The following is a 142,070-nucleotide window of genomic DNA, read 5'->3' as shown; positions in this document are numbered from 1 at the left end:
TCAGTAACTCTGGCTACTGAAATAAAAATCATCTTTTCTAGAATCATAGAATTGTCTAGGTTGAAAGGGACCTTTAAGATCATCAAGTCCAACCATCAGCCTAACACTGCCAAAACCACCACTAAACCATGTCCCTCAGCACCATGTCTACATGTCTTAAATACCTCCATGGATGGCAACTCCACCACTTCAGTGGGCAGCCTGTTCCAATGCTTGACAACCCTTTCAGTGAAGAAATTTTTCCTAATAACCAATCTAAACCTCCCCTGGCATAACTTGAGGCCATTTTCTCTTGTCCTATCGCTTGTTACTTGGGAGAAGAGACCGACTCTCACCTCACTACAACCTCCTTTTAGGTAGTTGTAGAGAATTATAAGATCTCCCCTGAGCCTACTTTTCCTCAGACTGAACAACCCCAATTCCCTCAACCGCTCCTGAAAGGACTTGTTCTCTAGACCCTTCACCAGCTTCCTCGCTCTTATTTGGACACAAAGTGCTGTTTACTCTTTACACCCACTCTAGTTTATACCCCCACAGCTATAAATGCCTTTTTTCTGTTTTATTATGTTTAATACTTCACCATACAATCTGTTTCTGTAGCTTAGCAACAGTATTTATTTATGTCCAGAACTATGGTTATCACCGACTTTTTAGTGGCAGTGCTGCGCTTTGAGGCAAGATCCTTTTCTGCAATGGTTCCACATTCTCATCAAATCTGCACAAATATCTGTGACATGACTGCAATAGCACCTTCTAGGATGAAACCCATGGCCCCCTAAGCCTCTCGTGCATAGTCCCAATGCTTATGAGACGCTCTCCCAAGCTGTTTCAGTCTGCTAGCCTGGAAGAAAGCTACCCACTCGTTTTTCTTCACCTAGCTCATTAGCATTGAAACAACTCAGCACAGCACAGACCAGCACTGGAGCTGGAAGAAGGTAGGGAACAAAAAGGCATGGAAACACCAGAGAATGGTGGAGCCCCAGACCATGACTGCCAACAGAACACAGCTTGAGTCATGCACACAGGTCTTCAAATTAATCAGTACTGTACCTTTTGACCATCTACTGCGTAATCATGTCATAAAAATCTTTTACATGGATTTTTCAGGTTGAGTCATGCTAGGCCTTCCCTATGATCGGTCTCTCATGCCTACTGGGTCGCTATTCACATTACAAAAGCACATACCTGATTGCCAAGCTTACAAAACACAAATGAACAGTGAAAGGGATAAACCCATACAACTTCTGTGAAACAAACTGGAAAAATAAAGAAACCACATCTTTCTCATCAAGCAGCTACAATTCTTTTGTCATTTCAAAACAGTGATTAAAGGACCCTGGTTCATGTCTCAGAATCACAGAATGGTTGAGGTTGGCAGGCACCTCGTGTAGTCATCTGGTCCAACCCCTCTCTGCTCAAGAAGGGCCACATACAGCCAGTTTCCCAGGACGGCTGTCCAGATGGCTTTTGAATATCTCCAAGATGGGAGAATCCACAACCTCTCTGGGCAACCTCTGCTAGTGCTCCATCATCTGCACAGGAAAAAAGTGTTTCCTGATGTTAAGAGGGAACCTCCTATGCTTCAATTTATGCCCACTTCCTCTTGTCCTGCCACAGGGCACCACTGAAAACAGCCTGGCTCCATCTTCTTTACAGTCTCCTTGCAGATATTTATAAATGTTGATAAGATCTCCCAGTATCAGCCACTCCTCCCAGTTTCCTATCATCAGCAAACTTGTTGAGGGTACACTCTTCCCCGTCATTCAGATCATTAGTGAAGACATTGAACAGGACTGGATCCTGTACTGACCCCACTAGTTACTGGCCTTCAACGAGACTTCATTCCACTGACCACCATCAACTGGCCTTCAGCCAGTTTTCCATCCACCTCACTGTCTACTCATCCAGCCCATAATTCACCAGCTTCTCTATACAGCAACCTTTATTATTTTCACTTCAAGATGCCTTTTGATTTTTTTCTAAATAGCAAAATAAGATACAAAAATACCTAGGTATATTTCCATATTCTTACCTGAGAGGATAGTAACAAAATAACAAATCTAACAGAGTGCTCATAAATAACCTTATTTTTCAGGGCCAGGTTCATAAGCAAATTCAAAGCCACAAAAGAGCATACCTTTTTACAAGACCCAGATGTCAATCTATTCATTCAAATTGCTACTAATATATCCCAAATTGCTACTAATATATCTAGGCAGACAAGCATGGAAAAAGTAGCCCAGTCTCCTCCCTTTCTGCTCTGGCAGTGGTGTCTGGACAGAATACAAATACGCCACCAATATTTTGACAGTGGGATGGAGGGGCAGAGTGTCCGTGGACTGAAAGTTTTGAGTTGGCTTTTGTATTTTGCTATGCAATCCGTATGAAAGCTGTACTTTAAAGGGAACTCAAGAATGACAGGTGTAGTCTGGTCTGTAAACTGATAGCTTGGCACTGCACTAAACCACGAAATGTTAACTATGGAATTATTGTACCCTTGGTGTAGCTCCAAGACCTCCTGACTGGAATCCCAACGAGTCCTGACTCTATATGGGACTAAGGACTTTTTTTAGAGCACCATATTTTGCATGCTGATTTGCCCACAAGAATTCTTCAAGACCGTATAGCAGAATGCAGTAAGGTGTGAAGATCGAGCACAAGGACAGTCAATAACTTCTGTAAAAGGAATACTAAAGTGACTATCACCCCTCAGCCTGGAAGAGAAGCTCCTTGAACAGGGAAATCACAACTGGCCTGGAGAGAGCAACTGCAAAAACATTCATGACTGCTCAAAACAGGAAAATTGGGAGAATTCAATGAAATATTCACTCACAACAAAACCTTTTTGTACACTGCATCATAAAAATGTGAAACTCTACCTCAAAATGCTGTGGCAGCAAGAGTTTACAAGAGTTCAACAAATGACTACATCATTTGAAAGGAATTAATAGAAGAGGACCCTCGCAAGGACGGTTAAATGCAGAGATGAGACTATAGATGGTGACTTAGCAATTCCCTAGACTGTACATGGCCTGAGGCATCTGCCTGCATCTGGGAGGTATACTAGGAGAAATCACATTTCCTGTATTGTTTAACTTTTTCCCTAGCAATCCCCTACTTGCTACTGTCAGGCACAAGAGCAGATAGGTAAACCTTTGGTTTAATTCAGCATGGCCATTCTTATAGATAAAATTTGCCTCATTCAAATACTGAATTTTTGCATATTACGTCACCAGAAGCATCTATGAGTTTCTCTTTGCTGTGAGGATTATCAGCAATCCAGCAGCCTGCACTGACACTTCGCCAGAGGTGATGAAAGAATCTAAGCAAAAGTGGAAGAGCAGTTACATTTGCTAGTTCAAGGAGTTTTCCCGAAAAAGATTCCATGCCTGAAAGCCAGCCAGCCATAACTACCTCAAATCTTTTTGTCTGCAAAACATTAGCCATTTTTTGCACTACAAGTGCATTCTGCACCTCCTCACAGTCTAACCCACTTCATAGCTTTTAGAGACCCAATGGTGCTTTTTATAGAACATGTTTCTACTCTAGCTACACAGAACTGCTGCTCCACTGTAATCAAGATCACTCTGCAGAAATGCAAACGCTAACTGTTCTTTACATCTTATTGGCCAGGGGTGGGGGAGTGAGAAACAAAAACATGTAGATTTCAAAACAAAAGCCAGTTTTTTAAATTCACATCTGCCTTTACTGCCTCTTGGACCTCTCCTCGCTCTGATTCCCACCCAAGTACTGTTGCAGACAATACTGTGCCAACAAAAACATGACTATTAGTCCACAGTTTGTTTCTGAACTACTCTGCCCACCATAAGCACCATGAATAATATGTAAAATGACTGTAGCTTAGTCTTTCTCTACTCTTCAGTATGACATAAACTGCAAGAACAAGTATAATATCAAAGTAAAGCACTAAGTAAATACTGAAAATGGGTACCTAAGATTCATCTTCTACCTTTTTGGGAAAGTTGGGATGTTTCTAAGGAATATGCACACACACAGACACCACAAAGAAATTAACAATTACACAACAAAACGCAGCATCTGTAACAGTATTCTCTCGCACAGTTTCCAGTGCATTAGGCCAAATACACATCCAGTTCACTGGATTTTCTCTGTGAACAGTGCCTTTTATTTCTGCATTTCTCACACTGGGCACATGTAACTCTATTTGTATGTAAATACACTTTTACCATTTGCAGTTGCATTCTGCAGCTAAGGTGCTTTCAGCCCAGGTTAAACTTCCACACCTTTAATGTGCAACTTTATAAGCTACCAAGCCCTTTCATGATTTTTGACAAATGTTAGCCAAGTCAGAAAGCAGCTCTTGAATACACTGAGGAATCACCTTCTCATAAAGTTGCTGAATATATATATACAGAGATATACATATTTATAAATCTACTGAATAGACTACATGGTATCATTGCCTTAATTGTGAGGGACAGGACCTTGCAATACAGGCTGCTGCTTCTGATCCTCCATATTCCATTGCAGGACTCACCAGAGGGAGCTGTTAGGCAAGCTCACTCTTTCAGCACAGAAAGGCAATATGCCAAAACTTCATGAACTGCTAGGTGAAACATTAGTCTGTGACTTAACGTTGCATTGCCTCACCTCTCTTTTGGCCAGTGCCCTCCTCCTCTGCCTACAGCTCAGCAAGCTCCCCTCAGGAGAGATAAAAAGGGACTTGTTTCCACCTCCTTTCTTCCTCTTTTGCTTCACCACAGTGCTTCCTTCTGGTTGCACCTGCCTGACTACCACAGGCCTGCTGACTAAAAACATGGGGGGGGGGGGGGGGGGGAAGGTGAAGCACCAGAGGGGCCAGATGTCCCAGCATTACCGCCACTTCAGCTGCCATCTCAGTGACAAAACTCTCTAGCAAGCACCTCATCATCAACTCGTGAAATTAGACTGACCAGAAGTGGCAAGGGAGCTACAAGAGGCAGAAAAACAGACTGAGGGACATCACATTGCAGCACAGAGCACTCCAACACCTTTCACATCTCTCAGCTGAGACTTTTGAAGTATCACAATACTTAGTGGTATCACAATACATGCTTTTGTACATAATGAATACTGCTAAGCATAAATTATTTTTATAACAGTTACAATATTATTCCTTTCCTGTGACAGCAGTATTACTTCTTTTGTGATACCGTTTCTTCAGGGAGAGCTCTGGCAAACAGCACAATATTCAAAAGTCTAATTCTAACAAATTCTTGAGGCAGAATCATCTTCTCACAAGCCAATGCAAATGTTCAAATTGTGATCTGCACATATGGTTCAGGTAACAGTCCTGAGTCAAGCGCTGTCACTGGGCTTGTTTGCTAATGGCTACCAGTAGAAACAAGATCCTGGACTAGATGAACCCTGGGTCTGCCCCAGAATAATTAGTCTTACATATTGTGGAGATGAAATTAATAATACAAACTGGCCTATCAGAGCAATGATTTTCTTCATCACTTAAACTGGCTCTGATAGAATGCTGAGCTGCAGGGCCACTAGCATCTGCCCCTGCTTGCCAAGAGACTAGATACATTACAGAAAGCTATCCAGTTTTACCAGGCAGGGTAAAAATACAGTGAGTGGTAGTATTGATCCCTGAAAACTTGCTTTCTAAACAAAGCACTTTTCAGACCCAGAATGGTAGAAAAGAACAGACGAGGAATGAAATACATTTTGCAGTGGATGATCATTTAGCTCTTGCTTTCAGGGACTTTTATTTGTTTGTCATATAAGACAAATAATGTTGGAATCGAGTAATCAGATCTTTGCAGGTCAGCACTGAAAGAAGCATAGTTCCGCAGTGAACTTCCCTTCAGTACAGAATTCAACCTAAAGAGATCTAGTAAATTAACAAAAATTAATTTTAGCTTAAAAAAAAAAACAAAAACAAACTATTACGCTGCTTATTTGGGGGGGGGGGGGGAATACTAAAAAGACAGCAAGAATGCTTCACATTAGAGCTGTAAAGAAACATGGGCTCTCTCTGAGCTTGGGACAAAAGGCTGGGATGAAAGACTCCCTCAGAACAAACAGGTCTGGGTCTGTTGCAGGAAGACTGAAAAATCTGGCTGGAATAAAGCAAAAAAAAAACAAGAGAAGAATTACAAGTACCCGCTCCCCTAAAACAACTTCTAAGCAACTGAATCTTAGCTGTCTTTGTCAAAGTCTTCCCCGGCCATTTTGTGTCTGAGAAAATTTCCAGCACACTCATTTAAAACAGTTTATGGAGCACTTTTAAATCCAAAGTCTTTATAGGTTACACAGAAATTACTTCAACTACCAAAAAATGCAAAAATACACATTCAATTAATTTCCCAGATTGATCTCTTCCACTGAAAAATGAATACCTATGCTATACCATGTGCTCAACCTTTTGCTAGCTAAAAATTACTTTGTCCTGTATGCTTGTCATACAGTAAATGCTGACTTTCAGAACAATCATATGGGCTGAATGTAAGTATCACTTATGTACTTACAATTCACCCCAAACACCTCAGTACTGACTGTGAAAACAATGATAACAGTAAATACCATGCATTTTATAGAATTAATAGGAAAGTGTTTGTGCAAGGTGAGATAAACAGAATAAAGTTCACCTGAAGGTCTACTATACCCTATGGAGAAGTTGACTCACTACATACTTCACCTATAAAACATCACACCAGCACAACCACCACCGGAACGCCTTCTATAAACTAACATTCAAAAGAGTTTGCTGCTCAAAATAAAGAAACACAAGAACATGACGAAGCTGGTCCAAGAAAAATGCACAATATTACTAGTAATTCTTGCTTTAAATCACCCAGCTGACAAAACGTCACTTTCCAGTGTTCTTCCATAGCTAGGAACAACACATCTTCACAAAGCAAAAGCTTACCGTATCGTCAACAATATGCAGATTGGTCTTTGAACTAGGAAAGGAAAAGTTAGTTTGGATGGTGCCTTCTATAATGACTAGTACTTCAAAAAGAGTTCAAAATCTTTCCAATAGCTGATTGTTGCTAAACAGTTGAAAGAATTAATAAGCCTGCTTATTTTTTTTAATACAACAGTAAAACTGCAACAGAAATAATAAAAGTACAGTAAGTGTACTGTAATCAGACATTTTGAATTCTGACATTATATTAGGATTTCAGCTGATAGTGTTAATTTAGCTTTTAAAAATGTACTTCCTTTTACAGTCTACTGGAAAATGAGATTGGAAGAGTTGCTTACAGGTCATCATCAGCCTTAAATACCTTTTAATACAATGAAATACACCATAGATTTCATTATATGACCATAAAAAAATTTTTTTTTTTTTAAAAGTAAGGTAATAGGCTTTTTTTTTTTCATTGTTTGGAGTCAGCTAAAGTTGTCCGGCCTGAACAAATGGCAGTGTCGACAGCCCTACAACACCTCTTTCCCTGAGCAGCACAGCCAGAGATCACAAAGTGTTTTCAGCTACTACAATCACCAGTGTTCACAAAATAAGGTCTGCTCGGACACAGTTTCTGTTGGGAATTTTGACTATTTTTAAGGGTGGCAAAGGTACGCTCGCAATGACTGGCTGCCATTCGCTTCTTTGGGACTTCACCCACCCAGGTCCAACGCTGTCCCCCAACTCGGGCCCAGGGGGACAGGGTGCCAGCGCTCCGGGAGCCCCACCGGGGCGACCGCTGCCCATAAGAAATAAGGACAGATTCTCGGGTCCAGTATGTCACTTTCACCTGGAAACAAAGGCTGGACACAGGAGAAAAACGGGAAGGATTCCCCGGGATGACATGTTTTTCCACAGCACCCGATTTCACCATCTAAAAACCAAAACCACCTTAACCCGTTTAACCCGCATCAGCCATGTTCTCTAGCGGAGAGGGGGTGCGGGAGGGATGGAAAAAAAAATGCCGTTTTTTAACAGTTTTACCTCAGTCAACAACTCGGTCACCTCAAGCACCGCCCGGCGCGGGGCCGCGTCTCCCGCCTCAGCGTGTTCCCGCTACTCCACCGGCACCGGCGCGTGCGAACGCCTCAAAACATCCCGAGGCGCGCGGCGAGCGATAACGGACACCGTTCTTACATACCGCAAAAAGGGTCTGTCACCGCCCGCATCGGGGACACCCACCCCACCCCCCCCGCCCCCCATACACACACACGGGCCTGCCCGTACCTTCCCGTCGCCTCCCGTCGCCGCCGCCGCCGATCCGAGCTGCCCGCAGCGACAATGAGCCGCTTTCAGACGTGGCCGAGGCGCCGGGGCAGCGGGAGGAGCCCGGGAAGGAGCCGATCCGCCCCGCACCGGAGCATCCCCCGGGCAAAGGCGCAGCCGCCACCTCCCCCTGTCGGCCCCCCCTCCCCGGGCCGGCCCCAGGGCCCGCCCCCGGCCCCGCCGCAGCCCCGCGGGGCCCAGCCCCATCCTGCCGGCCCGGTGCGAGCAGAAGGGGAAGGGCCGACCCCCCCCGGACAGGCCGCCGGAGGAACAAGCACAGCGGTGGTTCCTTTCGTCCTAGCATCACCCCATAAAAACCTCCTGAAGCGCGGCTCTCGGACATCCGCATTCCCGCTTTTATTTATGCACAGCTACTTTTTCCTCTTACAGAAATCTGGTTTATCCTACCACACCTCTGCGTCCTTCCTCAACGAACAGCACTGGATTGCTCTCTGGCGTATGTGTACACAGATCAGTGTAGTGGCACTGTGGCAGATTGCAGTAGTATTTCTGTTTGTCTTTTTCTAACAAGCTAAAGGAAGAGTCCTCACAGAGAGCCTTCAGAGAAAGACAACTCCTTCCTAAATCCTTTAATGCTAGTGCGGTGGATTCTTAGGCATGTTTTTTCTGTGTACTTCAATTTATTGCTACAGCCAGAAAATACTACTTACCTTTTTTCTATTGCTTGGTTACTCGCAGAAGTAGAACGCCTCTCCAAGCTTGAAAAAGGAGTCAGAACTACGAACCAAGAACTATGGGCAGTATAAAAGTGATCCGGGGAGTTACCACAGCAGAGGTATCACAGGCAGGTTTTTTTCCCTTCTGTAGTCACATCTGCATTCACTGCTCCTTTTACGCTGCATTCACTTCCGTAGTCCCAGTCATGAAACACACCTCTTTCAGAAGCAATGGAGGGACTGCTTCAGGTCATACTGAACAGTTACATGCCACCTGCAAGCAACTAACTCTTATTTCCTCCTTTTAACTGAAATAGTTCTCCCCTTAAATTACTGTAGAGGATTTTTTCCAGCTTTCTCATTCTAAATGAAAATAAAACATAACATAATAACATGGCAACTTATGAGGGCTATCAAGATATAACAAAGCTATGTAGGGGGAAAATGAGAAGGGCCAAAGCTCAATTAGAACTCAGCGTGGCCACTGAAGTTAAAGACAATAAGAAGAGATTCTTTGAGTATATCAATAGAAAAAGGAAGACTAGGGAAAATGTAGGCCCACTGGTGAATGAGACAGGTGCCCTAGTGGTGGAAGACACAGAGAAGGCAGAGTTACTGAATGCCTTCTTTTCTTCGGTCTTCACTGCTAAAGCTGTCCCTCATGAATCCCATACTCTGAAGGCAAAGGGGAAGGTCTGGAGAGAGGAAGATTTTCCCTCAGTTGAGGAGGACCGTGTCAGAGACCACTTGGCCAAGCTGGACATTCACAAGTCCATGGGCCCTGATGGCATGCATCCACAAGTGCTGAGAGAGCTGGCGGATGTTATTGCTAGACCACTCTCCATCGTCTTTGAACGGTCATGGAAAACAGGAGAGGTGCCTGAGGACTGGAGGAAGGCTGACATCACTCCGATCTTCAAAAAAGGCAAGAAGGAGGACCCAGGGAACTACAGACCAGTTAGTCTCAACTCTGTCCCTGGGAAGGTAATGGAGCGACTCATTCTGGATGTCATCTCCAAACACGTTGAGGAACAGGAAGTTATTGGAAGTGGTCAACATGGATTTACCAAGGGTAAATCATGCTTGACCAATATGATAGCTTTCTATGATGTTATAACTGGTTGGCTGGATGAGGGGAGAGTCACGGATGTCATCTACCTTGACTTTAGCAAGGCTTTTGGCACTGTCTCCCATGACATCCTCATTAGGAAGCTGAGGAAGTATGGGCTAGATGAGGTGGCAGTGAGGTGGATTGAGAGTTGGCTGCGGGACAGAACTCAGAGGGTTGTGATCAGTGGCACAGAGTCTAGTTGGAGGCCTGTAACCAGTGGTGTCCCCCAGGGGTCAATACTTGGTCCAATTTTGTTTAATATATTCATTAATGACCTAGATGAGGGGACAGAGTGTATCCTCAGCAAGTTTGCTGATGATACCAAACTGGGTGGGGTGGCTGACACCCCAGAGGGCCATGCTGCCATCCAGCGTGACCTGGACAGGCTGGAGCTGGGCAGAGAAGAACCTAATGAGGTTCAACAAAAGCAAGTGCAAGGTCCTGCACCTGGGGAGGAAGAATGCTAGGCACCAGTATAGGTTAGGGGCGGACCTGCTGGGAAGTAGCTCGGAGGAGAAGGATCTGGGGGTCATGGTAGACAGTAAATTATCCATGGCCCAGCAATGTGCCCTTGTTGCCAAAAAGGCCAATGGAATCCTGGGCTGCATAGGGAAGAGTGTGGCCAGTAGGTCGAGGGAGCTCATTCTCCCCCTCTACTCTGCACTGGTGAGGCCACAACTGGAATACTGTGTCCAGTTTTGGGCTCCCCAGTTCAAGAGGGACAGGGAACTGCTGGAGCGAGTCCAGCGAAGGGCAACTAAGATGATTAAGGGCTTGGAGCATCTCCCTTATGAGGAAAGGCTGAGAGAGCTGGGACTCTCTAGCCTGGAGAAGAGAAGGCTGAGGGGAGACCTTATTATGGCGTACAAGTATCTAAAGGGTGGGTTGAAGGAGGATGGAGCCAGGCTCTTTTCGATGGTTCCAAGTGACAGGACGAGGGGCAATGGGCACAAGTTAGAACACAGCAAGTTCCGTTCAAATACACAGAAAAACTTCTTTACGGTGAGGGTGACAGAGCACTGGCACAGGCTGCCCAGGGAGGTTGTGGAGTCCCCTTCTCTGGAGATATTCAAGACCCGCCTGGATGCAGTCCTGAGTAATGTGCTCTAGGCAATCCTGCTTTAGCAGGGGAGTTGGACTAGATGATCTCTAGAGGTCCCTTCCAACTCTGAAAATACTGTGATTCTGTGAAAATTAACTTAGTTGGCTAACTGGATTAAAGGAGCCTGCAGGCAGCTCCCACTTGGCACTGGTGATTGTAGCATCTGAACATCTTTATCATAGAGAAGCAGCAGGTTCCCATGTGAACATCCTTTTGTTTGGCAAAAGACATGATGACTAGAATTATTTTCTTCTAAGGAAATTCTGCAAGAGCTCTAAAGACCAAGACATTGGTAGAACCTCCTTACAGAAGGGATCTGCACAATACGCTGTGCCTTGATTGAAGGTGACTCTGGTTCTGCACAAATTCCCAGCATCTGAAGGACACAGAACTATCCATACTAACCTCTTTTTCCTTCTGGCATTAAGTTCAATAAATGGAATTTTAATCAATTCCTTGTGGAGTGTGAGTGCCCACGGTTTATCATCTCAGGCTTTAGACCTGTCTATTTAATAATAAGCTGTAAACCCTGAACTCCAGCTGAAAAACTGCAAATCTAAGAACCCAGACAGTTGCTGGGGCTTTCTAACTTCCGGCTGAGGTTAGCTTTTAAAACCTATGCCCTGAGTAGTAAATGTGTAAACTGTAAATCCTGACTGATAAATACCGGGCCCCACAAAATTCTGTGATAAGGATAATTTTCTCTATTCACCATTTCTTATCTCATGTGCATTCACTGAACTGTTGCTCTGAGCAGTGCCACTTGTCATAATGAGGAAGGATACAATAAAAGAGAAAAGTGAAATAGGGACAATGGAGTCTCCCAGTATTATTGTTGTTTTCTGGCATTATCCTCTTTCCTGTTCCAGCTGCTACCTTAAACAGGCTTCTGTTCGGCTTGAAGGACTGTTATGCATTCCATTTTTGTGGGAGTACAACAGCTCAAACCTTTAAAATGGGGGTTCTATGGTCTCTCCAGATATTTCTGTCCCTTGCTTATGCCTACCCTAATGCTCATGCATACACATACCAAGTTCATTCAGGGAACTTACTTGTCTGAAAAAGTGACTATATTTCATAAACATAATCTTCACCATAATGAACTCCCTGAATTAACTCATGCAGTCATACAAGCACCATCACCATTGCCAGGGAGAAGAGCTGGGACTACAGCAGACCGGGTGTACATCAGCTTGAGATATTGGGGAAACAACCTCATAGGCCCCTTCGTTCATCCTGTGTAGTGCCTAGAAACACTAAAAAGCAGTAGACAGTTGCTTTGAATCTGTGCACTCTGATAAAAAGTCAGTACAAACTTCAAAGATCAAAAAGCAAAATGGAGATTTCAAACCAATAAATATATATGTGTATATACAGCAAATGCTCCTTGCAATAATTTACAATTCACAAGTAATTTCACAAGCACAAAAGTATGTTGAATAACCAAGACATGGCTCCCCATGTTAATGTTTCACTTCCATTGAAGAATACGCTGGAGTCCGTCCAGCATGTAAAAGCTGTGAGAAATGCAGGCTGAAAAAGCTTAAACAGAAGTTAAAAAGAAGCTGGCTGTTTTGAGAAGGAGAAAAGAAAAAGGAATAGGCAGGTCTTCAAACAGCCAGGATGTTGAATTTTAGAAGACAATGACCAAAGGATGGGGTACTGCTGTCCAAGTGGCTCTTTCACGTTTCATAGCTGCACCATGTGCTAAGAGTTCAAAGGAACCAAAGACACTCAGAATTTTCTCAACTAGCATCTAAAATTGTTTTAGACTCTCTCCTGCCATAACACTGCTTTGCTAGAATTAAATCTTAACTACAAAACTGAAAACATAATGGAAATCTGGTTGTTTTCCCTTTTAAGCTTGTCTGGCATAAAAAAATAAACTCAGGAAGAAAATAAAATTAAATAATCTTCCCTACCACCCCCCCTCCATCAAGAATGAGGGACACAGTCTTTCAGTGCTCATCGTGTGGTTATAATTGATTTGATTTTTATCTGTTCTAAGTTATCATGTAAGTTCTGAAAGTAATTATTCAATTGCTTTGGAACTCTGAAACTTCTCTGGTAGGTTTTTTGTTAATTTTCTATAAATAAATACCAGGCTTCTCTGTTTCACTATTCCAAATTCACAGTTAATGGTCTAGTGCTACAAGAATAATGCCAATAGTAAATGATTGTTCAAACCTTGCACACACTATCACCCACAACCCAGTTTCTCACATCAACCTTGAATTTATCCATCATCCAATTAAATAACTAAATCAGTGAGCACATATAGCCGCAGTTACAGAAGCATGGCTCTGACACTAACTCATCCATACATTTTTTCATATTCCTTATATTTTTTGCTTTCATAGTGCACATAAATTCACATACAGATAGCTCAACAGAACTCTAACTCAGCAGCGAATTTACAAGACAGTAAAAATGGCTTATGTTACTGTTAGCATATCATTTTCAGTATTCAAGGTTTAGCAAAATTAAGATCACACAAAAGTAGTCTCATTGCTTTCTACTGGTTTTTGAAGAGTGTTCTGATCGCAAAAAATAACTAGGTTCTTCTTTAACAGTCAAAAATATTAAAATTTTCAGTCCCAAAGCAGTGTTCCCAGAGAAATCGATAAATTAACATGTATTTTAAAAAGGAAGCACGAACAGAATATACTTGGAACATACTTACAAAGTTCTGATCTTCCGAAGTAAAAAAAGTGTATAGAGAATAAAAACAGGTCTATTTTTGAACTGCATGTCTTTAAAGTGTTCTCAGGCATCTCCTCAGGACTGGTGCTGTTTGTAGGACAATACTGGAGACACTGGCAGAACTGGTGATATTGGAGTTGTAGTCAACACCTGATTCTGGAACACAAACATTTTAATCCTACCAAACACCCAAAGAAAGATAAGTAGAATGCTGACATACTGGATCCAGGCAAATTTAATCATTTCCCAAAATCCTGGCTGATATTTAAAGAAAGTCAAGGAATGTTAACGAAGAAGCTTCTGATACTACCACTGCAATAACTAAACAAAGGAACTCAGAGGTGGAAAGGCACAAAACTTATTGGACATTAGTTTGTGCGGCAAATGCAAAGCCTTTGAACCATGGAAGCCCCTAAAAGCCTTTTACCATAGTATGTAATAAAAGCTGCAAAAATGTCTGTCCTAGAAGACATTTAAACCAATTCCATGGAAAGTGCCTATTTAGTCCCTGACTCATGGGAAGTAGTTATGAGTACTACTCAGGTAGGTAAACAAACCTCTTAAGAAATGTGCTCCACACAGATCCTTTTAAACGTAGGCTTGTTTTTGTCTGAGAAAATGAGTGAAGAATGTAATGAATGAAGAATTATTTTTTAGAAGAAAAATTTCAGGGCTGTCTGCGCATGTAACAGATTTGCCACATCCACTGAGGAGTTATTATTTGGTGAGCTTACCATGCATACAGATTTCTCATGATTTGCTTTAGGCCACAGAATACACTATCATGTTTTGCTAGCAGCATCCCTGACAGACTGGGACAGAAGGTACTGCAGGAGCAAAGCAAGACACTTACTAAGGATATTCACTGTGAATGGCTAAGAAGCTGCCTTAAAGGCCAGTTAAGTAAGGCTGAAAAGCAACAGAGGTTCCCAGTAGAAAACGGCAAAAAGTGGTTATGCAAGCAGAAGCATCTGGAGGAACAGGCAAACAGAACTACAGCATTTGCTTAGCTAACAAAGGAAAAGTTTAGCAGCAAGTCTACAAGAAAACAGTTTTCATTTGGCCTATATGTGAAGGCCCAAATAACACAACCCCAGTTATGTCACAGTTTATGCAGTCTTCAAAGGATATAAGATAACTTCCACTGGGTAACGAATAGTGGCATTAATGATAAATGGTGTATCTGTTGCTCTTCCAGTCATCCAAACAGGGTTGGGATCTGAAAAGACTGTTGTCACTAAAATGGGGAAAAGAAACATCCAGGTTAAGGGGCTTTTCAGTCTTAACACAGAACTCAAATCCTCACAGAACAGCTGCCATTACGCTAACTACTGCTGTCCTGTAATTCACAGCTACACATTCAGGCTTACCGTTTCTTTCCCAATATGCTGCAATGATATTTGTTAGATCATAGTCACTCGCAAAAGGACTTGTGCCATTGACCACAGATACCTATTACAACAAGGAGATACTTGCATTATTTGTCTGCTCTTCAAGAAAGTAATTCTACCAGGTTTCTTATGCAAAGTAACCATGCCTTTGAAGGAATGCACATAAACATCAGACGGAACATCTTGGCAGAATAACCTCTTCCACCGTTCAGTCTAACAAGAAAACACCAGTTTCAAAGTTCTAGGGTCTACTCTGTGCAGGAGTACAAATAGTCAGGGTGTCACCTACGGTACTACGAGGACAAGGTGGTGGGGAAGGAACGGATGAGGAAGGAAAAAAAGTTTCCTCACATTGTATCTGGTATCCAGTCCACAATAGTTAAGTAATTGCCTCTGGTTCAATTTTAGGTCTCCATTTGTGTAGAGCTGAGACCCTGGCACAGGAGAGAAAAACTGAAGAAAAGCCATGCTCTGCATCACAAGTGTTGACATTCTCTGAAATGGTGAACAGGAGAAAAGAGAATTTAGGGAAAGGGGGGAAAACACAATGCACTTTTCTACCTCTTTGCATCTACAGATTTTCTGCATGGATTTGATTTTTTTCTGACTCACAAGTTTCAGATCATAATATTAGTCTAAACAAGGGAACACCAAATAAGAAACATGAATTGCTTTTTTTTTTTTTTCGGTGAACTACCTTAGTCGTCAGTTAGCTAACTTTATAAACCAAAGTTCCACAAGAGATTCAGTGAAGTCCAACAGTCTGTGGCTAACGACAGAAAGATTTGACTTGCTGTAATGTGTGAAAAGCGGCAAGATGGCTAAACATATTCATTGGAGACACACTTTAAAATACTCAGCAGTCAAAGCTAGCTAAGGACTCCTGCCCTGCAATAAGGACTAAACAAGGAAGTTCCTTAGCCCTTATCAACCACTCAATCTAAAGGAAAATTTTCACATTTACTGTAAAACAAAGGTGGTGCGAATATCCGAACTTTCTGTGATACTAATCACTGACCTAATACTTCAGCACAACTTTAGGACTGGTGGGCTTTACTTTGGGCCTCATAGGTTTAAGAATGTTTTTTACACCACACAGCTATGCTTGCTAAGCTTGTCCATCAGCAATCAGCAAGAGTCTCTCGGATAAACTAAGCCTAATCTCCCGAGTAAAACAAGTTCTTGTCTGCGTGGCTGCATCCAACACAGGTCTATATTATTGCACCTTTCAGATGCATCCATGGGTTCTCTGTGCACTAGTGCTTTACTCACTGCTTTAGGTATTAATTGCACTGTCACTGCAGATACAATGGCAGCAGAATTTTTTCCCGTCTCCCCTTCTTCCCCCTCCCAGTTACAAAATACAGAAGAACCTGGAAGAAGACTACCATTGCTTCAAGAGCTGTTAAGTAAGCAAAATGTATAGAGTTTTAGGCTGCTGCAACAGCCTGCCCCTCCACCTCAGAAAACTAACTGGTTATGTCAAGACACAGCAGGATGTAAGAATGCACATCCTTCTGCCTACTGCAAGACTCAGTTATGCCACCGATACCCACTGTTGCACATCTCTGTCCTCTATGCTACACTACAACCCAAGAGAATACACAACTTCAAAAAAATCCCCCAAAAACCTAACAAAACATATCAAAATACACAACAGAGCTAGATGAGGAATGACCCAGCAGAGGAGGAGAAAATTAAATATTTGTTAGTAAAATAAATCTTTTAGCTAGGAATTTCAAATGTGGAAAGGTTCTTTCATCCTTTGCATAACCACTACTGGAATATTACACCTGGTCTATATATCACAACAAATAAACCTAAAAATGCTCACATAAAGCTGGTAGGAAAAGAGTAGAATCAGCTGAACACCAACTACATGCTCTGTAGGTTGTAGTGGAAGTTCCAATTTAAAATGCAACTGATCCATTTTGCCATCTTGATTTTTGTCCTCTTCTCTAGCCTAAAAGAATCAATGAGAATTTTTTTTTAAAGATGGGAACTTCTGTTAAAAACAAAAAAGGTAAAACCCCAGTGGATCTCCACAACTGCAGCATGCACATACTAAGGAAGCAAATAAACTGCCTAGTTAGGAAAGCAATAAAAAGCTGCTTGACTTTATATATAGACACAGGACTAGAGACAAGCAAGAAGCCTGCCATTTTGTCTGTTATACAATGTGTCATACGCCCCCCAGGGAGCGAAAGCTCATCAGACTCTTCAAGGTCTCTTCTGCCCTATGCCGCTCCAACCATCTCCCCTGCATGCTGCAAATCGTGCTTTAGTGCTGGATCTTCTGTCACATCCTGTGTGAACGTGTGACTGACAGTCAGGCTTTTGCCTTTTGCCATTGCAGGCTGCCTCTTAATGGCCTCTGCATGCCAATTCCTGGTTGTGAGCCAAGGCTTGCGACATGTCTGTGCCACGAACGCCCAGCACTTCAGCTATTTGCAAGCATAACAGGACTCGTAAAAAAGGTAACACAGGAAAATAACTGCCACTGTTGAATCCCAGAAGGAACAAAGGCTGCAGGGCAGAGGCTATGTGCTTTAGAAAGCACACACCTGTTTTGAAAGCAGGGCTGCCTACCAATGCCTGCAAACTTCAGATCGTGATAAGGGACATGGTTTAATGGTAGACTTGGCAGCGTTAACAGTGGGACTCGATGATCTTAAGGGTCTTTTCCAACCTAAACGATTCTATGATTCTGTAACACTGAGAAGGATTAAAACCGGACCGGTTAAAAACCATTTGTCCCAAGCAAATTTTGCTGTGAGGTGCGAGGTTAGGCGGGAAGCTGCTGCTACCTGAAGGCAGCGGCGCACGACAGGCCGCTTGCTTGCAGGCACCGCCAACCCCCGTCCCTGCTCCCTCTCTCCAGCCCTTCTTCCCACCACCGCCGCTGCGCCCGCCGCGGGCAGGCCTACCCACAGCAGCGGGACTCGCAGCCGGTCCTCCTGCAGCCTGTTGAACGCTGGAAACGTGCTCCACGCCAAGAAGCTGCCCGGGCCGGGCCCGATGGTGGCCACGAAGAGCACCTCGTACTGGAACCGCACACTGGGCTGCTCCAGGTACGAGCTCTGCTTCAGCCAGAAACCTGCAGGCAGAGACAGCACCAAGCCTCAGGACCGCACCGCGCCGGGCCGGGCCGGGCAGGACCGGGTGGGGTCGGGTGGAGCGGCGCTCACCGTGGCTCCGGTAGGCCACCAGCAGCGGCGGCACGTAGGTGAGCACCGTGATGAGCAACAGGGCCAACGCGGCGGCAGAGCAGAGCCCGGCCCGGTAGCGGGTGTGCAGCGCGGGATGGGAGAACAGCTCCACGGCGGCCATCGCCCGCCTCAGCCCGCGCCCTCACGCCGGCAACGGCGGGGCGCCGGACTGACGGGACGCCGAGCCTATCAGCGCGCCGGGGCACCGAGGGGGGAACGGGCGCGCCAGCCAATCAGCGCGCGCCGCTACACGCCAGGACGGAGGGCTGCGGTCAGGCGGGAGAGCGCCCGGTAAGGGCAGCGGTACGGAGCCGGAGGCAGCCGTCGCGGTAGCGGCGGAGCCCGCGGTGCGGCTTCGAGCACCCCGGAAAGGCCTCGTGCTCGTGCCAGGTGACTGCGCGCCCGGATACGCCAGCCCCGCCCCTCGCTGCCCCGGCCGGAAGCGCTTCTTTTCGGGCGGTTGCTAGGGAACGGGTGAGCCGGAAGTCCCGCCTGCCTAGCCCTGGCTGTTGTTGTTGTGACAGGGACCGTGACAGCGACAGGCCCGGCCGTCCGGCACGAGCCCCCGCCCGCCCGCACACGGGCCTCCCGCCGCTGGCTCCGCTTCCCGCCGGCCCGCACCATGAAGTGGATGTTCAAGGAGGACCACGCGCTGGGTAAGGGTGGGCCCGGGCCAGGCGCTGCCCGCCGGCGGCCCCGCCGCCCTCCGCCTCCTGTGCCGCCATCTGCCCCGCGGCCTCCCGGCTCTGCGCGCCCGGGTCGGCTCCCCGCGCCGTCCGTCTCGTCTCTGGGCGGACAGCCGCCTGCGGCCCTCGGCCAAGGGTGGCGCGATGCCCGGGGACGGCCTCCCTGGACAGCTGGAGACCCACCTTGGGGCGGGGGCAAGACAGTCGCGATCCCCGCAGGCTCCCGTCTCTGCGGGCGCTGCCCTCTCCCTCGAGGACACTGGCGGTACTATTACTATGCAGTGACTAATTACGAGTTTTGTTCGCAGAGCACAGATGTGTCGAGTCGGCAAAAATCCGAGCCAAATACCCTGACCGTGTCCCGGTGAGTAACCACACCAGCTTCCTCTGAGTGCTTAGAGGCAAAGGTGGATAAGCGGTTTCCATCCTGCTCTCTCTTCTTTGATCAGATCCTACTAAGTAAAGTCACCTTCCTTTTTGTGCCCTTAGATGTTCTAAAGAGGTCCCAAACACGTCTAACTAATGCAATATTCCTTCCTCTGCCCCTGTGCATATTGACAAGTAAGCAAGAGGGCCTGACTTTCTAAACACTTTCCAGGCATGTTTATGGTTTCTCAGTGTCCTGGTTTCTTCTAATGGCAATTATATCCCAGCAAATACTTTCAGTGTCTTGAGGATTCATTCTATGCCTGATCCCAAGAAAGATCATAAATTCTTTAAACCTTGCCAGTCTCCTATCCTGGTATATGAGGAAGGCAATTTTCCATCATGTATTCCATGCCTGTAACCAGTCTTACCATGGTGAATCTCCCCGTGCAAACCCTATTGCTTGAAGAGCCAGTGCAAGTGGTGACCCCTCCTTTCTGCATTAATACCTACCTGTCTGCTAAATAGTGAATGACCTCTCTTCTTCACTCCGCAATCCCTTTTATCATGTTTCAGTCAGTGGAATGACCACACTTCACATCCTTATGTAACAGTTAGCAACACGTCCACATTCTCAACTTACCTGCTTGTGAGTAAAATTTCCCACGTCCCATCTGACCACACGCCAGTTAGTGCCACTCCTATCTGACCTCTTGGTAAATGACTTATCCATTAGACAGCATAGCCCAGAGAAGAACCTCTAATCCCACTGATTTTCTCTGCTGCTGAGTTGCACCTAGTCACAGCATCCTCTCCAGCTGCAGTCTGGCAAGCAGATCTGATCTTTGCCATTCTCTGCTTGGCTAACTACCCCCTCCTATATAGACTGTAACATGCCAGTGACTGTACACCTCCAGAGATATCCATTTGTCCATTCCAAAAATATCTCTCATAACCCTAGGGGAAAAAGAGAGTGAAACTCACAGTGTGAATCCGAATTACACGATGCTGTATCGGGAGTGGACAGCAAGGGGTGGATGGATACAGAAATTAAATCTCAAATCGCAGTGCGATGCTTTGTCTGGGCTGATACATGTTTTCTGCTTGATGATTCAGATTGAGCCACGTACCTTTCACAAAATAGTTGGCATCAAATATATTTTTGACATGTAATACTCAAAAGTGTTTTTCAGACTCAATGTATGTTTCCTGCTTTCCAGGTTATAGCCTGCATCCAGCGACATAGGTCAAAGTGACTTCAATTCTTAGCTGCTGTTATCTGTCAACCTGGATTTAGAGACGTTTCAGTGGTTCAAACCTATTAAGACAATATATGGACAGCCTGCCTCTGTCCTAGGCTAGACCTTTTAGGAATAAAATGGGAGGTGAAAGAAATTCATGCTTGCTAAGCTCTGCAATTTTAAATTTGCCCAGGGAATCAAGTGGTCTAAGGGTTAAAGCTATCTATAAGTTTTACTAGAAGCAGTTCATGAACAGCCTTGACTTCCAGTTATGACAGTTTCTGCATTATGAAGCTAAAATGCCTAGTGTGTTATTGTAATCTTAAAAAAAAAAAAAAAAAAAAAAAGTATCAGTTGTTAAGGCTTCAATATTCCCTTCAGGCTGTTCTTGGTCCTCTTTACAGTTCCCGCCTACTAAATTGCAGCTACTATGCCCTCCTTCTGTTGCTGTAGGCAGAGCTGAAGAAACTATAAGGAAAACCCTCTCCAGATCATAAGATAGCATATTTTATAAATTTACTTGAGCATTACCTGTATGCTGTAGCAATGGAGAACACACAGCTAAGGAATGGAGACACCGGAACTTCTTGTAAGCCTTATTTCCTCATGTGCTGCATTTTTCCTTCAAGAAATAGCCTGTGAGGAGCAATACGTGTCAGGTCCTTTCCACAAGTAATACTTAATTCTCCTTCCTCATGTACCTGTTGCTTTTTGTTTGGTTTTGTTTGTGGCCATCTTCCTGTAGTCAATTTCTAATTTCCTAATGTACAAAGAAAGATACTCTAATGCCAGTTCAGCATAACACAGAGCAGAGAATAGCATCAGTGAGTTGTACCTTGACAACAATAATGCCATGGGAAGAAACAATATACCTTAGAGGGAAGAAACAATATACCTTAGAGTGCAGTTATATTCAGAATAACATGTTAAAAAAAAAATCTGTTTTCCAGTGCAAAAATCAGTATGTTATTGCAGACTTGAGTCTACAGACATCCTAAAATAGTGATTGACATAGGCAGTCTTTTTTTCAAAGTTGCAAACAAAAGCCTGTTGATGCTGCAAACATCATCTTACCTTGGCATCTCTGCTTGGGTTCCTACCTGCTTTCAGGTACCCAACGCTCCCAGTATAGGCAGAGAATAGCCAAGTTTCTATGGTGGCCTAGCAGCATAAGCATGGGTTGTGATTTTTTAATCATTATTAGTATTAGTTATTTTATTTTTTTCCTTATGGCCTACATATCCCATCTGGTTATCATTCATATATAGCTAAAACCTACACTTTATTAGTATGGCTTCACTGTCATCCTGTAACTTCATCCAGTCAACTGAAGCTGTAATCATATAGTTTTCAACATCAGATGCATACACTGCTGGATTATCTGGCGGTATAAGTCTGGTACAGCAGAGGCACACAGACAAGATCACATCGCAGCGCCTTTCTGGTGATTTGGTGGAGTGCTTAACTGGCATCCTTGACAGGCCAGCTGGTATTCCAGCGCATACTGCAGCCACGCTTCGTTTCTCTTTCTTGAGGCATTGTTGAGCCTGGCTGAAATGCTTGGTAGCTGGCTGTGGGAAGTCAGTAACATTGCCAGATTAATTATAGAAATTCAGAGAGAATGGATGTCAAATCAAAAGCAGTAAAGTACTGTAAAAAAAAAATGAACATGTGGTCTATGGCTGACTAGAACCTTGCATTGTACCACAGTTGGCACTGCAACTCTGGCAGAGTTTTGATGGTATTCCGATGTAACGTGGCTTCTTCAGCTCTGCACTGAGCTACCTGAGGTATGCATGTGCCTCTCTCTGCTTAGCATAACAGCTTCTGATTTACTGGTACATGTTGTGTAACGGTACAGGATGCTGCACGGATGAATACATAAAACTTCAGGGAGACAAAAAAAAATCAATGAATACTCTGCTGCTCTAGATAGAAGCCTGAGAGCCATTTTGGCATCTCTGGCTTGTGCACAACAGATGAAATGGCAGATTAGATATTAGACTAGGTTGGTGGTTCTCCCTCCCAGTTACCTAAATACTGGGGTTTTTTAGCTTCAGTGTTACTGAAATCTATTTCTAATATTTCTTCCTGTTCTTTTCTTTTGCTATACACCGTATCAAGGCAGCTGGTTCTGCCATCTGTTAGGAGCAACTTGGGACATTGTTTAAAGAAGACGGTTTAAGTTGGGAGGGTGGAGGTGGTGTATGTATTAAACCAGTATTTCTTCATATTGTGTGATTTTATTTAGTCATACAACAATTCAAAAGAGGATAAGGCATGCATGTTGCAAACTATAATTCTGTGTAACACAAGATTTCAAGCAATGATGGTCACATTTGCATGTCCTGTGAGGAGCAGCTAAGGACTCTGGGTTTGTCTAGTTTGGAGAAAAGGATGCTGATGGGTGACCTCATTGCCCACTGCAGCTTCCTGAGGAGAAGACACAGACAGGGAGGTCCTGAGCTCTTCTCCCTGGTACCCAGTGACAGGACGTGTGGGAATGATGCAAAGCTGCATCAGGGGATGGTCAGACTTGACATGAGGAGGCATTTCTTTACCACGAGGGTGTTCAGGCACTGGAACAGGCTGCCTGGAGAGGTGGTCGATGCCCCAAGCCTGTCAGTGTTTAGGAGGCATTTGGACAATGCCCTTAATAACATACTTTAATTTTTGGCCAGCCCTGAAGTGGTCAGGCAGCTGGACTAGATGGTCGTTGTAGGTCCCTTGCAACTGAAATATTCTGTTCTACTCTTTTTTTACATTGTGATAGTGACAAAACCAAAATAAGCAGTATTTGTACAAAGGGAATGCATTTCCTCAGATCACCTGCCATTGCTCAGGTACCAGCACTGCGGTCTAGTTGAATTTTTCATTACTCCAGTACCGATGAATGGGGCAAGGAAGGAATATGGTTAAATGGATTCCTCCATTTGTTACTGTCAACTGGGGCAAGTGAGAAGACAGAAGTTCTGGACTCCTTCCTTCAATCACCAGTTACTTTAAGGGCAGTAGCGCAGACAAGCCACTCCTAAACCTTAACTTTACAAGCTGCCTGTGCTTTGAATGTCTCAGCAGATGCCAGTTCCTCTCTTGGCCCTGCTCCCCAAGCTTTTGTTGCAGAATGCACCATTTTTGGAGAGCACACATGGGGAACTTCAGAACATTTTGAAAATTAGCCATATTTAAGCACAACGAGACATTATTGTCCTAGTATGAATAACACTGTCCACAGTGCAGTAATTTCATATTATCGGTGTACAAAGAGTTAAAATATGCATATACTTTCCCGTCACAGGTTTCTTTTAGGCATGTTGCATCTTTTTACCCCATGACTGTCAACCTTGGGCAAAGGAATTTTTGAGCCATTGTGTATATAAATGTAGGTTTTGGTGCAGTTGTAAAATCAGGTTTTTCAGTGCTGAGGCAGTCCTACCTCTCATTTGGGTGCAGTCAAGAAAGCACTTTGTTCCTCCCCTCTACTCACTGTTGTAAGCCTGTACCAGCAAGCGATTTACCGAGCTGTCTGTTCATACCAATCCTGAAAAGCCTGACCTTCACCCCTGCGCTTTACAGGTCATAGTGGAGAAAGTCTCAGGATCTCAGATTGTCGATATTGACAAGAGGAAGTACTTAGTTCCATCTGACATCACCGTGGCCCAGTTCATGTGGATCATCAGGAAGAGGATTCAACTGCCATCTGAGAAAGCAATATTCCTCTTTGTAGACAAGACTGTCCCACAATCCAGGTAAGAGGTTATTCACTTGGTATTCAGAACCATTTCAGCAAACCTGTGTGTATCAGGGACAGTAACTCCCCTCTTTGAAGCTTATTTGGTGATTTTTAGGTGTTTGTTTACGTCTTAATCGTGAGTTTGATAAACATCTTATTTCTTGAGCTAGGCTGAAAGGAAAGCTGACTGAAAAATATATGATGATTTACTTCCATGGCAAGAGGGGTGGGCTCTGGAGTTATTATGATATCTTTGGTTGACTGCAAGAACATTTACATCATCAATGCCAAAAAAATAATCATTCTCAATGTAACAAAAAAGTTGCATGTTAAATACTCAAAAGCAAATGCCATAAATTATTCTGAAAAACCATTAACCTGTCAGCTCACAAAGAAATTACATACTAGTTGCTGTTACTTGTTTTAAAAATTACTTATTTTTTTTTTTTTATAAACATGAAATGCAAAATGACTATAGAAAGGTTTCATTGTTGTCTGCTACATACAGAATAATGTATAGTAGAAGCAGCAACTACAACTGCTTCCTATATGAGATACTTCAATAGTATTTGAGGAAGTAGTACATCATGATGTAATATTATTCTAATCCTTACCTGTGTAACAGTAACAGTCCCTCCAGGCAACCTGTCTAGACTCAGGAATATTTTTATTTACTTTGTGATACAAATAGGGACCTGCGAGAACCATCTTTTTCTGTTTGCTTTCTTCTAAGAGTATTAGGAGTGCCTATATGTCATCTTCTTAACAGTGCTGTAGAACTGCCGGGAACAGGAAAGAAAAAGAAAGGGCACATTGCCTCATCTCACGTTTACGATGAGATGTCATTTCTGCTGGAAAAATAGGGCCTTGAACTTTCAATATTGATGCAAAAATGGTAACTTGTTAACAGATAACCAAAAAACTAATCTGTTAATGGCTCTGCTCCTCTCGTAGGCTGACTTTATTACATAGACTGCTAACTCTTGACATCCTTCCCTCCTCATTCAGAAGTTTATCTACTACTCAGCAGTTCCTTTCTATTTCAAGTACTGCCTGCAACTCTTCCCAGCTCCTTTGTTGGGTAAAAAGCCACTGTTGTTTTCCCTGTCACTCACGTTCAGTCTGCACCTTTCAGTTAACTAGCCCTTTCTCAGTCCTGGGAAGTCAGAGGAAGGTGAGCTGAGGCAGCGTCATTTGTGCAGCTGTCTGATGTCAGCTGCCTGTTTCATCTGTAGATGATCAGAGCAGTTGTACCGGCCAAGTAATCGTTTGTGTTTCTTCTTGTTTTCAAAATACAGACATTGCCCTAAAGACTACAATTGGTTAGACTGTGAAGGGCCACATACCTATTGCATTTAAGAAAATTTTCATTAGATCAAATATTCAAAACCTTATCCACTAAAAAAGCACTAGTTTCTGGCTAACTTATAATTTATTGCCCACGCATTTTGGTACTAGCATTACTTAAGTCATCACTTTTTAACAATATAGAAAACAAAGCTTTTACTCCCCAAAGCAACCTGGACCTCAAAGAAACGGTCCAAAAAGCACAAGTTTGATAGACTGGAGACGAGCTGAACATTCACAACTACACTGGGTGGAGGGAGAAAGGAGGTTGCTCACACAACATGTTAATGCAGCTGCGTTCAAGGAAGGTGCCATCAGGCATCAATAATGGATGATTCAGAACCTGAAATACATCCAGTGACTAATTTCCAATAAAATAAGGAAGCATTCTGATAAACGCATTTGTGAAGAAGTAACAAAAACCTAGACACAGCAAAATGCTCCTGGGCTCTCTGCAAACTCAGGAGTCAACTGCTTTTCATAGATCCTCATGTTTGTATTTTAATTTCCACAGAGACTTAGAAGTGTTGGCTTTTATTAATCCTTGTTTATGTGAGGTTCTAACTGTTACAATTTGCAACTGTCACGATCCAAGCAAACCGTTTCTCTTTTCTCCCTTTCAAGCTTAACTATGGGACAACTTTATGAGAAGGAAAAGGATGAGGATGGATTCTTGTATGTTGCCTACAGTGGAGAGAACACATTTGGTTTCTGAATGGTGGGTCTTGGCTACTATACCATCCTGCTGTGTATCTTGTAAATAGCTGATCATTTTCTGTTCTGACATCCACAGAATTTCCTTCTATATACATGCATTTGTAACTGGATTTATTTCTTAATATATTGCTAGGTCTTGTTTTATTAGACTGTTAAATTATATAAAAAAAGTTTTGTTGGTTTTGTGCATTTTTTTTTTCTCATGGCTATGAATTCCCAGAGCCTCGCTCCTTTGGGGGATACATTTGATGACATTGATAAATAACAAAAAGTAGTTGGGCTATTAAAACATGAAAAGAAGAATATGCATTTATTCTGTTTTGAGGTGTTAGTTTAAGAAAAATAAAACCATTACATTAGTATTGGGAACACTGAATTTGCTAGCTTATCCTAAGCAGAAGCAAGATGCTGATCATGTTGAAATGAGCTAATATGTTCCTCTTTCTCAATTAACAAACACGTACAATAAAAATTCCTGTCACAAACAGGCAGTGCTGTCATTTCTTTACGTTAATTTTGGCCAGAAAGTTATATATCACATTTACTAGACACTATACAGCTGCTTATATTATTTACTAGACATTGTACAGCTTCTGAACCTTCAGCATGTGGATGACAATAGAAGGAAGAAACAAGGAAGTATCTGTAGGTTCCAGACCCAATAGCTTCAGAGCTACTCAGTCTCATCAGGAGAAGAGCTACACCTGCCCACAGGTTATCAATGGAGGGGTAAATACTGTGGGCTTTGGAAAGCAGGACCTAGGTGACAAAAGCATAGCATGTAAGGGAATGGCACCTAGGAGAAGGAATGATACAAATAGGAGATCAGAAAGCTGGAGAACTGGAAGGTATAATTCGTACATGAGTTATTGCAGAGAGAGAAATAATTGGTAAGGAGTTCAGATTAAAAAAAACAGTAGTTGTGTTACAGGTAATTACATAAATATACATGTTCTTTCCAAGTAAAAATTCTGTAGCTATTGAGATACTGTAAGGACATTACAGAACCAAGTATGTGAAAAAACAGCTTTACTATACAGCTGAGTGGTGTGGTTTACATGCCCAAGGAATGGGATGCCATGCAGAGGGACCTGGACAAGCTTGAGAAGCGGGCACATGTGAACCTCATGAGGTTCAACAAGGCCAAGTGCAAGGTCCTGCACCTGGGTCGGGGCAACCCCTGGTATCAATCCAGGCTGGGGGATGAAGGGATAGAGAGCAGCCCAGCCAAGAAGGACTTGGGGGTACTGGTGGATGAAAAGCTGGACATGAGCCAGCAGTGTGTGCTCACAGCCCAGGCGGCCAACCTTATCCTGGGTTGCATCAGAAGAAGCGTGACCAGCAGGTCAAGGGAGGCAATTCTCCCCCTCTACTCTGCTCTGGTGAGACCCCACCTCGAGTACTGCATCCAGCTCTGGAGCCCTCAGCACAGGAGAGACATGGACCTGTTGGACTGAGTCCAGAGGATGGCCACAAAAATGATCAGAGGGCTGGAACACCTCTCCTATGAGGATAGGCTGAGAGAGTTGGGGTTGTTCAGCCTGGAGAAGAAAAGGCTCTAGGGAGACCTTACTGTGGCCTTTCAGTACTTGAAGGGGGCTTAAAAGAAAGATGGGGACAGACTTTTTAATGGTTTTAAACTAAAAGAGGGTAGATTCAGACTAGATATAAGGAAGAACTTTTTTTCCTTGAGGGTGGTGAAATACTGGCACAGGTTGCCCAGAGAGATGGTAGATGCACTGTCTCTGGAAACATTCAAGGTCAGGTTGGACAGGGCTCTGAGCAACCTGACCTATTTGAAGATGTCCCTGCTCACTTCAAGGGGTTGGACTAGATGGCTTTTAAAGGTCCCTTCCAACCCCAACTGTTCTATGTATCTACTTAGTTGAGGCAAACACACAGAATTAGAAATGTTGCATGCAAGGTAAAGAATTCAACATCAGTTCCTCCAGTTTTTGAGCACTATTGCCAAAGCATGTATATACCACAGCAAAAGTAGGGACTCTGCCACAAAACCAAAAAAAGTTGTTATTCACGAGGCTGTCAACTTCTCTCCAAATGGGCTTAAAAACCTACTTGTACTTACAGGCAAAGAGGCAAACTTGTGGCTCTGAATGAGGTGGGGATGTACAGAAAGAACACTTAATTGACCTAATTGCACAGTACTGGAGTTCACGCTTTGATATTAAAGGGTAACACTGGGTTGGAAAAGTAGCACCACTTTGAACTTCATAAGGCAACAAGGAAACGCTAATTACCGTTTAGATTCCTAATAAAAGTTTGACTTCATTTTCTTGCTACATGCTACAAAAGAGTTTAATTCTTAAAATGTTTCCAGTCACAGTGGAAAGTTATCACTTTCCAAGCTTAAATCAAATTCATACTAATTCAAACTCCAATGCAGTCATCTTATGCCTGGAATTATGTTTGGCTCTACAGTTATTCACAGGTACTAGCAGAAGAACTCCAAAATGAGAAGGTAAAGAGATGTTGAAATGCCTCTGACATGTTGACACTACCTATTATGGAGGCCTGCCCCAGTAACAGCGCTGGATGTGCTTACTCCTGAAAATGTGCTGTTGATTTCAATAAGCCTTTCATTATTCAGAATAGCACTGCAATGTATAGCACTGCTTTAGTAAACATTCTGTCACTGCTTCCATCATTAATTCCTTTGACTACCCCCCTTTCCACACATTTAGTATTAATGTTTACTCTTAATTTTTGATTCAGAATGAAGATAAGTGGTTTCATCTGGTTTTTTTATTACCCTGTAATATTGGAACATGTTCTGTTGGTTATGTCTATGGTTATCAAGTAATATTTTTTGCTAGCTGTTAACAAGAGTAAGAAATGTAACACAACTGCTAGATAAAGCTAATTACATGCTAGCACATAGATACATCTAAACAAAACAAGGGAAGATTAATTCTTATTTCCAATGTTATGATCTAGTTGACACTTGGAATACCCTTCACAAGCCTCTAAAAAAAAAAAAAAAAATATGTAACTACTCTCTTTAACATGTCTGTAATTATTAGTTTAGATTTAGGAGCCCAGGTACACAAGTAATTCCAGAGAATGAAAGGATAAACATTCTACAGCAGTACCTTTACTTTTCATCTGCAGATGCACTTAAAATGGCAATAAAACATCAAGATATTTCCTTTTGAAAAGCATAGATGAAATGCATCCCTTTACATAGTAGGGTCACTCTTGTAAAATTATTAAAAGCATTTGGATCCCATATGATCTTCACTTTCTGTTAACCCTTCAGGACTGGGAAGGCTTTTCAACTTAAACTCTGAACAGACAATGAAGAAATACCTCACTATTCCTACAGCAACACTTCTACATCACCTATCTTTAAGCTTACTTGAAGTGTCATCTGATGTAATGAAACCAGTACTAGATGAATTTAGATGGTCTTTCCTCAAAAATTATCTTGCTTCCACATGTAAACCACTGCTGCAACATTCTTATTTTATAATGACATTACCAGATTCTCAGGATGGTTATGCTTTGAGAGGAAGAACTGCTGGCCCCCTCAACTACATTTGGCTACAATTTTACTCCAACACCGTTCTTTCCTCCTTACCAAGAGTAGCTTCCCAGAAGTAACTCACACTTCATTTCCATACTCACGCCTCAAGCATTTTCTCCAGGTGTGGTTTCATAACCAGCTAATAGCTTGTAACAAGTCAAAGGACACCTGGCTCTACCTCTTTCTGCCCTGCACTGTGCAGCCCTCTCTCTTCCTTTCCTCTAGTGCTTACTGGGCTTATTGCAAAGATGAATTAACTCCTGGTGAAAAGCTACACCTTGTTTTGGGCTCATGGTTTGTTTTTCTACAAAGACAGTAATTTGAATAGTCTTCAGTTTACTCTGAACATACTGAGATCAGTAAGCACTTCAGCCTCTGTAAGGTGAGCAGTGGAAGCATACTGCAAAGATGAAAACCTTGCTTTTTCAAAGGTAGCGGGATGCTAGCATGTTGTCTCATGGAACTGCAGCCTCCAGCTCAGATTGTTTACTTCTACACTTGAACAAAACCACTTGTTTCTATGCTCTGGTTTTGACTTCCTTGAAGATAAGGAGGCAGTCTGCCCTGCCTTCTTACTGTGATTGAAAACAGAATGATTTCTCCAATAGTGAAGCTGTTAAAGACATCCCACTCAAAATACAGATTACAGTTTCTTTGTTCTGACAAATGGGGCCCTTTGGTCCTCACACTAGTTTGGGAAAGTCAGGGACCTATCTGGGTAATACAAATATGCTCTGTAGAGCATTTTATACATGCCTTGGGAATCTTGGTGCCCTCATACGCTCTGCTGCTCCCATTGCCAATTGTTTTGTTGTCCTCATTAAAAGAACTGTGGGCAATTCATTCTCCCGATTTCACGCCCCCTCCCCAAACTCTGCTCCCCAGTAGCAGTATCTCTGCATTCTACTGTCCTCCCAACACCTTGCCTATCTCTGTTTTTCAGTTCATCAGCTATTCCAGTGCAAAGGAGTGACACAAGCTTGGAACACGTCAACTACTACCTTCCAGGAGCAATTCTTCCAAAGATCTGCTGCCAGTGATGAGAGTTTAGTTTGCTACCTCTTCCAAAAGCAGAGATTGTGATAACTCCTCTCTGCATTTTTCCCTTCTGATTTTTAGAGCAATTTCTCGGTACTGCCTACAGCATTTCCTGACAGCATGGTACAGCCTACAGCATTTAAATACTTATTTTCAATCTCAGAAATGCCATCCAGTTGAGTATGAGATCCCACAGGCTTAGCCCCTCAGCCTTTTAAATGCTGCTTTGGTTTTAGCTCCTTCCCTCTCTTCATGTATTCATTGACTCACTCTAGGCTTAAGTATGTCCTCAACTCCATCCAAAAAGTGAGGTTAGTATCAGTGTTCAGCACTTCTGCTGCTTGTCAGGTTTAAAAGTAGTTTTAGAAACCAGCAGTCTGCAGTTCACAAGTATTTTACAAATGCACAGGAAAATCTTAGGAACAATCTCTCCTAATAGCCAGGCTCAAATTTTAGGAAAGAGTTAAAAGAATTTACATCATATAACTGCTGATCTGAAAACTAGTCTGATGCCAAGACTACGGAACAACCAGCCTTATGTAACCCATTTTAATATTGCAGCTGGATAGGAAATGGGAACATTCCAGTCTAGTCTGGAGGTTCACTACAGATCTTGTTGATTAACAAAGGAAAACTAGCTATGTTAAGGTACAGTTTCTGCAAGATTTCAAGGAAGGACAACGGTAATTTTCAGGAGCCTGGAAATTTACTGGTTCTCTTTAGGTACACTACAGGAGTCTGCCCTTGGAATGCTATTTGCTCTATTACAATAACTGCTATCATTTCCTCTTCAGCAGTTCACACTATAGCCCATCTACAATGGCATCTGGCCATTTTTCACCCTCTGATGACTCATGCAAGTCACCATTCTCCATAATCCCCTGCCCTCTACAAACACATACAATGACTCCCCCCTCACCAACACAACTGGTCTTTCTGCATGCTAGTGCTGGATTTGAGAGGACAGGCTTATCCACACAGAATTTGTGTTCTTCAACAAGTAAGACAGAACTATTCTTGTTTGACAAGTCAATCCAAGTGTGAAGTAAAAGGATTTGGTGTAATCAATTCTCACAATGTAACGTGATATGTACTGCTCAGTCCCATATGTAGCTCAGCCTTTACAGTCAACCTGCTGTTTGGAGAACTGCTGTGCCCATTTTTCAAATCCAAAACTATAGTAAGGTACCAAAGAACAGAAAACTAAAATTGCTAAAGAATTCTTAAGTTCTAAATTATCCACTTCTTTCATCCTTCCATCGCCTCGTCCAAATACTTTATGAGTTGTCATTTACAGTAGAAAAAGTACAAAAGCGGAGTGTGCTCAGCAGCAGTTACATAGTCCTGAACTTGCTCAGAGAAAGCAATAATTGGGACAGAAAGTTTAAGGAGGATTACCTGCTGCTTCCCTCCAGCTTGCAATATCGACTGTTTTGCCATGCAGATGTTATTTGGTAACAAAGCATAAAGACAAAGACTGCCAGAGACTACTTCCAGCCTCCCCCAAAGCATCTCCACCTTTGCCAGGCTATTAATGAACACTTGCCAGGAAACAGTGACATAAATGGCTAAGGCATCCCTGCTTTTAATTAGCTATGTATCACGGGGGACAGGGGGATAGACAGTGCTTGAAACACTGAAAAGTAGGTAAGTGTTTGCCTGGAATTACACAGGATTGACAGGTTTGAATCAGGTAAGCAGGAGGTTTCCTTCCTGCCCACATAAGCAAAGCAGTTGAAGGGGTATCTGGCAAAGTCCTGAAATTAAGAGAGATGCACGGGGTATTGTAAGTGGTATCATTTGACACAGCCTTCTCCCCAGCACTCTTCTGCTTTGGCTATATTTATTAAATGGAAACTTATATGAAGGACTCCCAGAAAAAGACCCTTTAACAGAACTAGTATTTCCAGTCAGAAGCAATGGGGCTGGAGGACATGGAAAATTCTTCCAGGCACCAGACAAGGAGAGCCAAGAGTTATAAAAATATTACTTACTATACATTAGGGTTGTCCCAGCAACACAAAAACAACCGCAACATTGTGAAGAGTGGAAGAAAAAAAAGCAGCACTAAAATTTTACAATGACAGCCTTTCTTCCATAGCACTGCTTCAATTTCAGTTGACATTACTCCCATTGCAATGGACTATGGCTGATAGATCATATCCTCAGATAACAGAGGACAGCACATCACTGCTTCTTTCTTTTGGAGGCATATTTGTATTACACAGCTCAGAACTTTAAGTCTGCAATGATCCTTTTCCTATATTTCCATAAAAAGGGGGCTTCAATTCAACCAAAACAAAGACTTCTCTAAATTGCTTTCCTTTTCACTCCTGTCTCCTTACAGCACATGAACTAGAGGATATCTTTTCCTGGCCCTTGAACTGCAGAGGTATCTGCTGTGCACCAGAGCTTATTGCTGAATTTAAATAGCTGCATGTATTCTCATGTGAAGTGCAGGTATTCCTTGGCATTCTTGACCCAACCCGCAAGGGCTTGGCTGCGCAGCACTTTCCAGGCTTCTTGATAATTTAATGCCGCTTCCTTGTAGTCCCAGTAGGTTTCTAGAGTCTTCATCCTGACAGAAAACGCACAATGAAAACATTTCTATTATCCTATTGGATGTAATGTCACAAAATGAAAAAAAAGCAATCAAACATCTAAGAACACGATGATGCCCTAATAAACTCTTTCATGCTATTAAGTGAAATTCTCTTGTCCTTCTAGGGGTACTTGGAGAGGCCCATGCCCTGAAACTAGTATATCTAGACATTGTCAGCAGTCTTACAAAAGGAAGGAAAACAACTCCTCTACCACGCTTCATGCACACTCTCCTCCAGCAATAGAGGTGTCAGTGTTTGACTGTGTGACAACAGGTTACAGAAAACTCCATGATAGCAAAAAATGTTGAAGCAAAGCAGAAAAGATGGCTAGAGACAGATGCTTTGAATTCAGTGGAAGTAGCCTCATTTTGCTAGAGGAATAGTTACGATTGCTGGCTGGAAGGGAAGGGGACAAGGACGAACAGGACAGGTTTTCTTTTCCAACACAAAATAATTGGGAAAAGTAAGACAAAAGTAAGACAAAGGAGAAATTATTTTTTTATCTTCTCCCTAATGCAAAGAAAGAGACTCAGCAGTTTTGGTGCTCTGTTCCCCTTCCTCACGTAGCACCTGCTCCTCACAATCTCATCAGGACCATTGGTCACTCCGCTGAGTGCATTATATCATTAATTTTCAAAATAGGGAAATTCAGGTCTAGAGTATCTGAACACAAGTGCCTCTAAGACAATTTCATCAAGACTTTTTTTCCTTTCCTTGCATTCCTTTCCCAGCCTCTTTCATCTCCCTTTGCCAAACAGTCTGTCAGCCACATGTGGCACGTAATGTTTATACATTCAACCCAATATGAAGGGAAGATCATAGGCAACATGACCTTCGTCAAGAAAGAAGAAGAGCCTAACTACTACAGAAACCCTAATCTAAAAAGTCTGAGAACCACTGCACTAACTTCCAGAACGGGCTTTCATGATCAAAGGCAATATTGATCGTCACTATCATCACCCTCTAAAAAAAAAACCCCTAACAAACCCCAAAAAAAACTGTAACAGCAGACCATCAGAAGCTATATTTCAGGCATTCAGCATTCTGCTATAAATGCATTTCTAGAACACTGCAACACACATAGCAAGCCATGAGATATTACCTATCCTGCAGACCTTAGGTTCAGAAAGTGCAAGACTGGAGAACCTGTCTATGCAATTGCTAAACATGAGAAATGGATACAGGTTTACAAACCTGCCTGCACCCTTGTCACAGCTCATCCATTCTGCTTCCTTTACCTCTTTCACCTTAATCAAACTTTATGATTAACTGTGATTAAACCCCGTGACTAACCTCTAAGCTGCTCTGGAAAATACCACAGGAGGGCTCACTGCAACTCTCCTCCACCTGGCCAGTGGAACAGTCACAGAACCTCATTAATGGTGGATCATGGTTTAGGAGCATCACTGAACAGGCAAAAGACCAGCAACTATCTGCATAAACAGCATTCAGGAAACACCATGGGTCCAAGAAGGGCCAAGGACAACCCATCACAACCAACTCGATATCCCTACCATAAGCAAGCTGTTCCTCTCCCAGGTACTCCAACATGAACCCCAGACAGGGTACAAACCACCTGCACCTTCTCCTCCACATCAGAACCATTCTCTGGGGAGCAATATGTATGCTTACACTCAAGGTTAACGACCAAATCATTCTTTGGGAAGAAATTCTCTTATGCTAGCTTGCTTCTTGCACTTCAAGTACATCTGACATACTTGTTTAAGACTTTGACCCTGCCCTTTTTCACTATAAAATGCGCGTCATCACTTGTATTTGTCCTTTATCATAGAATAGCTAATATCAGGTGCTGTTTATATCTTCAAAACACAGCTACTTGTACTTATGAGGTCACATTTAGGATGGTCAAAGATCAAAAAAGAATTCTACAACACAGATTTTTGGACTGGCTCAATCTTGTTAAAGGTGAAACAGCTGTTTTCCTTGCATTTACTATGGATGCACATATATAGATAGATAGACAGACAGATAGATAGATAGATTCCACCTGCCACTAAGCCAAGAGACAGACTCCAATGCCTAACTGTTTTTCATTTCTTCCTTGCTAAATGTTGCTCTTTTTCCTGAACCTGCTGGCAAATCAACAGCTCTTCAACTCATATCCGGCAGTCTGATTCACTTTAAAACACATATGGGAGTTTTCTAACCTCAATTTATTCCAACAGACCTTTGTTCGAAAACTGTTACAGCAGAAAGTAAGGGAAAACATAGCTACCACAAAAGCAGATAGACAGTAAGGAGCAGCTCAGTATTTTTCCCCCCACTGTAGCAGATACACAGATAGCACATGTGACTGCAGCCTATTGGAGTGTCATTCTCCAAGCAGACGTCACTACAGGATTTAACAGTGGATGCAACAGAAACCTGCATTTTAATCAGTTTCCTCAAAGAGCTGCCAAAATCAAACATTTATTTAATTCATGATCAACTTCTGCATTAAGCTTCTAAGAAATTTTCAACATATACACAGGAAAAATACTTTCAAAGCACATCTCCTGAAAAACCTCATATGATTTGACTGTACCTCAGTTTTGGTTAGGCCATTAAGGCTCTGAGCATTAGTAATGAAGAACCTGTGACATTTTTTTGGCAGAAGTGAACACTACCTTGCTGCCCCAGGCAAAGTCCAGTACAATCATGCGATCTCCAGCCTATCCAGGTCTGCTTGACTACATTCCTTTTATGTTTCCCTTTACTATTTCAATCTTGCCCCTACACTACTATGTAAGAGAGAGACAGAGCGGTTCTGATGGCTGTGTGCCAGAGACATGACAGGTGATCCATGGATTTCATTCTGAAAGGTATCACACTTAGAAAAAGCCTTACACAAATCAACAGTATGCTTGAAAACATTTGTGTGCTCAGACACATGACAAGCTGAGCAGAAATGGGCTCACAAACAAGGCAGCCTGCAAAGAAAAGCAATATACTGCTGCAATACTTCCTCCTCAGCAACAAACCCTGTCTTTAACCCCATATTCAAACATTTACATTCAACCCATAACACACTTTTGAGATTACAGGCATACCACACATGAAAAATGTTGACATAAGCACAAGGCATCAACCAAAAGATTCCTCTTACACAAAAATTAATGAACCGCATCTACAAGGGCAAAAGCTCAAAGATCTTCAATATATAAAAATCTGTTGTGAATCCATAGTGACAGGGGGCCAGGAAACCATACTTGGCCTGATTCTATTAATATCTTCTTCGGTGCTTCAGATAAAATGCAGTCATTGCAGGGACACTTTGTAATTGACACCAATTGTTAAGAAGATACAGAAGAAAGTCGCAGAGCAAGCTAACTCAATGAATGAGTTCCACTCAAATCCAAATTTTAACAATAATGTAAGGTTTTGCAGCATTTGGAAGATTGTTACTGCATTGGTGTGTCTACCTTGGGAGACCAGATTTGCAAAACATTATTGAAAAATTGGAAAATGAGCTTTGTGGCTTTTTCTAATGTCATCTGAGATGTGGAAAAAAAATTAATTACACAAAGGAAAAGATGGAGAACCTCTATACAGTAAACAATTAAAAAACCAATCAAGCCTTGAGATAATCATGATAGATAAGTATTTTCCTGGGGCAGAAAATATTACTTAATAAAAGGCTCTTCAATCTGGCACAGACCTAAGAAGCATCTGTGACGGGCAGTACAGAAAAGATTTTCTTAGGTCAGAGGACCTAACTGTCCTGCAGGCCTCTAGTGGTAGAACCATCAAAGGAATTGTTTAATGTATAAACTTTAAAAAGAAAATTTAAAAGGGACCAGACAATTGCAACAAAATTCTTGCCAAATGCAGTTGGGTTTTTTGTAATTGAAGAACAGCAGTAATGGTGAAAATGCACCCCTCCCACTACAGTTACTTTCATTAGGTTGACACTTCCTTACAATCATCCTCAATCACTCCAGCAGGAAATATTTAGCGGTCACCTGGTAGAATCGTTTTTTGGTTTGTTTTGTTTGTTTTGGTTTTTTTTTTTTCCCCTCCACAAATGAACACTAGCAAAAAATCTTAAACATAATGCCCAAGTAAAGGTTCTATACTTCAGTCTAGATATTTAAATCCTAAAGCCATCTGAAAGTCCTTGCACTCCTCTGTACAACAGCCCACCCCCTCCAGTTAGGTGTCACTGGAACTGTGTCACACTGCAGACTGAATGTGAAGGAGGAAGAAATAATAATCTTAATTGTGATGGCTCCTGACTACAATTTAAGAGAAAAGAGGATCAGTCATTCATTTAACAAGCCCAGCAAGAAACTCAGGGGAGGTTTATGCTACAAAGTCTCCCTTAGGTTTAGGCAAAGGATTGCACAGCCAGCCACACCTTGCACAAACAGCAATGCCTGGTGACTCTGTATGGTGGATGCCATCGTATTACAAAAGAAGGGCTTCATTTCCTCTGCTGAGGAACAAGGCTTTTTTTTTTTTTTTTCCTACCAGCAGGGAAAAAAAGCCAACAATGCAAAAACCCTCCTTTGCCATATTACCACCAAGTGATCTGCAAACAACAATACTGCAAAGGCTTTTACACAACAATTCAGGTTTGCAATGGCACAACAGTGCATCATCATTCCTTTGACAGTGAGCATGGAAAATATGAAAAGAAAAAAAAAAAAGGATGGATTTATGTACGAGTAATTTCAAAACATTAACACAAAACAACATGCGAGAGGGAGTCAACAAAAGAGAATGAAATATGACAAGTGGAGGTACGAGGTTATAAAGAAACAAATAACATTTGAGATAGTCTAGCTAGAGATGAGTGAGAATTTAAGGCACAGAAGACAGAGATCATAGAAATTATCAGAAAGGAAGAAAGAAAGTGGGACAGCACAACACAGCACTGTCTGGTTCTTGGTGAAGAAGTAGCCAATGCCATCCAAACACCACCTTCTTCTCAGTCTCAGCTGAAAGCAAATAAGCTAAATCCTGAAAAAAAACACAACTGCTGAATGTTACACTTAGGATCTTAGATAAGTTACACCACTACAAATTCCTAAACTTCCCTTTTAGGAGAGCCAGCAAAGTTCTCTCCCCATTAGGCTCTCTACCGGTTCCAATTTAACAGAGCCTGCACTGGAGAGAAGTGAAGAATGGAAGAGAAAGGAAGGCACAAAAAGCAGGAGAAGCAGCTTTAGACACAGGAAAGAAGAAAACAAAAGAACATCAGAATCAGTATACTAGTTCCATGTAAAGCTTTAACTCCCCCCGTATCCGCGGTCTGACAGTGGACAACAGTAGATGAAGGAAGGGTTAAGTAAAGAATTATCCTTGTCCTAATATACCCTACAACTACCAAGCCAAGCTGGGCAGCAAATTTGAAACTAGAGAGTAAGATTCCTTTGATGGAGCAAAAAGGATGGGAGGCAAGAGACCAAAAATTGGACTAGAAGAGGTAGGGCAGGAACTTTGGGGCAACATGGTAAAAGGAAACTGGGTGACAGTATAGCACTAGAGCCATCCATTTGTGGGAGGAGATTTCAAGATACATTTGAATGGAAAGAAATTACAAAACCGAGTAACAGTTTAATACACAGGAGTTTACAGGAAACAACTGGAGTGTGGGATTTCTTATCTGAAGTCCACTTAAATTCAAACTACAAGGAGGAAAGGAAGGAAAAGGAAGAAAACATATCAGAATACTGTGTAAAAAGAGAAAGCAGAGAACAGCAATACAGACATTTTTTGTTTTGCCTTTTTAGTGAAAAGTAGGAAAAACAAAGACTTCAAAAGGAAAGCAACTGAACAAGCTGAGCTAGCACATCTACTGTATAAATAGAGTTTGTGCAGCATAAAAATGATGCCACATCTGTGAATCAGCTGGACTTTGTTGGGAGAAGCCCGGACAGAGAAATGGTAGAGGACAAAAAAGTCAAAAGGAAATTACAAAGCCACTGGAGTCTAGAAAAGCCCTGAGGTGAAGTGAATTTATGTAAGCAGCACATGATCAGCACAATGAGTCACCTACCCAACAATGCACCGGCTCACACTCTATTCTGAGGAACTTACAATGGCTAAACAAGTGAGGACAAACTCCCATCCAAAAGAGGCTATAATTTTATATTTAGAACAGCATTAAGGAGAAAGTGTATCTCTACTTATAGAATCAGTTGAAACCATTTCAGCAATAGCATGGCTCACATTGACATCAGAACTTTAAAATAGTTATGAGACACTCCTGCAGACACAGAAGGTAATCGCAGTCTTTAATTCACAAAACTCAAAAGGAAGCAAGATCCAATAATTAAAGATCCAGGGTGTGCTTACTTTGGCTAAGTTCACCTCATCTAATGTCTTGGTACCATGAAAGGCAGAAATGACCTATCTCCCCTGCTTCGAGCCACACATACCTCCTATTTCCTTTGCACAGGTTTTATTATCTTTATTAGCTTTCCAGGAGCCAATTCAGCTCATTAATTCAATAGGAAACACAGAAGACAAGGAAATTGTCTTCTGCCACGTTAGCTAGTTGAACTGGTTTACCATGAGGTTGGAGAAGTACTAGTGATACAAGTGAGAAAACAGGAATCTACAGCCAGTAGCAGCAGAGGCTGATGCAGGACCATCCCCATCAACAGCTACAAGCAGGTAAATTAGCTCAACAGCTGGTATAATTGCCTCCCAGAGCTGGTGAAATTATACCTGGAAATAAGTCTAAAACCAAGGCAATGGATTTGGAACTTTCTGCATCTCTCAGAATCTCTAAGCCAAAGTGAGAGAGAATTTTCTGTATATATGAAACTATGCCCTGCTCTGCAGAAGCTATTTGGGTTGGAATACCACCAAATATGTAATGCACGTAATGCAATGCCAGACTGGATGATTACTGCATGAAACTCCAGTCTGGTAGACCAAACTTGTTTCTAATAATGTAAAAGAAATCTCCAAGTATGGCTTCCTCAGACAAAAACTTCTTTCTGTTCTTTCCAGAAAGTCTCCATCTATGTAATACATTTTTTGCAGAAACAGCTCTACACACTATCTCACCTTACTAGCTCTTACTCCATCATACACTTAAATGAACAAAAATAGCCTAGAATTTTCTTAAAAAAAAAAAAAAAATCTTTTTTTTAACTCAAACTCTTCCCTCTCATGAAACAAATAAGCGGCATTTGATAGAATTACTAAACAACACAACCAAATGTCAATAACGCCATGGCAATTTTGGGATGGTGGGCATGAAAGCCACCAAGGGTAAAGTGCTACAGGCAGCTGATCTAAGAGCTTACATTTTCAAAAAAGATACTACTTCCTCCTCTCATCCCCCTCTCCACTCCTCCTTCCCCAGCTGCTCACTGCCACTTTCAGACAAGACCACTTTAACTCAGGAAAAATACCCAAAATGTAGAGTCTTCTGCCAAGACATCAAATTGAAGAGGCTTACAGAGGTGTCCAACAGACACAAGATCTAGCATGAGAGAAGGACAAGGCTCCACTGATCAGGAACAGTTTACTCTTTTGAAAAGTAGTAAGCCTTCAGAAGAGATCAGCTGCCCCAAAGTCTTACCTTAACTCCAAACAAGCAAACCACTTGCAATTTCCTCTGTCTCTCATTAAAACATGAGATACAGTAGCTATTTCTCCAAGGAGGTGATTTAAAAGACCAAAGAGAGAGTCCTCCTAACCCATCAAGCACATGCCATACTTTTCAAGTATCAAATTTTAACTAAAGTGAGATTCATGAGCAGATTCTGGTATCATCACAGTATTCTTGAGTTTTATTAAGATAAATTCACTCTTCTAAATATAACAAAAATGCCTTTACCGGAGAGACTCTGGTAGATCCTCTTGTGAAATACTTGTCACCAGCTTTTGGAATGTATGGAAGAGTTCCACTTTACAGATCTTGGATCTGATGAAAAAAAAAATAGAAATCAGAAATTCTGATGGAAAACAGAAATCAGAAATGCACTTCCTCATATAGCTTACAGTAGTAAATACCAGCCTAACATTTTTGATTAAAAAAAAGACATTCACTTCTCAAGGACTGTAAAAAGTTCTCCACAATTTAACTTTTCCTACTCCACCCGAGCTGCCCACCAGCCTTTTCCTTTCATTTTACATGTTATGTTGACAAAGAGCTCCATTGCCCCCATTGTCCCAGCCAGCACTCTGTCAGTTTGCAGAGAGAACATTTTAATATCCCCACATTGTTATCTGTGTGAGACTGTACCACCATCAGCTCACAACTTCAGCAAGCTTAAGCCAGAAGGACTAATCCCAGAACTGACCATACAAGCACAGGACTCCAAAGTCTTATTCAAACTGGCAAACTTTGTATTATTCTGAACAAATAAAAGAACCAGCAGAAATATCTGGAACAATGCTGTCCTTTTCACAATGGTGATGAGGACACATTCAGCAACAGCTGCATGACAATTAATACGAAGAAGCTCATCAAAAAATAAAGTGAGTCAAACTTTGAAAAGTCTTTTGAAGATACCATATGCATCTCTGTCAGCTTTAAGCCCTTCTCTTCCTCCAACGAGAAGGCAACCAGAAGAGCTGTTTATACAGCATGGATTGGTTTTGAAAGCCCCAGCTGTTTCCTCTATTTGGTTAAATTCTCTTTATACACTTGTCTTCACAATGACTGATTCAATTCTCCAACATGTGCAACCTGATTCTCAAGCACTGACAAAAACCACGAACCAAAAAAAACTTTCTATTTTGCTAGTATGTTCTTTAAGAACCCCAAAATTTGCATGCAAATATGCTCTAAAATTCCATCTTCATGTTAATCTGTCAAAGGTTCACCTTGTAAGTTTTGGTGTTTTAGTTAACAAGGTGTTAACAAAAGCACATATCAGACATCTACCTGCAAATTCCTTTTAGTCAGTCAGCTTTACCTTCCTTGATATTTAGTGTTATCTAGCATATTGAGGGGAAAAGAACAACCAAACAACATCCCCCATCAATCACCCTGAGACTCCCTGAGGGAAGAAAAACAGGGTAGCCGTACAAGTCTTGTTTATTATTAAACACCCCCCCCCCCCAAAAGGCTTTAGATTCCTTATTTTCATAATAAAAGTTCCTTTTGTGACTGTTTACCACAAAAGTGTAAACAGTTTACTTATTCCTTGGCATTGTTTTTAATCCTGATTTCCTAAGGAAACAAGACATTTGCAATCACACAGTGTTGTAGGCCCTCTTTAATAACTTCTGAATGTTTTAGTGAGTTTCAAGCACATGTAAAAAAGAGGAGGAGGATCTCTCAACAATAATTAAGTTCCTACAGTTTTGTGCAAACTGGCAGCTAGCAGAAGGCTCTAAAGTTTTAGAGCTGATACACTAATGCTATGTAACAAATTTAAGCCCAGTGAGAAAAAGGGGTTGGGTTTGTTTGATCTCTTACATGTCTCCTGGAACACATTACGCACCACATATTGAATACCAATACTCTACAGTGCACATAAAGCCTGTCTCAAAAAAACCACTAAGTTACCCAGGTCACCTGTGCGAACAATACCCCAGACACCAATAGCGGACACAAACCACAAAGTTCCTGGTCCTCCTCTTTCCAGGGAAAATTTCGAAATACTAGGATATACCAGGATAAACTTCAGACAAGTCAGGCCTAACTTCGAGAAGCTTAGAATGTGCAATTTGCAGACATGTGAATGAATTCTCTGTAAGAATTGCCTAAGCTCTACTTATAATTTTATTCACTACTGTCAGGATTATCTTATTTCTCCCAGAAAGCCTGGGAAAAATGAACAATATGTCCATTGATAAATTGGTAGCATAAGCAGCCAACAACCAAAACATGACTCCAACCCTCAAGCTGAACTTCCACAGAACAATAATTTGGGTCACCTCACCTAAACTGGGGAAAGTGTAGAGAGATGGAGAAATTTTTCTGCAAATGTTTACAAGTAATTCCACAAGAAAAATGTGTAACTGTTTCTTTAGACATTACTAGCTGATAGAAGATGATGTTTTTTAAAGAGCACAGTGTCAAGACTACAACTGGAAAGGTGACATATTTTGTGTTAGGAATCTGTTGCAAACATTTCATAACATTTTCAAACTTTAAGGCAGAAAGTCACATTTCAAAGCAACACTTCTAACAATGATACATCCAGGTCAGCTGGCCTGACTTTTACAGAAAAAGAAATCTGTGCAAATAGAACCTGCAACACACGTTTCCTTCACAGTCATCAACCCAGAATATACAAAGCAAAAATTCTGCTAACTTTGCCATCTTTTAATAAAAATTTATCATTGTCCCATACCCCCATTATCTACAATGTTCTCTTTAATCAACAGTGACAAAGGAGAAATAGGATAAACTTGTTAACTCTCGTTCAACTTTTGTCATTCCAACTCCACTTCTCTCCCTTACACAGCGACCCTTCCTTTTCCCCTGCTCCCTACCTTTCCCCCCTTTTTCCCCACTCCCTAAATTTCTTTCTGCTCTGACAATGCACTACACACCACATGAGCTGACAGAGGCATGTATGCTAACAAAAAAGATACATGCATCCAGATACCACAATATTCTCACACCTGCTCTGATGGCTCCCAATCCCCTTCTTTGTTGTTCCCTGCCGGAAGCCATCTGACGTGACATCCAGAGGTTGTTCAGGGACTGCACTCCAGCTGATAGCTGTAGAAGAAAGGATTATGAACAAAGCAGAACTTAACAGTCCCTTTCATTCTATGTGTTTACATTGTAACATGCTGCTTCCCAAAATAATTCAAACTAGAAGGAGGACCATGGTTGGCTCGGGCCAGAATTCCAGTACCTAAAAGAACAGGTAAATTCTGTTTAATAAAATATATACACACACACACGCGCGCACACGCGCAGAGCTTTCATCTTGATCGGATCATTCAAGAATCCATGCCTCTAAATATTTGGCCTCCAGCTTTGTAATTTTGCCCTTTTTAATGGGATTCTACTTTCTTTTTGTGCATCCTGTCTGGATAAAGAGTGAAGACATTTCCAACCCAAATGGCTTATTTTCATATGAGGCTATGAAATACTCTCCCAAGTTACCTGCACCAGTCACTCTGTTTTCCTTATTAATTTATTGTGTATTGTATACTGTAAATAGTTCTCTCTATGTTTGATAACTGGCATCAAGTATCTCTAGACTTTTCTTAAAAAATGTTATTAGCTTGCAGTCAAATAAAATAATTTGTTGGAAGAGGTATCAAGTGCCAACAAGTTTATCCTTTATCCCCATTCTAGTAACCTTATTACCATCTTAGACCATAAACTTCTTAATGCTGAAACTCTGCATGCCATAACTTACAGACTTACAAATAACTGTCAAAGCATCAGTAGCATGTTAACAGAAACAAAACTGATTGACATGCCCAATCTGTCCCTCCATAGGCTAACAACAGTTCCTTTAAATTCTACTTCCTCAAGATAATTTCTAAGTTCTCCCATTTCTCTATGGTCTTAACAGTCAAAACAGTTGCACATGCATTAATTCTAAAAACAATTTTCACAGCGTCTGTCCTCCATGATACCATCTCACCATTCAAGATGCTCAAAACCTATATATTATGAAGCATATTATGGAGGCTGGTTATGTTAATCATACCTGCATTATGATTTAACTGTATGCTGCAACTGCCTTACGCTAAGTGTAAATTGTATTTGCATTGTGATTTAGGTATAATCCTGTATTGCTATAATAATTACAATCCTGTGTAATGTCAAATAACATTAAATACACACAACTGGTATTAAACATTAAACCTTCCATGTGTGGAGTATCTAGAACCACCTGGTCAGAGGATATCAGATTCTGATAAGCACATAAAAATTAACAATGAAAAGTCTTCTATTCTTTAATTTCTTCATAGTTATCACAAACTTTGAAATAATAAATGGAACACATTTTTATTTTTAAAAATACCAGATGAAATGTTCCTATAAAGCATATTTCAATACTCAGTGTAACAGCCCTGAACTTAGAGTTTATTCTATTTTCACCCCTTCAAGAAAAAAAAAAATCAACCTGGCATACTTCATATATGCAAAAAAGTGTGATAAAGCATCATTCATCTTTATTTAACAGAATTACCTGAGTAACTGTACAGAAAGAAAACCATACACAGGAATTTAGTCACAGTTGACTTCAGATCTTTTCTGTTAAGTGAACTGGCACCATTTTTCAATGATGGATTTTGTTTCCTATCTCACAGGATCAAAATCTTTTCCTTCCTGGCACCTGTAAATAACTCCAATTTAATGAATTTTAATTCCATTAAGGAAGCCTTTGTTTCTATTCTATTTTATCATCAGCTCTATTGTAAGAGAATAACTTCCAGTTAAGCCAGAAAAGTATACCACAGCAGAAGGTAGGCATGTCCAAGTTTAAAGAAACTGCTTAACCATACACATACAGTGGCAGTTCCATTGGCTTTTTTACCCAAATGAGACCATGTTGCTAAATCATAACGTGACTTGCATATTCATTCATCACCATGACAAAAAATGCAATGTCCAAAACCTCTATCAATTAAACCTTTACACTATACTACTCTGTATTCTTTCTACGTTCAGATTTCTGGAGCAATTACAAGCATAACTCGGCATGGCAAGTATTCTGCTCATTACCAAGCAGAATGCAAAACTAACCAAAACAAGAAGTCTTTTGATATTTTTGTTTTCTTACTGCCCTCAGAAGTTTTGCTTTCACTGGTTATTTTCTGTCTTTGTTTAAATTGCAAATTCTTAACAGCATCAACCAAGTGTTTATTCAGTCTGAAACCGCCCTACAGGGAAGTAGAGGCAGAGCTGAATATTATTAATTATTAACAATTAAGTTCTGGCCTGAAATTAATTTAATGTCATAAGTCACACTTTGCCTCTAGCACTGGCAATGAATGACGTTCCACTTTAGGAAATCACTACACCCACCTAATTTCTATTTGGAGTTTTGCACACAGTTACGCAACTAGCCCAAGTCAACTCACCTGCACTACAAGGAAAAAGTTTTGTTTTGCTGTTAGTTTGAACTTCCTGAATTGCCTGACGGCTATGTTCAAACCGAAGATCTGACTGCAGCAGCTTAACCTCCTGAGCGAGAAAACCATCTGGTAAAAATGAGATGTGCTGACACCTAAAGTAAACACAGAAAAATGCAAGTGATTTTAGGTCTGGTCTTCCCAAACAAGACAATTTTGTGCAATCTCCCTTCAAAATCTAAAACATGTTACTTTTATGTTAGAACTGAATTGAATATGAGTTATAAAAGAGAGACAAGGAGGTTTGGGGACATTTTTCCCTTCAAAAAAATTATTTGTTAAAAAAAACAAAGCCACATAGTTTAAGACCTCGTCCAGCCTAGAAAAGCTATGATGAATTGATTTTTGAAAAGACCTAGTTAAAAACTAGTATAATCGATGCAGATAAAGTATATAGGATAAAAGCTGCAATATACTTCTGCAATAGCAATGAAAAATAGTAATCATCAAGTATTTACTTAGTCAACCATATTACATTATAAACTGTTTATGAACCTAAAGGGTCATAATCAAAGACTAGAAAGATGCAAAACATACTGAGAGTTCCATGTATAATCTCACCTTTGTTACTTCAAATTACCATTACATACTGAATGGGACAAGGATCATGTGAGCAGAAAAAAAATCGCATCTGTTTAATAATCATACTACTTAAATAGAACAGGAATCACAGAATTTCCAGAGTTGGAAGGGACCTCTAGAGATCATCTAGTCCAACTCCCCTGCTAAAGCAGGATTGCCTAGAGCACATTACTCAGGACTGCATCCAGGCGGGTCTTGAAAATCTCCAGAGAAGGGGACTCCACAACCTCCCTGGGCAGCCTGTGCCAGTGCTCTGTCACCCTCACCGTAAAGAAGTTTTTCTGTGTATTTGAACGGAACTTGCTGTGTTCTAACTTGTGCCCATTGCCCCTTGTCCTGTCACTTGGAACCATCGAAAAGAGCCTGGCTCCATCCTCCTTCAACCCACCCTTTAGATACTTGTACGCCATAATAAGGTCTCCCCTCAGCCTTCTCTTCTCCAGGCTAAAGAGTCCCAGCTCTCTCAGCCTTTCCTCATAAGGGAGATGCTCCAAGCCCTTAATCATCTTAGTTGCCCTTCGCTGGACTCGCTCCAGCAGTTCCCTGTCCCTCTTGAACTGGGGAGCCCAAAACTGGACACAGTATTCCAGTTGTGGCCTCACCAGTGCAGAGTAGAGGGGGAGAATGACCTTCCTCGACCTACTGGCCACACTCTTCCCTATGCAGCCCAGGATTCCATTGGCCTTTTTGGCAACAAGGCCATATTGCTGGGCCATGGATAATTTACTGTCTACCATGACCCCCAGATCCTTCTCCTCCGAGCTACTTCCCAGCAGGTCCGCCCCTAACCTATACTGGTGCCTAGCATTCTTCCTCCCCAGGTGCAGGACCTTGCACTTGCTTTTGTTGAACCTCATTAGGTTCTTCTCTGCCCAGCTCTCCAGCCTGTTCAGGTCACGCTGGATGGCAGCACGGCCCTCCGGGGTGTCAGCCACCCCACCCAGTTTGGTATCATCAGCAAACTTGCTGAGGATACACTCTGTCCCCTCATCTAGGTCATTAATGAATATATTAAACAAAATTGGACCAAGTATTGACCCCTGGGGGACACCACTGGTTACAGGCCTCCAACTAGACTCTGTGCCACTGATCACAACCCTCTGAGTTCTGTCCCGCAGCCAACTCTCAGTCCACCTCACTGCCACCTCATCTAGCCCATACTTCCTCAGCTTCCTAATGAGGATGTCACAGGAGACAGTGTCAAATGAAGTGGTGGAATAGACCAATAAGAGGTTATTAGCTTGCACGCAAGTGTGAAGTATCCCAGGAGCATGAAGTTTGCTCAAAAAGCAACCAACTGACAATTAACACTAACAGAAACAAGCACTGACATGAAATTATGATTTTCCAATCTGGTTGCCAAATAGCACCCATCTTTCTAAACCTGAATGTACTCCACCACTTCACAGCAGTTTCTGCATCAGATCTAGAACTCAGTTTCCATGGGCTGCACAGCAGACCTGAAGGCACATGATACAGTCAAAACTTTAGAAGAGAAGTTTTCAAAAACCTCTACTGAGAACAGAGTGATAATACAATTTTGATGTTTCACAAGCAATAGACTTAGATGCATAGGCAATAACCCCAGTATTAAACTCCTGGAAAATTTTAAGTTGGGATCCAAGCTTAGGAAGACAGCAATTCCCTTCAAACCAAGTTTAAAATACTGTATTTTTTACCTTCTGGAAAGTAAGTCTGAAAGCAGGGTCTAAAATCAGTGAAAGCTTCAGAAGAACTAAGAAGTTCATTTAAAGGCTAAGTTATAAAAAGGTTTGTAAGGACAACCAGAAAGTCATCCCTTCCACAGTGCAAAAGTCTACCTATGCATTCATTTGGAGTCATTTCAGTCAGACTGCCTTTAGGATGGATGGATTTGAGGGCTTTTTAATTTTAGGAATGGTCCTGCAAGAAATAGAAGCTGCTTTTGCTCACCAACACAATTCTATAAAAGGGAACTTACAGATATTCAGAATGACTTTGTGGAGTGTGGGTAATTGCATAAATTATAACTTTTCTTGACCCTGCTTGAGGAAATAAAGTCAGGAAGAGGGCAAGAGAAGTTCAACTCTACTACACTAAAACACTTCACTACACTGAGTTTGTATCCTTCCAGCTGCTTTTTCTGCTGGAAGGCTTCTAGAAAAACTCAGGTGGGTAACAGCTTCTCACTGCTCAGTGAAGGGACAATCAAGGGGATCCTGAACTAATGGACATTCTTTTGTGAATCTTCAAGTCTGATCCATCAGTAGTCACCTTTTTCGCCATACTACACAGGGCTACTTTCTGAAAATGTGAATTTGCAGAAATTCACATTTTCTGCAGAGAACTTTGGTGCAAAGTCCTGGTATTTATATGACACGTTGTCTTCCGTAACTCATTGTCTCCATACACACTATCTGATTTTCTAAGGAGAGTACTTACCTTTCAATAATTGCTCTCCGCATAGCCTCTTGGCTATACGGACACTTTCCCACTATAATTGCTGACAGATACACTGGATACTGCAGGAAATGCATCAGAAGAGCTCCTTGACACCCTAACACATTCCAGCGAGCCAGTTTATCACTGCAGGACATAGAACATGTTCTGTCTCCACGACCTGGCTTCACTCGTAATAATCCCACACAGTGATACCCTACCCCAGGTATTCGGGCATCACCCAGCTCTCCAGGTACACATTTTGCTCCAGTTCTATAAACATCTACTACCTTTGGTCTCCCTAAGCCAGTCTCCTTATTAGCTGTTTGCATCTCTGCAGAACATTGACAACTCTTTGGATTTGTGTCATCTTCTCGTTTCACAGATACTTGCTGAACAGCCAGGTCTTCAGTGATTACGGAAAAATAACCATCATCGTCTGTTTTCATTCTCTTGATTGTATGATTACTTGCCATTTTCTCTGATTTCCTTTTATCTTCTGGACCCAAATGATCATGGTTACTTCTACACTTTGTTGATTGTCCAACTGCATCATCTCCAATCACTGGCTTAGAAAGCTGGTTGTCTGGTTCACTAATTGGAATAATAGAAGCATCTCCACCTAGCACAAAAGAAGTAACATCAAAATTGGCAAAAAACACATCTCTCATGGCTGGAACACACCACATCAGCAATATTACAGCTACTACAGCTACTAGCTTTCACAGATTTGCACTCAGGAAAATTTAACTACAAGAACACAATTTTCAAACAACATTGCCCTACACAATGATTAATCAGACTTCACTGAAATTTGAGCCAATATATGTTTAATTTCAGGTTTTGCATTCTACCTAAGAAATAACCAAAAAAGCAAAATTTAAAACAAAAATTATAAAAGCAAAAGGTGTCAAAGGCATTTGACAGACTATAAGCAGTGCTGAAGACTCACAGGAAAACTACTCTGATCTAACTAAACAATACAAACCTCAAAAGAATAATTAAAGAATAACCTATCAAATAAGGATAGATATTTTAACCTATATCACTAAAACAATCTCAAAACCAAAATTCTGAAGCCCAGTTCTAAGCAAACAATGCCTGACAGGAGTGTGAGAAAAAGACAGTCGGGAAATTATTCTTGCTATTAAATTTGAATATGTAGATTCTATTCTCATGTTGCATTAATGAAGAAAACCATCATAGCTTATTCCAGCAATGCCATCAAAATCATGAAGATATACAAGCAACTAATTAACTATGCAAAGTACTGATGAGACGTATTTTGAGAGTGCATAGACTCCTTTGTTCTGGTCACAGACTAGCAGTTGAAGAACACACTGGTAAGAGTGTGGTAACACCGAGACATCTGATAAGCTGGTAGACCAAGAAGTTGCATTCCTACATTTTGCCAACAGATCCTCATATTTGTGGTGCTGGACTTGTAAAAACACACAAAGAGCGTTTTCTGTGACAAAACAAAAAGTTGCATTCCATTCCATAAGAAGTTTTTGGTTGAAGGGGAGGGTGATGTTTTGTGGGTGGGGTTTTTGTGGATGTTTTGGGGGAGTTTGGTTTTGGTTTCTTGGTTTGGTTTTTTTTGGTTTTTTTTTTTTTCCCCCTGTTTAGGTTCGGTGGTTTGGTTTTTTGTTCATTTTGAGGTGTGGTTTTGTTTGTTTAGGGTTGGTTTTTTTTTGGGGGGGGTGCATTTTGTTTTGATTTTTTAGGAACTGTGGTAAATGTCAATGTTTTTAATTAAAATCTGAATCCAAGGAGACAATGTTTAAAGCAAAGCAACAAGGAGGTACGACAGGACCTCTGACAAGTATGTTAGTTTCTGGAAAAGAAAATAGCAGCCAGAATTTTTTAAATAGAAAGTAAAGCATTCCACTATATAATAAGCAGTATATCAGATTTACTGAGTTCACATCCAGAAGGATAAAATGCCAAATATATCTGTGGAGGACCAGTCAAGCACATCTTAGAACACATACTAATAACACGAGTTACTCCCTCACTCTCACTCCAGACCAAAGAGAGACCAAAGAAAGGAAAGAGGCAGAAAAGATTCTACAAGTGGGAGCCGTGAAATTGGCTCACTCCAGCATACTCACATGGGGTATGACTAGAGAAGAAAACAAATATGATATTTGGTTTGAGTTTCCATTTCCCAGTTTCCATTCCCGGAATAAAGATACTGCATTGCTGATGGGAAACTGCAAGTTCCATCTGATGGAGAAGATACCTGTTCAGCAGAAAGTTTTCATGAAAAGTTTACTTAATTTTTGATGCATGGGAAAACAACAAAAATTAGATGCCTGTTCTTTCCTGATGAAGTCTATGAGGAGCCAGTAAGTTATGCTTCTACAGATAGATGGGATCCAACATACTCCATGAACACAAACACATCATTGGAACCTTCATAACAGACCTCAAAGGGTTGGACTCAGTGGAGTTAACTATCTCCTCAAATCATATATCTAAGGTCCCCTCCTCCCACTCTGTATTTTTACCAGCACTGCAACTCATCCGATTCTGTGAGAGCCAGCTGACTGGCACCAAACCACAAGAAATGTACCCATTTCTGTAGCATTACTGTTCTGGCTCAGTTGCTTGAACCAGCTTATGCCATGTGAACAAGAGGACTGGTATGGGGGAAACAGCAAAAAGGCTACCCTTGCTAATCATCAGGCCAGCATTGACGTCACATGAGATCAGACCCTACTTCTTCATACAGAGGCTCTACAAGAATACGAAAGAAACGAGCTTCTGTGAAAGGGCCTTAACACCACCTACAAGTGTAAAAATTAAGTCAAACTCCTGCTAACAAAGGGAACAAAATCGTTGTGTGCACAGAAGTAATACTGTCTCTTTCATTACAATTTCATCCCTGAAGCTGCAAAATCTGTCTATTTCAGCTGCAGGTCAAAACCATTTGTATCACAACAACCAACTGCAACTGGCACTGAGCAACAGCATGTGAACTTCATGCCTCACCTCTGGAAGCTCCTCTTGGCCACAATTTCAGCATGACTGTCATTCAGAATGTCTCCTAAAGCAACAACCAAATGAGAACAATACACTTCATTACTGAAAAGAAGACAAACAAAGCAAGCAGAAATTGACAGTTCTCCAGATTTGTCAGCATTTGAAACTTTAATATTGGTATTAGGTTCTTCCAAGATATTTAAAGTTCCAATTACTACAAAAGAAGGTCAACAGCCTACACAAATGAAGGATAAAAGTCTTCACTCCATAGCAAGTCAGAGACTTGTTTAAATACCATATTTTAACTTTTCTGATATGTGAAATCCTTTGAGTTGAACACTGGCTTCCTTCAAAACCTTCCTGACGTTTGTTCTTAATAGTAAAGCTTGATATTCTCAGATTAAGCATAACATCCAGAAAATTTCAAGTGTTTGTTAAGCTTTTGATTAAAGTTCCTTGTTGCACTATGTCCTACAATTTAAATTACTTTTCTTGTAAGTAATTTTGATATTTACCAGGTTTACACAGCTCGCCTTCAAACTTCCTACAGGGTCTGCCTATGGCAGTATCTAAAAGGACCAGGATCTGTAGACCAGCTTTTATTTCAGGAATAAAAGACCAGGTGATAAAAGTCCTCTTTAAGAGTTAAGAAAGTCTAAAAGTTCTCTAATAGGTAACCATTAACAAGACCTACCAACCAAGTCAATTTAAAAATAAATAATCATCATAAGAGGAAAATATTTTCTAAACTTAAGGTCACAGAAGACAAACAACAGAAAGGAACTAGCTTTACTCTTTTCTAGTCAAATTTCTACTTTGACTCTTAATAAGTAGTAGTAAGTAGTACAACAGTTTAATCACAGCTTTCCTAAATCAATCAGAAAAACGTCTGTACTAATACTCTTCTAAGATGGCTAGGTCACGAGAAACATCCACAAAAATCTAAGATATACAGAATTTAGTTTCTTCTTTTGCTCCACTAATTCATTTCAATATGAAGGACATTATGCAGAACACAAAACAGCCTAAAACTGATGCGTGCAAAACTGTTTGCTCCTATCTTGTTCTACTCCTCCTCTGAAGTCTGCAGAAGGTAGAAAGCCCTGTACCTATGTACACTTTTCCTCCTTAGTCACTTTTCAGCATTAATTACTATGGCTTCTCCCCTCTCCTAGGAGAGTAGACAGATACATTCTGAAAAAAAAAAAAAAAAAAAAAAAAAAAAAGGATATGCAGGACAAGGAAAGTGCTACAATAAATGGTAAGAAATGGTAGCTGTGGGAAGTCATGTATCAATCCCATACATTTATCATACAAACACTTAAAACTCCCAAGCTACAGAATATACGGTAAGGGAGAAAAGGCCTGGTAATATCTTTCAGGTGTCATCCCTACCCTAACTCAGCAGTGGTATCTTTTGTATCAGAACACAATAAAACTAGACTGTAATGAGTGACTGAAGCACAATTATTTTGCTTATGTTTTGCTTTGCTTTTAGTTATGAAGTCTTCAAGTATGCAGACTCAGGGTCTAAACTCCACATTTCCACACAGAGACTTTATTCACCTTTAAGGCAGCAAGTGCAGCAAACTTTCAGGGCAGCCATTCTGGCTGCCTAAGCCCCTCTCTTCTTGACAAGGTAAGGTCTGGCTTACACTTCTGGCTTCAATCCAGAAGTCCAAGCTCAAATGCCATGGACATTTTCAGTGATTCTACAATACCAGCAAGAAAGAAGGTAGCACAGGTAGTCTGCTCTTGGATTTTACACTGTACTTACCAGTTTTTCTCATTTTGTTTTGCCCAATACATTTTGTTCCAGTTCCCATAGCAACAACTTCCTTTATTACTGAAAAAAAGAAACAACATTAACCGAATGAAGTATCACAAGAATCACTGCTCTCATATAGTCATTCTGGCAAGAGAACACACAGAACATTGTGTAAAAGGGAAGGTACAGAGAGGCAGGCCATGCGACATTCCAGAAAGGAAACAGTATCAGCTGGAGAACTGAACATAGTAAACAGAAGCACCAGTGCTAGGAAAACTCCAAGATACCATAGCGGAACTGCTAACACAAGCTTGATATGCTAAGCAACACACAGTGGACACTGGCATAGAATTCCTCAAACACGTAAGAAAGAAGCATGGGATACAATCTGCATGACAACATGGAAGTGCCAGTAAGGAAAAAGAAGATGATGGTGAACTAACACAAACTCACAATGTAGTAACGCACACTGTTAAAGAAGTGCGAACTGAGACCTTTCTAGGATTCTTTCAAATAGTAGCCAACACACTTTTGCAAGGGTTTACATTAGGTATCCAGGTCCTGCATAGACTTTCAATACTTACTGAACAGCCAAATGCAGGCTTTCATCTTCTTAGCTACAGTCTGGGAAGAACAGCATTTCACTAGAACTCTTTCCAGACAGAAGGTGTAAAAGCGTTTACAATGACAAAGAGTAAAGAACTTGGGTGGAGACAGAAACGTGATAGGAAGGGGTATGTTTTTTTAAAAAGGTATCTCAATGAAAAAAAAAAAAAAAAAAAAAAAAAAGCATCAAGGACTGCCACCTCCTCTCCCCCTTACCTCCCTGCCCCAATCCCCACCACTCATTCTTACCCTGCAGATTTCCTGGACTAGCAAGAACCTCTCTTTGGGTTGCAGACTCCACTTTGACAACAGCTGCCAGTGAAGTCCATTCCCTGTTTGGATCTGGTTTCCCCTGCTTAGGGAGTCTGGTCCTATAATGCAGGTAACATAGCTCAGCAATTTCATCCGCTGACCACATGGCTCCCGATGCAAGTGCAGGTTCTAAACAGAATTAGATGCCATCACAACACTGATTAACAGTCCCTGTCTCTTCAAACTCTACCACGTTGTCCTGCATGACATCTTCCTGTACCAGATTCCAATATCCAAGGACTAATTGCATCACCCCTTTCAGGATTATTTATAAGAAATATATCACATGAAATAAAAACCTTTTTTTCCCCCAAATCGCTAGGAATAAAAACCAACGCCAGAACCCTTATAGCCCAGCAGCAGGTGAGACTGCCGGGTTCCCACTACGCTGCAGTCAACAGCGTGCCTCGCACCGCCGTCCCCCTGCGGTCCCCGCACCGCACCTGAGGCGTTTGGCGCCACCCCACTCCTTCCGAGGCCTCCGGGCCTCCGCTCTGCCCCGGCGACCGCAGACCTCCACAGCCGGAGCAGCCAAAGCCCTGAATCACCTGCAGTAGCGCTCACGCGTACCTCACGCCGCCCTCGGCCCCCCACCCTTCGGGCTAACGGTGCCGCCGCTCCCCGCCGCCGGCAGCAGCAGCAGCAGCAGCAAAAGCCCCGGGGCCGCGCCGGGTCACTCGCCTCAGACGCCACCAGCCCGCGCACGCGCAGCTGCTCCCCCCCGCCTCCCCCTCCGCGCGGGGCCCGCCGGGAGCGGCGGCGGCTGCGCAGGCGCAGAGAGAGACACGGAGACGGGCGACAGAGTGGAACGTTTATTGAGCGGGTCCTTCACACTGAGGTGCCTTCGGCGGGCTGCGCCTCCTTCTTGTTGTCCTCCGGCTTCATGGCGGGGAAGAGAAGCACCTCCTGCGGAAAGGGACACCGTCGGCGGGCGCCAGGGCTGCCCATACCCCCCCCCCCCCAGCCTGGGGAGCAGGAGCCCGTGGGCCAGCCTGGCGAGACTGCACCCTCTGAAGAGATTTCTAAGCAAGCACAACAAAGGAGAGCTTTTCTGAGGTGGAATTCTTTGTCTTAAAGAATCTCAAATGGCTGCAGTGTCTGTTATTTGTTTTCTTTGCACAATCTCGTTCCCCCTTCTCTGACAAAGCGCTGCCATTTCTAACATTTACCTTGATGTTGTTGGAATCCGTAAGGAACATGGTGAAGCGATCGATTCCCATGCCCCAGCCAGCTGTAGGAGGAAGGCCGTACTCCAGAGCAGTGCAGAAGTTTTCATCAATAAACATGGCTTCATCATCACCTGCAGCTTTTGCCTAAATGAGAAAATTAATACTAAAAGGTGGGTTGTACAGAGCTAGGTAGTACCACTTCTGATAACCCCTAGCAAAAAGGGAATATTGGTATTTGTAGCAGCCGTGTAACTGATGAAACCAAAGCCCACAGCTGCAAAAGTAACAGATGAAGGAATCTCAGTACCTGGAGAACTACTGTGGAGGTCACTTGTACAGGTGCTTCCAAAATAGCTCTAGGCTCAATTCCTTTCAGATCTGTAAGTGTCCTTTCTAGACAAAGGTCCAGGCCCTTTCACTTCAGTAAAAGTATCTCCAGGGCTGTGTGGCAGCAGGTAACAGTGGAATAAATTGCTTTCAAAGGCTTCTCAGTTTTTTTATTGCTTGCAACCCCCCCTTTAACGTTTGCAGAAACAATTAAGAAACATAATTATTTGAATCATCAGTAGCTGCTCCATGAAATAAAGTTTAGGGATTGCTTTTTTACCCTCAAGTAGAAAGATTAAAAAAACCCTACACTGAGATGGTAACTAATGCATCTGACCCTGACAGCCTCCAAGTGCCAGAAGTCATCATAATAACGCAAACTATCAACACTCTCAAATTTAGAAAATGCCAAGTGTGTTGAAACGACAAGAAACATTTTGGCTCATACAGTTTCACAGAAGACTTTGCAAAAAACTGTTAAAAGTGAGCTTTTCTGCCTGAGTCTGAAAATCCTGAAGCATGAACTGCCATCCTTCATCTCAATCTCCACCTTAAGTTTTCAGGCAAATTTTCATTCAATACATATAATCATATGTCTGCAAAGTCTGGCTATAATCATGAGACACAACTGCAGCAAACATATATACAACAGACCAAAGGTGAAAGAAATCTGTAGTATTATCCATTCTGACTGAACATTTGGAAATTTACTATCAAGTAGGTTAGTTAATGTAAGTCTATCTTCTGGATTTTTACAATTGTTTAATCCTCTCAGGCACTGTGAAGCCATTAGAAAGAGTAGGAAGAACAGGAACTCTGTTTCTGCAGACTGCATCATCTGACCTCAACCATGTGTGGGCACGCATGCAGTCATGGATGTGTATACCTAATTAATAACAAAATCAGTTTCAGCCACTCCTTTCTATGGCTTATCTAGAGAAACCTAGTACTATAAGTTTGCAAGCCTAATAATTTCCAGTCTGCAGCTCTTTTCTGTGAGCTGATTTAAAATAGTAGTAACTCAGTTCAGGAAGTTAGGCTATTTCTTACACACCGTTCAAACTCTTACCGGACACGAAAATTTATTAAAGAACCTAGAAGTACAATGTTGTATGACTAGATAAATGCTTAATTGGGGAAAAATAACTTTCAACCTGAACAAAACAGAGAAAAACCTTTGCACATTTGCTTATTTTCAGATTAGTACTTCAGGTAGAATAAAAGGGAAGATATTCCAAAACAAAAGTTGCACTACTAAAAAATTAATCAACAACAGTGTTTGGACTTAGAGAGCAAAGCTCCTTTAAAAGGAATTACGTTTTAATAGTAGGCTTTCACTTGAGTGAGAAACACTCGCTCCAAGTAGTAACAACCCCTTTCAGCAGTAGGGACTAATGACAGATTTGGAATAGACAGAAGAAATATTCTTTGCTTAGGTGCCAATATCATTGATTCACTATCAGCAAGACATCATACCTTGGCCTGATCCTCAAAAAGCTGCCGCTGCAGGAAAGGATCGTTAAGTTCTGTGTATGCATTGCACACTTCCTTCTTCATTACAAAGAGCTCAAAGCGTTCTGTTAGTCCCCGATGAGAACGATGCCTATGTGAAGATGACAAAACAACCATGCCTTAAAATAGACATCTTTACAGAAGCAAAGAGCAGATACATTACTTGAGGAGGATTGCCCACACTTAGCAGTAACAACTGTCAAAACTTCAAAGTACTAAGCATCAGCACACCCCCTCCCTGAACGATGGGATTCACAGCTCAGGAACCAACGTCAATCTTGGCTGGTGTCAGAATTCACAAACTGGTATACAACATCAAAATCTCTGGTTTTGCATATGTGACTTTTTTTTTTTGGGGGGGGGGGGTGGTGGTGGTGTTTTGTGGGTTTTTTTTTCCGCCTTTTTAATAAAGTAGGAGTAGAGGATTTAAAAGAGTTACACACTGACTGTGTCTCGTACTCTTACCATTTGGCTAGAGGACTCATGATCTGCGGGTGATCGCAGATGAATGTAGGATTGATACATGTGACTTCCAGGAATTCACCAACTAACTGGGAAAACAAAAGCGAAACTATTACATAGAACACAATATCAGTTTCCTAGCACTGCCTTCCCCAAACATCCTGCTTCCCTCTCTTCACTACTGAAGAAGGTACCAGAAAACTGAAAAGTTTCCCATCTAATAATTCCTGACCATAGCAATGTCTTCATTAGCAGAGATAAGAAAAATGACATAGCAAAAACTATGTAAAAAATAACATAATTCAATTTGGACATTACAACAAAGACCAACAGGAAAAACAGCAGAAAAACAGCTATCAGGCAATATTTTGGGTACAACAGAAAAGACTTAATAAAATTGATAGAACTATATAGTAAGCCTACCAGTTTGGTAAGGTACAAACGCACAGATCTCAGAAAACTGACGTAAGATAAAGCAGATTTGCTTTAAGCACAAGTGACAAGTTATCAAACTAAAATCCTCTAGCGCTCACATTAAGTAGGCAACAGTAAACTACATTTTGGTGTAGACAACACAAAAAAAAAGAAAGAGATTTTGACACAGCAAGTCTTGTCACTGCAATACAGAAATAGATGAAGTGCATTTCAGCATGTTTTCCCAGATGAAGCTAAACTTTTACTCTAACGAGCTTTCTGTTGATACAGATAGATCCTCAAAGACATTAGGCTTATAAAAACACCACCTTTACTTACTCTGTCAAGAAGCCTGGCTGTTGTCCTGGGAGGTGGACACTCAACATTTCTCTCTGCACAAAGGTCATCAAAGAACTTGCGAGTTTCTGAAATTGTTGTAGACAAATATTAGAAAAGCCACCCAGGCAACCATGTTTTTTTTCTTCCTGCATCCTTTAAACATGTCTAACAGTGATTTATAAGACCTTAATGGTACACATTATGGAAAACACGAGCTTAAATGTCAATCTGCAAAAATCAGCGTTTGTTTTTAATCAGTTTACACTAAAATGTAAGTTATTTTATAGTTCAGAAACTTGACAACAGTTAAGCACAACCCCACGCAACAGCTGGACATTTTTTTCCCAAATAATAAAATGGGAAAAAAAGAAAAGAAATCACTAAAAAGTGTATGAACTTGTTTCCTTCTGGCTCTGGATTCCATGAATAAAATAGCATGTACACACATTTTGAAGAATGCCCAAAATAATCACACTCCTAACCTACGATCACAGGCATGGAGACTCAACTGCACAAAAGACAGAAGAAAGAAGAAATAAAAAGCTGGGTCTCTTCAAAAGACCAAGAACTCCTCAGATCATGCCTCTTGCGTATACAGCATCACATATACTCAACAAAAGAAGAGGCAAAAGAGTCAGATCCTGCCAAAGACTGCAAGGCATGAAGGCTTCTTTCTGGACTCTTAGGTAGCAGACAAAACCAGAGAAAAGCAGTCCCATGCGTTAGTATCACCTCAAAAAAAGCAGCTGACAGACTGCAGGCTGAGAACTCGAGACCTTTTGCCCTCTTTCTGTTAAGGAAGAATTATAGGACATTCAGAATCAGCATCTAACCTTCAGTTTCAAAGCACTCAGTTGATGGCAATTTCACTCCTAGGACCTTTTCCAGATCATGCACCATGCTAATTCGTCGGAAGGGAGGGGTAAAATCTATCTCATAGGCCTGTCCATCTTGACCATCTGGATGGTAAGTGATCTTGTAACTTCCAGTGATATGTTTCACCATCCCTACAAAAGGAACCCGAAGTTTAGAAAAAGAGTATGCCATATAATATGCAATTCTTCCAGAGGTTCTTACTCTTTTTTAATTAATATTGCATACGTCACCTGAAAGCAACTTCTCTGTAATTTCCATCAAGTCATGGTAGTCTGCATAAGCCATGTAGAATTCACAAGTTGTGAACTCAGGGTTGTGAGTCAAATCAATTCCTTCATTCCGGAACTGACGCCCAATTTCATATACTCTGTCCATGCCTCCAACCACCAACATCTAAACCAAAGGACATTCTAGTAAACACACTTAACTTTTTCAAAAGAATGAAAGAAAGCTCAAACACACAAAACAGCAACGCGACCTTACAAATCTCATTCAAGATAAACTTTGTTTCCTCCAATCCAATGAGTCTATTTTCCGCTACATTTGGTTTTTTTAGAATAAGATCGCAACAGTATGGAGGATATAGGCTTAGCCATGAGGGGCCTGTGTTTTACCTTATGGTAAAGCTCTGGAGCAATTCTCATATATAAATTCATATCCAGTTCATTGTGGTATGTGATAAAAGGTCTTGCCACAGCTCCACCTGGAATTATATTCATCATGGGAGTTTCAATCTGTAAAATAATAGAAAAAAAAAATTAAATTAACAGTGGCATAAATATTTCCAAGCTCCTACCTCAATGCCCTGCTTTCATCTGATCTGTTTCCAAAGCAGAACTCTGTTTAATTGGTGACAATTGAACCAACAAGTCCTGACAATCAGCTGAAGAGCATGATACCCAGGACAGTTTGGCTATTTTTTCTTAAAATTAACTAGTATCTGTTCACGGCATGACACTACACTGTGCCATACAGAGTATCGGTATGACTGAGCACTGCCCGATTCATGTACCTCCAGATTGCACTCTACTGTGTAGTAGGCCGTTCCCTGACTTCTCTGCCTTTTATTTTATTCCCAATATTCTCATCAAGCCTAAGTAACTTCCTCCATTATTCAGACAACAAGTCAAAACTTCATATAAATTGAGAAGGACTCTTACGGTCCTTTTTGATTAAGTTATCAGAACAGTAAAATCTCTAAGTACTAGATTAAGAATTATTTGAAAAAAAAAAACCAAAAACACATCAAAGAAAGACATTAAAGCCATTACACATATGACAGAGATGATAAAGCACAGGTTCGGATTCCCACTGCTCTCAAAAATCTCCCACTGGCAGCTTTTGCAATTGAGTTGATAAACACTTGTAAATAACATAATGTCACCAACTGAGAATTGTCTTAACTTTAAAAAGAGGAAAGGAATAGCTCCCATTACATTAAACTGATAAAACACACCATGCTGAGGTAGTTATCCTCACTTTGTAACTATTTTGCATATGAGTCTGAATATAAAGCATCCTTGATACTGAGACACTCTAAACACATTCAGTATGCGGAGAGAAATAAACACTGAAGCCTTACCTCAAGGAAGCCCAACTCATCTAGAAAGCTCCGAATATACGTGATGATCTTTGCACGGGTTATAAATTTCTGCCTCACATAATCATTAAGAATTAAATCCAAGTATCTCTGACGGTACCTAGTTTCCTGAAAAGAACAGATATCTTAAGAACAAGCTAGACAAACATGCTGCCAAAGGAAAAACTACCAAAACAAAACTAATGTTTCTTTGTTGACTGATACCATACATTCAGACCTATCTGTCAAATTGCCTCCAAGAGTGACAGGTATGACAAGTACCTTATCTTTGAGGCCAAAGTGAAGATGAGGCAACATGTGCAGGCATGGAGACAACAGAGTTATTTCATAAGGAATAATACTCAGTTCGCCTTTCTTTGTTTTTCCAGGATTCCCCTCTACACCAATAATGTCCCCACGACGCAGCTTGTTGTTAATACGGAAATACTCTTCCTCAGATTTGTAGAGCCTGTAATTACAAAACCAATATAAGTATTTTTGTTTAAAATTCAACATTCCAAACTGTCCTGGACAGCAAGTCTCCCCCCAAACCAAATCCTGTAAAAACAGGATTCTTCTAGCAGGGAAGCCAACAACAACATCTTAAGCAAAACAATACCTGGCTGCCTAAGCCAACCCATAGACGAATAGCCTAAGGAGATGAAGGAACAGAATGCCCAAATACAAATCTCTAGGCCCCAGAATGCAGTTCAGTTTAGAATGCTACTAGGAATACTTCTACTTACCTGGAATTTGCCATGACCTGCAACTTGACTCCTTCACCACGAAGATCATAGAAAATCAGCTTCCCTCCAGAGGCACGCTTTGCATGGATTCGACCTAAATATCAAAGTATGCAAGACATCAAGAAAAGAGTCCATAGCAGAAAGGATACAAGGGAAAAAGCCACAGTATTATCACTTGAACAAAGGACCCTCAACTCTGAACTGATTACTAACCGTGAAAGAGAAGCAGTTAAGTCTCTTTAACAAAAAACCATATGAACTTTGGGTCTCAGAGCCCATATCGCAATCTGATCTTGTAGTTACAAGGGATGTTGTAGGGGTTCATTCAGTCTGAAAGGACGTGTCCTGAATAGTCTAACACTGCTACAGACTTCATAACTGAGTAACAGAGGATCAGCAAAATTCAAAAAGAGACCACCCCATCACTAAAGGCAGCTAAGATTTGTCTTAGCAAAGCAACAAACCATCTTTCCCTACCCCAGACAGGCCTTTACCTGCCACTCTCACTGTAATGTCTGTCAGGTGATCTCCTGGCTGCAGGTGACCGTACTTCTCTATAAAATCTGAGAGAGATATGCCTACATGGAACTTGTGGGGATAGGGATCTTCATTGGTGCCCTTCAGCTGCTGGATTGCATGGCTACGGATCTTGTAGTATTGCTGTCACCAGAAACAAAGAAAACCAAGCCATTTGGTTAGAAACAGAAAATATTTTACAGGTTGTAAATTAAAATGCTTCTGCCCAAATGTAGGAATACGTAGGTCTCTTCCCCTTTTAACCATTTAGTTCCCCTTGAACGCAAAGTCAGATGTAAATCAGTAATATTTATTCTCAGAACAGTAACAAGCATGAGGCCAGACACTCACATTTGGATCCAAGCTTTCCTCATCAGCACCAATGTTATTCTCACAGTCAGAAGTCACAGAAGGCTTATTTGAGTGCTTTTCATTTTGCTCTTTCTGCTTTGCCTCTTTTTCAGCTATTTTTCTCTCAGCCTTTAAACGTCTCTTCAGCTCACTGCAAAAGAGAAGGAAACCGGATGCATCTCTGACACTCCCGCAAGGAAACACTTGGCAGGATTCCACCAAAAGGTTACCAAGTACAAACAACCCTGTCCTTTCTCTTACTATGTCCAAAATTCAAAATAATCCTTAACCACGTTTAAGCACTTTCTTCTTTGAACTCTTTTAGTTCATCTCCTGCGAGATACGAATACTCAGAAAAAGTTAAAACTGAATTAAACATCCCGTAAGCAGACCTCGGGACGCGTGCCCAGGGACCTTCCGCAGGCCGTTTCACACAGCAGCGCCTGAAAACCCCGCGCAGCACAGAAGCGACATATGGAAAAACTCAGGCGCTACTTCGCGTTCCCGAAGTCGCCTTCGCGTCCCCGGCCCACCCTCCCCCCCCCGCGGCTCCCGACCCCGCCGGCCGGGACTTCATGAGGAAAGAGGCGGGCCCAGCCAGACCGCAAAGCACCGACCTGCTTTGGTCATGAAGTGCCCGGCGCCATCGGAGCGCGGGCGCGGCCCTCCAGGCCCAGCCGCGGAGCCGCGCGGCGACGGGGCTCAACATGGCGCGCTCCGACGGACCGCCACCGGGTCAGCCGGACATTCGCCTCGCCTCGCCTCGCCTCGCCTCCCCGGCCCGGCCCGGCTCCCCCTGCCCGCCCACCCTCACTTTTTGCTGAGGCGCGACTCGGTCTCCACCGCCTCGCACGCACGCTCTGCCGGAGCCGCCATCTTCCCCACTTCCACCGCCCTTTCCGGCGCTGCTGCGCCTGCGCGCCCGGGGCGGCGATGGCGGAACCGGGGGGCGCTGCGGTGGCTCGTTCGCGGTCGCTCTTCTTGTGGGACGACGGGAGCCCGATGCGGTTCTACGTGCGGCCCGGGCTGGCCAAGCTGCGCCTGGCGCCGCTGGTACTGGCGGGCGGCGGGCGGCTGTGCCGCGTGCAGGAGCCCGGAGCCGTGCTCTTAGCGCAGCCCGGCGAGGCGGCGCCCGGCGGGGCCGTCTCCACCGAGTACGTGACGGAGTGCGTGGAGCGCAACCGGCGGCTGCCGCTGGAACCCTTCCGGCTGCCCGCCGCGCCCCCCGCCGCCGCCGCCGCCTCGCCCCGCGGCCGCCTGGCCTTCACGGAGGCGGAGGACGCCGCGCTGCTGCGGGCAGTGCGCGGGAGGGGCGAGGCGCGGGTGGGCGGCCGAGCGCTGTGGAAGGAGCTGGAGCGGGCCGGCCTGACGCGGCACAGCTGGCAGGCCATGCGCGACCGCTACCTGCGGCACCTGCGGCCGCTGCTCGGGGGTGAGCGGGGCGGGCAGCCGGGGAGGGCGGGGGGGAGGAGGGAGAGCGGCAGGGGCGAGGGGAGGTCGGGGGTGACCGCGGCGCCGGTCCCCGCTGCGGCCCCACAGTTGATGCCTGCGTGTTCCCGCAGAGCCCCGGCGTTCGGAGGAGCCGGCACAGAGCACGGGTCTGTTCGAGGCGGCTAACCGGGAGTTCGAAAGCACGGAGGTGAGCGGCCCGGGGCAGCCCCGGGAGCGGCGTCGCGGGGGGGAGCGGCCTCCCTGGGTGTCTGTCACACGGTGATAACTCATCATTAACCTCTTAAATGAGGCTGCGCTGTGACAGCCCTTCCTCTGTGTCTCAGCGGGAGCTTCGTGTGAGCCGTGAACTACCTGGCTCATGAGGCACGTTTTCTGAGGGTGGTTCCCTGCCCGAGTTCGCTGGAGGAAATTAACGTGATGGCGTTGTCACCTTAAAAGCTGCATTGGCAAATAGAAGTCATCCTTTCGCCCTCGGGCATAAGTTGTTCCTGCAATTCCATTAACGTTTACTTTTGCCTTTTATATTTAGTTTGTTCAAATTCTCCCTTATATTTCATGCTTTTCTGTGATCTTGTACGTCCTCATTAACACATACAGCTTCACTTCAGTCACTGAATTTTACTATGCCTAGTAATTTCTGAGGTTTTTTACATAGAGTCACAGTGGAAGGCAGTTGGGTAGTGGTGATAAAAGAAGCTTGCCAGAAAATACCTTGTCTAATTGATGACTCCACTTCTCTTACTTTTAGTCAGGAAGTGACACTTCAGAAGAACTTTCTGCACAAGGTGGAGAGGGAAAGTCCGCGGGAGAAGCAGCATCTGGTTTGAAAACTGGACCAGAGGACTCTGCTCTCCCCGACACTCAATTACAAAGGGAAGAAAGACCAACAAGCACTTGTTCTTCTTCCAGTGTGGTGGGAGAAGTAGTAAAAACTATGCAGCACTTCATGGAGAAGTTTGGCATGGACCTGTTCACTGTTACACAGGCCTTTCTGAAAAACACTGGTGAAGTGGAAACTACTTTGTACTTTCTGCAGACGGGGCAGCGCTTGGATGGGTACCCTGTATGGAGCAGAGAGGATGATTTGGAATTGCAAAAAGATGATGAACGTGTCAGAAATAAATTGATAGCAAAATTTGGAGCTGAAAATGTAGCAAAGCGGGTAGCATTTAGGAAAAGTTAGAGAGCAAAGCAGAGGGCAATGACTGACCTAGGACTGTGGCATGAACTTGAAAACACAAAGTCATTTCAGAAATGCAAATGTGATAAAAAAAACTTGATGCAACATTCTAAAGTTTCAGAAATGCTTTAAATTTTTTTTTATAAAAGGCCTATTTTCTGTTTGATTTTTATTTGTAATACTGAGTACACTAAACATGTAAAAATAGAAAATGGTAAAGAGGAAGGTTCTATACGGTATGAAGTTATCTCTGAAAATTTGCTTTAAAGTGTGTATCTACTGTATAAACTTGCTGATGGTCCTACCTGTACATTGCTGCATGCAAAGGATTTTGAATGTGGTTGGCAGCAAAATCTGACAGAATCACATTAAGTGCTCTAACCTGTCATGCATTGTTAGTGCACAATAGCCTGTTCTCTGTCATGTGTGTTCCTTCAAACTGTTGTGGATGATAATTTTGTAACCTGCTCTGCCAGTTGTCATTACCTCTTTTGGGTACATTCATGCTGCTCAGACTAGTTACTTGGGTCTTGTGTGGAAGATCAGAGAAGCACTTAACAAGAAAGTCCAAGATGCCAAAGCAAATAAAGTAGTAAGATTTATTAAAAATTAGAAACTTTACCAGCTGGATTTGAAATCCAAGGACTGCAGGTTCATTAACAAAAGACCCGTCACCTCCTGCAGCCAAAACCTCCCATTCTAGCTTGGGTGGTGTACACGTCTCAGCAGCACCATAACCTCACAATTCAGTGGTTGTCTTGTTTAACCAAAACTGCTCTAGCATTCGAAGTGAGAGGTAGAACACGTTAAATGGTTGCAACATAAAAAGATCAGGTGTAAGGTGTATTTCTTTTTAGAATTCTAAGTGACATGTATTTTGAGTTTGTTTTTTTTCCGGGCAATTAGTCACACTTGCAATGCAAACTTCTGAGTCCACATATAGTGCTTTTACCTTTGCAGAACCATACAAACACATTGTCTAACACCAAGAACCTTTCCACATGCACTCAGTAGGTGCAGGAACTAAGTGTACGGCTTACTCAAGGTTGGCTGCTTTCATTTGTTCTGAACTGAAAGGCACTGCGTATCCACACTCTTGCTTGTGCAGGCACAGAGGTCTAGGTCTCTTCAGTCCACTTTCCTGTTAACAGGACCTGGAGATGTCACTGTATCCCATGGTTCTGTTTCAGGGCGTTCCAGCTCTGCCTTCTCCCATGATAAAAGTCCTTGTTTCCTCTGCTTTGTCTTACCAAAGGCAGTTATGTTCCTTCCAGTACGCTGGAGACGGTTTGGCTTTCCGTGTTTGTATCAGGTCCCTGTACTGTTGGGGAGTGTCAGGAATACTCTTCTTGTAGCTCAAAGAAATATACAAGTTTCTTCTTTATATCATTGCCTGGAGCAGTAGTATTTGTAAACCTGGAAGAGTGAGCAGAGCAGCAATAGGCATGCCAGAACTTTGAGTTAAAGACAATTCCAGAGGCAGAAATACCGGGTCTGCAAACCATTATCTGGAATTTGGGTATTTCCCATTTGCTTCCTTTTAGAGTTAGCCAGCATTCAAAATTGATGAATTCTGACCTTTCATAACTAAAGATACCAGTGAAGAACTAATTGCATGCACCAGGTTGAAGAGCAATAGACAGGGATACTGAAGAGTTGGTTTTTGAATGTCCCTTTGATAGGTGACTTCTCCATCTTACACTTAATTGGTATAAAAGCGGGGTTTACTCTTCTGAACTTGCACAATGTAAATTTGACATTTGTTTCTAAACAGACTTCCATGATTTTTATTTTATGCACGTGCCAAAGGATGTATCCATAGTTTTAAATATCATGCTCACCATCTGGAAAGTTTGGGTGGTTTGGGTTGTTTTTTTTCCTCATCCAAAAAGTATTATACGTCACCTTTGCTTGCATTAAGACAACTTTAAATTTTCATCTGATCACACTGTGTGGCTTTGGTGCTTCCAGAAGAAATAAAATCTTGCCAATTGTTGTGTTGAGGAAACATAGCTAAAGGAGTGTAGTAAAGATAAACTGAAATCAACGATCCTGCTTTTTCTGATTAAGCTTAGGAAGTGGACAGGACACTAAGAAAATGCATCATATGATATTTTTATGTCATTTGTTTACTGGCTGACAGGAAACACTGAAGGTTTTTGTCCTGCTAAACATTTGATACACGGAATTGATTGAGTCCACTGAAAACAAGTATCCATAATAAAACTTAAGCCACTCAAGCTGACACTGGTTAAGGTAGAGAAATAATTTGCTCAGAAACAAGCTTCTTGGCTCTTAAAGTAGGAAGCTCTTTACTATGAGGAACAGGCTTCTGAGACTCCATGCTTTTAGCTGAATAGGTTGAGTTAAGGTCCATTTTAAAGGGACTTTAGAAGAAATACAGCGGCTGTGTGCTTCTGTCGTGTCCTACTTCTCTATGCCAGCCTGCCAGTGCTGAGCTTGCACAAACACTGTGTAAAGGAAGATCCCTCACTTCCAGTGGTCCTACTACCACAGCGCCAGTGCTGCCTGCTCAGCATGGATTTCGTCATTGAACAACAGGATCCCTAGTAATAAGACGATGATTTCTATAATATACAACCTCCCACCCTTTTCAGGGATTAAGGCTTTAGCTCTGGGAATATAGATATCCACAGTGCTATGGTAGCAGGTGATCTGTAAATGTCACTAAAGCCTAAACCTTGGATACAGCTTCTGATGTCTCCTTTATGAAACTAACTGCAAGCCTTTATTTACACAATACAAGATTGAGGTCTGCCTGTTCTGAATCGAGTCAGTATAATTCCAGTTTTACAGATGATGAAATGGAAATTCAGACTCTGGAAAGATACAGAAATAGCACCTGAAGACTTTCAATCCACTAAGAATAAGAGCTTTGTTTTAAACAATAGTATTCATACTTAGAGGAACCCTATCTTCGTGATCTCCAGAAAGAAACCATGTCCCTGAGAAGCAAACATCCTGTAATCATCCACAGCTGCTTTGAAATGTTTTTAGTCTTGGTGATCGGGGCTGATTGCTTCATCAAAAAGCAAAGCATGACAGAATGTGAAATTTGGATAGTGACTGACTGTGCTGAAGGACTCACCAGCAGCTATAGGAGAAATTCAGATTGTGTGGTGTACAAACTTAGTAGTGCATCTGAATAATTCAACGTTTCGTGGTAAGAGCTACCTGGATACAATTTCAAAGGGCTCCTTCAGAAACACTGACATTCTACTAGTCCAACGCCCAGAAACCAGGAAAACCCTTCTAACTGGGTAACAAGCCAAGGTCTGCCCCTGCCCGGCCACCACTTCAAAGGCATGAGTACACAGGGGAATTTGAAGAAATAGAATTTCATGGATAAGAAAAATGCTGCAACAAAACACCAGCCTGTGAAATCTAAATAATTAACAACAATACTGAATGTAACAGAAATTGAAAGAAAGGCTCCTCTGTCCTTCCTATATCGTCTTTCCCACTGCTGACCAAATCTGCTTCTAGAGCTGCCTCACTGGTCAGCTAACCTCCCCTGCTCACCGCCTGCTGTTCCACAATTCATCCTGCGACTCTCTTCCTAACTGCTGCCGGATGGTCTCTTACCCCAAAGTGACACGTGGGTCTGGAACGCTGATACCTACCCCAGTGAAAGTGACTACAGAGCTGCTTCTGGGCTGGGAAGCTCTACTGCTTCTCTAGGCTGCTACTCTTTGTGGTCTCGGAGCTGACTGTTAACTGGTTCATTGGTTCATTCCACAGGTCCACTCTTCAGCTAGCAGCTACTTTCTCTTGCTAGCCAACATAAGTCCCCAGTGTCCGTCTGTAAGGTTACTTTCCCTACTTTTCTCAGCAGAATCAGCACATAACAAACCCCTTATTCATTCTCTGGTACAAAAAACCTCAACCAACGCAGCTGCTGTGAATTTGTCAGAAGAGCCTTCTTCCTACTATTAGAGATTGCTCTTCAGTTAAGGTGAATCCTTCTCTGCCACCCTTCAAACACACAAAATAGGTAGAGGCTGGACACTGTTTCTTGCCTATACACCTTCAAACATGAACACAGTCACTATATCCCCCAATTTTAAAATTCAGTAGTATAACTTTCTCTTTTTAAGAAGATATTACAACTTTTTAATAACATGCAAATGAGGTCTAGTCCTCCAGGTAGACATTGTCACTTTTCTATAGTGGGCACCAAATGCCCCTCTGGTGGTTTTAATACGAGCACTCATCACCAGAGCTCCCCTGGCACGAGGAGGGCAGCTGGCCAACAAAGCGAACAGGGCCTTGGGGCAAGGGGCTGCAGCCAGGGTAGACAGGGAAGAGGAGCACCAGGAGGAGGAGCAGTGAACTGGGGTTGGAAGGAGTGTGCAGGGTTGGTTTTGGTGGAGAGGGAAAGGGAACACAGCTTCCCATGGCCCTGAATGCCCTGAGCCTGCCTGGACCCTCCTCAGATCTCCTCCAACACCCAGCCTGGGCTTGATCACCTTCTCCCAAGGATGCACATCCTCAGAATAGAGCCTCATCCTTGCTGATGCCTGTGATTCTGCCTTAGGACAGCTGCCTTGCTGTCTGCAGGGTAGCAGAAATATTCCAGGTCTGGAGCAATATCTGAATGCACTGTTAAACAGATACATGTTAAAGGGACTGTGCAATTTACCCATGAAAGAGGATGTTTAGAAGGAGATATTTGTAGGCATTTCACTCCCCAAGTCTGGTAACAAGCTTTTCTCCTAGTCTTGTGGATCACTGTTGAAACCAGGTAAAAAATAATTCTGTTGTTCAGGTTTGAGCTACATATTCCCATTGGAGGTGGGAGAATGGCATCTCCAAGGGAGATGGTGGAGAATGGCAGTCTATTAATCATAATTGTGTTGCACTCTAAGACAGGAAATACTCTCAATAACCAAATCAGTAGGATAACTTCCCATTCTCTTCTCCGCTTCTTCAGTCCACTGCCATAAACCTATCGTTCCAGTATTTATACCAATGGAATCTGTGTCCTTACCTTGTCTTTATAGTCTCAACCTTAGCATGAATTCTTCTCAGTCACGTATGTGGACTGTGAGAACTCCCTTGGTTTTGAAAGCTAGAAGACAGAATTATTTCAGCTGAAAAATAAAGGGATTCACATAGTCCCAGAAATGGATCCCCATATGCAAACCCAGGAGTTTTTATTTTCAACTATAGCTGACTTATTCCATTTCCCCATTATATAGTAAGTGAACACAAACATTTCCCCAACATTGCAGCCAAGGCTGGATGCCCAGGCACGGGAGTGGAGCAAAAGAAAAACTGGGCTTGAAAACTCAACCATTACAAAAAAAGGATCTTTCCAGAAACCAATGTCTGGTCATCCTTGCGTCTCTTTTGGCATTACATATTCTGTGCAGCAGCATGACAAATAATGTTCTCTTTATTCAGCTTCCATTTGTATCTCCTCTTCCTTTGAAGTGCAATTGCTCCATGTGGTTTCGCCAGTATTTAGCTGTGGTCTGTGAGGGGGTCGAGTTCTGCTATCTGGTCCCACACCTTTGGCATTCTGTTTGCTCCAACCTACACATAACTTCCTCTTTCACGTAAACCATGGACTTAATTTGGAAAACAGTCTTGAGTTACTTCAGCCTGCGTTGTGGCTGAGCCCCCAGGGGCCTTGGAGGGTGACCCTGTGCTGCTGAAAAAGATCTGAGTGCACTCGGGGTTCCTGTGTTACTTGTCCTTGCATAGCACATCCATGCACGCGCTCTTACACACATACACACGCACCTCTGTCCTCATTTGCTCTAGTAAACAGTTCTCCACTCTGCAGTCTTCGGAGAGTAGGTGCAGAGAGCAGCTTTTCTGCCTTCAGAATTTGTTACTCAGGGGAGTTCTAGGCAAACAAAAGATCCAGTGACATATTTTTTTGCTCTTTTTCAGACTGAACGAGACGGTAGCCCAGCAAGTCCATTGCATCCTTGCACACATTTTGCACTTTTTCTATTTTCTGGAAGGGAAGGGTCTTCCTCCAGGCCTGGGATACTCTCAGCGCATCTCTGGACCCAATATCAAAGGTCCGTGTTCCTTGCCCCTTCCCATGAGTGATGTTGTGCACCCACTTCTGAAGTTCTGGTGTGAAATGAAGTTCTGCAAACCTGTACATCTGAGCAGCCTTTGCTAGCGGATCTCTGACAATATCTTCATAGCGAACCAGCAGGTAGCGGTCTTTGAGGAAGCTGGGAATGGCCTGACTGCCTGCCTTGTAAATCTCAACGTGGCTTTTGCAGATTACTTGCATTGTGTTGTAGGGCCCCATTTCTCCCTTTGTCCTCTGGGACCCCACAAAAATGTTAGTGTCACGTCTCAGTTCTGCCACTGTATTCTCTCGAGACCTGAACACAGCCCGAGGATCACGGACCAAGTGAATGATTTTGAGGTTCAGGGATGGATCAGTGAGAAGGGGGTAGAGAACTTTCAGGTCAAAGAACCGAACCTCCTTGACAGCAACATGGCTGTAGGTTTTACAAGCTTCCTCCACCTTGCTGAATGGGTACTTGCCACAGATTGTTTTGCAATTGCCTGCACTGATTATGTCACTGCGACTGAAGGAGTCACAGGCCGGGGGGGAGCACAAGGCTCGGCTTGTCTCCCACTGAAATAAGTCAGACTTTTTCTTCTGGCTAGACATGTAAGCATCAAATACAGACATGTCACACAGAAAGACCGACCTAACTAGGTCCCGCACTGCCATGTGCAAGACCTTGGCACTGTTCTGGTACATCGTAACCCACACGTGCCACGCGGGCTCCATCAGGTAGAAGACACTGGGGTGCTGGCTGAAGATTTGTCCAGTGAAGGAAGATCCTGACCGCCAGGAGGAGAGAATAAGGATGTGGACCGGAGAAGATTTTTCTTCCATGGGGACATTGTTGCTGCAGGGTGGGAAGTGGAAGTGGATCAGAAGGAAGAACACAACTGCCAGAATCAGAAGCACCTGCACTCTTCTACGCTTCATCACGGTTGCAAAGGACCTGCAGAGACAAAGTGCAGCATCACAGGATCATGAAGAAGGCAAGATGTGGTGCATCAGGCTCCTGCCAATCCCTCTGCAGGCTCAGGGGTTTGGAAAGCTGCCACACTACCAGTGATACTGTGACAACCACAGCACAAGATGTCTTTGGAAAGGACATAAATACTGCAGGACTGAAAGTTTTCTGTAACAAACACACTGTTTGTCAGTAAGCCATTCTAATGCAGTCTTAGAAGATCACTGAAAAGCTTGTCTGCACTTTGTTATCACAGTTTAAGTGTTAGTTCAGTGTATCGAAATAAGTCAGTACACAGAAACATGTAATTAGCGTACACAATCCCTGCAGACATGATCCTGGCAATTTTTGTGGAGGAAAGATGGAACAAACAGTTTTTGTGGATAATTCAACAGTTCCACATTGTTACTTTTAAGCTCCTGCTCTGACCACTATTTACAATTTTCTTTATGCCAAAATGCTGTAAAAATCCAATGTAGGTTTCCATTTCTTTTGCCTATATTCTTTTTGGAATTTCAGAAAACATTTATTGTCATCGCAGGCAAAATCTCACATACTAAAGGAAGTCACTCGACACTGTAATAAATCCAAGCACAACAATACCTCCTCCACAATCACAGCATCATAGGCAGTTCTGCTAGAAAGGCCTGAGAGGGTTTACCTCCTCCATCTTTGTGTAGGCAGGCTTACCTACAACTAACCCCTTTCTGAGCCTAACTCCTTTCTAAAGACTGTCTCCTGCTACCCCTCCGTCCAACCCCACTCATCCTGTAGGTCATTTATGAGAAGAGGTACAACACAACGTGTTAGTCCAGCTCAAAGGTCTGCCCGTATCTGGCTCCTTGTTTCTTGCACTAAACCTCTATTCTGCCTGTTGAGGATGACTTCATTATTGGAAAATGTCCATTGTGCTGCCTAGGGACAATTCATAGTCTGAGTACCGGCTGGCACAGGAATCTGCAGAAAGTACAACCCCCAGCCACGCCTGATTGTGCCTTGAATATCAGTGGGTGCACACAGCACTGGCCACCCCTGGGGACAGGCTCCTCAGATAGCCCAGAAGCCCACGCAGGATGGTGTGCTCCCCTGTCACTGCGTGCCAGGCTGGCAGTTTAGCTGTGCTGCAGCGGAGAAGGGCCTCTCTGGCCAATGCAACTGCTTTACATTTCCCAAGGTGAACTGAAATTAAAACACCCTACTGGTTCTCAGTCATGGTCAGTCCTTCCAGGTGCTTCCACAGCCAGACAGGACAGAGAGAGCAGGGCCTTCAGGGCTGCAGAGCGAGCTGGAAGACCTCCTGGACAGAGAAGCACTGGAGCCCCGGTCCTTACAGCCTTGTAAACTGCTTTTGCGCAGCCCAGGATTGCACTGAATTCAGGCAGCCATGCCCACACAGAGCAGCCACCTCCCTGCCAAAGCAGCAGAGGTATGAAGTGTGCCCCAACTGGCCACAGCACAGACACTGCTTCCCTGCTATGTGCTTACCATGTTATCCTCTAGGTCCACGGTAATGCACGAAGTTCTCAGTCAAAATTTCCCTAACCTCCTCCTTATGCCCTGTTTCAATTTCCCTCTGCAGTGAAGCTTTCAGACTAATTTGCACGGAGATGCCTCCTCCCATGATTTCAGTTCCTGTAGCACTGATGTTTCGATTTCCAGGTACAGTCACGGCTGCTAACCAACTAGGAACAGTACTCATCTCTCCTCCAGCATACATGCATAAATTGACTTGTTTATCTAACCTACCTGCCGGGCTTTCATTTTCAACTTAGGGTTTATAAGGCACCAATTATAATTTCTCAGAGCCAGGACAGTACCCAGCCCAATGGGTAAGCCTGGTTGTTGCCAATAAGTGTGACCGCAATATGAATTTTATTTTCATAATGTCTTGCATTACTAAAGGATGGGGCTGTGCATTTAGCGAGGGACCACATGCTTCTGGTCTCCTGGACAAGAATCCCGCTGATTTTTTTGATTATACAAATGGACTGTGGCGTGCAGGTCTGACAAGCTACTGATTCAGGTCTGACGAGCTGGTTCAGGTCAATATTTGGACCAAGCCTAGGAAGAGCTGCAAACAAAGACTGTTGTAAAAATAAGTGATATACCAGCTTCCTCCTTGCAAATGAATACCACATTGTTTACCAAAAGTCCTGGCTTCCAGATGAACTTTGATTACATCACTTCCATCTGGCACCATTACTATCGTTATCCTAACTCCCAATAGAGTTCCTGGACTATAGCCAGAAGTTTACTTGAGAAAAACCATTGAGCAGACTTGATCCCTGGAATTAAGATATCCAGGGAGCTTTAAAACCACAGAAATCATTATTTCTCTGGAAACCTGGGTGTGAATAGTCTGAGCATGAGTCAAAGAGAATGGATTCAGGTTTTGGGGGAAGCAAGGGTATGCTTTTATCTTGACTCAAATCAGGGTGGGACAGATGGATGTTTTAGACATTTTACAGAGTATGCAGACCACCCCCGTGACTGCTCTTGGTGTTTGCCTGAGAAATGGCCTCGTGTGAGCCCTCAGCCTCAACAGCTTCTTCACTCTTATACAAGAAGTAGTGATGATTGTTGCCCCGACCAGCCTGTCCCACAGGGAAGGGGGAAGGACTGAAATGGATTGTGTGTACCTGGTGAAGTGGAATAGAGAAGCAGCAAAGAGCGGCAGAGATTCTATCAGACATTTCCTAATATGAAAGAAATACTAATTACATAACCTTATTTTTCACCACTGTATCTCTCCATCATGGCAGCTGAGATGTTTCTAAGATAAGGTCTTAAGCTTAACAACATTTTCCCTACAGCAAACATCCAGAGTCACAAGTGATTCAGTTCATTTCATATTGCAAAAGTGAAATATGAAGCCCTCACAGAGCTGCAGAGTAAAGATCAGCCCAGAATGACTGAGACCATCTCAGCTGCAGAACAAAAAAAGGCACGCTGTTACTGTTTGCTGGCAGAGAGATGAGCCAGGATTTGGCTGAGAGCAGAAAGAAAAGGAAGAATCTTAAGGCACTAAGGATGAAGAAGAGAAACTGTTGAAAAATACAACAATCCAGTGTCACCATGTTAGTCTCCCACAGCACACGTATGAGAACGCAGAGAACTGGGATCTGCCTGCCTGAGCAGCTAGAGTCTCCAAAAAAATGAGCAGAGTTTTAAGCTTTTCCAGAAACACACAGGGACCATGGAAAAGCTTGATCCTGGCAAAGAGCGAGCGTTACAGAAAGCAGCAAGCAGCCCCAGGGAGACGTACCCACCAAACACACTCTGAGCATGGGCAGCATGTCCCCAGAGTACAGGGTTGCTGAACCTGTGCGCGTCTTGGGGGGGAAGGGGGATGGACACAGCACAGCCCAAAATACCTCGCGCTATGCAAACTGTGGCTGAGTGCTCTGCAAGTCTGGGGTAGCTCCCCCGACCTGTACAGGTCCCTCACTGCCGCTATAGCGGCAGTAGTGTAACAAAGAGGATCTGGTGCCAGGGAAGCCCCAGACACTGGTCTTTGATGGCACTGATGGTTGCTTATAGTTTTAACAAATCCTTTTTCAGTTTGGCCTGATCAGCTTCTGCAGAATTAGAAGTAGCATCTGCCCATTCAGAGAACAGATGGCACGACTGTCACTAGCGGGAAATGCTGAGAAAGGGCACTGAGAGGACAGTCTGGAGAAGCAGGAGCTACCCTCTAAGCCAGATCAACAGCTTCTGTCTGCGGGCAGAATCATGTAGTAATTTACTGGCATCCATATGTTTATAGTGTTTTACAAAAATTATCTCCCAGTTCAGATTGCTGAGCATGAGCAGTGAATACAGTTCTGGGCACCACAGCATCCACACCAGACACAAGAAATGGTTGAAAACCTCACCTTAACAAGTCCTCTTGAAGCACCACCAGACCCGGTTCAAGCAAAGTTGCCCTCACACATGTACACTGCTGTGGTACACACTCCTCCAGGTAGGCACACGAACAGCTGTGGATTCACATACTGGCATTCCACCTTCATGCCGGGCTCTCGCATACGCAGGTACTCAGCTCTTACCTATACCTCTGCCTGATCCCTCCTGTTCCCTTCATTTGTGTATGTCCCAGCTTTAAGACAAACTACAGCGCCCGCCTACTTTGACCAGCCTTAAACTAGAAAACTCCACCCTGCACTAAGCAGCAAAGCATGGGCATGGCAGTTTCTTGCAGGGGCACAAATGGCCACACACTGTTAGTAAAGGAGAAGGGCCAAAAAATTCATGAAGAAGACTGAGAGGTGCTTTTATGTTAACTCCCATTAGCAAGCACCAAAAGAGACTGCTTTCCATAAAATGAGGAACAGGGATGTCTGTGGAACATCAGAGCAAAGGACAAACAGGAACCCTTGTTGCAAGGAGGACCAGCTTACCCACCAGGACTGCAGAGATAGGGCATATTCGCCTTCCATTGCTCTGGCTGCTTGCCATGTTGTTCAGCAGATGCAGATTCACATAAAGTCATTTTGACTCTTTTCTGTCTGTGCCTTGCTCGAGTTAAACTTTGGGGGGCTGGGAAAGAAAATTGTGTGAAAGGAGAAGCTGTGAAAGGAGCAGCGGGACTTGGCCTGTTAATGATTCACAAGGGTGCTGGAGCTGCAGAGGGGCTGTGCCAGGTGAGGTAGTGAAGCAGGGCAGCGCTGGGCTCAAGAGAAACACATGGTATGCTGCAACCACGCGGAGACAATCGCTTTGGGTCATTGCTATTCCAAGTCTCATCGTTTCTGTCACACCGTCTGGAGAGGTGTAGACATTCTCTTGATGGTGTCCCCTGTCCCCAGGGGTCTCACTGAGCTGCTCTGAGGGCGAGTGTAGGGGACAGCAGAAGCAAAAAATCCAGGAAAGGCTGGTCCTTCCTGCAGGAGGGACAACCAGAATGGGGCAGGTCATGTTCCCTTTCACTTGCTGCACTGCAAACACAGACGGTCAAGCCCTGGTAACCCTGGGCTGGGAAACAAAGTGAGAAGCTGGCAGTGGTCCAGGTAGGGCCCTGCAGAGAGAACCATACAGTGTTCTGTGCAACCTGGATGTCAGCTACATGTTCCCGTGCCCTGCACTGACACCATTTGTAGGAAGGATTTACCGGTATGTCACTAAGTGCTTTGTAGCTCGTTTCTAAAGGTGACACCACTTGAGAGGCTCTTCCTGAAGCCTTATTCCTCCCTGACCAGCAGCTGCATGAACAGAGATCTATCAAAACTCCTGTTCCACCTGTATGTAGTTTGCTCAAGACATCCTAGTCCTTTGGCACTAATATTCGGGCTTCAGAACACTGCTGTACAGTCCTCTAGTAACAGGGCCAAGCAGATTTTTTCAGTTGCATAGGTCCCAAGCTCTACTTGGCTGAGCTTTCCAGAAGGCAGCCTCTGTGGCATGAGCAGTTGCACAGAGCAGGAGAATGCACTCTTCTTTGGAGATGAGGCTTGGGAGGGTACACTGGTCTGGCACACGGCATTTCCTGAGACGTGTGCACTGTGGAAAGCGGAGGAGGAATCCTCTGACTCCTGAACAATCGACATCATTCTCCCTGCATGTCTGACTCGTGAGCTTTATAAAGTAAAGCAGAAGCATATGGCAGTCAGCCCCATACCACCTGTCCTTGTACACCTTGGTTCCACCCCACACGATGGCTGATCACATTTCCGCTTTCTACTTCTCTTCCACGATTAAAGGTGTTTTCTGGGGATTCAGAGACTAGTGAACCCTGTGAACTGCCCATGGAGCCAGACTTTCCATTTCTTATACCCTGAAGAAGCAAGCAAAGTGTGCTGTGCTCCCCAGCACATTTACACAGAGCACACCTGAACAGTACAGCAGCAACGGGAGCAGGCTGAGGAGTAACGTCAGAGGTATGGACTAGAGGTAACTCCTCAGTGCTGAGACTGGAGAAGAATTCCTCCCTGAGAGCATGTCTTTGATAATCTGATGAGAGAAACAGGCATACCCAGAGCAGTGGAGCCAGCTCAGCTGAAAGGTTTGACCAACCCCATGCCCTGTTTTCTACTATCATCAAAAGCAGATGCCCAGGAAAGAGAACAAGAAGAATGTTTCCTCCCTAGGTGCTCCCCTGGACTGAAGCAGGCTCAGGAGTACACGATTCACCTCTCTGAAGGTAGGTGTCCAAAATAAGCTAGCAAGTGATGCCCTAGAAGCTCCTGTTTCTTTCTGTTGGATGTGAAAATAGTGGGGGGTGATGTTGGTGAGTAGACATCTTCATTGAAGCTGTCTAAAATTAGCTGAGATCAAGCTTGTCTTGTATTTCACAGCACCTAGATTTTTTTTCTATTCACTTGTCCAATCATGTTTTGAACTCACACATACTTTTGCATCAACAGTATTCCCTGGAAATGAGAATATGTTCGGCTGCACATTGTGAAGACTACTTCCCTCTATTTTGAACCTGGCATGTAAAAAGCGTATTTGGTAATACCAGCATTTTTTAAATCAAGAGACACAGTGAGTAATTTCTCCCCATTCACAGTCTTTAAGCTATACAGGATTTTAGCATCCGCTCTTATATACCCTGTAGAACACAACTGCTGTTATACCAGATGATATCTAAAGCAGCTCATGGGAGTCATGCTGCGGAAGTCTCTGTCTGTTTTCACTGATTGCAAAAGGTGCCTGCATGACTAAGTCAGAGGAGGAATATTAACCCTGGAGCCATGTGTCACATGCAAGATATATCACAACCCTGTGCAACATACACGGGGACTTGGACTGATGACAGCCCTTCATACGTTCTCTTCTACCCTCTTCTTCAAGACATTAACGCGTCTTTCCCATGAGCCCTGCCCTTGGGAGCACCCTCCTTTGGAGACAGCAATGTTTATTCTGACAGGATTCCAGGCAGAGATGGGAGGAGCATTGTCTTCTAGAATTTGAAGGGAAGTTTGCTACCTTGCAATGTCCTGTCTGGCTCAGATCATGACTGAAAAGCATTTAGACTCTCAAATACAAGGACTGATACGCTGCCACTTTTTCTTGCCTTCATGGCAGAAACGCAGGTTTAGGAGACTACAAGTCTCTCTCATGTGTTTGTTAATATTTATTTAGAGGATCAATTAGTTCCTGGTGTTACAATACACCTGAAAGTTGTGTGTGATGGGATGGTTCACATTTCCTGCATTCCAAAGGTACGACATTGGGGACTGCCATAAGAGTCAATGCGTGACTATGCAGTGGTGAATCCTTGCCAGAGATCTCCCTTTCAAAGCAGAGGGAGTTTAGGTGTTTTCCAGCTGGCACCACTAAAGCTGTAGAGGAAAGATAGAAGTTTAAGGCTCTGCAAGGTTTGAGTGCGACAGAAAGCTACAATGTGGCTACTCACACAAGGGCCATGCATGATCTACTGTACTGGTGACTGGATTTTGAGTACTGCTGCATTTTTGTGTTTTGAAATGCACAGGGAAAACCCTGCTCCTTGCAGAAAAGAAACTTGACTGTAATCTTCAAAAAAAAAAAAAAAAAAAAAAAAAGAAAGTCTGAAAGTGATGAGCAATTGACATACAAAGGGAAAGGGATGAAGGCAACAGAGCAGAACTCTGGCTTTCGGAAAGAGCTCTTTTGGCAGGGATGCTGTGTATAATCACTCTGGTTGCTTTGGGAATTATCATTCATAGATGATGGAAAGGAAATGTAGCAGTCAGGCAAGCACCAGAATGCATAGGAGCAGAGGTGCAATGTCTATGCTAAATTCCAGTCAGAGCAAGTTCCTCCTGAGCCAGAGCAGAACTTGCCCCATGTGGCTTCCAGAGCAAGGAAAGATAAGACAAATGACAAATGTCCTATATGAGACATCTCTCCAATGGCAGGCAGGTGTGCTCCTGCAGTCATGTTGCTATGGCCTTTCCCTTGTGTTTGAGATAAGTTTTTAAGTTGTATTTTGATTTAGAAGCAGTTCAAGATAAACAGACTTCTCTGAATTGGCACAGGAGGACCCAAAGTTGGTGTAGGCAAGAGTAAGGATGGTTGCTGACTCCCTCCCTCTCCCACTCTGCTTGCAGTCACAGTAAGTCTGCCAAGAGATCTTGTAGAAAAGAGCCAAGTTACCTTTACAAGCAAGGAACTTTTCTATTGTCATTCAGCAAATGCTCTGGAGCAGAGAGACTGGTAAGACCAACAGCAAAGAAGAGAGCGTGATTAACACGTAAAGCCAATAGCTAGACAGCAAATTTGTAAAACGTGTTATGGATAAACTGGGTAACTGAATTTCCACATGAAAATCTTTACATGTATGGAAACAAAACCTGGAATTATGCATACCAATAGGTTAAAAATATTCTTCAGGCAAATAAACTATTTTTTCCACTTTCACTGTGGGACAGGAGAGAAAAAAAAAAAAAAAAAAAACAAACCAAAACCAAACAGCGAACCCTGGAATATCAAAGCAAATGAGAATTTCCTGAGCGTCCCTGCACATAATGAAGTGGCAGAAAGATAAAAATATAATCATTTTCACAAAAAAACAAGCAGCAGAAATGGTAATTAATGCCTCTGTTAAAGATAGCATTTATATATCACTCTGGAGATGGTACAGCTTTCCAAATTAAAGAGATCTTTGTGCACATACTTTTTAATGTCTTTCTCAATGACACAGGCAATAGGACAGAGTGCACTCTTGACAAGTTTGCAGACAACAGAGGGTTGCCTTCCCCTCTCACAGGGGGGTCTGCATCTGGAATACTCGGTCCAGTAAAAGACAGACATTGGTTTAGTGGAGTGAGCTCAGAAGCTGCCACAAAACTGGTCAGGGGTAGGCACACAAGGTACACAAGGAAAGGCTGAGGAGGTGGGATCTGTTTAGCTGGGAGAAGAGAAGACAAAAGGAAGGCGTTATTGCTGGTTGAGACTGACTAATGGGGGGGTGCAGAGGGGCTGGAGCCGGACATTTCTCTGAGCTGCACAGGCACAGAATGAGAGACTCAATATAAGAAGAAAATTTTTCACAACTGGGGGGGGTGTCAAACCCTGGAACAGGAGACCAGGCAGGCTGTAGGATCTCTATTCTTGGAGATATTAAAACTCAGGTGGACAAGGCCCCTGCTCTAATCGATCCTGTTGTAAATAGGTGGTTGGACCACAAAGCCCCAGACGTCCCTTTCAACCAAAATTACTCTATGACTTTGTGATTTCAGATGGCACTAGCAAGACTTGACTGAAATGGATTTGCCTTAGAGAAATGCATCCAAAGAGAAGGACAGCTGAGCAATTTGGGAAAGGAACAAAACACTGCAAAACACGTACACAGACTTGGGGACTCCAGTATGCAGTGCAGAAAAATGAGCTATAAATGCAGCCATCAGAAACTAGAGAGGGATACGTGGTAGGCAGCAGCAAAGTCATAATGAAACATGTTCAACCTCCAGGCAACAGAGCATCATTTTTAACGGAATGATTTTGCCCTAGTTCTGTAGAAAGAAAAGAAAGCAAATAGTTTGGACCAGCAGGAGACACTTAGGTAGATCGTAAGTCATTGGCAAGTACCATGAAATCACCATTGCAAACAACTATTCCCCTTGTTCCAGACTACAGAGTTAAACATGAAAACCTAGACAACATAATTTAAACTGATCCAGTTTGTATTCGTGATTGGAGGTTATTTTCCATTACTCTATTCTACAAGATGATGACTGCTTGCCAAAACAATTTTAAAGTAGTGTCACTTCTTATTAGCTCACTAATTCACTGAACAAAACTCCCTCTCACATCAAGAACGCTTGATTCTTATTATTAGTAGTGATGTTTGTTTTCCAGTCTCTACCTGAAAAGCTGAAAGTCCTCCATAATCACAGTCCTTCACTGTATTTATTATTCTAATACAATGGAGATCTGTGTTTGTAGTCACACAGGGCCAATAAGACCTTCCATCATGCTTTCTTCTAAGTTCTCTACAAAGAGATTTTCAGACAAGCAACTGTGTTTTTTACCCCCATCATTTCTTACTTGTTACATGACTGTCACCTGTGTTTCTACCCTCCGTGAACATTGCATGTCCTTGAATACGTATGTTCCATTGATGAAGGCCAATCTCTGGCAGTTTGTAAGTTTCCCCCCCTCTACAACCAGTATCAAGAGCTGTAGTTCCTCCATTTTACTGCAGATTCCTTGCATTAGTAAACAAATATCTTGGCCATATCTGTCTTACATTATTCCATTTCCTGACTGGTCTCCAGTTTCACCTACCTTTCCATTACTTGAGTTAATATTACTCTTTTCTCCTTACTCCCAACCCATCTACTAACTGATTTTATTTTCCTTTATCTGCCTTTTCATTTTCTTACAGAATGACATAACAAGGTATTCTACCATGGCTGGACGAGTAAGACAGCTCGGCCCTAGAGCTGTCTGTTCAACAGCAGGAAGCAGGGATCCATAACCCAGGAAGCACCTCACTGTACCATGTTCTCATGTCTTACTAAATAATGCAATGGCAACACTCATTCATTGGCTTCATTGTACTATAGCACTCTAATATCTCAAGTGGTGAGGGAATGGGAAAACAGGAGAGAAAGAAGCTTATGTAAATAAGGCTCCAAGAATGAAGCCACATTATACTTTACCAACACGTCACAGAAAAGAGAAATACAGTAAGAAAAAAAAAATTATTCAGCTTTTGAATTCATTTCACTGGTCAGCTTCTGCCTTTTTTACATACATAGGCAGCCTAAAACCAGAAATCAGCACATGGACTGAAGCTTGAAGTAGAACAACTAGCTTAGGGTTGAGAGGAACAACAGCAATAAGCAGAGCTGAAGCATGCATAGTCCACACAATGCACTAGAGTGCAGAAGACCCTATGCTAGCACCAACGGCTTCTGTCAGGCATCCAGGAAATAAGTCATTCAGACCTATTGACAGCACCTGTTTGTTCTGGCAAGGCTTCAGGGAACACTGACCCAAGTCAAATAAGCTAACAGAAGACAATACATGACAAAGCAAAGGGCTAGTAGAGGTCTGGGTTCCCAGCACCGTGAAAGTGCCCATGCCAGACATCAAACCATGAGGAAAATGCAGGGCTTTTGCCTCTCGGGAGCCTTCCCCAGTGCTGGGATCCCAGGCTGAAGGCCAATATAGAAGATATAACCCCAACCTTGTTCTGACCAGTTGTTAAGCCTAGCGAGCCAGCTTTTAGGTGTCTTCCAGTGACTGGAATCCTGCTCAGGCTGTGACTTTCATGGCTGTCCTGGCAATAGCAAGACTTTGCCCATGCTGAGCCTTTCTTCTCCTTCAGAGCTCCTCTACCCTCCACAGTCTGCTTTGCACAATTCCTCCCAGTCACCTCAAGAAGGTATTGTCTCCCAGCCCACTGCTGCCTCCTCCTCTCACATCCAGTGTCTCCCTGGCCACTTCTCCTCCTTATGGAAACCTACCAGTGCCTCCCTTTGCCATGCACCAAGTATTTCCTTTCTCCAGCCCTCACGGAAAACACCACCCCAGCAGGTCAGCTCATCTAGCCTCTGACAGGCCTGCACAGCCTGGCAAAATGAGGTTATGTGCCAGCCCTGCTGTACAAAGAAGCTTTGCATGGACACTTTCCCCTGGGATCCTCCTCCCACTCCCACACGACGCTGGAGCCTCACCTGAGCTCCCTGGCAGGCTGGGCCCTGGTTCGCCCAGTCATCCCCAGACTGCCCACCTGCAACCGTCCTGGGTCCAGCTCAGGGCAGACCACATCTTCCCACTGCAGGTGTACAGAACGGCTACGTGGTGGTGGAGAGCAGGCCGGTTCAGACAGGCTCTGATGGCCAAGGGCCACAGCCCCATGGCAGGAGGACCCTGTTCCAGACTGCAGCCCCACTGGGGGCAGTGAGGGCTGCTGGAAGAGAGAGTGGGTGAGGCCATGGCCAGGGGCTCAGCTGCATCCGGGTTCCTGAGACACCTGGGGGAGCTGATGGCCTCATGGCTGGCAGCTGTGATTTGCCCCAACCTGCCTCCAGTGCCACAGTCTGCCCTGCTGGGTTGGGCCCCGCTGCCAGCCCCTTTGGAAGCAGAGGACTTGCACATTTCACCTTCATTTGCCCACGAGCTGGGAAGTTCCTTCCTTCCCAAGGAAAGCACTAGGCATGCGGTTGCCTCACTGCCTAGGTCCCCATATCTGGGGTAGGTCACCCTCCTCCTAAACTTGGCCAGCCCAGACAGTGCAGAGAAGAGCAGAAGCACATTGCAAGCCTGCTCCAGGATCTGCAGCTCGTGCTCCCCAGCTAAGGCAGGGAGGATGGCTGTGGATCCACCATAAAGGCGCTGAGGGAGTTCTACCAGAGCACTGCAGACCTTGGAGCATCTGAGGAAGAGCAGCTCCAGATCTGTGTCCTGGCTTCTTCCTTGGTCTCAGTATTGAAGGGGCTTTCTTTGGCACAAAGCACCTCCAAACACCAGCTTGGGCTAGTTTGTGTGGCTGGCAGGGTGCTCTAGGGCACACCCACTCTGTGACGCAAAGCATCTGTGAGTATAATGCCTGAAAAATGATACTAACAGGTTTGTGGTTTAATGCTACTCTGCTATTGCAGCAGGGAAAACCTAGGTGTGGTCAAAAGGCAGTGTTATATTTGCAGATGTTAATAGAGGATGTGGACTTGAGAAATCTAAATATCTTTATTTTTATGAGATATATACATTGACCTATGTCTCTGGCTTTCTCAGCATCCCTGGCCAAATGCTGCTGGGCTAACAAGAAATAGAAAAGTGTTAATCATTGCAGAATATTTGCATGTTAACAGACACCTCTGGGGCAACTCTGAAAGGAAAGGTGTCCATGAAGGGAGAGCAGTCTGAAAAGAGCAGCTTTCTCTAAAAGCTCAGGTGGTCTCAAGCAGCTCAGGTTATTTGACTCTATTTGGAGGTCCAATGGCGTGAAATCTCTGAAGCCATCTACCATTCTCCCACAGCCCCAGCTTCTCTCTTTCTTTTTGTTCTGGGATTACTTTCTTCGAAGGGAAGGCATGTAGCAGGGACAATCAGCTGATGTGTTGCTGAGCTTCTCATACACTGCTATCTTTCTTATAGATACCTCCCCTCTAATGGAGTACTAGTACCCAGACTTTGTCCTGGACAGGCAATGAGACATGTCTACAGAATGTGGCAGGAGGTCTTGCAGTGTGTAGCCTAGAGCTAGCTCACTTCTGTCACTGGGGAGGCAGCGTTGACCCGTGGGTCCCAATTCTGCAGGACGACAGGTGAACAGAGCTGTAGGTGATGACGCGAGGCACTCTTCAAGTTGCCCCTCTGCCGGTTTCAGAGATGGCTCCTGGAGCAGCTTGCTAGAAGAGGTGATCTGTGGTGGTAAATGGAGTTAAATCCAGTTGGTGTCCAGTGACGAGTGGTGTCCCCCAGGGATCGGTGCTGGGGCCCGTTCTCTTTAATATCTTTATCAACGATCTGGATGAGGGGATCGAGTGCACCCTCAGTAAGTTCGCAGACGACACTAAACTGGGGGGGCGTGTTGATCTGCTTGAGGGTAGATTGGCTCTGCAGAGGGATCTGGACAGGCTGGACAGATGGGCTGAGGCCAATGGTATGAGGTTCAACAAGGCCAAGTGTCGGGTCCTGCACTTGGGTCACAACAACCCCATGCAGCGCTACAGACTGGGGGCGGAGTGGCTCGAAAGCTGCCTGGCAGAAAAGGACCTGGGGGTGTTGGTGGACAACCGGCTGAGCATGAGCCAGCAGTGTGCCCAGGCAGCCAAGAAGGCCAACACCATCCTGGCCTGCATCAGGAATAGTGTGGTGAGCCGGACCAGGGAAGTAATCATCCCCCTGTACTCGGCACTGGTGAGGCCTCACCTCGAGTACTGTGTTCGGTTTTGGGCCCCTCACTACAAGAAGGACATTGAGGTGTTGGAGCGTGTCCAGAGAAGGGCTACAAAGCTGGTGAAGGGTCTGGAGGACAAACCTTATGAGGAACGACTGAGGGATCTGGGGTTGTTTAGCCTGGAGAAGAGGAGGCTGAGGGGAGACCTTATCACCCTCTACAACTACCTGAAAGGAGGTTTTAGAGAGATGGGAGCTGACCTCTTCTCCCTGGCGACAAGTGATAGGACAAGAGGAAATGGGTTCAAGTTATGTCAGGGCAGGTTTAGATTAGATGTTAGGAAGCATTTTTTCACTGAAAGGGTTATTAAACATTGGAATAAGCTGCCCAGAGAGGTGGTGGATTCACCATCCCTGGAGGTGTTTAAGAAAAGGGTAGATGAGTTGCTTAGGGACATGGTTTAGGAGTGGTGGTGTTTTTATCAGGGTAGGTTAATGGTTGGACTTGATGATCTTAAAGGTCCCTTCCAACCTCACTGATTCTATGATTCTATGATAGCTGTTACCTCCTATAGATTGCACAGGCACTCCTCCCATTTCCATGGATTGAACAGACACCGAGCTCCCAGATCCTTATTACTCTATGGAGCTGATGTATTCAGCAATGATTAACTCTGGCACTGCTGGTGTGTCACAAACATCCCTTGTTGCATGTTGCCCTGGCCTTGAACGCTTAGGCACCAGCACCTGGCATGGCTGGCTCCGCTCCAGGGGGCAGTGCCTCACCACACCATCGGGCACCATCACCCAACGCTCTGTTGGGGGCGGGAAGGGGCTGTGAGGGCCAACGGGGGGGCGCAGACAGGGCTGTTCTGTGGGGAAGGAGCCAGGCTGCCACAGTAAGCCTCTGGCAGCAGCAGGGCAGAAGTGGCCAGCTCTGGTCTGTGCCAGGTTTGCAGAGCCCAATCCACCCTCAGGGGCTGGTGGGTGCCTTGGAGGGTCTGAGGTACTCTCACCCTGTCCCTGATGGTGACAGGGCAGGCCCTGGACTGCCAGCTGCAAGGCAGAGCAGGTCTGGGGCACCGCAGCACCATGGGCTGAGCGAGGGTGATCCACACAGTGGCCAAGCCAGAGCTGGCGCAACAGGAGCACAGTGCAGAGACTGGCATGTCAGAATGTTTATTAATAAAAAAAGTCACAATAACTTACTCCCTTTGTCACACAAAGGGCTCGGTATAAAGAGCTCTGGCCTCCTAAGGTAACACAAGTAAGGGATAGGTGGGTACTTTTCTCTTGTCCTCCAAAACTGTGGCCTTCTCCTGTCCCCAAGGGGAAGCGCAGCCAGCACAGGAGCTACTGGCAACATGGGGCCGGGCACAGGAGCAGCCATGTGCCCCTGCCTGCAGCTGCTCCGTGGGCAGCACAGACCAACACAGGGTGCAAATGCAGAGTATATGGAGACCACAGGTATGGGATGCCAGAGGGTGTGCAAGCTGCAGTGGAGGAGGAGGAGGAGGAGGAGAGGGAAGTGGCTGCTTCTTCCCATAGTGCTGAGGGGTCTGTGGAGCACAAAAAGTGAAGCAGCAGGACAGCGGCTGCTTGCAGGCAGGGGGACGTGGGGCTGGCTGGAAGCAGCCCTGCCTGCCTGGCTGCTGCCTCACACAAGGTCTAGCCTGGCAGGGGCAGGAGGCCAGCTGTGGCTACTTGTCACACTCCAGATCCTGGGCTCCCTCAGCACCCTGGTAGTGCATCTCACAGAACTCCTGAATGCGGCTGCAGGCCTCCAAGATCATCTCCTCGGGCACGGTGATCACCACACGGAAGAAGTTTGGGTACTCAAAGCACTGAAATGAGAAAGGATGAAGCTGTCAGATTACCTGGGGTAGGGGTGTAGTTTCAGAGCTCTGCCCTGGGGCGATGTGCCCTGTCAGTGAGTGAAAATGGCTGGTGTAGGGCAGGCTGGAGGACCGCAGGGCTGGGGTCTTGCTCCCTTAGACTGTTTTTTTTTGGTTCCAAGCAAATGTCCCATCTCCATTTGTGTAGGCATGATGCTGTGAGGGTGACTGGCCAAAGGACACTGTACGGACTACGCAGGACCTAGGGAATGGGCTGGAAGGAGCTAGGGAAGGAGAGAGCTGGACAGTATCCAGGGCTCCATCCGTATTCAGTGCTGGAGGTGGAAGGAGGTGGGCACAGATGTTCTCAGCCTGTAGTCTGTCCCAGACAGACTCTACAGAGCGGGGAACTGGAAACAGGGCAAAGGAAGGAACACGGGTGGTAGCAGTCCTGGGCCTCTGAGGGAGCGGCTTCAGCAAGGTGGTGTGGTGGTACATAGGGTTCAGGGATACAGCTCTGCCAACCTGAGAAATACAGAGCAAGCCTGGAGCTGGGAAGATCCTGGGAGCCTGACTGAGGGCTGCTAGTGAGTCAGAGACTGACAGTCCTCATCCCTACACACTGCACGTGGAGCTAACAGCCAGCACATACACACCATTACACATGATGGACACTTCACACACAGCTCCCAACCTGTCCCCAGAGCTCAGGGCTGCAAACCCCTGTTGCTTCTTTCCCCAAGCTTTGGCCCACAGCTCCTGGGGCTCTCAGTGTTAGGCTTACCGTGGCTGGCAAGCAGAACACAGACTGCTCCGAGATGAGTCGCTCGGTGAACTCCACATCATTTTCAAACTCAGGAAAATGCTCCATCTCAATCTCAACCTGCAGCAGAGGGATATAATGTGGCAACCAAGGGCACCAAAACTATCTGCAGTGTCCCTGCTTACCCACATGGGCCAACAATTTCCCAGCCAAGTGCAGCTGTCTGCCCTCAATTTTTGCTCATGATTTGGGCTGACTGGAATGTAAGAAACAAACATATAAATAAAAATTAGGGATTCTTTAAGAAGTACTCACTAACTGCCTAAAGATGGAATTTGAGTTTAGGAAAACTTTAGTAAAAAATCTGATGGCAAACATATAGTAACCAATTAGAAGTGAAAAGGAATAAATAGGATATTGAAAGAGAGCTTGGGAGAAAATGCTAGTCAATATGTGTTAATAATTCTGTCATGCAAGAAATCCATATGGTAAGAAAAAGACTAATGTTTTTGTTTAAAAAAAAAAAAGATGCAAGGTCTAGAATATCATTAAAAAAAAAAAATCCTTGTAGGATGATACAATTGGTAAAATGACATGGAAATGCTGAAATATTCAATAAGTATTTCTGTTCTGTGTTTGGAAAGAAGGAGGCTGTCCCTTTATCACATAAGGACATATCCTGGCCATTTATTTATAACCAAAGATTATGTTAAACATCTTGTGAAAATATACTTAAACAAACCAGCTGAGAGATAATTTGCATGCAGAAGTTTGGAAAGAGCTAGTAGAAGAAAAGTTTCACCAGATTATTTTATTTGATATAAATATTCAGATACTGCAGAAATACAATAGGTGTGAAAGAATCTTAAAGCCGTGCCTCTACACAAAGAGCATAAGCAGAATGACCTGTGTAACTCAGGGTAAGGTTGGAAGCAGGGTCAACTGATAAAGACTTATCTATAGAACACGAGTGAGACTGGACCCAGAACTGGAGAATACTGCAATATCACATTTTTAAAAGCTGATGAAAAACTGGAGACACTGAGATGCACACAAAGAAATTAAAAGACTTAAATGTCTCAATTGCACTTGTTGAGATGAAAAAGGAAATTTCACCACATCATAAAAAGTTCCAAAAAACCAGGTATGGAAAAAGGCAGTAAAATAGGCAACAGCACAGGCAGAAGACAGACATGCTAGTAGGAAGCAGGCTACATCTTCAACAGGAGGTATGATAATCTGACTTGTGGTGTAGGGACTTCTCATTACCAGCAGGCTTCACAGCCAGGTAAAACATTGTCTCCTAAAGTTCAAGTCATTGAGTTCTGTGCAGGAGCCAGTGGGTGAAATGGACAAGCCTCTGCTATGTGAGAAGTGCACAACCTATCCTGGCCTTCTAAAGTGACCAAGGGATGCATCCATCACACAGGGCAATGTGAAAATGCGTGGTAATGGAGACCTGGTGCCAAGCACCATTCTGAAACCATTGACAAGCACTGGCAAGGAGACCTAGTGTGAGTGTTGATGATTTGGACATGGCACGTCACTTCTCGCTTACCATGAGGTACATGGCTCCGGCGGGACGGACAGGCTGGAGGCCAGGGATAGCTGATAAGGCAGCATAACAAAGGTCAGCATTGGACTGAAAAGCAGAAAGGAGAAATTTCAAAACAGGAGAAATTCCAGGAAGCAGCTCAGCAAATGGTAGCCAAGCTCTGGACCAGAACTATGAACAGGTTTGCCCACTGCAAATAAGGGGACAACAAATGCAAACAGCATGGGTGATCATGGCCTTGAGGACAGCGGGTATGACTGAGCTGAGCTCAGCAAATCAGTGCCAAACATCCCATCCCCTGGGTCACCAGCTCCAGCTCCAGGTCTGGGCTGCCTGAAACTTATCAAAGCAAATATTTCTGTCCCAGTTGCCATGTCTCCTGCTGGAATTGGATTTGTTGGGCTCTCCTAGACACAGGCAGAACTGCACCTTGAAGCAGGGATGATGAGCTAGAGAGATAGGTCTCCCTCCAAACAATCCATGAACAAACTGTGCTGACCCGTTACAGCCTGTTTACCTTGAGGATGCTGAGGGTGTTGTGGTAGAACTCAGGGGGTGTTCGGTGCAAGATACGTTCCAGTGCTCCTTGGACAATTGTACAGGGTCCTAGGATCCTTTGACTCAGTCTTAAAAGGCCATCCCTGATCTGAAAAAAATACGGTGATATTTGTGGCTCAGACTGTGCTTCCCTGAAGGAAAGGGACAGCTCCAAGGCCTACTCTGTATTTCTACAGCTGTCCTCCCCCCTTCTCAGTGAGCATGGAGAGTACTAAAGAACATTCTGTTGACTATATGCCACGTATTTGCAGACTATTTACAGTGTCATTCTCTGTTCTTCAGTTGCAGATTGTAATGTAATGTCAACAGAGACAACCTTTGGAGCTTCCCAATCTGACTCAAACCACACTGGAATATAGCTAATACAAATAAAGCCAGAGCTGTCCCAAATACCGCTTTGCATTTCCCTTAGGTTTAGGCCCACAATCTACACTTTCAAAGTCAGGTAGGGACAAACAACATTAGCTCTTCTGCTCACTCAGTTGGTCCTGTCTTCTTCCTCTGCAGAATGCCTTCTAGGTGGAAAGGTCACTGCAGTAGATGGTTGTTTTTGTAACATGGCTAAACAAATGGCCAGATAAAGCACTGTACTGCTTTGTACTTACTTTTAAGAGAAACCATATAAAAGCATATAGAGACCACACATGGACTCCACATGCTGGATAAGCCATGCAATACCTTCAGTGCACACTGGAGCTATCTGAGAAGAGAAAGAATTAGAAGCACACAAAAAGGACAAGGCATATGGGAAGGAGCAGCAGAGACAAGTGTGTTACAGTGTATATGTGGGTAGAAGGCCATGTATGGAAGCAGATGGAGTAAGGAAGGGACACGAAAAGCCTATAGGTGCAGAAAAGCATGTAAGCAATTGGGTGACACCCATGTGAGAGCAAAAAAGCAGTACATGCCTGTATCAGTCAAAGCCCTGGTGATCCACATACTGAAGCCACTGCAGGTCTGTTGCCGTGACAGTGACACTCAGCAGTTCTCACCTCATTACCAAAGATGTCTCTCCTGTCATGAATTAGGATCCAGCCCATCCGCCAGCCAGGGACTAGCCACCGCTTTGCCAAGCCACCACAGGACAAGATTGGCACATTGGTGCTGAGGGTTGCAATGGGTTCATACTTGCAGTCAGCAAACACCTGTGACAGGAGGCTGTGTTAGGGCTGTCTCCACCTCTTATTGTGAGAGCTGTGGGGCTGTGCATGAGGCACAACAAGAAGGGAGGCAGGGAAGTGATGGGAAATGGATGGTGAAAGCTCCCAGCTTCAGGGTATGAACATGGTAAGTGTGTTCCCATGAAAGTGAGCCGTTTGGGAAGAGGAAAGGAGCTGGACGTGAGAGGTGTCCCCAGGACTGCACACCAGAAGACTGGGAGCTCCAGGCATGGACCCAGCCACAGTGCAGAGGAGTGGAGCTGTCGCTCACCTCTGGAGACCTGGCTGCCATGGCAAACTGGACAGTGTATCAGAAAGGACAGGCAGCATGGGGATGCAAAGGACTGCAACTGACACTCACCATGTCTCCATAGATCTCGTCAGCAAGGATGGGCACGCACTGTCTTGATGCCACTGTGGGAGAGAGGGAAATCAGCCCAGCCACCCTGCATCCTCCACGGGAGCAGACCGGCCCTTTGCTGCAGGGCTTGGTGGGGCTCTGAGGGAAGCTCTGTCCCAGGGCAGAGGGTCCCTATCTTCCTCCTACAGACTGTTCATTTGGAGAGCTCAAGCACTGGAGATCCCTGCCCTGGCTGAGCCTAGTTCTGCTCTCACCTGTGGTGGCAGGCAGCACAGCCCTCCCACTGACAGGCCAGGGCTCCCTGTGAACACTCTCCCTCTGCAGAGCCAGAGCGGAGAAACAAGCGGTCCATGCCACACAGAGAGTTTGAGGAAGAGCAAGACACACGCTTTGCATGTTCTTGCCCAGGTAAGGCAACACCTTCACACTGAGCAAGCCCTGCTTCCTGAGGCACGAGGAGAGAAGCAAAGCCCTGGCCCACGGTGCTGCAGTGATTGAGGCACGGGCAATGTGGGCAGACACTAGACTGGCTCACCTGCCAGGATCTTCTGGAGGTGGCTCTTGCTGAACACAGAGCCACAGGGGTTGGATGGGTTGTTCACAATGAGGCAAGCTGTCTTCTCATCCACCAGAGACTCCAAGTGCTCCAAATCAATTTCCCAGCCCTTCTCTGGCTAGTGAAGTGAAGAGAAGGGGAAGTAACAGCTGAGGAACTGGACTTGCCACACAGGATGAGGTGTGACAGTGCCCAGGATTGCTCAGGTCATCTTCACCCACTTCCCAGACAAGGCCAGGGTATTTCAGAGAGGCAGGAACGTCAGGGCTGCCCCTTCCAGTCCTGCCACCACTTACCAGGAGATTGTAGAGTTTGACCTCAATCCCCATAGACAATGCCAGAGTCTTGTAGAGGGAGAAACCGGGCCGTGGCACCAGGATGTTCTGGCCTGGGTTGGCCAGCACTGCCAAGGCAAGCTCTATGGCCTGGCTGCAGCCACTTGTTAAGATGACGTCCTGCAAAGAGCACACAGGAGTCAGCGGGAAGCACAGCCACTCTGAAGTGCCCCAGCCACATGGGAGTGACATAATGCCCAGGCTCTGCCAGGTAAGAGCTTCTCAGCCAAAAAGACAAGTCCAGAGCCTGACTAAAAGCTGGAAACCTCCAACAGCTGGAAAGCTCAGCCTCCTCTGGAGGAGGGTGGAGGAAAAAGGCTCAGGACAGGGCATGAGAGCAGCAGGAGGTGGCTGTGGGGCAAGGCCATGGGTTAGCCTTCAGTCCCACGGCTGGGCAGGGTCCCCATGCCGTATGGTCAAGGCATGAGCAGCAGCGCCCTGCCTGCACACCACGGGAGTGCCCCAGCTGGGCACCAGTACCTGGGCCTCCAGTGGTGCCTCTGGGCAGTTGTAGTATGCGGCCACGGCTTCCCGGCAGGACTGGTAGCCTAGGGAAAGAGAAGCCAAACATGGAAGGGAGGTTTTTACAGATCATTTCCTTTTTCCTGCCAGTACAAGGCTCACAGCTGCCACCCAGACAGGGGACACCATCCCAAGGTGGCAGACTGTCCTGCCTCAGGCCAAGCACCATGCAGCCCCGAGGCTGGGCCAGGCAGGCAAAGAGCAGTGAACATGGCCTTCACTGCTCAGTGATGACCCAGGGGCAGCCCTCCCTGTCACCACGTGGAGTGTGCTGTGAGGCAGGCGTGATCTATGCTCTCTGCATGCTTTTTGTACTAACTGCAAACAAGGCTCATGTTGTCTGTGAGGTCAGGGAGCCCAAGGGGACTCCTGGTCAAGGCAGATGAGAAAGGAACTTGCCTGCAACCCATGGCAGGGAGACACAGTCCTGAGCCCTTCTGGGTGCCTGAAACCCTCCCTGCTCTAATGGCTGGGGGAGCAAACAGCTGCTGCAGGAGGCTCTGGGCCTCGAACAGATCATGCAGGGAAGGGCACTCGGGGGCATCTGGGGGATACACATGCTTGTGTTCTCATGGGACTATTAGTGAGGGCAGCTGCAGGGCACTACTGGAAAGACAGCCATGGGCTCCATATACCTGCTGGCACATGCCTTCATCTTACTCTCACAGGAAGAGCTTTCTCAACTTACCAACAGATGGAGCATAACCATTGTAACGTCCTGAGTCCAAAACCTCCTTCACAGCCCGTGTGACCTCATCATTTGTGGGAAGGTTTCCAAAGACCGTCGGGTCTCCTTTTCGAAGATTGAAAAAATAGTAAAGTTCTTACTGATCTGTGACAGGCACAGAGCTTTGTGCTTCAGTGCCCTGCAGTGCCAGCCACTCAGTTGACCCCTTGCCCAGAGGATTCAACCACAACACTATGCTCACCTAAGGACAAGGAGATCATAGCTTTCTTTGGGTTAGGCTCCACCTTCATGCTGTCTACGATGGCTCGGACAGGATTGAAGGTCTTCTTTGACATTTCAGAAGCCCTGACAGCCCATCTTGGCTTCCTGCCCTTCACCTTCCCCAGCGATATGCTGTTCCCATTGGTCTTGAGATGAACATCCAGCATAGGGGCATGATCTCCATGGCCATTCACTTGGATCAGGTACGAATCCATCCTGAGAGCTGTCAGTGTGAAGTGGATTTCCTGGGCTTAATTAACGCATGCCACAAAAGGGATCTGCCCATTTAGGGACACAGTCTATGACTCTCTGAAAGCTGTAGACCCTACCTACTGCCTGTGGACCACTCAGTCAGCAGCAGCAAGCAGGGCTGTATTCAGGGCCAGGATGAAGTGAAACTCCACACATAAGTGAGAGCACAACGCAGTGGGAAAGGTAAAGGCACCTCTCTGTGCTAGCTGCACCACTGCCTGGCATGGACTTGCTGTGCTGAGGAGGAGCAGGTACCGCTAAAGCCAGTGGCCAAGAATTAGCAGCATGTTGTAGTCACTGCTTGACTGCAGATTCAATGTTCCACTGACAGAAGGGCCAGGTCACCCTCTTCCTTCCCCCCCGAGCTATCAACTTGCACACCTCAAGCTGCAACCACAAGGATCAGCCCACAATATGTGTTCACATCCAGAACGTCCCTCCAGTCTGTAGACAGAAATGCAGTACTGTTTAAATCAAATCTCAGATGCCAAAAAGGTGGTTCTGGTTCAATGTTATCGGGGTGCGCTGGGATGTGGCAGGGTATAAGTTACGGACATTTGCCTCTGTCAGCAGAGCAACAGGGAAAAACAGCCCAGCCCAGAGACCCTAGATCAAAACCAGTGCTTAGAAAATGGAGCAAGACCTGTACGGCCAAGAGGGCAATCAGGCGGGTGGCACTGCCCCAAGCAAAGGGCCTGTAGTCCTGCCCGAGGCTGGGTAACAAGCAAGGCACAGCAGAGGAACAGCTGCCTTCTAGGCCCTAAAATGCACAGAAGGTGACTTCCCCACCCCAGCATGTATACCCAGAGTACAAGCCAGACCCAGCCCGCAAAAGCCTTACTTATGAACTGCTGCTGACTCGGGGCTTTCCACCTGCAGAAGGTTAGGGACAAGGCACAGGGTAGGCAGAGACCTCCTGAGCCACTCAGCCCATTCTTGCTGATACTGGCACACTATTTTGTAATTCTGCCATAAACAGCAATTCAGTGAACAGTAGCCCTTTCCTGATGGTAGTTCCTTAGCCCCATGCTCACAGACACTCACAACACAGCTACCCCTTCCTTGCTGCAGAGATGGAGCTGGAGGGGCTGTAGTGCTGCCAGCTTCAGGCAGGATTGGCCACGTGAACGAATTTCTCACTGCTTCAGTGAAGTTTGCACCTAGAGATGCCCCACGCTGCCACAGTTACTCTGCCCGCAGTGCCTCATTAGCCTGTTTATAGCAACTCAGGCTGATCTAACAGGGCCACAAAGCAAGACTTCAGCTTCTCTGCTGCTAATACCTGCTGAGTCTCCTTTCTACCAGAAGAAAGGCAGCTGAAGAAACATGCAGCAGGGCTGCAGAAAACTAAACAGAGAAATGAGCCGTATATCTCAGTCCAACAGCAGGGCTGAGTCCCAAATGCACGGTGCAGAGTCTATCCCAGCAGAGTCTTCACACCACCCTGCAGCATGGTTCTCATGCAAAGGGGAGTTGCAGACACAGGCACAATGGATGCCTTCAATGTAGGCAGCCAGGGAAGATCTCCCTCCTTCTCCCCCTGAAAGAAGCAACGTACCAGAGCATAGTACTTTACCTTCTACAGCACAGAGAGGGAGACACCAACAAGCTTGGGGGTTGAGTCCGTACTTTTCATCCAGGACAAATCCCCGTGAGAGGAAATTCCTGCGAATTCTTGCCCATGAAATAAGCCCCAAAACTGGGCGTTGGGACTGAATCGTTTTGCCATTGGCTCACAGAGAGGGTGGGGACCCTGGTGGTGCTCTTCCCACCCAAAAACCGCCCTCTCCTCCCCATTGCAACTGTGGTCACTTCAAACACCTGGAACATGCCTGCACATTAACCCCTTCTGGGGGCAGCCTACAGAGGGTCATCGCTTGACTTCCTGGAGGCCCTGGGCTGCCACCCTGTTGCACCACTTCCCTCACTCCTCAAAGACTGCGGGGAGAAAATCTGCACAGAGTCCAGGTATTCCAGCCCTAACACCTTGTAATGCACTAAGAGTGGATTGATTGACCCCAAATTGTGCAGAAAGTGTCAGTCTGTCCTGACCTCCAAGGCTCTAGGCTCCCAACGCACCAGCTGAGAAAGGATAGTTTGTGGCATCATTACAACCAGGAGACATCTTCCTCCATAGGCTGAAGAGAGGCAGGCACTTCCCTAGCCAGTGTCTTGGAGGCACCAGGACCTGAAGGGTTAAAGGAAGCTCAAGTTGCCGTGGGTTCGGGTTTTTTTTTTCTTTTTCTTTTTTTTTTTTTTGTTGTTGCAAGGCCCAAGCAAACTCATAATTTTGGCAGCTAATAAAAATGATGCAATTCTTCCCTCTCTGATGGTACCGCAAAGCACAGATGACACCATTCCCAGAAGGCCCTTTTTCGCTAAGTGATGTGAAATCTGTGCCCTCCTGTCCCTTGCCTCCTGCAGGCCTGGGGTAAATAAGAGGCATCTGCACCCTCCCTGCCTTCGAAGGGCTGCTCCAAGTCTTCCCTTACTGCCTTGGCAGCAAATGGCCAGAGATCAAAAGGATGAGAGGGGTCCTGCTAATCTTCCTGCAAACAGACTGCTGACACCGTCATTGCAGAGGCCAGCCATCACTGTGATTTTTGCCTGTTTACACCCACTCCTGCACAGGAGGAGGAAGGACCCCTTTCGCTCAACCCATGCTCACCACACCACCAGCAATAAGGCTGCACATCCCCAGGTGCCAGCAGCAGCCCCTTCCCTCAGCGTTGGGGCTGGGGTGACGCTGGTCAGGAGTCACGACCACAGTTGACCACAGTGCTGCAGTGGGCACTGCTAAGGCCACAGTGGGGGTCAGGGACTTGGGGCTGGAGGCAGGTTGGGAGATGGCGGGGTGCAGCCAGGGTCCCCAGCCCCAGACTGGCTGGCAAGCATCCCACAGCAGCAATCCCCTGGGGGCTTCAGACAAGGAATGGTACCTTTCAAAAACACTTCACAGAAGCGTCTTGTATTGAAGCTGCTTGGACTCTCTTCTGCTGAGAGCTGCGCAGTTCCAGGCTATTTTCTCTCTTCTTTTTACTGAAGCCTGACATGAGCAACGTTCAGAAGTTCATGCAGGCCCTCTCCAAGCACCTATGGGTTATTTTCTCACTTCCCCCAGCTGGCCCCATTTCTTGCCATGCTGCAGCCCCGCCAGGGGCTGAAATGTTGGCATTGGGAGGCCTCAAGGACGATGTGTTCTGCCTAGCAACCACCCCGAGTCTGACGCAACCGGAGCTCTACCTGTAATACTGCACACAGCAGTGGGGTTCAGGGGAGGGCATGGTGGAAGCCTGCTGCCAAGAGGGGAAAAAATGTGGCTCTGGAGAAATAGGTAGACTCAGTTACATAAGGCTGAGAACCTGGCCAGAAGCAGGGGGAGGACAGTGGTGTTCAACGGGGTCAGTGGGTTTCTCCTGCTATTACTATGCCTCTCTCCTCTCTCTGCATGACTCCAGTCCTTCTCTGGATGCTCTGACATGGGGTCTGCACCCCCCACCACCTTGTGGCGCACAGAGCCTCCGAGGGCTGAAACACGAGCACACACACATAGCTCAGCACTTCATATTCTACAAATATGGCCAACCCACCCCTTGTACAGTGTGGTGAAAGAGGTGGCCATATCCTGCAGGATGCTTTTCTGCCAGAAGGTAGCTGGCTGTCATGACTGTCAGGACCTCTGTACCCCACTAACCATGACAAGCCTCCCCCCTGCAGTTTGTTCTTCTGTCTCAGCAGCTCTCCCCCACAGGTACCTTGTGACATATCTCTTTAGCTCCCTCTTTCTTGCGTAGCTTGAGCAACTGATATTTGTCTCTTCCCAGTGGAAGGAGAAACTGGTGATAGGTTCAGTGTTTTTTTGGTACTGCCTTACTCTGGTTGCAGGACTGCCCAGAGTCCCCTTTCTGTGAACAGAGTCCAAGCCAGCAAGAGCAGGCAGTTCCCTTTTCCAGGACCAGGCACAGTTACAAAGCAGGACAGACGAACGGCTGCTGGAGCGGAGCACAGGCTCAAGCATCACTGCACTGACAAACCTGTGTCTCTGCCAGGCTGCAGGCAGGACATGCACCAGTAGTTTTGCCCGTGTGCCCTGCACCCCTGTTCAGGGTGCAGAGCTCCAGGGGCAGACACCCAACTGGTACTCTGAACAAAAACCCACCGGGGTCAATAACAAATCACTTTACCAGTTGCCTCCTGACACTTTGCTTTTATTTTCAGCAATTTCTGTCTGCTCCTTTCTGACACTGGCACAGCCCCAACCAGTTCAGGGCTGGTATTCGCAAATATCTGTGTAGCCTAATCTCCATTTGGTCTCTGCATTTCCAGTTGACTCAGCTTTTAACAACCAAATATGTGATTTTTCCTTTTTCTTTCTTTTGCCTTTTTTTTAATCAATTTATTGTCAATCTCCCATTTAGATGAGCAAACAGCCATGAAGCTTCCCTGGCTCTCATGAATCTTGTGACTGTTTATCAGATTCCCACATCTTTATAACACTGCAGTAGGTTTTCTGAAATGCAAGGGACAAACCTTGTCTGTTACATGCCAGGTCGCGTGGTCACTCTGAAAATGCTCATATTCACAGTAAAATCTGCCTTGCGGTGTGGATAGGGCTGCTGTGCCAAACTTACATATATCTGCGTGAGTCTCTGATCAAACCACAATGGTGGTTGTGCCTCCCGCAATCTTAATTGCCCAGCATTCACCTGAAATGGAGCATTATCTCTTTGCATAATCAGAGCAGAAAATCAGCTTAAAAAGAAAACACTCCAGCTAGATTCTACAAAGCTGTGCAAACATTATGTTTAAGAGCCAGAAAGATGGCACAATCCATACAGAGTGACTCAAAGCCAGTAACCAAGTGACTCAAAACTATACAGTAGCTACTTCATCTATCTGCCTGCACTTAGGATCAATTTTGATTTGATCTCAGAAATAAAACTTTGAAGGACATTAAAAGGAAAATTTCACAGTCTAGCGAAAGATGCCTCATTTTGGAAAAGCAGCCTGCGTACAGCAAGTGATTTGCCGGCTGCTCTTGCCGCCTGTGTGAGCTGGGCTTTGGAAAGGGCAGCACTGGCATCTGGGGCCCCGCTGATCGCCGTACTTCTTTGGAAAGCGGAGCAAGGTGGCTCACACCGCACAGGAATGCCAGGCGTTGCGGTAGGGACAGTGACACCCTGGTTAGCCTCCTGGTAGGGCTCTCTTCTCCAGACCCTGGGCCAGGCTGAAAACAGCTGCGTTAATCCACCTGCCTTAACGAGCGCTGTCTCCTACAACTGCAATTTCCCTCTGTCAGGGAAACTAGGGAACGTAAAAACCAAATGCTTTCATGACCATGGCATCTCGTGGGCCTCCCACAACAGCAGTGTCCGCAAATGCAGTGCTGCAACCTGGTACCCGCTGTGCCGGGCAGTCCAGCTGGCTCTCCCCAGCCACGGACCACTGCAGCGCTGAGGAGGGCAAGGAGTCCAGCAGCTCTGAGGGCCCTCGCACGCTCAGCCTGGGCACTACATCCCCTGCGAGCATGCTGAGAGACAGAGTGCACTCCAGGTTCCTGGACAATTGGAAGCACTGGTGGGCTACGGGCCACAACAAAAGACTTGCAAGCCCTGTTACAGGTGCTGAGACGAACGCCCCACAAAGTGTGAGCTTTAGTGGTTCCTGGGTCCAGGCCCAGTGAAGAGAAACACTTTGTCCATCCTTGTGTTTTGCTTCCATGCCGGTAAACATTATGTAAGTGCACACCCTGTGTTTGAGATATGACTTCAGAGACTTGAGCTGTTGCATGCGTTGTTGTGGCAGCTGCCCCTTTGATGGCCTTGAAGCCGCAGGGACAGTGACCAGCCAATGGGGATGGGATGGAAAGGGGCACGGTGGCTTTGCGGGGCAACACCATGAGCTTGCAGTGAGTGGGGTGGGCAGCACCGGGCACCTCCTTCTTTCAGAGCACAGGCAGGTCAGCCCCTCTTATCACTGAATTTGAGCCCCAGTGATGGAAACCCACCATCTGCCCCACCAATCTGCTCCAGCAACAACGGCTCAGCTCGTTACAAAGTGGTGGAGTTGGTGTGTGTGTGAGAAATATTTTCTTTTTTTGGGGGGTGCCTAAATCACATCTCTTTTGCTTCAAGCTAAGCCCACTGCTTCCTGACCATGCCAACAGCAGATAGGGAGAAGAAAATATTCCCCTTCTCTTGACAGTAGACTTTTACAAGTTTGCAAGTTAAGACACCTCCCTATTAACAAGCTTGCGAGCTGTTAACAGACACCTGTTCTGTCAAATGAGAGGAATGGGGTCAATCTTTTTCTCATAGGTTGTACTTCTAGAGCTTTCTTTTGCTTTCCTCTGGATCCCCTCCAGCTGATCTATTTGCCTCTGGATGGAGGCCTAACTGGCACTGAAGGGGGGGGGCAGAAAAATTTCTTCACGTGTCCTACATGTGACATTCCTGTTTATACACCCTAGCAATGTTAGTTTTTTTCGCAACAGGATGACATTGTGGACTTGAGTTCAGTTTGCCATTCACAATAACCTCCAGTTCTTTTCTGCAACACTGCCGCATCGTCATCGTGCTGCGCTCATTGTTCCCGTGATTATTTATTTATGTGGGACAGTCAATAAATCTGGCTGTGGTGCTCAGCAGTGATTGTGCTGCAGCTCCCAGCTGCCTCACACTGGAGAAATATGAGGCAGTTCATGACTTGCTCCTTCCACTTCCCCCTCCAAGTTCCCAGGGAGGGCACTGAACCAGGTCAGAGCTCTCGGCCCATGGCAAGCCAGGCCCTTCCCTCCCCTCAGTGCAGCAGTGACATCAGCAGCAGCCAGATACAGAAGAGCCCCCCCCCCCCCAAAAAAAATTAAAAAGAGAAGCCAAAGCAGAGGTGAAGATTAATATTGGTGTCCTCCGCTCCCTGTTGCTCTCTTCTGCTGGCTGCTATGTGTTGCAGTGAGAATAGGAACCCCAGAGACGATGCTGACCAAGCTCAGCTGTGGTGCTCTGAGCAGGAACGCAGTGATGCAAAGCATTTTTTTTAACAATTCTCGATATGGCAACAGAAATGGAATAAGATTGACTCAGTTCTACAACACCTTGAAGTTTGTGCTTCACTTGTTAGCAGCAAACACTCTAGTAAAATACTGAATGCATCACCAAATCAACAGAGCTGTGTTTCCCAGCTGTCTCTGAACACGTAATTCCTGCACATCACAAATTCCAAAGAAAGCTTCAGCTCAGGTTGCCGGATGACCCGCAGCAACACTCTGCATAAGAAACATTTATTTAATCCCTTCTTGTGACTCATGGTTATTCAACTTAGTTGTTCATCTCCCTCTCACGGCAGTTAAAAGCTCTACTAAGCAAAACGGCACTGCCCATGATCCAAAAAGTATACAAAGGGTTGCTAAAGCTTTTAAGCTCGTCCTGTGCATGGCAGCAAGGAGGTCTGGGTTCTGGCACATGAACATGAGTGCTGCAACCTATGCACACCGAAGGGTGTGTGCAACAGCCTCACTGCTGAGCATCTGCATGATCTGCAGATCCTAAGCTCCCGAAGGTCACCCCATTTCCTGACTTGTCATCATCACACAACTCCTGTCCCCTCTATCTGAACTGGGTGTTGAACAGAGTCCTTTTGTTTTGTTTCCCTCTTATCCCCAAACTAAGTAACTGTTAAGACAAGTTTTCAGATCTCCTGTCCTTCGTGGAGTCAGGTTGAAGAGAGTGTTTTCCTACAGTGCTGAGGTGCAGAAGTGCTGCAGTTTATAGGCTTCTTAAGAGGTCAATCTATAGGGCTGTTGCTCCTGCAAGGACAGAAGGGTGAAGCAATCCTACTGTTGCCACCAATCCTACAGATGGAGGAAATGTATTTCTGCATCTTAGTGACATATTTGGGCCTTTCAGGGCACATATTCAGACACTGTGTCTGAGACTCACGGTGTGACCCTGTTTCCCTAAAAGTCTCTGGTTTCCTAAATGCAACAAAAGCATTTCTTTGCAATGCTGAAGCTTTTCGAGGCAGCATTTGGCAAACTCTTGAATAAAAGCATTCACTCTGTCTGTGGAGTTTTCTATGCTTCCCTCTGCGTTTCCCAATTGTCCTGCTGTCTGTTTTTTTTTTTTTTTTCCTGTGACACACAGCCTTTCCTAAATCAGCTCTGCCCTTACCAGCCCTGAGAAACGCTGTCACTTGTGCTTGGGTGAGATCTCAGGCACCTGCCTTCACTCCAGCAACCACCACTAAACAAAGGAGCAATTCATTGCTGCCTCTGCCGGAGGCGATGGCTGTGCTCAGCAGCCCCCCCCCGGGACGGGATGGCAGCCAGTCCCATGGGGCAGCAGGACATTATTGTGCGTGGAAGTGGGGCAACCAGTAAAAAGGTGACATCATATTGTCTGAAGTGGCCTCCAGCAAACAGACACAGAAGACGTCTGTTTGGTTCTGTATGGATAAATCTAAGGTAATGCATCTAAAAGAAATCACCTGAACGGGGCCTGCAGAGTGCTGCGCTGGACCCTGGCAGGTGCAGTGCAGGATAGATCCCATGGTGTTGATGACCGTCCTCTGGAGCCACGGGCTCCGCATGCTGTGCAGCCGGAGAACCACCAAAATGCTATGCACGGCCAGGAGAAGCACAGGACACGGCAGAGGCAGTCATAGTGTTGTGATATAAAACCCTGGGGCGCTCGTGTCTCCAGTGCTTCGAGGAGGCCTAGGCACCGCTCCACAGGATGGATTTAGGGGAGTTAGGAACGGTCCAGAGGAGGGCAGCTGACACAACAAAGGGAACGGTGCCGCTGCTGTGAGAGGAGACTAAGGCAGCTGGTGCTTGGGTTTGGGAAGGGCACAGAGGAGCGGGACTGAGGTTTGCAGAGGCAGGAGGTGGCAGACCAGCTGGGCGCAGGACACTCACCAAAACCCACAGCACCGCAAAACGCGTCGCTTGTGAAAGTCGGTCGGTGCTCAGTTTCCAACAGGTACAAACAAGTACTCGTTGCTACGTGTCGGGGGGGGGGGAGGGAACTCCAGGACCTTCTCGCCACAAGGGGCTGTGGCGATCGTGTCCGCCTGAACGGGAGTGGGGACATTGATGGACAGCAAGTCCCTAAGCAGGTGCCGAAGGGAGAGGGCCGCGGGCGGCCCTCACCGCCTCCCTGGGGCGGGGCACGGCCAGAGCTGCTCACCGCCCTCGGGAGGACCCCGGCGGGGCGGAGGCGAGCCCCGGGCGGAGGGCACGGAGGGGACCCCAGGCCCCGGCTCGACACCATACCGCGCCGGCACTAGCCCCGACTCGGTCACCCCGCGGCCCGGCCCGGCCGGGCCCTCTGCCCCCAGCGCCGGAGGAGCGGAGCCACGCCGGGCCATGGCGGAGCGGAGCAGCTCCCGCACCCCGCGGACGGGACGCACCGGGGCGGGCGGGCGGTGAGGGGGGGGCGGGCAGGCGGCCGTGCGGGGCCCGGGCGGCGGATGGGACGGGACGGGACGGGGCGGGCAGCCATAGGGGGCGCGAACGGCGGATGGGACGGGAGGGACGACGGGCGGACGGGGGGGCGCCGGCGGCGGATGGGATGGGGCGGGGAGGAGGCCATGAGGGGTCCGGGCGGCGGATGGGAGGGGAGGGGACTCGGTGGGGCGGGCGGGCGGCCGTGGGGGGCCCGGGCGGGTCGCTGCTATCTCCGCCGCTGTCTCCCCGCAGCGCCGTGCCCGGAGCCGGGCGGCGGGGCTCGCCGGGACACCGCGCCGCCGCGCCGGGGCTGTTGGAATGCGGTCGCTGCCGGTACCTGCGCACAGCCAGGGGTGAGCGGGGCGGGAGTGGGCGGCGGGAGCCGCATCCTTTGTGCCGCTGGAGGGGAGTCCCCGGCCCCGGGAGAGGATCCGTCCCGGCCGCTGGGGCTCGGCGGCCGCAGACCCACCTCCGCCCTTCCCCTTCCAGCCTGCGGCCAGATGGTGGAGGCGCTGCTCGCCGTGCTGATCCTGGTCTGCAGCTCCGTGTCCTACGGCTCGACCGGAGGCTACACGGGCCTCCCCGGCCTGGGGGGCATCTACTACTACCACTACGGCGGGGCGTACAGCGGCTTCAGCGGAGCGGACGGGGACAAAGCACAGCAGCTCGACCAGCGGTTCTACCTGCTAAAGCTGCCGATTGCGAGGGCGGCGATGGCCGTGGGAGGGTCGCTCCTGGTCTTCTCCTGCATTCTCATTTTGGTCGGTGTGTTACGGTTACCGTGGCGTTTCCCAGCGTGGCTGATGCTCGAATGCATCCTAGACGTAGCGGTTGCAATGGGCATGGTGCCCGCTCTGTACTATTTCTTCCATTTTCTGCTGGGGGTTTATAACTCATCAGTGTGCAAAGAGAGAGAGCAGCTTTATCAAAGCAAAGGCTATCAGGGCTTTAGGTGCAGCCTGCACGGGGCAGAGATCGCTGCTGGCCTCTGGGGCTGCGTAGCTGTCGTGGCATACCTGGTTAGCGCAGGCCTAGCCGTCAGGGGGTACAGGACAGTTCGCAAACTGAAACAGAAGCCAGTAGAATCATATGAGCTTTAGAACGATTCCTGCACCCCAGGAAAAGCCATGATTTTTGCCAGCCTCCTGAGACAAAGCAGCGTGCTTTTCCTTGCTTCTGGGCAGCACATCTGTAATGCTGCAGCAGAACACATGCTGGGAAAGTAGAGCTCTAAATATGGTAGAGTCACCCTGTTCCTAACTTGGATTTGCATTATTGAATTATTAGTGAACACCAAGTTAGTCTGATGGCTTGTCTGGTGGCTCCCCTAGTAGAGAATAACTGTCCTGGTGTAGTTGACTGGTTCCCCAGGGCCTTGTTCACGTCCAGTGAGGGTGTGTGACTGTTCGCTGAGAACAGAGCTCTTAAAAATGAGCAATTGAGGCCCATGGTCATGGCAGCTAATTATTGCTTTCTTGTAGGTCTCTTGGAAGTAACAGGGCAGTTTGAACAAGGCATTTATAGAGCCAGCAGAGAATCTGGAAACAAACTTGAAAAATTATGACTACACTCCACCTAATTTGTGACACAGTGCCTTTTCAAACTCTCCTGAAGAGAGCACGATTTTGTAAGAAATGGTCTTTTCTATAATTTGTATACAGTGTTTTGCTTAAAAAGAGGCCCCGAGTTGGGATAATCAGACAAAAGCTTTACGAGCTCAAACAAGTTGTTTAAGATAGAAGTATATTGTTTTCAAAATAAAGTTTTAATGTACAAGTTGGGGAAATGAGATACCGCTCTTGTATTATTTATATAAAAAAAAAAGGTGGAATTTACTTTAAAAATAAAATAAAATTTACTTTAAAAAAAAAAACTTTTATAGGAAATTTAACAGGGAAGAGAAAAGTAGCACTAAAATCACAAAATCATGCCTCAGAATGAAATGTCACTTCAGAGCAGTGCCCACTGTGTGCATTGTCCATATGAAGATGGAACCACCCATTCTGTTGATATAAAAAAAAAAAAAAAACCAAAACCCAAACAAAACCAAACAGCAAACTAAACATACCAGAAATGTACTTTGTCTTGGATATATCTCCAGCTTCACTAGCACCAGTGATTAAATCCATGGAACATTGTTGGAACTTAAGATACAAAAGTAAAACAAATGCTAAATAGGAACACACCGGGGACTCTCGGTGGTTGGTTGTTGGTTTTTTTTTTTTTGGACTTCTCCTTTTTAGTAGCTAGTAGCATTATTTCAGCATAGGGATTTATGTGGACAGCCCACTGTGGTCCCATTGCTTTTAATGATCTGTGTTTCCTGCTTGCTGTAGCTGCTTCTAGAGCTGTACAGTACTATTTAGAGCAAGTTCACAGGGCAGGATTCCTCTGGCAGGATACAGAAAACCACCTAATAATTGGTATTATGAATTCCGCCCTCACAGTGTTCCACAAGTAGCTTTTGTATGGAAGGCTGCTGGGTGAAGTAGCACACAGAGCTCAATGAAGGAGAACCTACAGCACAGCTACTGCTAACCACAGCTATATTTGTCTGGGATATTGCACAAATTCCCTCCAGCGCAGTAACGGAATCAGAATATATAGTTAGATGAAAGTAAAAATCTTTATTGCTAAGTCAGCTGAAAAGTTGATGCAAAAATATTCCTTCTTCCTGGACTGCTCTATACATCTGAATAAAGAACCAATGGAATAGTGTCTTCCAGCAATCTTAAGTTATTTGCCTCTCCAAAGCAACACGAACATAGGCCACAGTGCTGAAGGTGCATCACTGGCAACCTACTACCATACACGGTAAAAAAAGGGATTATTATAGGTGCATGCTAGAGTGGGATACAGAAAATATTCTTTTTAAAACAAAAACCATGAAAAAAGATTATTTAATAAACGGTCCACTGCAATATTTCTTTAACATGCGCTGGGTCATATGAGTCAAGTTAAAAAAAGGTAATATTTTAAAACATGAAAAAAAAAGGAAAAAATAGACTGGAGCCTTCAGACAGTAATGGAACAGCAGACAGTGACTGCACAAAACCAAAGAGGTGACCCTACTGCCTGAAGGCGGCCTTTGGCAAGTGACACAAAAGCCATCATCATCCAGAAGGAGTGCTGAAACTCCTCCAAGGACCATAGGTGTGGCTCAATGTCCTGTGTCCCAGGAGAAGGATTTCAGGCCTCACATCAGCCTGTCCCCAAGAAAGGGAAATAACTTGCTCCTTCTCAGAACAGGATTTTACCTTCTCATCTAGTTGAGGATTCTGATCAGGTACCAGCAATCTGGCTGCTTCCAGCCAGGCCTGTTCCTGGTGCTGGGAGCAACTTGGAGGCTATCCCTTATCCTTAATATTTGGGCCCCAACTACTTGCCACTGAATATAACCTTTACAGGTTCCTTTTGCAGAAGCCTTTCTGGACAGGACAGGGCAGACAGGTCAGTGCCCGAGTACTCTAAGTACCCGTTCTCAGCGAGCATGCTCATCAGCAGGGCCACAATTACTGAAGAGATGGACAAACCATCTCACCAGCCTAACTTGATGGTGGCCACATGGAGCGTGGCAGGTCTGGCATTGCTCAACAGGGACATAAGAGCCCGATGACCCCAAGCTGAGAATATCTCTCAAGTAGCAAGTCTGTTAACAAATGGGACATTCTGAGTGATGTGGCCCTGAGGAGATCACGTATCTATGCAAGAACTACACACAAAGATCGGGGAAGAGACTGGAGAATAGGAAGAGAACTGGGAAAACACTTTCTATCCCCTGCTGCGAGTCCTCCACTAGACTTGCTCATTTATATCTGTTCCATCTGCAGCAGCGCACCTAGGCAGCTTGAAATCTAAGGTGGTGTTAATAAATAAGGTGAGGAAGATGAAGGAGAAGCTTGCTGCCTGTAGGGAGGCAGGAAAACAAAAGGTGGTGGTGGAGGGAAGCACTCAGGCTGTGCTGCCCAGAGTGAGACAAACAGTTCATATCAGCTTAAGCAGAGAACGCCATGGACTCTCACCTAGTGCAAGAGAACAAGCCGTGTTCTGCCATGACAGTTCACACCCACAGAAAATAGGAGCTGGCTGTATTGAACTCCCTTTCTGCTTCAAAATGAGAAATGGAACTGGAGGAAAAGGCTAAATATGAATTCCTTTCATTCCATTCTGCCACTACCATGAAGAGGAGCAGCTCAGAAATCTGCATGCTCCGTTGCAGAGTTTTATGTGTCAGACTGGGCAGGACACACTGGACTTTCCACATCAGTGCAAGAAATACAGACCTGATTTGCATTAACACCTGCCACTCTCCTAGTGCAAGGTTTGTCACAGTCTTACTCAGAAAGAAGAGTGTATTTCTGCATCAGTCCTGTACCGAACAGAGGCCGCTTTGCAGCCCTGTCAGGTACCAGAAAGCGCTGGGCTGGGCACAGATATTTGGTAAAATTATCATCAGTGACAGAATTAAAAGTTACGGTCAAATACATTGGGATGAGCCTTTTCTGCATACTTACATGAAGAGAACATGAAAGAGGTTTTGGGTTTCATTTTTTAATCTTTTCTGCTGTTGTTTCTCTGCCTAAGGTATTCAAATGCTGCTCTTTCTGTGATTCTGAGAATTAGCTTTTCTCTCCATTTCCAAATGAAGCAGGCATTTAAACAGACAAAATTTGAGAGAGTTTAAACTTTGGGAAAAGTTGGGTTGTTTCATGATTACATTGTAACTAGCACAAGGTATATTCTAAAACGTTACGCTCTCATGCATGGTAAAAATACATTTTTTTTCCTAGTGAGAAGAAATTCAAGGTGCTTTGAAATCTTAGTAAAACTCCATTAGATTTTGTCAAAAGATCTGTATTCACAGAATCCCACAAGTAGTCTGCACAGTATTTCCTTCTGAGCAAGGCCTGAATTTGATCCAAAAATATACAACTCAAGCCCCTCAGAGCTCTTGAAAAGAAACTTTCAAGTTTTCTTCATAAATATAATTAATAAAGAAGAAAAGGCACTAGCCCACATTACAGTCAGGATTATTGCACCACTGACATGACCGGGGCAGCTGCTGTCCAGCTCTTTGCCAGCTAAGGAAGACAGATCTGCGTGCTACAAGGGCAGTGGTCTTTTTACAGCCCTTACACAAGATGACAACACAGGCAACCAACTTACACGCTGCACCAAAAATCCAACTGGAAACACAATGCATCTGCCAAGTGCGGACCGTCCAGTTCACCATTAGTGGGACTCTTTTAAACATCTTTTCCAGTGCTGATAGAGATGATATTAAGGTGAAAAGTTATATTTTTCCTTTTGCATTGAAAGCTAAGCAAAAAAAAAGAATGCTTTCACCTTGTTTGTGGCCAAATTGGGCATGTACCATGAAACACAGGTTTGCTGTGACTTTGGAACATGACTCCTGTTTTCAGAGGCAAGCAAAGATGCTGTAGCTGACAGTGCAGAGGTTTATGTCGGTGGAACAGAGCACTGAACACTTCCCCAGCGTATGAAGGGCAGCCCCATTGCTCACTAGCCTTAGAGCGACACAGCACTGCTTACAACTTGGTTTTGTCTTTGATCGAGTCCCTCACTGAAACAAGCACGAGGTCCTGGTTTTTTCCCATGTCTTCTAGCTACAGGAAGCCTCTACTGTGAAGCATCCATGGTGGAGGTGGCCAAGCTGCTGCTGAGCTGGGTCTGTGCTCTGCAGCTAGAAGCACTAGCTCTACACATTACCCTGATCAACCAGTCCAGAGCTGATCTTTCCTATGCTCCATGTAAAACACATCAGTAGGCACCTGCTTATCACTCAGCTATGTTATTTTCTCATTCTGCATAGGCCGATCCCATCATAACCCTCACTCTGCCCTGCACCAGTGCTCATCAGAACACTGGTACCCTGAGTCCTCCACCGCCCTAACAATGTCCACTGGGAAAAGCCCCCACCACACCTGCTGTGGAGTGCTCTCTCCCCTAACCCTAAATAATAAAGTGCTGGGCTGAAGTGGAGCAGAACAGCTTAAGTGCAATCAATAAAAGTGCTTGCAATTAACGTAGGAAACCATTCTTGGGTCAGCTTCATTGCAACTGGCTGTATTCTTTCAAGGAACAACAAAATCAGGTGCTGGGGGGAGGGAGGGGCACTGCGTCAGAAATATTCACAGGACTCCAAACACTGAACATTGCCCCCTCAAGCAGCCTCCTCACCCCACACACACATATGCCAGCCCCTTTCCTGCAGAGCTGGCAGAACCTCAGGGTTCAAGGAGTTACAGGCAGGAGTTGGAACACCTGCCTTCTTCCTAGTGCTTGCAATTTCCAGACAGTCGCTAACACAGAGCTCAGCTGCTGGTCTGAGTGCTCATACAACAACTGAGACTCTACAGTGACAAGTGGACAGCCCAGACCTTAGCACTCCCAATTCTTCCTCGACTCCATTAAGGAAGCAGCAGATGCCTGTACTCCTTGCAGATCCCAGCTCCCCTTGGAGGGCAATACAGCCCTTATGGGACAGAGCTTCCTGGGACAGACAATGTGGGAGCAGTACTTGTAGGGTTACAAAGCTGTGTCAAACTCCTCTGGCAGAGCCGCTGTGTGTTCCTCTTTCTGCTCCTGATCTGCTCCATTCTCCTGGTGTTGCTTCATTTGTTCCTTCACTTCCTCCTCCAGATCAGGTGGCACCACAAATTGATCCTCTGGCTCCATCTGGGATGGAGCAGCAAAATAGCCTGTCTTCTTTTTGGGTGCCTCTGTGGCTACTTCGATGAGGTTGAGGCTCTCCTCCAAGGGCACTATGGAGCCATTGGAAAGCTTCTTTCCATAGAGACAGCATGTGGAAAGAGATTTTTGCAGTTCACACTTTTCCTTGACCCCTCTCTGCACAGTGTTGCTGTTTACACTGTTCTGTCTCCGAATGACGAAGACAAGCCCAGAGTCATCCTCTAGCCCTGGAGCAGAGGAGCTGCACTCTGCAGCAGGAGGCTCAAACTCCAGGCCCTTTCCTTTACAGCAGTGGATGTCCACCTCTACCTCCACTTTACTGCCATTTGTCATCACACCTTCCACAGGACGCTCATCATCGCTATCCAGACCATTGTCAGACTGGTTGCTAGAGAAGGTGGCACTGGAAGGTTGGCGCTGAAAGATGCTTGACGGGGGCACAGGATGTAGGCTGCAACGTCGCTCTTGCCGTGGTAGCAAACTGCCATCAAGACCAACAGCATTGTGTTCATCTGAAGCAGTAGAACCCACCTCACTGCTAACTTCAGAAGCAGACAGTTCACTGCTGAACTCTGAAGCAATTCCACTGCTAGAGGAAGGTGTTGCTGGCTTGGTGGTAGTGGAACTAAATCCCCCAGGACCCGGCAGAGTGAGGCCATGCATCTCACATGTGCAGCTGTCCTCACTGATATTCAGACACACCACCATTGCACCTACATTGTCTTGGCAGCCATAGCTTTGGGCTAAAGTGCAGAGTTTCTTTGCAGCAGCTAGCGGGTCATGTAGGTGGCGCACGGCTGAGACAGCCTCTATATAAGAAAGGTGTTCCCAAAGAGCTTTGTTCCCTAGAAGTAGCAGCTCATCTTGTACAGTCAGTGGAATGGAACTGACATGTGGTTTGGGCAGGATCCAAGGATGCAAGTACGTGCAGCCCAGCATCCGAGTACAGCAAGTCACTCCATTGACCTTATTGTCCTGCAGACAAAAGAAACAAGGCAGTAGCATTAGATCTGCTATTAGATCATTTGGAGAGCAGTCTTTGCCCTGCCCGTATACTGGTTTGGAGCCCTGAGAAATGCCAGTACACAGCTACAGTATAGGAGAAATGGATCTAGGTCCAGGTACCCCAGCACAGATGTTCACTGTACATCATCATCAGCTACAGTAATTGCCCATCACCCATGCTGGCAATAACACACTTTTATCCCACAAGACTTTGTGTCACATTCTGAAGAATTGTAGCAAACTATTCTGAAATGTGCAGCTAGACTACCTGCAGCACATTCATCAGAGAATCTCATGAGTGAGTCTTACGTGAAACTTATTTTTTCAGTATGAGCAAGACAGTGACTTTTTACTTTCTCATTGCAAGGCAGATTATTCAGACCTTAAATACTTTCCGTGTATTTTCTGAACTATTTCCCTCTCTATTAACATATAACCGCATTCTGAAGCGTGGACACTACATCCCGAGGAAGAAAAGAACAACCAGGTATCTCAAACTACTGCTGTAACCTGCAGTAGTATTACCTCCTTCCTGGTCCTGCTAGACAGTCCCCTGGCCAAGCCTGGCACTAGTCTCCTGGATAGAGAATTGCCCACAGCCCTCAGCCTCTTTTCCAAGTCAGTGCATACAGAGAACACAGCTTCCCCAGTGTTTTGAATTTAATTACAGTGTTTAATTTCTGTATCCTCTGGGTGTTAAACGTTGCTACTGCTGCTAAGTACTAAAAACCAGCAGAGGACACATGCAGAGAAGTCTCCTTAGACAATGATATAATTTTATTTTTCAGAATACATTCATCAGCCAGTTTTTAAACCATTTAATGTGCTACATTGATTCCACAGTTATTTTTAGTCAGTGCTATGGAATATAGCACTTTGCAGAGCTATAACACATTAACAGACTATCCCTGTCAGAAACACTTTTATCAAACCTGATACTTTTTAAAAGACTCACTGAGCATAAAACTAATGACTGGTACCGAATTCTCAGATCTTCACCAATGACGTATTTTCCAGGTCTTTGGAACTTCCCTGTTTATTTCCAAGTTTTTAGAAAGTTAACTTTTAGACAGTTCTCCAGAAATAATTTTAATACTATCACATAAAACCAATGAACATTTCTGTCTTTTTTGTGTTAACATTTTTACCTGTAATATACTTTATATCCATGTTCTACATGTCTTAAGGGACACTAATCCTGTACCTTCACCAAGTAAAACATGGAAGAAATACAAAGGAAGGTAACTTGAGTCATACTTTTCAAGAAACACCAAAGATATTTTGTGGGTATTGAGACAAGATGACATCCCAGGACCCTCTCTGTTCTCCAGTGGCTCCTCTCCACGCACACCCAAGTCATGCACAGTATTATGGTCCTCCCCTCCTTTAGCTCCACACCTATTTTCTTTCCTCCCTTTCTGCCCAAGCCGTCCTTGGCATCCTGTACCTGTAGTTCTCAGGCCACAATGGGTGTTTCAGGAACATGCCATTCTGAATAGCTAATCAGGAAGAGAAGCTGAGCAGGAAGCAACAGACAAGTCACTCAAACAACTTCATGCCATCCTCTCCCCTGTAGTATTGTACAGGCAGCACAGCTCATGTATTTGTACCAAGCTTTTATGGGAGGGTGGAAGCTGAAGCGAAAAGGGTATAAACCAACCTCTGTTATAATGGCTTTTTGCTCCTTGACTCTCTTGGCTTCTTCTGGACATTGTTCAAGGTTGAAGACTTTGGAGAGAGGCAGTGGTTTTCCACTTCGGCACAGAATGGCTTGGCACGTCCCCACATTGGCCACTGTCAGAGAGAAGTTGCTGGCTGGATCGGCCACATCATGACGAATATAGCAAAGGACAGCAGAGGAACCCAGCTTCTGCCCAGCCATGCCCAGCTTCCTGTTGGAGGAGAAGGTGTAGGAAGGCTCCAGACTCCAGTAACAGGCTTTCTGGAGGGCTGCCTCACCCCACCTAACACATTAGGTGATATACCTATGCAGGTCCCACCAGGACCAGCCTGCTCACTGTCCTACCTGTGGGAGACCAAGAAGGTGTTGGACATGAACATGGTGTCTGACTGCTGTACCTCCTCCAGGAGCACATCGGCCATGGTGCACTGCAGCAAACGTGGCAGCTCCTCGTTCTTGTCACCATCAAACATGCCATACACAGCCTCCGCTCCCTCTGCAAAGCTCCCCAGTGCCAGGGATGAAACACACAGCCTGTTAGAAAAGCATACAAGCAAAGTTAGTATGTCTCAAAAGATTATATGGTCCCCAAAACCACAGCTATAAGGCATCTTGCCACGAGTGCTGTTCTCACAGGGCAGCAAAGCCACTGTCCCTACATTCACTGCCCCATGAGACGTACAGCTGCAGTTTATTATTGGAACTCCCGAACCCTCCTTTACCACATTCAGGAGTCGCAAGAGAAAGGAAAAGCATCTCTGCTAGGGTGGGAAGCAAAGTTCAAGTGACCCAGGACAAGCATGAAAACTGAGGGAAAGGACAATGTAGTGGCTTGAGTTACCAAGACTTAGCAAGAGAACTGGAGAAACAGAGGGACGGATGAGCTTTTGAGCAAAACAGGTCTCCTTGGGTGCTTACCACTGCACTCCACCTATCACCCTGAGAAGACCAAAATACTCACTTATTTCTTTGGCCTGCCATCTCAGCTACTCCATGACTCCAGAAGGTAGAAGTGAGTGCTGAGTCTGCCGTGAGGGAGGGCTTTGCATCAATCTTCAATGTGGTAATGTGACTACAGAGAGAGAAGAACAGAAATTCTCTCCTAGATCCTACTGAACAGTTTGTAGCCAAAGGACCTTGTCTAGTCTAGAGTTTTAGATAGCAGCCTGTGGAAAGAAATGCACCAAGGAGAGGAGTTTAACGTCTTGGCCTTCTGGAGATGTCTGACTACTTATGCCAGAGACAGCTGGGAGAACCCTCATACCATCTGAGAAACTGCTTGCTCTGATGATTTGGACCCAGACTTTTCCCTTCCTATAAGGTAGAAAGCTTCAGCTGCCTCAGGCAGGGAACATTATAACATATGGAGTGCTGTGATACACATTTTACTATTGCATTTCCCCTCCTAGGAAGGGCTAACCTTCCCTGTGCAGGTCACTACTGGGTTGTCATCTCCACAGCTCACCTGAAGATGTCCAGTGTCTTGTGTTCTAGCACCAGGTTTGTGTTGCCGCTCAGGTCCAGCTCTTGCAAGGTACCCGGCAGTGCCTCTGGGATTAGGATTTCAGTTAACTCATTGCAGCTCAAGTCCACAAACTGCAGCATCAAAAAAAAACAAACAAAAACAAAACAAAACAAAAAAGCACAATGACACAGAAAATATTCTGTTCTCTCGTGTGATCAGTTACTCCAGTGCTCCTTCCAAACATATGACCCCACTACTGACTGTATCCCACAAAAAGGTCATGAAAATAAGTGTGACCTATCAGTAGATTTATATGCAGCAAACACTTATAACCTGCAATAGCCAGCATTCCAATACTGAAAGAATAGGTCACACTAAAAAGGACTACATATACAAATCTGTCAACCTATATAACACTCCCTACTGCCTCAAATGGTAAACCAGAAATACACAAAGTCAGAGGCAGATGGTAAAGAAGAATGAAAGATGAGCCATCTTTGATCAACTCAGAAAGGCAACAGATCTAGAATGTATATTCTGTACACTCTTCTCAGGTTGATCAAGGAAAATGCTGGGATCTCCAGTTCCTCTCCTAGCAGTTACTCATCACTCTCCAACTCAAACTCTCCCCTCATATCTCTTTACCTTCTCCATAAGAATACCTGAATACGTGGCAATTGTAGGATCTCTGGAAAGATGCTGATTTCATTAGAGTGTGCAATAAGTGTATGAAGTAGCTTGCAGTTTGCCACTGTTGTGGGAATTGTTTTCAGTTTGTTGCCGCTCAGATTCAGCTCTTCCAAGTGTTCCAGCTTACTAAGTTTGCTGAAAGGGGAAAAAAAAGAATACTACATCTTATTTTCCAGAACTTATCGCTTCCTGAACCTGCAGATAAGGTATCCATAGACACTGCCCTTTATGAGCTACATTTCTAATTTATTGATAGGTGACCAAGAGTTCTAAGGATTCTCTAATAAGAGCTCAGGGTCCCCAAGCCTGGCTTGGATTTATACAACACACAGATCCCTTCACCCCTGATTTCTAAAGCACTAAAACAGAAGACATTGTAGTGTCTTAATTTTAAAACTTGCAAAAAAACCCTAAGCTGTGTCAGTGTACTTTGCAGGAATAAACAAATTTACATGAAAGTGGTTGCTTAGTGTGACGAGTACCAGGTACTGGTAAAGCCTGGACAGACGATACCAATATTGAATTAATTGTGCTGACTTAATAAAAAAAAAAAAAAAAAAAACCAACACCAAACCCTTAGACTTTTGTGCTTATGTAACAGAATGTGCTGTTTTTTATGAGACTGCAAATTAAGCTGATACAGAAGTTTACCAGTACAGCACTAGCTCTCTACTATATCCCAAAGAAAATATATTTGATACCCCAAAACTGGACTGCAGATAATACTAAAAAGTAATAATGAATTAAAAATTCAGTGTAAGTCCTTCTAGCAGGATTCTGTGGGGAGGCACTTTTGATTCAATGACAATCAATAGATCAGTGAATAGTAAGAAAAACACACACACACTCTCACCAAATTATACCTACTAAAATTTGCAGACAAAAATATTGTGGAATCTCAGTTTCAACATACAGTAATATGAACTATTTGGTAACATGAACTTACCTTAAGAGCAAGTGATTTAAATTAGCTAGATAATGCTCTGCACATAGGAACTCATACAAGTCACAATTAGAGACAAAACAATCCTCAGAGACATGGCTCTGAAAAAGGCTTGAGTCAGATGAACAGGTACTTGGAACAGAACAAAGATATCACCAGAAGGGGACTCAAGTAGATGCTCACAACCAACATTATCTGCTTACGATGTCCAGCAGAGCAGTGTCGAAGTTCTGCTGTCTACATAGCCACAAAAGCATCGAGAATTTGGAAAGGGTTCAGAGGAACCCTCCCTGCATACGAAGAAACTAAAAAGGCTGAGTATATTTATCATTATGCACAGACACATGAAGTTTTCTTGGAAAATCATAGAATCACAGAATGGTTAGTGTTGGAAGGGACTAGTCTACTCTCCCTGCCTTGGGCAGGGCCATCTTTCACTGTATCAGGTTGCTCAAAGCCCCATCCAACCTAACCTTGAACACTTCCAGGGATGAGGCATCCACAACTTCTCTGGGCAACCTGTTCCACTGTCTCACCATCCTCATCATAAAACATTTCTTCTGTATGTCCAGTCTAAATCTACCCTCTTTCAGTTTAAAACCATTGCCCCTTGTCCTGTCACTACAGGCCTTGGTAAAAAGTCTCTTGGTGCTTTTCTTTTAAGCCCCCTTTATGTACTGAAAGGCTGCAAGGAGGTGTTTCTGAAGCCTTCTCTTCTCCAGGCTGAACAACCCCAACTCTCTCAGCCTGTCCTCATAGGAGAGGTGTTCCAGCCACCTGACCATTTCCATTGTCCTCCTCTGGACCCACTCTAACAGGTCCAGCTCCTTCTTGTTCTGGGGACCCCAGACCTAGATGCAGTGCTCCAGATGGGGCCTCATGAGAGTGGAAAAGAGAGGAAGAATCCCCTCCTTCCACCTGCTGACCACACTTCTTCTGATGCAGCCCAGGATACGACTGGCTTTCTGGGTTGCAAGCACACATTGCCAGCTCATGTCCAATTTTTCATGCACTAGTATCCCCAAGTCCTTCTCTGGAGGGCTGCTCTCCAGGCTGTACTGACACTGGGAATCGCCCTGACCCAGATGCAGGACCTTGCACTTGGCTTTGGTGAACCTCATGAGGTTCACATGAACCCACTGCTCAAGCTTGTCAAGGTCCCTCTGGATGACATTCCTTCCCCCTAGCCAATCAACTGCACCACAAAAAAGTATCTGATACTACGTAGTTTTCATACCACAAAAAGACAGTGCAATATACTGGTAAAAAGAAGCACATGAAACAATTCTCACTGAAAAATAAGATGCAGGCTTATTTAACTGAGAGCAACTACAATAACTTAGTAGGAACACACAGGAGTCTCCAGCCTCTTAGATTTCTACACTGAGCACAGATTTATCTCTATTTGAAGTCCAAATCATAAGCCTGGGGTACAAATTAATGGATGAAATTATATGAGCCATATTGGGCAGAAGTTCAGACAAGTCTGACTGAGGGTCTTCTGGCAAACTGAAAAGTGGAAAAATGCAGCACAGCAAGCTGCATACCAGTAGCACTGAAGTTGCAAAGAAATACTGTCCCCATCCCCACACATACATCCACCACAACTAGGAGGACAGGAACCACTGCAGCCAACAGTACCCTGTGCCAATCCCCCTTAACATGCTGTTCCTCAGTGTGTGTGTAGGAATGGCAGGCTTTTGTCATCAAGCCATAGGGAAAGCATCTTGCTTTGACATCGATTCATGTTCAATTGCAGTCAGGCAGTGCTCACCAGGAGGATGTTGCCTATCTCACCCACCAGCTTTACTTATTACCTTGCGGGGAAAGTCTGTAGGTTGTTGTTCGCCAGATGCAGGATCCGTAGGCTCGGGTGTCCCACCAAGACAGGGATGCATTGATCTGTGAGGTTATTATTGGTCAAGTAAAGCAGCTGCAGCATGCTCAGACTCTCCTCCCCTGTACATGCAGAGGGCAAGGACTCCAGGCTGTTTGCAGATGCATTCAGGTACCTGAGGCTAACCATAGCAAGTGCAAAAATCAGACTTCGCATCATCCAAACCACTCCATTAACAGCAGGTAAAGGAGCTATACAAATGCCAGTGTGGAGAGACGAACAGCATTAGACAGGAGGCCAGACAACACAGTGTAACATCCCCACGCACGTTAAGATTTACTAACAGCTTATTAGCTATATAGCACTGGGGATGCATGCAGCATTTTACAGTAAACTGAGTACTGAAGACCCTGTGGAGGTGGGTGGGTAATACTGGAAGCAGACTACATAAACTTTTACTCAAGAGTCTTTAAAAGAAGAGTTGACTCATGTCTGAATAGACAGTTATGAAGGGTTGTTCACAGTCCCTCTCACTGTTCTCCAATGACCTGATGTACTTTCTGCTGTAATGTCTGAAAATCTGTATGGCTTCTTTCCTTTGCACCTGAATTTACACTCTACTTTTAAAGACAAAGCTCTTCAGGCAGTAACATGATCTTAGAACCAGTTGCAACTGAAGCTAATTCTTTCATTGGTTGTTGGGTTAGGCAAGCCTCTGTTTTCCTGTAATTAAACAGTAACATGGACTGATTCCCTCAAATCAGCTTGATGACTACCCTTATGGCACCTGAATTACCTCATCATAAAGTGCACACCTCAGTATTTCTTACGCAAATGGCACCTTGCAAGGACAGTCATGCAGATGCCACTATCAACCTTTGGAGCTGTAAAGGCTAACACAGACAAAAGACACTCGCTACTGCCACTCACTTCAGAGCCTTGACAAAGAGCGTCTCTGGGAGTTTAGTCAACAGGTTGTGCTGAAGGTCCAGCACCTCCAGTGGAATGTGTTCTAGAAGAGGTGGGAGGCTCTGCAGACGGTTGTGCCCCACCATCAACTTCCGAAGGCTCAAGCTGCTGAGGATCCTAGAAAGACACAAGGTTTTCTTTATCAGCTTGGTTCACTCCTCTTCACGTCCACAAAGTGGGAAAAGGTAGTATTTAAGCCATTATAATTTGACTGAAAAAATGAAAATACACTGATCCATAAAATGTACACAATGACAAAGCAGTAAAACACACATGGTAAGGTGCCTCAGTCACTCTGAACACAGAGAAACTAAGTGGATTTTATCTCTGCACAATAAGGAATAAAGTGACTGGAACAGCACTGCTTCTTTCTCCCCAGTCAGCTCACCATAGAAGAAAGCTCAGCTCTTGTATAAGAAGAAGGTTTGCTGACCTTGATGGAAGCTCCACAAGGAGGTTGTAGCTCACATCCAAAACTTCCAGTTTCTTTGCTTCACAGGCCCAGTCTGGAACACACTGCAGTTGATTGCTGCAAAAAGCGAGGAGGAAAAGCTAGACACCAGCACTCCATATGGAACATTCCCTATTTGAATGCTACATGACATTAGTGACAGCCAAACCAAAAACAATAGGCAGAAAAATGAACAACAGTACCTCAGCTAGTCACGTGGAATTTATCTCATGGCTAGCTGTATAATGCAAACTGAGCTGGTGCATGAGTAGTAGAAAGTACTGATGCAAGGCTCTGATGATCAGGCTCTTTGTTTGCAGCACTGACATCAGCAGAATTGGCCACCCTACACCATCCTGCTATTGTGCTTCAACCCAGAACTGAAGGGAAAGGTGATCAGGTCCTCTGGGTGTCCTATCTTACAGGTCACAATTGCTCTCACTCTTTCAAAAGCTTAAAAGCTTCAGAAAATTTCTGCAGAAAATAGCAAAGGTGTCCAGATACTTGCTTTATATTCTGTGGTGTATAGTCACTTACTGAGAGAGTTCTAGACATGTCAGTTGACCAGGAACCGGATAAATATTGACAGCTGTCAGACCTAATGAAGTAAAGCAAGTAATTATGATTGAAGAGCTTCAGACGTAAAAAAAGCACAGAGAAGCAGACAGACTAGCTGGCAAGTGAGATTTGTAGTCTTATTTTATGGATACTCAAGGCCTCTACTCATCCTTCCCAGGACAGAGTTCACACTTCATATGTCTCCCATATGGCACTACGGCTTTTCACTATCCCATTTTTCCATCTGCCATGTGGGGCACCAGATACAAGGGAGAACTGTACTTTTATTTGTGGACTCCCAAACAGATCTCACTGGAAGACAAATTCCTTGGACAGTAACTCAACACCACAACCTCCCCTTGTTACACAGCCTGCGCACATACATGCATATGTGATCCCTAGGAGCTGACCTCAGAAGACCCATCACATATGGTTTCACTACTGTAACATCAGCATAAGTATTGTTTTGGTGTGGGAGAGGGTAAAGGGCTGTTTTCCTTTGTTCCCAGGGCTTGAAGAAATAAGGCAAATAAGGTTAAGAAGGTTAAGAAGGCAAAGAGACATACAGTTGCTGTTGGCATAGAGGGCCCGAAGAGAGAAGCCACTCAGCGTCAATTCCTTCAGCTTATTCCGCTCACAGTGAAGCTGCTCCAGGCTGCCCAAGGAGCTCAGATCCAGATCTATCATCTGATTGTCTCGTAAATCCATGTAAGTCACAGATTTGTTCCCCTCCAGAGTGTCAGCTGCTGTTCTCTTCAGGTTGTTCAGCCTAAACACTCAGAAATAACAGTTATAAAGTCAGAAAATAGGATACTGAGCGCTGGACATCAGTAAGAAGAGAGAAGAAAGAAGAAGAAAGTAAGAGTTCTAGTGAAGGCTAACACCAAAGGTGAGCACAGTGAAATGTGTGAGGACCAATGGTGGATATCAGGCAGTGAATATAATGAGAAACATTTCCTTTGTCTGCACTGCTATGTGAAACCATTTTACTCATTCCCCAGTGTTTAAGAAATTCTGAAGACCAGTCTAGAAGTTAGAAGCCAAGCCAAGGAACAGATAATTTACACTGACACAGGAAACTAATACAGAGACTAAGTACTAGCCTGCCTTGTCACAGACAAAGAGTTCTTTGTCCCTTTCTGAAAGCTCTGCAGTTGTCAGCCTGGAGAATCATGATCGCACCTTGGGAAGGGGGGCGGGGGGCGAACTAGAGGGCTGAGTGACATTCAGTGACTTCAGGCATTGCTCAGTTAACCTTGCTTCTCTAAGTGAACTCTGCACATCCTAAAAGCTAAAGGATCAGTAAGAGAAAAAAATTACACCCAGTTTATTGCAAAATGTACTAGAAGTTACACAGCTGCTCTGCTGTAAATAGAAACTAGCAAATTGGTTTATATATGCATGCAAGTTTCCCCTCCCTTACCTCAGGTCCACACTTTTGATGTGACTCATACGGTTCAGCACTGCAAGGTCCAGCGTCTCTAGCAAGTTCCCTGCCAGGGATAGTTTGTCTAAGACGACGAGTTTCTCACAAATTGCTGGCAGTTCACAGAAGTTATTGAAGGAAAGCCCAAGACAGCTGAGCTGTTGCAAACTTCCCAGTTCTTCTGGTAAGGACGTGAGATAATTCCCGTCAAGCCAGAAGGTCTGGAGACTGCAGCAGTGAAGAAAAAGAAAATAATTCAGCAAAAAGTAATGAACATCATATTTAGCATTTTCAGTCAATTTCCTCATATAGCTAGCTGGTCTCAGTGTGGCTATTTTTTAAAGCTACCTAACAGCTAATTTTATTCTTGTACACATGAAGTTACTGCAGTACTTACGCATGTAATAGGCTTGGAACTGCACATATGCAAAGCCAAATAGTTCCTAGATTATTCTGGAGGTAAACTTCCAGTTGTGCCAAAGATTTTAAGTTAACATAAGCAAAATACAAATCAGTACTTATGTTGTAAATGAAAGATATTTACTTAATCACTTGGTTTTCTACAAATTAAGAACTCCTCACTTAGCATGCTGGACAATCTTTAAAAGACCTATGACAAACTAAAACCAAAACTGACAGCAGTAACAGTACAGACCTGTTTCATAAGAAACAATAAGAATCAACTGCACCTTCATCATCCAGTTGCTGTCATCTCTTATCACTATTACGGCACTTATTCACATCTATGGCACTTATGGCACGGTTTACGCACAATTCCTACCACACTAACGTACTGGTAACAGATTTTTACATTCTAGTTGTCCTTTCAGACACTTGGAGAAGAACAGGGTAGCTTTCTGTTGCAAGATGAATTGGTTTAAAGTTTGCATGACTTTTGAGACTCAAACCCCCAAAATACAATTCCCTCATTATGATTATGTTCCAATAAAAAACTTTCTGAACAGTGTTTAGTGGTGGTAGATATGCGATCTGGGGCCATAAAAAGTTCTTAGGAATAAGGGCTCAAGGGGTCATGAAGATGACTGGACTCATAACTAAGTTGTAAACCTCTGAAAACTGTAAGCCTGCACACAGCTTTTTCCTCAGTTTGTATGTGGTTAAAAGATCTCTCTGGAAATGACTTGTTCATATCCAATGTAGCTTCAGATATTCCTTTTTTAAAGATATAAGCTGGAGGAAGAGCAGGCAACAACGAACCAATAGCTCAATATCAATGTTTATCTAAAAAAATGCAGCAATAGTCTTGCAATTAAATTTACCTAAGCTTAAGCTTTTATGCATTCTGGATAGCTACTGGGGAAAATGGAGAAAGTTTTTACTCCAGCAAACACCATAAGACAAAATTTTCAGAAGGTATTGCCCAAGTATTTCCATGTTAAAATCCTATTTCTAACACATAAAGCAATTAATTCTGTAGAAAGCTACCAAAACGTACTAATGCTGACAAAAATCACTAGACCTCTGTGAAAAGCTACCACAGAAAAGCTTTATACAATAAATTAAAATGCTAATAGAAACTGCATCAGTATTGAAAATATTAAATACAAATAGTAAACAGAAATTCAGAAAGTCACACACCTCTGCAGCTGCAGAAAAATGCACATTAAGTTATTTGAGAAATACTACAATTGTCTTCAGACAATGCTTCATCTGCATCATGTTTCTTCATGTTTTCTACATCAGCAGCTGTAACGTTTTAATAGTAGCAATTAAGGAATTGCACCTGAGACTGCCTTTGGTCCTATAAGGTACCCTTATACTTTAAACTTGCATACAGTTAAGAAATCTGCAATCCCTTTTGTGTAAGACATTTATAAATACTGCAGCAATATAACCAGCATGCTCTTGCTTCTATAAACTAGGTCCACAGGCTGGGCCTCAGAAAGCTGAAGTGATCTCAGAAAGCTGAGCTGATCTCCACAGATGTTTGGGAATGCAAGATGGCAACTGATGTGAAGAGAACATGATGCATTCAGATTTCCATAAAAATTGGTCATAAACCCACAAGAAATCATACAAGTCACGCAAAAGTAAAAAAAAAAACACCCCCCCAAACAATGGCTCACAGAGAACATAAAAAGCTTCAAGTTTATTAAACTTTAAGTGAGAGTATATTCATATGCTTAGAAGCCTTCCTGTTTACTCTAGCTCAGCAAGGTGGCGCCTGTGATTCAAGGCATCATAACCAACTATTAAATGCCTTCCTATGCCACTCCAAAATAAGCAAAGTCCATTCATCTCCTCTATCAGAAAACTGATTTACACTAATATATTTTACATAGCTAGCAGAATAGGCAGGAAGTCACAAATGATGAATAACTTTCTCCATACCAGTCACTTAAAATGGCAACTGTATAAACATACTGAGATCTTCATTTTCAAGGAAAAACAAATCTCATTGGACATTTTGGTTTTCAACATTCTGCTGGAGTCAAATCCATCATTCAGTCAAGGGGCAGAACAGGCTGCTCCAGCACTCACTTTCATGAGTAGTACCTTCATGTCAGCTGTGCTCAACTGAAGCACCAAGGATGTTTATGACTACAGATAAAAAGAATATACTCACTTCAACAGTTTGCCAATCTGACTTGGCAAGTAATGAAGTCCATTACAGGAAATATTAAGCTCTGTCAGAGTAGAGATCTCGCACAGTGATACAGGAAACTCTCCCAGTCTATTGTGAGACAGATTCAAGCTCTTCAACTGAGAAAACCTATTGGCAAGAATACTAGTTAATTCACAAACCTCCATAGTCTCAAAGCAAAAGCATACAAAACCATTCATGAAGAGTTTTTAAGTCTTTGTACACTAGCGATACAGTCAGCTAACTCATTATGGGAGTTTCTGCACAAATTTGGTTTTAAGTCACTGGTATTTTGTATCTCAGTGGTAATACTGAAACTGATCAAATACCACTGTTTTACTGCAGAACCTGATAACAACCCTCTATCCTGACTCCTGACAGGCTTCCTCCCAATGACTGTTACTAAGATTAAGGACACTAAAAATACTCAGTTCAAACTTACTTTCAAAGAATTTAGAGTAAGAGTCTACCATTACGCAGCTTGGGAAAAGAGGAGCTGAAAACATTAACTGGAACTGTTCCGAGAAGAACACAGAAGAGGGGAATACCCTTTTCAAGCTAGGCACAACAGAGGCCTAGCAGAGCTGCAAAAGGGAAAACTAGGAAAGTGCTGACTTCATGCTGGGAAGCCCCAAGACCTGCACCCAGAGCTCCTTGGAAGAGATTCCACATCTAAAGTGCCACTTGCTTGGCAGACTGTACCATAAGTACAGCCATGCAAGTACCGACACGGGCCTCATGTCACTATGGTCCCACCTGTGCTTAACAGATGGTCACCTATTCCAGCTCCTTCTATCACTGTGCTAGGTCCAAACAGAGACAAGAAACTGAGCATGGGCTGGGGTTCTTCTCAAAGAGTTCCTGCCTCTTTCTACAGGAAACAAAGTATTTTTCCCGAGGTAATAATCTCCTTATCCCAAACTGGAACCATCAGAAAGTAATTCACTGGGGAAATTAGTATCATACTTTTATGAGACAATTGCCAATCTAATGTAACATACCAGAGAAGTTCTTCTTAGAAATATATAGTTCATTCATCTGCTCCACTTAACACACATTTTGCTAGGCAATGGTGAGTAGCTCTTACTTTGAAGCAAATGTTTCAATATAGGTAACAAAACCAAGGTTAATCAGCTTGAGGGAGAATATTACTGCTAGCTTGAGATGTCTTGAAGTATAAGATTGAAAGGTTTTGAAATTTTTTCATCTTTATAGTAACTCCTTTTTCAGATTCAGAATACTTGGAATGATCTGTGTAGGAACTATGCATTATATTTCTCCATTTTGCTCTACAATCTTTGGGGGGAGGGGATTGTCGTAGTGTTGTTTTTTGTTTTGTTTGTTTGTTTGTTTTTTAAAAAGAGGGAGCATATCCGAAACTTGGACATGGGTTGTTGCTTTGAGAAAGCACCCTGTCATATAAATAAGGGCATAGTCATTTTATGTTTGCTGCAGCCCCAAACAGACTCTCTTGTAATATAACTGAAAGCCAAAGGGAAAGATTCTGTACTGGTAATAGCCTTCCTAAAGGGGAACATATTGTATGATGCAAAGATCTAAGTGATACAAAAATCAGAAATTTGCACATAGAACTTCACAACAATAATGGAAAAGAAGGAAACAATGAGGACAAATCTATAGATTTGAACTTTCTCATTACCTGGTTCAACTTTAAGAGACTTGGGACAGATCAAAGTTCTTACGTTTTGGAATCAGAAAATCCTTTAATGAAACTGCTTTCTCTGGAGTTCTACATTTTTCTATGGCACCTGTCCTTAACACCAAGGAGGTCTTTCTCCATCATTAGCAGAGTGGTGAGAAGCTGCCCCAAGAGGCACGGCATTAAACGCAACAGCATAACCAATTTTTAGAATTCATCCTTTTGCAACAGTATCAAAACAAACAAAATGGGCATAAAAGTTCCCAAAAGCTGGAGGGAAACTGGTACATGACACAGCTTGGTCTAAGACTCCTCAAGCAGACTGTCATATTTAACAGGGGGGACAATACCCAAAAGCCTTTTGAATTCTCCTTCTGTTCCTTCTCCTTTGTCCCAATATCCTCAAGCAGTAGGGATGTAGGGGTGGAATGCAAACCCAACTCTCATCAAGTTGTATACCTGAAGTATGTATATTACAGGGAATAAGGATCCTGAAATCGTTATGGCTACTCAAATTTTGGTCTGTGCTCTCACAGGGCATATTGAGATTACAGCAGAGAGGTATGGAAACACAGCAACAAATCCTCAATGGGATGGCCATTCTCTGTTCAGCTGCCCAAACTGGTGCTGAGCTGAAATATTCCCAATTTAATGCAACACCCTGCTTTGCCACCAAAGCATCCCAGTACAACTCTGTATCAACTAGCTAGAATGGTGACACGAAACATGCATGTGTCCACACATGCGTGTGCGTGCACACACACACTTATCAATGAAGATCAGACCTGATAATGTTTTCCAGAAAAGGGAGCTACTTGAAATGCAGTACGTTACATAAAAAATACGGTAGAAGATGTAACAAAACAGGTGGGGTTATTTAATTTCCTTTGCTTAACATTACCCTTTTAGTTAATTATTTTTGTTCCATTATTATAGTTCTAGCTAATTAGACTCCTAGAGCTTCAAAGATTGCCTCAGAGGAAGAGATCTGATCATTGCAAAAAATTCTGCTGTCTGGAATTGTCAGTCTCTAGGCACTGATAACACCTACTGCAAGTGAGCAAGTTTCTTCATTTGGGGCTGCAACCTGATAAACATCCTTAAAACCTCAGAAAGAGAATCTTTTCAAAAGGCAATGAGCAGCCTTACGTGGGCTACCTAATGCTACCTGTTTATTCAAGATTGTGTGCAGTGAGGGCTTCTTTTATGGCTTTTGTTTGTTTGAGGATTTCAGCTTCATCAGACATAGTCACTGCCAGGAATAGAGTCGAATTTCTGACATGTCAGATCTCTTGTTGACTACATGCAAGGTCAAAAGAAATTTCAAGCCCCTTTGCTGATCCTGTGAACCAAGGATACCGCATTTTAGAAAATAAAGTTCTGATACGGCTTTCAACATCATACAATCTATTTGAAGAGAAGTAGAAAGCAAAATCTTGAATTATTTTAAGCAGCTTTCCAATAACAGAATCTATTACAATTCAGCATAGAAAACATTTAGACAAGTTTGGAATTAAAACACCACCAGACTAGACTCTGACTCTCAGTGAAACTGCAGAGAATTCCCACAAGTGAGCAATTTTTTTCCCCCTGTATACCCTCCTCTCAGACACCTAGGTATCTCATTACTCTGTAGGAAGAAAAATGAAATAACTTTGTAATAGGCACCTAGAGATAAAACCAAAATAAAAGGAAAACACACAAAAAAAACCTCAACCCAACCCAAAACCCTGCAGTTTTGCGAAGTTTCTCCAAATATATTTTGCTTAAGGCACAGTGTGTTCGAAACACAGAGCCATTTGACAATATTACTACAGGCTTCCTAACAGCTTTCAAAATACATAGAGCGACTCCTTGAATTCTTTTTAGCATGGCTAGCATAGATAGAGGAAGATTAGTCTGTTGCTATGTTGTTATGGCGTTCAGAAATTAATTTCAAAATATTTTTATAAGACTCCTTCACTTACCTAAGATGACTACATCATGCTTCCATACCATCACACAACTGCTACTCTCTTAAAAGCAGATCATTACAAGTTCCCAAAGCAAAGCTGGAGTCTCACAGGCCCTCTGCCAATTCCAAATACAGATTCAGAACTTACCAAAACAGGCTTTTCAGACCTGCACTTCTTCCTACAAACACTTACCCAAAACAGCAGCATTATGCTTTCCCTCACCTTTTATTTTATACCCCAAAATATTCTGTTTAGCAAGCAGCCTTATATTACTATTGCATCTTGTCCATACAAACGGCTTATCTCTCCACAAGGCTCATCTCAGATCAAATTTAGCACAAAGAATCTGTGGAAGGGAGTTCACAAATACTGTAAATTGTTGGAAGCTTATGCCTGCCTGTGCTGTTCAGTTCTGCTTCCTAGCCCCCTCATTTGTTAGGGCTTCCAGAAGATCAATCTTTTTACTATCCCACAAGAATGGGCAATACACTCCCCCTCCTCTTTATCCCTGGATGAACATGTCAAGAACTCCAAATGTAGAAGAAAAATAATTCTTTGCAGACCTGCAAAGAGAGTCAAGACTCCCTGCTCCACTTGATCTCATAAAATTGTGTCGTAGGTTGAGGTAGATGATGTCTTGACTGTAGAAGAGGTGCTCAGGTACTTCCTCAAGGCTGTAGCACGAAAGATCAACCATGCTAAGTCGCATAGACACAACCTGAAAAGAAGGAGGAAGAGCTGCAGCTGCGCAACAATTTTTCTCTGGAAGTCTAATGGAAGACCAAAGAATGCAAGTAGTAAACAATTTTCAAGAACCCCCTTGTACCTACCAGCTAGAGTCCATGCAGGAAACTGAGTCCATGGGGTATGAGTTTATGCCGTTTACTGCTACTGTTTCTGCAAGCCCCCTGACAAGGATGCGTATCTGGATACCAACTAGGACACACAGAAAGCCCTGCTCTGTATGTGCAATGGGCGCTGCCTGAAAGCTAGATCATAAGAGAGTCGACCTAATGCAGAAAATTGTATCTTTGGCTGAGGAAACTGCTGAGAAAGCATAATCTCTGAGTGCCTTCCAAAGGTGCAAGCAGCAACAGGAAGCAGTTCACTTTCCAGTTCAGTCCTTTAAGGTTTACAGAACCTCTTCTTGGCCTAGCTACTTCTTCCGACTTTTCTTTGTTAGCTTGTTCAGGGTATAATATTAAAAACATAACCTGTTATGATGAAAAGGCTTCATAAATTACGATTTTGCAATATTTCATAAAGTCTTTGCAAATACCAGATGTCCTTTCATTAAGTATGCTTTGTTTCAAGGTCTTCAGTGCTTCATTCCAGATTTTATGACCTGCTTTATCCTCAACTCATTTCATAATATTATATGAGGTCAAAGTGTGGCTCAGCACTAAGGTATCACCATCTAATTGTACTTTAATGTGAAATAAGGACACAGCTTTGAACAAAGTACACTTCCCTTGCTGACCTACGATCTCTGTATTAACTCAAACCTATCAGGGTAGCCCCATCCCAGTCCAGGCCACAGTTTAGGCAGATTCAAGTAAGGCAACAGGTACCATTTATAGGTTTCTATGGCTAAAGTCACCTAGTGTCTGGGGTTTGCTCTAGTGACCTGTGATTAGCTACTCTCAATAGGTGCAGCGGGGATGAAAAAAAAATATGCAGAACTACTCCTCAATATTGTCACACAGGCAGAGAAGGCTAAAAGAAAACTTCTGTAGTCCCAAGCACATAAGAAATGAAGAAAGCTGGAAAGTGTCCTGGGTACTTTCTCCAGCAGCATAGCTTCATCTCTGCCTGTATATCAAGCCTGCATCAGGAAACCCTTCTTACCCCTGTACCCACCACCTTAAATACTGCGGTCTCCCCGGCCTCACCGTGGATGCCTGTCGGTGCCACCGCTGGCACTCTGCCAGCGTTTCAAAGGAAACATGGTATGTTTGAGCTTGTGCTCCAGCAGACGTGAAAGCAAGTGTATACTGCCGACGTTTCAACTCTTCCACCTGCAAAGGGAAAACTGAAAATAAAAGTCTGCCTAAACTCCAGCAGTTACAATGGATCTGAAGTCTAGGGTGAGGTATTACTGACACCCAGCAACATCATACTTTGCTGAAAATGCAATTGTAAAGTTATTGGAGAGAAACACAGAAGTAAATCCTTTCTAACATCTTTCTGCAGAAGTAGGTCCAAGAAGTAATAATTTCCAGAACGCCCATTCACAACACTGGCTACTAACATGAAAGCAGAACTAGCGTCTCTTCGTTTTATCAGCCTTAAGGCTACTACTTAAGGAAAGCAAGTAGAAAGGGGTTGTACAACTGTCTGCACACGTTAATTTGTTACAAAAGCCTAGATTAACCTCTTGTGGATAATACCCATCATTATAATCCCTTCTTCCTTTCTAAGCCACAGGAAGCTAACCAAAAGAAGTCTTACCTTCCCTCCAACGAGAGGCAAGATGTGCATCTTCCCTGTGTGGCTATCTTTCACAGAGGACACAATGAGGCACGTACCGCAGAGAATTACCAAGCGCTCTGCCCACTTGTGCAACTGGGTCTTTCCTTTGCGTACGTTATAGACTCCAGAGAGCAGGATGCGATCTAACTGTTCCACTTGACATGGCTTTTCTGAAGAAAAAGGGGGCATTAGGATTTACTTTCCATTTGATCTTCATTCTCAGCTGTGAGTACAAATAGCAACACAACTATAACATGCAAAATCAGTTATTGTAAGGAACAAGTAAAGACAAGTTGCACTTTAAAAAAAATCTCTTGCAGAGGACAAGCAACTTTCTCAGTCAGTACAGTAATGTTTGGTAAGCAACCCATGTGAGCTTTTCAGTATGTTATAACAGTTACCATGTAGCATGCTTTTAACCTACAGGTAATTACAGACCTTAGCAAATTTAGACACTTGCCAAACATCCTTCATTCAGATGCAATATAAAAGCAATTTCAAACTCTCATTGTGTCAGCAAAAGTCACAGAAACCATCAAATAAGTGACTTCTACCATCCTTTAAAGGAAGACCTGGAAAATCAGCTACAGAAGAAAGTTATTTTCCTGAAGATGATTCAAGTGAATGGGTTCCAGCACTGACTGTTATAGCCATGCTGCATGCACTGCTAACTGTGATTCTAACCAGCAAAGCAGAATTCTACTTCAGCCTTCTAATTCAAATTTAAAGCACTATCTTGATGTTTATAGCAGGCTAAATTTAGCTGAAATATTTAGTTGTTTATTTACACTAGTAGCTTTGTTTCAGGGATGTGAAGTTTGGCACAAGATGTCTTTTAATGGTGAGAAACTCTCATAATCCACAGAAAATATTGCTTGGATTTCACCGAGCTGAAAGACCAGCCCCAGACTTGTAAGAAAACAATATTACGGGACTAAAAGTGGCATCATACTGACTGCCACTGCAGCATTGTTCCAAGCCCCAGATATTACTAAGCAGCTACACCAATTCTCCAGTTTCCCCATCCCCTCCAAAATACTTGTGACACCTATGTCCTAGTGCTATGAGACATCCAGGGGCAATGTTCAAGGACTTCTGCTCTGAACCCCAGCTATTTCACAACTCCTCAAGCTATGTGTAAGAATGTTAACCTCTAGGGATAGGTAAGTTCCTGTCACTCTTTGCAGCTCCTGAGCTTGGCCTTCAATGTCACTGTGATCATGCTTAACTCCATGCTCCAATTAACCAGCACAGGCTTTCCCATGGAGATCAAGGATACAGATCATCAATAGACACCTTAACAGCATCTTACAAGTTAAAAAAAAATCCACCTATAGCAATATCTCTCCTCCTTCCAGCTGCAGTAACTTCTGACTCCCTACTCCTTGCCCTATAAATCCAGGCTGTATGCATGTCATACTTCTTTCCGTCTCCATTATACTTCAACACTGTTTTGCCTGTTCTGCACACAGCTCCGGAACAGAAGGGGTTTGTGTCAGGTAAATGGGTGGAGAAGCTGACTTCTTATGATTCTATTTTTTGACACTGAACAAACAAATGATGGCTAGCGGCTTAGTCAGGCTGCCCAGTTCCGCTATGCAAGAAAAATTTTCCATTAAAAGCACCTGTTTTTTTTTTCTGAAATGCAAAAAATGCACAGGTGAAGTATTTAAAAGTAATGAAATAACTTCATTATAAGCTTTCATCACCCTTATTTCTTTTATAGTTAACTCTTCACTTCAGTGATTTCCTTTTCCAACTGCTAGCACCATAACACCAATGGGCCTACAGCTATCATTCTGTTGCTCCTTATGCCCATGGTACCCTGCCCAAACAAATTCAGTAGGCCACTCACAAGTCTCACTTCTGCAATGAAATGCACAGGGTTTCTAATGGCAGCCTGCACTATTATTAAACCAGTTGGCACTTTCACCCTCTACAGGCTGTGGAGGTATTTGACCAGGACTTTCCTTGCCCATATCCATACAGCTTTTGGAAATACAATCCTCAGGCATATATAGACCAAACTACAGTATGTTTCTGATCCCATTAGGAGCTTTAAGGCATTTGTTGTAACATTGGAAATTAAAGCAATCTTGTGTCTTCCTGTGGAGCTCTCTTTTCTCAAGCCATAAAAGCCATAGAAGATAGTTCAAGAGAACTACAGAATTCTGTTTTTTTTCTATTAATCTTGAAAACTTATTTTAAGAAATGGTTACTGATGCTTTGGGTGTTTGACATAGCCATCTATAAACCCAACAGATCAATAACTTGGGTTTCAACCGAGTTCTACCTCATAACTGAAGCTACAGGAACAGCAACAGTGTGCACACACAAAATTTCTTACCACTGTAAAAGCGAATCATACAGCTGAGGTCAGAGTTTGCTGCCTCTTCCTGCATCCTGACAGGATCATCAAAACCCAACCCAGCCAAGTAGTCATACACAATCTGAAGGGGTTTTTCTGTTGGCTCCAGCCTCCTGTCGAAACATACAAGAAAGTAGTTTGAGAATGCAAAAAAGATTAAACAAGACTCACTGCAGCTAAAGTGTAAGGAATACTGACATACTGGTTGTTCTGCTCCTCTGAAAAGGTCTGGCAAGCATGCATCCTTGGGGTCTGTGCTTCCTGCTTGTTAAGTAGCACTTAAGAACTGTAGCACTTGAAGAATTACATTGCAGAAGGGAAACAGAGAAAAAGCAATAGGCATAAGCCATACAATCTATGGTGATCATTTTCATTCCACAATTTAAGGAGCACCAGGAGGAAACAATGACAAGAAACAAAACCAGAAATACTGCACAAAAAGCAGACGCCAAATAATTAGAAAACCTATGTATAATGACTGAAATATATAAAAGAACTCTACTTAAATTTCTCTTCCACATGCAGCTGGGAGCAAAGCATATGAGAATCCTCCCGAAGAATGACTTCTAAAAAGAAAGAAAAAAAAAAAAAGTCCCATTCTCTTTAGCTCTCATCAGCGCAAGATTCTTATGCTTTGGCAAATTAACTCAAACAGCACATTTAAAAAAAGGCGGTTTTAGAATACAACACATCACAGGAAGGATTCAGTGGCTAACTTGAATAAACGGCAAAAAGAGAAAGTTCTCCTGAAACATCAGGTTTAGTATATTCAGAGCAGAAAAGATGTTTTCTGATCCTCTCATCTCACTTCTTCCAGAGACGGTGAATTGTTATTTTCTGCAATGAAAATAACAGGTTCTCACTAAATTAGAAGTTTTACTTTAGGGAAAAAAAATCTTAGTGTAAAAGATTAAGCACTGAAAATGTAAGATGGGAGTTGAAATAAATTGCTCCAGTGGTCCATTCATTATCCACCATTAAATATCATCATTTATAATCTAAAAGTGCCTACCTTCAGGTTACGGTCACTGAACCTTGACTTGTCACCTATTCTTTAAACAGGTGTTTATAAGTCATGAGACTACCCATTGCAAACTTCCTTTTCAAGATGAGGCTCAATATGCTTTTAAAATTTTCTTGCAATAGGGTGGGTTTACTTCAACTCAAAATAATTTTTACCACTGACTTTTTTTTTTTTAAGCTTACCTACATTCTGTAAGTGCTAGCACCACAACTGTTTGCTGTATCCTTGTACTGACTACACAAAACCATACAGAGACGTGTTGGTTTTGCTCAATGGTATTTATATTCCTGGATCAAACCTGCTCTTGACTATTTGGCACATTTACTCATACCCTGTCAATCCACAAGTCTCCTGAATTGCAGTTTTTGCAAGTAACAGCCTCCTTCCTCTCCTCTTTAGGATTTAGTACACTTGGCTTTCCATAAATATATCCAGCAATATTGAAAGGCAGTGTTTTCCAGAGAATACTATATGCTAAACCACCTAGATAAACCTCTTGCACTGACTTCTCAGCACTCATTGCTACCTCCATAGCCTTCTATGCCTTCTTGAGTTGTTACCTTTCTTTTAGCCACAGATTATTAACAGAGCAACTGAACAGTGCAACTTTACCTTTCTTAATTCAGGGGTACTCTAACCCCTCATCCAAAAAAAAAAAAAAATGCTTACACTGAATAACAGTTTCCAATTTGTAAGGTATCAGCCAAGGAGTTTTATTGGCTTGTGCATTGGTTTTCTACCAATGACATCAGAATGAAGAATCACAGCCTGGTTTGGGTTGGAAGGGACCTTTAAAGGTCATCTAGTCCTGCCCCCCTGTAATGAGTAGGGACATCTTCAACTAGATCAGGTTGCTCAGAGTCCCATCCAACATCACACACTGCAATGAATGACTAATGTCTTTGGTGACCAAGCTTGAAATTTCAAAGCATCAAGATCAAGTTTGTTCGGTAAGACCTGTTTTCTACTAAACTTTGTTGACTTGCATACATCATTTATACTGCATGTCTTAACGTGATATATTTTATTACTGTATGTACCAAACCTTTCTGCTTCTTCTCAACTGAAGAACAAAAATATTTCTGATTCTTTCTAATGGTTATACTATAGTATTACCACTATTACTGGCAGCTTTACAAATGCCATCTCATAATTAAGGCAGAACTGATTTCATAAGACATGCACCATTTACAAGTATCTAGTCATCCTTCGTAGTCAACAGGACACACCTCAAGAAATAAAATTATCTCAGGTATTTCAAGCACATACATTGCAACTCTTTCACTTCACACATAGGACTTCTAGATCATAAACAGGATTACTCTTCAAAGCTATGGGCCAAACCAACAAAGTTTCTAGCCTAAAAAGACAATGTAGTTGATATACAGCTGATCCAGAAAAGCTGTTCTTACCGCTCAATGTTTGCTAAGCCCCATTAGAGCAACTTTGCTCCCCCCCCTTTTTGTTTTACATACATGATAGCAGTGAATATGACACCAAACTTTCAAAATAGCTTTCTGAGGTAATCTTGGAAATTACAAAGCTGTGCATCTGTCTCCTATAACAGGCAAGCTACAAGAAACTGGAATAAATAATAGATTGCACCAAACAATGCTGACTTCCAATATGGTAAACCCTGATGTATTCTATACCCTTCAGCACAAAATCCAAGAAGATTATGAGACATTTGGATCTCCAAATACCTTGCCCAAGTTTCCCTTGACTACACCTAGATTCCAATTCTTCTGGTATCAAAGCCTTATTCTTGCCAGAAAAAAGCTTTTCCAGCATGTGATCCATGGCTCAGGAACCATAAATGCTTGAGTGTCACTCACAAAAAGTAGTCTGCATCTAGATTTCCTAGGAAAAAAAAACAAACCACTCAAACATTACAATTTGGTTGCTGAATGGACTGAGGCTTTTGCAAGTATGCACTGAACAATATACTTCTTGCGCATTCACAAAGCACCTTAATACAGTAAAGGGATGTGCTTTTCTTATGTCACAAATTAAATCACAGTTATACGGGTTGATCAATACTCTCTGAGGCACAGTACTGTGGCTTACCCTCCCGAAAAAACTGGATACTCTATCCCACCACACTTGCCCCTTCTGAAGAAGGGATTTGATTTTTTTCATTATTTTTATTCTTCTAATCTTTCACTTCAGCAAGAATTAATGCTGCAGGGTTTCAAAACGCTAACTTAAAAAAAATTATTTTCTTTCTTGTCCACATAAGTCAAACTGATACACTTGAAGATATCAAACACACCGCCTCAGTTTTGTTTCCTTTCTAAAAAAGCCATGTACAAAAGGATTATTGCCAGTAATATCTATTCAAGCCTAATCCCTTAACAAACGTATCTCTCTTGCCATAGTACCATTCCTATCTGAAAACCAATCAAAAGAGTAGTCTGTACTATTGCACCATCTAGGTTTGCTTGCCACTGGCTGGAAGACCAGTCTTGCCAAAAAGTTAAGTCTTCTGAATTCTTCAAGTTGTCTGCAAAACACCACAAGTTGTTCAAAGTTCACCACCTGGCAAAAGAGTTTGAGTTTATAGAAAAAACTACACCTAAAAAGTCACATGTACACAGGAGGCAATGACTGACCACTCCACAGATGAAGCACGGCTTGGTGTTACACATTTCAAGGGTGAAGACCTGGTGGGAAGGGTGTTTGCCTCCCAGCCTGTGGCTGAGCTACTCTCCTGGTACTAGCCGTAAGCTGGGCGTGTGACCGAGGAGACACCAGCGCAGAGTCCAGGTGCTTAGCTAATGACACTCACAGGTCCAGCACAGGGCTTAGTAAATAAATTAATGAACAAACCAGCTCATTACCTACGGACCATATTCAAACAAGGAAAGGGAATAATTCATCGAATGCCTTTGGAGATATTCCAAAGACCTGACTGAATGGATCGCTGGTCTAAGTTCTTGTCAAGAGCCATGTGATTCACTAACAAAACCCAGGATAGGCCAGGAAAGGGAAAACCAAAACCAGTACCAGGAACAGCAGTTTCTATACAGAATTTCTTTACTACCACAATCAAGGCTGACAGGTTCCAGAGGCAATAGTTAAAGCTTGAGGCAGAAAACTGTGCTTTCTCTTTGAGAGAATGCAATGTGGTGTGAAACTCAGACTGGCACGTGATCATATTAGAAATGTAAAAATTCAACTTGTAGCCAATGCAATACACACTGAATGCTGGCACACATGGAGAACACCCTGGCTGTCACAGCAGCTGCTATTTGACACAAACAGCCCATTATATGCACATCAGTATCATATATCAGGTACTGGACACTTCCACTAGTCAGAGAAGCAGCTCCGTTAAGAGAAGGTGCAAAGGGTATGGAGACAGAAAAGCCAACAAAAGGTAGCAACAGTTCCACAACTTCTGCTGTGACTGTAGCTCTACTTCATAAGGAACAGTCAAGTTTGCAAATCTTTGTAGTTTAAATTTTTGTTGCAAGGGGTGTCCAGACCAAAGAAGGTTATCTCTGCCATTTTTGTTCAATCCTCCCCTGTGCAGGAAGGTACAATTTCTAAATATGAAAGGATGCTAACATAAGGAAAGATTCTAGCTAGGAGAACTCTAAAGATCCTTGAGGTGCACTGTGGAGAAGAAAAGAAAGTTCTGACAGAAACTGACTCCCCTGTGCACAGACTTGAGAGGCAAACACAAAATGATCACAAGGACACCACTGAACATTTAAAGTGAATACACAAAAATACACACACTTCTTCTCGTTACTGTCTAGCTTTCAGTATTCCGAGTTAGGTGCCAAATCATTCCTTGCCATACTCAGCTTCTGAAAGAAAGTCACCTACTGATACTACAAGGATGAAGAATTCAGAAGTTGTTTGGGAGAAAAACGTACCTACGGTAAAATGCAATCAGATACTTAAAGTAATTTGTATTCACAAACACATTATTAAAGTAATCAGCAACTTTGTTCAAGGAAGGAATTATCGCAACAGTGCATGGGGATATCTCGAGCATTCTGTCATCTTCCTGTGGACATGCAAGCAGGTACCATCCAGGCCTGCTTCCTGTTACTAACACAGATTTTACTGAAGCAATACTGGTAATTGCCATGTCTCTACTGAGAACACCCCCAGTAGGAAGTAATTCAGGGATCTCTTCAGTGGCAAATACGTTTTGAGAATTACGAGGAACAGACACATTGTAATTAAGAAATCTTCATGACATTTAAGATCAATCTTGACAAAGTGCTAAACATATTGAGAGGCAACAAGAGTGGGAAGTAAACATTTACAACTTGATACATGCTTCTAGAACACTGATGGCAGGACCACTTTGCTAATCCAGTGCAAAGCCTGCCATAAATCAAAGACAGGCACAGCTACCTAGCACTTGAAAAGAGACAGATATTGAAAAGAATTCACACACAAAAGCCATATCAAAAGCTAAAAAAAGCCCAAATGTCCCTCTTTGAACACATTTACAAGCTTTAACTAGCCTTTTTCATGATCCCCAGTAAAGCGTCTGCTCTTCTTTCTAAATGCTGGAAAATCTGCTCGCTGTTAGGGTCCAAACCAAGCTAATTTCCTTATAAATTCTTCAAGCAGTGAATGGAGATTTTCAGCTGCCTCAAAGGCTACATTCAAGTGTCCATCTTCCCTCATACAGTATTTATAACTAACCTACCCCTCATTCCATTAACTCAGGTTGGGCAAGGCAAACAGGACTAAATAACTTTTTTCAACAGTCAGTTTTAACTATATCCTATTCTCTGCGTCTCTCGCCACCAGCACTCCTTCCCTCATGCTATGTTTTTAAAATTGGACACATGCAACTCGTGACTTTCATTGCGTTATCAAGAAAACAGCTATTAGTTCTGTTCAGCATGTACTGACTCTGCTGCTTAGCCTTCAAGTAAGGAGATCACAGCAATTTTTTTTTCCCCTGAGAATAGGACTGGCAACTTTATAACTGAATCTTAAGTCCAGAAGACTCAATGCAAAGTCTAAATCCTAACAAACCTAATTGGAGCTTGCAAACCTAGAAGAGCCCATACTACACCCACAGCATAAAGGTCATGTACATTAAACCCTGAGCTGTCTATTTTCAGCCTAAATCAACTGCAGGCATAAAACATATAATCTGATGCTTAAGCCTTCTTTATATAACCCTTACTACACTATCTTTCTGTCTACCTTTAATTATTTACCTGGCAAGTCTTCTTAGCAAAAAAAAATTACTAACACATAAATATTACATGACCTAACTGTGAAAGAACCTTACATGTTTCACTGACTCAGAATAACTGTTTACAGCCTCTTAAATAGCTTAAGTTTTCTGGACACTAAAACACGTATAACATAGAACATCACAAAGAAGCATATGAACATTAGCCTCTACCTACAAAATGAGGACATGCTTCTGGTTGGAGCACCAGCCAAACCCTCCCAGTTAAAACACCTATGCCTTGAGATGTGTAAAAGGTGCACCACCACTTCATTTTTATGAACTGCATTACCCAAGGCTGTATTTAACTGCTACCTACCACCTCTATCTGTTCCACATCTGCCCTGCTAACACACGTAGGCACACAGTGAACAGAGCCCTGCAAGAATAAAGCAAATGCTTCTCAAACAGGTTTATCCTTTCTCAGCCTCACCTGACCAGGTCTCCGTGAAGTTGCAAAAAGAGGTTTTTCCTCTCTTCTCCATCACATATCTCAGCCGCTGGGGTCTCCACCGTACAGAGGACCAAGCGCAAATCCGAAGAAGTGGCAGCCACAGCATCTCTTCCATAAACATACACACAGCCTCGTCCGACGTCCTCTTTCAGCCAGTCCCTCTCACGGGAACCAAACCGACTCCTGTTCAAGCAGCTCCTGCTCCCGTTGCGCTTCACGTTTCTCTGCAAGGCAGCCCAAACCCGAGCGTCAGCAGCTGCCTCCGAGCCGCCGTCCAACAGCCCCCCTACCCCCAGGCCGCAGCTGACCGCCCCGGCCCGGGCTCACAGGCCGCCCCTCCGCACAGGCCGCCGGCGCGGCCGGGCCCGAGGGGAAGGGGGCGGCCGGGCCCGGAGAGCCCCACCGCGCCGCTCGGCTGGAGGCTACCGCGCCGCCGGCGCCGCCCTGGGACCGGGCCGCGATGAGCCGGCGGGAACCCCACGGCACCGGGCCCGGCGGGCCGGACAGAGCAGACCGCCGGGCCGCCCGCCTCAGACGAGGGCACTGACAGACCCGGGCCCGGCCGCGCTGTCCCGCCAAGGTCGAGGCGCCGAGCTGCCTCAGCGGCCCCGCCGCAACGACTCGCCCTCGCCCCCGCGCCTCCGAGCTGCCGGCGGGCCGAGCGGTCCCCGAACGGCGCAGGCCCCGGTCCCCTCCTCACCTTCAGCACCCGGATGCCGCCGCGGGGCCCGGCTCGGCCCCCCCGCGCGCCGCCCGGCGGCGCCGCCGCCTCGTCCGGCTCCTCAGGCTCCGGCGTCTCCCTGGGCCCGGGCCTCGGCCCCAGCCCGGCCTCCCCCATCGCCGGCCGGACGGCGAGACCCCGGGCAGCGGCGGCTATCCCACCCCGCCCCCGCGCAGGCCCCGCCCCGGAAGCGCATGGGGCTTCCGCCGCCCGAGGGGCCGCCCGGCTCCGGTGCCGCCGGGCCCGTCTGCGGCGCGGACGGCGGGACGGGAACGCTCCCCTGAGCCGAACCGCGTTACTGCACCTGCCTCGAGCCCGGGCCGGAGAGGCCGCGGGGAGTTGCAGCGGCGCCAGCGGCGCAGTGCCGAGCTCCCGCGCAGCGCGGGGGTGCGGTTTCCTTACTGCAACTTGTGCGGCTGCTTCTGCAGAAGTGGAAGGTGAGAACTACTCGCTAACCAGCTGGGG

General features: G+C 44.3%; 10 protein-coding genes across 11 annotated transcripts in view; 3 read left to right on the top strand and 7 right to left on the bottom strand.

Annotated features, from left to right (window-relative positions):
- LOC309676833 (carbohydrate sulfotransferase 5-like) overlaps positions 1-8,190 on the bottom strand; it is a 9,877-nt gene extending 1,687 nt beyond the window's left edge. Inside the window, exon 1 of the mRNA XM_082489481.1 lies at positions 8,171-8,190. The gene's annotated coding sequence lies outside the window, so the exon portion shown is untranslated. The remainder of the gene's footprint in view (positions 1-8,170) is intronic.
- Positions 8,191-13,027: 4,837 nt separating this feature from the next.
- On the bottom strand, positions 13,028-18,523 carry TMEM231 (transmembrane protein 231; the record flags this gene model as incomplete). The annotated part of the gene is made up of 7 exons (XM_082489637.1): positions 13,028-14,067; positions 14,934-15,039; positions 15,173-15,254; positions 15,545-15,688; positions 17,028-17,156; positions 18,121-18,290; positions 18,382-18,523. 7 exons carry the CDS (start codon positions 18,521-18,523, stop codon positions 13,878-13,880), a joined length of 963 nt encoding a protein of 320 aa, XP_082345763.1. The 3' UTR covers positions 13,028-13,877.
- A 387-nt stretch (positions 18,524-18,910) lies between these two features.
- GABARAPL2 (GABA type A receptor associated protein like 2) lies at positions 18,911-28,375 on the top strand. The gene is made up of 4 exons (XM_082489132.1): positions 18,911-19,058; positions 19,397-19,452; positions 24,272-24,444; positions 26,400-28,375. Exons 1-4 carry the CDS (start codon positions 19,025-19,027, stop codon positions 26,488-26,490), a joined length of 354 nt encoding a protein of 117 aa, XP_082345258.1. The 5' UTR covers positions 18,911-19,024; the 3' UTR covers positions 26,491-28,375.
- A 3,573-nt stretch (positions 28,376-31,948) lies between these two features.
- Positions 31,949-55,949, bottom strand: ADAT1 (adenosine deaminase tRNA specific 1). The gene is made up of 10 exons (XM_082489462.1): positions 55,923-55,949; positions 55,312-55,503; positions 54,466-54,534; positions 52,698-52,752; positions 51,815-51,945; positions 49,704-50,322; positions 46,650-46,795; positions 44,220-44,319; positions 41,476-41,562; positions 31,949-33,652 (listed from the first exon to the last, which is right to left on the bottom strand). Exons 2-10 carry the CDS (start codon positions 55,478-55,480, stop codon positions 33,520-33,522), a joined length of 1,509 nt encoding a protein of 502 aa, XP_082345588.1. The 5' UTR covers positions 55,481-55,503; positions 55,923-55,949; the 3' UTR covers positions 31,949-33,519.
- Positions 55,950-56,172: 223 nt separating this feature from the next.
- On the bottom strand, positions 56,173-64,554 carry KARS1 (lysyl-tRNA synthetase 1). Of its 2 annotated transcripts, none has more exons than XM_082489196.1 (14): positions 64,480-64,554; positions 63,666-63,816; positions 63,293-63,458; positions 62,799-62,892; positions 62,335-62,521; positions 62,056-62,181; positions 61,088-61,207; positions 60,704-60,866; positions 60,431-60,604; positions 59,598-59,683; positions 58,848-58,933; positions 58,347-58,473; positions 56,544-56,687; positions 56,173-56,280 (listed from the first exon to the last, which is right to left on the bottom strand). In XM_082489196.1, exons 1-14 carry the CDS (start codon positions 64,539-64,541, stop codon positions 56,203-56,205), a joined length of 1,764 nt encoding a protein of 587 aa, XP_082345322.1. In that variant the 5' UTR covers positions 64,542-64,554; the 3' UTR covers positions 56,173-56,202. The 2 variants fall into 2 exon arrangements, with proteins under 2 accessions (XP_082345322.1, XP_082345321.1); XM_082489195.1 differs by lacking the exon at positions 64,480-64,554 and adding an exon at positions 64,283-64,416.
- Positions 64,555-64,595: 41 nt separating this feature from the next.
- TERF2IP (TERF2 interacting protein) lies at positions 64,596-66,934 on the top strand. Its single transcript, XM_082489155.1, has 3 exons — positions 64,596-65,097; positions 65,228-65,304; positions 65,866-66,934. The coding sequence occupies exons 1-3, from the start codon at positions 64,599-64,601 to the stop codon at positions 66,298-66,300; spliced, it is 1,011 nt and encodes a 336-aa protein (XP_082345281.1). The 5' UTR covers positions 64,596-64,598; the 3' UTR covers positions 66,301-66,934.
- A 5,238-nt stretch (positions 66,935-72,172) lies between these two features.
- On the bottom strand, positions 72,173-73,389 carry CHST4 (carbohydrate sulfotransferase 4; the record flags this gene model as incomplete). Its single annotated transcript, XM_082489541.1, has 1 exon — positions 72,173-73,389. The coding sequence occupies exon 1, from the start codon at positions 73,292-73,294 to the stop codon at positions 72,173-72,175; it is 1,122 nt and encodes a 373-aa protein (XP_082345667.1). The 5' UTR covers positions 73,295-73,389.
- Positions 73,390-88,264: 14,875 nt separating this feature from the next.
- Positions 88,265-95,918, bottom strand: TAT (tyrosine aminotransferase). The gene is made up of 11 exons (XM_082489293.1): positions 95,676-95,918; positions 95,435-95,539; positions 94,705-94,772; positions 94,186-94,344; positions 93,869-94,007; positions 93,334-93,386; positions 92,805-92,957; positions 91,772-91,900; positions 91,258-91,341; positions 89,721-89,819; positions 88,265-88,945 (listed from the first exon to the last, which is right to left on the bottom strand). Exons 1-11 carry the CDS (start codon positions 95,908-95,910, stop codon positions 88,802-88,804), a joined length of 1,368 nt encoding a protein of 455 aa, XP_082345419.1. The 5' UTR covers positions 95,911-95,918; the 3' UTR covers positions 88,265-88,801.
- A 9,547-nt stretch (positions 95,919-105,465) lies between these two features.
- Positions 105,466-107,513, top strand: MARVELD3 (MARVEL domain containing 3; the record flags this gene model as incomplete). Its single annotated transcript, XM_082489636.1, has 2 exons — positions 105,466-105,745; positions 105,882-107,513. The coding sequence occupies 2 exons, from the start codon at positions 105,466-105,468 to the stop codon at positions 106,490-106,492; spliced, it is 891 nt and encodes a 296-aa protein (XP_082345762.1). The 3' UTR covers positions 106,493-107,513.
- Positions 107,514-111,014: 3,501 nt separating this feature from the next.
- On the bottom strand, positions 111,015-141,722 carry PHLPP2 (PH domain and leucine rich repeat protein phosphatase 2; the record flags this gene model as incomplete). The annotated part of the gene is made up of 19 exons (XM_082489635.1): positions 111,015-113,081; positions 114,772-115,003; positions 115,138-115,326; positions 115,754-115,864; positions 116,258-116,388; positions 116,920-117,082; positions 119,708-119,908; positions 120,658-120,813; positions 121,130-121,225; positions 121,685-121,745; positions 122,272-122,474; positions 123,129-123,359; positions 125,719-125,865; positions 129,915-130,069; positions 131,244-131,369; positions 131,803-131,993; positions 134,171-134,304; positions 140,864-141,108; positions 141,288-141,722. The coding sequence occupies 19 exons, from the start codon at positions 141,720-141,722 to the stop codon at positions 111,942-111,944; spliced, it is 4,347 nt and encodes a 1,448-aa protein (XP_082345761.1). The 3' UTR covers positions 111,015-111,941.
- Positions 141,723-142,070: the final 348 nt, after the last annotated feature.

This window comes from Vanellus vanellus (genome assembly GCF_965231255.1).
Source record: "Vanellus vanellus genome assembly, chromosome: 12".
Lineage (NCBI taxonomy): Eukaryota > Metazoa > Chordata > Aves > Charadriiformes > Charadriidae > Vanellus > Vanellus vanellus.
The sequence above is the reverse complement of the archived record's forward strand: the minus strand, read 5'-3'. Positions and strand labels throughout refer to the sequence as shown.

Bases quoted from the DNA above. Each gene is read 5' to 3' on its own strand.
- GABARAPL2 (XM_082489132.1), top strand. From the start codon at position 19,025: ATGAAGTGGATGTTCAAGGAGGACCACGCGCTGG. The intron at 19,059-19,396 runs GTAAGGGTGGGC...TTTTGTTCGCAG, and splicing joins CAAGGAGGACCACGCGCTGG to AGCACAGATGTGTCGAGTCG. The intron at 24,445-26,399 runs GTAAGAGGTTAT...CTCCCTTTCAAG, and splicing joins AAGACTGTCCCACAATCCAG to CTTAACTATGGGACAACTTT.
- ADAT1 (XM_082489462.1), bottom strand. From the start codon at position 55,480: ATGTGGTCAGCGGATGAAATTGCTGAGCTATGTTACCTGCATTATAGG. The intron at 50,323-51,814 runs GTGAGTATGCTG...CTTTTGTGCTAG, and splicing joins CTTCTCTAGTCATACCCCAT to GTGGAGATGCTTCTATTATT. The intron at 33,653-41,475 runs GTAAAGGCATTT...GTTTTCTGTCAG, and splicing joins GATCTACCAGAGTCTCTCCG to GATGAAGACTCTAGAAACCT.
- KARS1 (XM_082489195.1), bottom strand. From the start codon at position 64,374: ATGTTGAGCCCCGTCGCCGCGCGGCTCCGCGGCTGGGCCTGGAGGGCC. The intron at 63,459-63,665 runs GTGAGTGTCTGG...TTCTGGTGACAG, and splicing joins AGGAAAGCTTGGATCCAAAT to CAATACTACAAGATCCGTAG. The intron at 58,934-59,597 runs GTAAGTAAAGGT...TTGTTTTCCCAG, and splicing joins CAGCCAGGCTTCTTGACAGA to TTAGTTGGTGAATTCCTGGA.
- TERF2IP (XM_082489155.1), top strand. From the start codon at position 64,599: ATGGCGGAACCGGGGGGCGCTGCGGTGGCTCGTTCGCGGTCGCTCTTC. The intron at 65,098-65,227 runs GTGAGCGGGGCG...GTGTTCCCGCAG, and splicing joins CCTGCGGCCGCTGCTCGGGG to AGCCCCGGCGTTCGGAGGAG. The intron at 65,305-65,865 runs GTGAGCGGCCCG...TCTTACTTTTAG, and splicing joins GGGAGTTCGAAAGCACGGAG to TCAGGAAGTGACACTTCAGA.
- TAT (XM_082489293.1), bottom strand. From the start codon at position 95,910: ATGGATTCGTACCTGATCCAAGTGAATGGCCATGGAGATCATGCCCCT. The intron at 94,008-94,185 runs GTAAGTGGTGGC...TCACTTCACTAG, and splicing joins TCAAACTCTACAATCTCCTG to CCAGAGAAGGGCTGGGAAAT. The intron at 92,958-93,333 runs GTGAGTGTCAGT...CTCCTGTCACAG, and splicing joins ACGAGATCTATGGAGACATG to GTGTTTGCTGACTGCAAGTA.